Source organism: Opisthocomus hoazin, chromosome 11, assembly GCF_030867145.1.
Source record: "Opisthocomus hoazin isolate bOpiHoa1 chromosome 11, bOpiHoa1.hap1, whole genome shotgun sequence".
Lineage (NCBI taxonomy): Eukaryota > Metazoa > Chordata > Aves > Opisthocomiformes > Opisthocomidae > Opisthocomus > Opisthocomus hoazin.
This window is the reverse complement of record NC_134424.1, coordinates 8203077-8317523: the sequence shown is the minus strand read 5'-3', so window position 1 is coordinate 8317523 and position 114447 is coordinate 8203077. Positions and strand designations below refer to the sequence as shown.

General features: G+C 52.8%; 1 protein-coding gene across 3 annotated transcripts; it reads right to left on the bottom strand.

The window, feature by feature from the left end:
• Positions 1–1886: 1886 nt before the first annotated feature.
• Positions 1887–113663, bottom strand: PRICKLE2 (prickle planar cell polarity protein 2). Of its 3 annotated transcripts, XM_075432524.1 has the most exons (9): positions 113563–113663; positions 113181–113266; positions 35325–35508; positions 23200–23313; positions 21308–21445; positions 20804–21007; positions 17882–18068; positions 14747–15610; positions 1887–4415 (listed from the first exon to the last, which is right to left on the bottom strand). In XM_075432524.1, exons 1-9 carry the CDS (start codon positions 113602–113604, stop codon positions 3547–3549), a joined length of 2688 nt encoding a protein of 895 aa, XP_075288639.1. In that variant the 5' UTR covers positions 113605–113663; the 3' UTR covers positions 1887–3546. The 3 variants fall into 3 exon arrangements, with proteins under 3 accessions (XP_075288639.1, XP_075288641.1, XP_075288640.1); XM_075432526.1 differs by lacking the exons at positions 113181–113266; positions 113563–113663 and adding an exon at positions 62079–62098; XM_075432525.1 differs by lacking the exons at positions 113181–113266; positions 113563–113663 and adding an exon at positions 45983–46468.
• Positions 113664–114447: the final 784 nt, after the last annotated feature.

The window sequence follows — 114447 nt, the reverse complement described above, 5'->3', positions numbered from 1 at the left end:
CGGGGCATTCTGGGCGTTGTGTGGACCCTACCGAGCCCCTCAGCCTGCTGGGGAGAGCAGGCGCGAGGGATGCTGCGGTCCTGCTGCCACCAAGCACGCGACGAGGACGTTGGCTTTGCAGTGGCTGCCGAAGGGCTGTGTGTCTGCGTGCTCAGGACACGCTCCGAGCCCGATCGCGAAAGGCAGCCTAATCCCCTGCCCCTCGTGAAGCCACGGGCAGCATCGCACGGCTCTTCGCGCTGGGACGGCCAGGGTACTGCTGAAGCCAGCCCATCCCCTGGGGGGTCACGCTGCGTGGGCCTTGCCAAGGGCTTTTCAAGGGGAAAAGAAAAAAGAAAAGAAAAAAAAAGGAAAAAAAAGTCTTTTACGGAATAAAATTGTGGCAGCAGTAGAACTGATGAGGTTTTTATATTTTGGTTTTTTAGCAGCCATGACAGCGTGCCAGGCTGACTCTGGCAACACAGCTGTCCGGGGCAGCAGCAAAAAATCTCCCCACTCCCTCAGCCGAACAGTGACCCCAGCACTGTGCTCGGTCCCCCCTCGGGGAACTGGGCCTGCTGACCTGACCTTCAGGTGGTGTCACCCGTACCACGTTCTTGGAGACAGGAGAGAAAGGGGCTGTCCGTGCCCCCGCTCCCACGGGCGCTGGCACCCGCACGCAGCCTGCACAGAGAGGCAAAACCAGCGGGGCCAGATGGTGATAGAGGAGAATTTTACAGGCTTGTAGCTCCATCCCTCCAGCTCAGTGGGTTTGTCAGAAATGGTTAATCATACCCCGAAAGGGCTAAGGGGGGGGGGGGGAGCATTCTTTATTTTTTTTAAACCATGTCTCTTGAAGTGTATGGGACTTCTGGAGCCCATATGAAAAATATAAAAGGAATGGAAGCTGCATGTGCACTTGTATTGCTGAAATTCATATTGACTCGTTATTTTGCCAGCACCACCTTTCTTACAAAACGTGACCCGAGACCCTTCTGTGGCGCTGGTGCAGGGCCAAGCGGAGGGGAGCATCGCCTGCGGTACTCCTCTCTCTCCCAATTCCAGCCTTGCGTTAGAGCTGGGCTGCACACCAGCGGTCTGCAGGGATGCAGAGATGCTCTCCGCAAGACCCGGGTTTTGAAGGGCCACTTCCAGCAGCGAAACCATCCCATGCACAGGGGCACTGAGCCCTGGGTTTTGGTACAAAATTGCACAGGGAAAAGGTGCAGCAATTCTGCTGCAGGGAGTCTTTAAAGCTCGGTACATTTCCCCTGCGGAGAGGCAGCAAGCAGTTCAAGGGGAAAAGTTCTTTGCTAAGCGATTCATGCTCTGGCTGTACAAAACGCGGCTCAGCTGTACCGGGGCTGACAGACAACATTCATTGTACTTTTAATCATTGACAATGAATTAAATTGTACATATTAAACAGCAACTATATAATAACCTGTAGTTATAGTGTCATACTTATCGCTGAAAGCAATACCCCTACCCGACTTACCAGGTCTGTTATGGAAAACATGGAAAGATCTGTGATCTTTCTAAGAAAAAGGCGGTTATTTGTAAATTACAGGTTGAAGTCTCCTCCAGCATAAGCCCACCAGGGATTTCGGCTCAGCTGCGCTGACTTGGTGAAGACTTGGCTTTTTTAACACCAACAAATGGGTCTGGGCCACCAACCCCGGGGAAGGGGCATGGTGTGCAGGAGACACGCCTCTGCCAGCTCTCCCTGCCCACTGGAACCGCCTCAGGGACGGGGCTGAGCTGGTTCTCGTGCTCTCACTGCAAGACCAGCTGAATGAAAATCCAGTTTCCGACTCACAGTTAACCAACACTCCTTAAGAGCAAAAAACATACACAAGACGCTGCCCTTTGGATGAATACTTCCATTTATTCCAACTGGAAAAAACATGTTTTTTTTTAAATATACTTAAGTGTCATTTTTTTTTTCTTTTCTTTTTAAAGGAATAATAATTATCACATTGTCCTTTACAAACAACAAAAATATTCCTAGCAATAGTCTGTGGTATGGAGACGTCCATCTTTAAGATTTTTCTGCATCTGCTGCTTTGAGCTGGCAACGGGGCATCCCCGTGCGCCCAAGGGTGCCGGCCCTGCCGCCGGGCCCCCCTCCCCGGGGCGCGGGGCCGCAGGGCACCCCGAGATGCTGGCAGCGCCTGGGGCGAGGGCGATGCAGCCGGTGAAGCCTCCCAGCCCTCCTGTGCCTCAAAGCCCGGCTTTATCTTCACACCCCCAGGCGCCAGCCCGCACCTCTGGGTGCTGAGAGCCCCTTCCGCAAACCCGCTCCGGCTCGGGAAGCACCGGGACGACCCGGCATTGGCTTGCGGGGACCAGCGGCCTCGGAGGGACGAGGGCATCTCGCCGGGGCAGGACCCGGCCCGCGGGGAGCAGTTTGCAGTCGTTCTCTTACGTGTTAGGCAGTAGGCAATATTGAGACTTCCACTTGGTAATGAACAGCAGTTAACACAACCCAGGAGACTAGAGCACCATAAGACAAGTCTATACTCAAAACAACGTCATGCTGACATCACACAATTGCACCATTTACACTTTTATTTACTCCAAATAATAGTTCAACGTTTAGTAACTTCAGCGTTCTCTACAGAGGTGTAAAATTCCTTCTCCGGCTTTGGTCATTTACAACGTTGCAGACATTTGGTAGTTCTGTTCTTTCCTATTTAATAATAATAATAATACTAAAAAAGTCCCTTTTGCAGCTGTCAGGATTCCTACATCTGATTGATGGAGCGTACCTGAAAATCACAGGCGTGAGCAGACTTCAAAATGCCACCGAGGCCTCTTCAAGATTTAATGAATCAGAAAATGTTCTCTTTATTTACCAGGAATGAAACAAAAAACCAGAGAAAATAGTTTTTAAAAAAAAACCAAACTCAAACCAAATGACAACTCAAACTGTCACGGATATGCTTATGAAATTTGACGATGAAATGGAAAAGGGGGTCCAAAGTACTGCTTGGTTAGCTCTGGCTGAAAACAATTCTGAATGTGCATGCATTTTCCCAGTGACTCCTAAGATATAGAAATTCCTCTGATATTACAAAATACAAAAATATTTTCTCCAAACTCTCATTTACATTGCATTTACAACAATCACGGAAATAACTTAGGCTCCCACACTGTCCGAGAGAGGCAAATTACCTACCAACGTGGCTAATGGAAAACAAAAACGTGGTGGAAAGCAAAAGCTACCGGCAAACTGATGCTGAGAGTCAGCAGTGGTAACCAAAAGGTACGGACAAACAGAACTGAAACGGGCGGCAGTATTCGGGAGGAAGAGGAAAAACTACTGGGTAAATATTACAGGCTAAAGTGAACTTTTTTCATTTTTTTTCTCCAAAGTAAGATGTGCAAAATATATTCACTGTGCCCAGGATTATGACTATTTATAGAAGCCAGTCTACAACCTGCTTACAAATCCCTACTCTTCGCGTCTTTTTCGTTACAATAAAAGCGCTTACATATTCTAAAACAGTGCAAGTTTGTGAGTTAATTTACATTCTCCCAAGGTGCCTGGCAAGGATGATGCCATTAGGATATGATACAGTTTTTGCTCTTCTGTCTTTTCCGGCTGTGCAACTGTCCCCTGCCACCCAGCGTGGAAGACTTGGGCATGCTGTACGAGCCGTACTTGTGCAGGAGCTCCTCGCTGGTCACGTACCGCAGGCGGGCGGGCTGGGGAATCGGCTCCCCGAGGAAATAGCCGTCGTTGTCGGACTCCGAAGAGGAGGAGCAGGTGGAGCACCAGTCGTATTCGGCGAAGTAGGGCCCCCACCTCTCGCCCAAGTGGTTCTGCAAGGCGAGATCCGACACCGTCCGGGGACAGTGGCCGTAGGCATCCCTGCGGGGACCCTGCTCCACCGTCTCCCTGCAGCTCCTCTGGTGCATGAACTGGTCGTAGTCTTCCCTGGCTCGCAGCGAGGGTCTCTCCTTCAGCCGGCAGCACTGCTCGCTGGTGAGGTGCAGGGCGTTATCCGACCGGGAACGCCGAGACCGCCGGGGCCGGTGCGGGCGGTAATGCCGGTCATCGTCCCGGAGGTTAGTTCGCCGGCGCGTGCGCTCGCTCATGGGGGCATGCCTCGAGCCCTCCTGCACCCCCAGCTTGCCCACGGGCACCCCGCTGCCGTAGTCGAAGCTCTGGTGCATCCGCCCGTGCGACGGCCGCTCGCGGTACCCGAGGGGGCTGGCGAGGTCGTGCAGGTTCGGCTCCATGTCCTGGTACTGCTGCACCGACAGCAGGCTGCGGACCGACTCGGCGCTTCGAAATTGCACGGAGGAGTTCAGCGTCCCCATGTTGCTCATCTTCTCCGAGACGTTCATGCCCGAGTCTTTGCTCAGGTCAGGCATCGAGAACCTGGAAAGGTGCTCCTGGCGCTTGGCTCCACCATCTGCGGAGAGGCCTTTGCAGGGAAAGGGGAAAGGAAGGAAAAGAGAGTTAAGAAAGGAACTTTCTATCGGCAGAGATGCAGGGAGAAGGCTGGGCTTGGCCCGAGACTTTTGTGTTAAAAAATAACTCGGTGGTTTAGATGCTGTCCTGAAGAGCTCTTCAAGAGGATGATTTTTTTTTTTTTTTTAAGGAGCAGGCAGTTCCTCCTTTGGGGAAATCGCACCAATTTAAGGCGTTTTGAGTTGGACTCCAAGTTGCTTTTCATGACTTCCTTCCCCATATGTCTACGCTGTCTGCGACTTGATAGGAATAACTAGCGATGCCAGTGAGAAATTATGTGTCAGAGGTAACCTGAGGCCTCCCGCACGCCGAGAAAACTAGGGTGCCATGATCTGGCACCCACACCTTGTGCAACAACGACATTTTTTTAAAGGACTGAACAATGTCAGGGGCAGCTGAAAACAGAGCCACTGACTAATTCAGGCTTGTCATCATGCTGCAGCACACAGGTCCCCAGAATGACACCTGCGGGGGGACTGAAGAGGCAGCCTTGGCCACGTGCATGCAGTCGGGTTTTCCAGGAGGTGAGGAAATCCCCGAGCCCCAGAGGGTCTGCTGGAGCTCCCAAAAAGCAGCGGGACAGCAGGAGGGTCAGGCTATCCCTGCAGCTATCCAGGGAGCTGCACGTGGGCAGGAACCAGGAACATCAGCTCCAGCCTGATGGGCTGCCCTGCTCGGGAAGGTGGCCCACCGGGTCTCTCCCATGTGCCAGCCAGCCCTAAGCCCCTGCAAGGTGCTCTCCCCCAGCCCTGAGCTCCTGCAAGGTGCTTTCCCCCGGCCCTGAGTCCCTGCAAGGTGCTTTCCTCCAGCCCTGAGCCCCTGCAAGGCGCTTTCCCCCAGCCCAGAAAGCCTTCACCCGGCAGCAGAGAAGTGGGGTGTCTGCTCAGCACCTGCCCATCAACAAGAAACCCAGCGCACCCCACATCGTCCTGGTCCCTGGCCTGTTCCCTGGGTGTTTTCTATCTGTTTTCTGACTATCTCCATGTTGGCTTGACAACCGGCAGCAGTCGGCGCTTGCACTGCAAGCTCAGGACAACATGTTTCACAAGCTATTTCAAAGGAAATCCGTTTCATCCCAAATCAAATGCAGAGTGTTTGCCTTGGCGCTCTTCTCCCTGCCCCTCTCCGACAGCCTCCCCACACGCAGGGAGCCGTGCACCATCAGCAGGATTTTCAACATGACGCACGGCCCTTATGCAATCACTGAGAATTTACGACTTTGTAAATGAATTTAAAAAAACAACCACCCAACCCACAATTCAAGAATAAACTTCTTTTCCCCTTCACAAAAGCCACTTACATTTCACTGAGAGCTCAGCTCCTCCGGCATCAGCCGCTGCCTGCCAAACCCGAACGAGAGCAAGGGCTGCCGCCACGAACCCCGCTCACCAGCCGCTGCAGGGTTGCTTCGGGCTCAGCCTTAAACAGATCAACAGATCCTGCAAAGGTGGGCAAGGTTTTTCCAAACCCTGCCCTGGGTGGCACCAGGGAGAGCTTTGGCACTTGAGCACCAGCCACTGCTGGGTCTCGCGTGGTTTGGCTTTGCTCCCCGAGTCCCAGCCGCCGCAGCCGTTTCTTTCTGCTCCTTTGCTCTCCTGCCGTTAGTGGGGATGTTTCTGGGGTTTATGATTACAGAGGAAGGTAGAGCGAAGGCGATCCCCGAGCACCGCAGGAAAAGGGAGAGGCTGGGTTAAAAAAAAAAAGTTAAAGCCATGTTTTGTTTTGAAAAGGACACGCTTTTGAAGCCAGCTTCATGCCTTTTTTTTTCTTAAGCCACGCTGATCTCGAGTGAGCTAACCCAGCCCTGCTGACCACCCTTTGGAACCAGCTCCCTGTCCCCTCCGAGGACCTGCTCGCCACCGCTTGTGACACTGGGCACCGCTCCCCGTGTCCCTCCTGTGCCACCGTGGAGCAGCCCAGCAGCCCCCCGCGAGGGAAAAGCAGCTCGGTGACACCGGCAAAGACCTCCCGAAATGCCAGAGTAACAGTGGGATTGCCGGTGGAGCTGATCCGAACGTGAACCACGGCCGCTGACAGCTGAGCGTGGCCTTCATCAGATCCGCCAGACAACAGCTGAAGCCGAAGGACACGAGCCCGCGGTGCCATTTACGCACCCCTTCGCTCAGAGAACCGGCGCGGCTCCGCAGGGAGGACGCGCAGCGGCAGCGCGGTGCAGCGATGCGGCTCCCGCAGCGTCGGCACATCGGTTTGGGCAGCGTCGTTTGGAAGGGGCTGACCGCGTCCCGCCTGGCGGGGACAAGGGGTGACCCGGTGCTCTGCTCCCGGTGCACGGCCACCCTCCTCGGGCAGCGCCGGCGGTCGCGGCTCCCTCGGCCACCGCCATCTCTCCCCTCCGGTCCCGCCTGCAGCCACAATGAAAAGCATCTGGGGAGAGGCTGCTGGAGAGGCAGAGCCAGTGCTTCGCAGGTTTAGTTTATGCAGGCTGGGGGTCTCCAGCCCGTTGCAGGCACCCCCAGCAGACCCCGTGTTGCTTTGCCTTGTCCTCTTCGAAGCGCTGGTCAGCACAGAGGGAAGCAATTTCAGCTGAGGAGCCTGCAATACACGTACGGCTCACGCTCGGAGCGAAGGTTTAATCAGTGATTATTAGGTCCAGGGGACATTTCTGGCTGTTCGTTCAGCCGGCCTGATTGTAATTAAGCACACACATTTTAAGACCTTGAATCGCTGGGAAAATGTGGACTGTAAGAGGAATCCAGCACGGAGCAGGTACACCGCCACCGCTCAGGGCACGACGGAGCCCGTGCTCGGGAGACTGCAGCAAAGCCACCCCGAGACCCAGCGGCTTCATTTCTCCAGATGACAGAGTGGGAAACGCTCCTTGCTGAGGGCCCAATGCATCTTCCCAGGCAGACCTGGCAGGCTGCACGTGCACAAGCCTCTTCTAGGAGCCATGCTGGCAAGTGACCCAGCAAGCAGAGTGGCCAGGGGCCAGGGAGAGCTTGTTTTATCTGCTCACGGTGGCAGCGGAGGGTTTCTTCTGCTCACTCAGGAGCAAGGCTGTGCTGTTACAGCATCACTGAAGGCACTGCGAGCTCTGCTCAGCTCTTACGGTGCTGGAGCAGGTATCAGGTCAAGGATGCAACTTCTAACCAACATGAAACACAAAGGTACCTCCAGGCTTAACTTCACATTTACACCGATGCATGGGTTCGGCCCAGATGAGTCTTTCAAAGCTCACAAAATGATCCTGCCCCTCTCTGCAGAGCCACAAAACCTCAGCAAGGCGCAGCGGGAGCAAGCCAGGAGCGCTCCAGCCTGACCGCAGTGAGTTCAGAGGACAGCAGTAACCATTTGTCTAAAAAATCTCATCTAGAAAACATGACCTACCAATAAAGTTTGAAAGAGCAGGGGTTGTTTAGTCTAGAGAAGACAAGGCTGAAGGGGATATAATAACAGCCTTCAAACATGGAAAAAAATGCTTGTGAAGAGGAAAGGAATACGTTACTCTCCAGGTCTGCTGAACTCCTGCAAGGAAAACTTCAGCTTGGAGAAGAAAACTCTTCGTGTGCAGTCAGAGCAGCAGATGGCTGGGGCAGGCTCCGGGTCTCCGGCCCCGCGCTGCCCTGCACGGGGTGCAGGCGGCACCGAGCCTCCTCTCCCGCGGTCACCAGCAGAGCTGCACCCGCACACTGACGCCCCATCTTCTTGAATCACCGGTATTTCCTTACAGCTGCTGCAGTTCCCTCTTAATGAAGTGTTCCATCTGGGAACACAGCTAACCACCCCAGCGAGCCCTAAGCTGGCAGAAAGAGCGTGTGACGGGACACCCCACCATGCAGCGGTGGGTTTTTTCCCCTCCCGAGGCCACCCAGGGTAGCGGGAGCCCTGTACCGGCCCACGGTGCCAGCCGGTTGCTACGGCAGCACCGAGCCCTTCCCAAGGGTGCAAACCCCAGGGATGAGGTGCCGACCCCACCAGACTTTCCTTCTGCAAAAAGATGCTCTGAGACACCGAGCGCATCCGTCGGCGCCTGTCCCGGAGGGACAGGGAGAGGTGGCACCGGCTGCTGCCGGACCGGAGCCAGCACCGCAGTGCACGTGGGCACAGCAGGTTATTTCGCCACCGTTCTCCGCTGCGTGGGGCTGCCAGGCTCAGTATTTCACCCTGGAGCCATGGAAACGCACGCCTTTCGGAGGAGCACCAGCGAAAGCTGTGGCTCGTCTGCAGGCGTTCGGTATCAAACTCGAGCTGGCCGCAGCGCCGGGAACACAACGTGGGTTTCTGGTTAACATTCAGGTTTGCTAAGAGCGTGCTGTATGGTCCCCTCTGGAGTCCCTCCCCACCCCTGAGAAGAACCATGCTGAACCCATAAAACATTCCCAAGGGAAATAACAATGGAGATAGCAAAGCGATGGCACACAGATGATTCCTCGTGAGCATCACCCCTACAACCTTGCCACAACAAAGCACTTGGAGGCCCTTGAATCTCACTGCCTGCTCTGCTAAACCGGGGCTGCAGGTTGCATTAATTATGAATTATTAAACCACTCGGCAAGTGACAGCAGAGGGGCTGCAGAGAGCACGTACGCGGGGTGTGAAGCCGGGAATGAAGCCCCTGTTGAGAGAAAGCAGCTCCCAGCCCCCATCACATTAAACTCCCCGCGAAGGTGGGCGCACAGGGGTGAGCCCCACCGCAGGGACAGCATCGTCTGCTTCACCCCGGCGGGGAATGCGAACTGCCCCGCCTTGGGACACTGCCAACAAACAGGGCTATGCTGGCGCCCGCTTCTTGTCTCAACGGCCAAGCTCTTTTCAGTGGTGCCCAGAGACAGGACAAGGGGCAATGGGCACAAACTGAGGCACAGGAAGTTCCGTCTGAACATGAGGAAGAACTTCTTCCCTCTGAGGGTGACGGAGCCCTGGCACAGGCTGCCCAGAGAGGCTGTGGAGTCTCCTTCTCTGGAGATATTCAAGACCCGCCTGGACAAGGTCCTGTGCAGCCTGCTCTGGGTAACCCTGCTTCGGCAGGGGGGTTGGACTAGATGACCCACAGAGGTCCCTTCCAACCCCGACCATTCTGTGATTCTGTGATTCATCCCAGTGTACGCAGATACCTGTGCACCGCCGTCCTCGCCACCCCAGCCCCGTGTAGCTGCCTGCCAGCACCAAACCCCTGCGCCCAGCCCTGGTGGCCAGCGTTGAAGTGCCGCTGTAGAGGCACTGGAGGGGACGGTGCGGCATCTCTGGTGCCCAGCACCCGCTGCCAGAGCATCCTCTTGCCCAGAGCACCAGGCAGGCACATCCTCGCCACCCCTGAAACAGGGTTTATTTCGAGTTCAGTCCCAAGAACTACAAAGGAACTTCAGGAGAAACAGCCTGCCCGGGGCTTTGTTTATAGCTCAGCCTTGTCTCACTTCTGAGCGACCTCGGGGTGTGCAGAAATAAAGCAGAACCCTCATGTAAGTGGAAATCGTGGAAAGTAAACAATTCGGGGGAAAGCAGAGCGCTCGGCCAGGCGGGTGGCGGTGCCGGCAGCCTCCCACGGCGTGGCCCCGCGTGCCATCCCAAAAGCGTCCCACCCCACCCGTCCCTTCGCCTGGCTCGCTGAAACAAGTCCCTACACGGGTGCTGCCTGGGAAAGGAGTTGGGATTTAACCTGGAAACATCCCCGTAACCCTCTTCAGGGGCACCACCAGCTCCCGCGCCCTCCCCAGCCAAGGCAGGATGCCCAGCACGCCGGGTCCGGGACGATGTGCTGCTTCTCCCCCCCGACAACATCTCCTGCCAGAAGTCCATCTCGGTTCTCCCTCTGGTTTGGTCGCTACCCCACCGTGCTTTGGCACGTCCACGTGTGACACCGAAGGGGTGAAGGCATGCGTGCAGCCGGCCCCCACGGCAAGCACGCCAAACCTCCCACCGCTGAGCAGCAAAAGGCGGGCGAGGGGCAGCAGAAACATTCCTGGCAATTTTATAATGTTTCCGCATTGGCCCTTTGGGAAGGAAAACCTCTATCTTCACTTCTTAGGTTCTGAAATGACCCAGCTTGGCTTGGGCAATGTTATACCTGGGTCTCAAAATTGCAAGAATTCCCCCCAGGGATCCCAACTTCCAACTCAGAAGCAGCTTTATGCTGCCCGTGTCTGTGGGGAAGAGCATGGCGGGAGCATGCTGGAGAGCTGGGAGCCTCCTGTTTCTTAGAAAAAGTCAAGAACAGCCAATGTGTCATGTTCTGGCTTGCGTAACTCGGCCGAAGCGCCCGGAGCAGCCACCCGCTCCAGCCCAGGGGGGAGAGGAGCACTGGTGGGATCCCGTGCCGCTGAGGACATGGGGATGGGGACCAGCACCCGGACCCCGCTCGCCCCTCGCCGCCATCCCTGAGGGCGTTCAGCTGCTGCTGCCAAGCCCTCGGTGCAGGGGAGGAGGGGCCATTGAGTGCTTCTTGGAAAATACACCCCGGCCCTGAGAAACAGGGCTTTGGGCTTTTTCCTTCCCTACCCGCAGCCTTCAGCCCCTCCTCAGGCAGAGGAAGACGAGGGGACTGGAGACAGACGATGCCGTCGGGTCACTCTGCAACTCGGACACACACAGGGATCAGCACTGACCCACATGCACATTCATGCCTTTTTTTCTCTCTGCTTTCTGGGTATATCGCAGTTGTTGTTTCAACAAGCTCTCTGGGGCCTCTGGGCATCTCACAACACAGACGACAGGAGAAACGTGTGCCATACGTGTGAAACCACATCCCACCCTGCAACGCACCACCTCAACATCTTTTTTTTCCCTGGATTTAAGCCTGTGACAGATGAGGCTGTTACCCTCACTCAAATTAATTTTCTCCAGGAATACTTAAAACCCGTTTCTCCTTTGGCATACAACAGTGTCACCGTTCAACACGACTTCTCCCTCCAGAGCACTCCTGCTCTCTGCAAGCTGCACACAAAGAGGCTGTTCCCAGAGAGTAACATTTAGCCCGCAGGTACCTTCTTAAGTGGGCTATTTGACCAGCTGGCGTTTCGTGGAAGTGACTGCTTGGCATCAGCAGAGATCAGCTCTTGATTTCCAGTTCAGCTGCTAGGCACACACAGCGCCTGTAAAACCTTTCTAGAGGGGAAGGCAAGCACACGCCGAGCCAGGCAGAGCACAGGCAGTGGGAGCAGGGCTGTGATGGACCCAGTACATCCTCTGGGAAGTGATTAACCTCTGGCAGGATCAGGCTCCTCCTCAGGAGAAAAGCTTCCTGGACAAACTCCATCTTAGCATCGTCCCGATTGCTTAACGAAGGGAGTTATAGGGTAAACATTGCTACAGCATCCACTGTTTCGCATTGTTGCTAATGCCATAAAAAAAGGCAAAAGCAGCCAAAGGAAATACAATACAAAGATAATATAAAATCAGCAAAAAATGAGCTCTCTCTTGGAAAACGTGTTGGGAAATATCTTTTGCTCTTTGCCTTTCCATCTAATGGCCACGTTGGGCAGGAGGAGGACCCAGCCTTCAAGAAGAAGATGGAGCGGATCGGTGTCTGTCATAAGCTTTGGTTGATGGCGGAGAAGGGATTTTCAAACAGAAACGTGTGAGGAAAGGAGAGATGCCCCACCACCAGCAGGAAACTCTGCCCTTTGCCAGCAGATGTGGTTAAATCGCATTGGCATTATGGCAATCGCCCAAGCACGAACCAAAGGACGGCAGAGATGCTCCCATCTAATTCAAACCCCAAACAAAGCACAAGGAAGGTCACGGCTACCGCTGGCACCGCGGCTACTGCCCACGGCGAGACTGCAGAGCACAGCCGAGCACTTCAGGGGCCAGAGCCCAGCATTAACACGGTGTCACGCCTCTTCACCAACCCATGAGGAACTGGCTTTGAAGCGATTAAGTCGAACCTGGATGGTAAAGTGAAAACCTGGGGCCTTGCAGGAGATGTGGGGTCATGCAGGTCTTGACCCTCCCAGTGGGTGACAGCCCTGCCTGGCACCGAACGCGTTACAGATATTATAGGGGCAGCATCTGTTCACAGGAAGCCAGAGGACGGGGACTACCGCTGCACACCTCACAAGTTATCTGCTTTTACTGAAGTCTCTGGCTAATTAGTAGTTAAGTCGTAATAGAAACATCACAGCAAGATCTGCTGCCAGGGAGGGACCAGCTTTTAACGTGTGCTCTGCAGGTCAGGGACTGTTTGCCCTTCAGCTCCCTATAAAAAAAGAACGTTTTCAGCGATGCTATAAAATGTGAGGTGGATGTGGTGCCGATTATTTCGTTTTATAAGGTGGAGCAACCGTGCAGCGTGAGGTAGCTCCAAGTGACCTTGTACCTGGATGCCCGGGAGACTCTTGCAAAGCAGAGCTGGGGTGCGCAGGGCAGAGGGCACGGGGCGAGCTGGACCCCGGGCTTTGCGCTGCGGGCAGCTTCATGGGGAGAAGCTCCCCCGCAGACCTTGGCCAGGCCACCGAATCTCCCTGTCCTCAAAACGCTGCCAATTAAATGGGATAATAAACGTGTCCTCTCCATAATTGCATGCACAGCCCTGGGGGAGCTGTCTCTTACTGCCGCTGTGCCCCCCAGCTCACGCTGAGCCAGGTCCCAGAGCAAAGAACATTATTAGGTCTTACACATTAATAAAACTGTTATCACCTCACTCTGCAGAGGAACTGCTTAAATTCGTTGCAAGCCCCATCACGCTGAGCATCTGCTCCAGACAGCAGGAAAGAAGCGAGTCGTTAAGGCAGGCACTGCCCGTAAAGAAACTCGTACTTTGGTTACCTATGGAGGACGGATGCCTCTGGAAGATCTCCCTCCCAACATTTTAAAAAGGGGTTTTGAAAATGAAAGACAGAATGATTTTCACTCTCATACAAAGGCCTTGCCATGTCTCTCATCTCTCGACCTGTACCCCTGATAACTTGCTACCCTTCAGCTCCAAAGCACACGAGCGCTTCAGCATTCAGGGATTGCTCATCCGAACTCGGCGTTGCTCAAGACTCTTTGTACTGAGGGGGTTTACACAACAGTTTTCAGGAATACGAGCTCTGCTTTGGGAAACCTTGTTTCGGAGAGCAATTCCCAACTCCCTCACCATTTCACACCTATTTTTCCCCCGTGTACATCCGAGGCCGTTTGAGCAAAACCCTCTCCAGCTCACTAGCTTCTCCTCTGCCCCCCTGATTTACCACTCGCTCGTTAGGGAGATCCCGGCTGAGCACAGAGATCACTGCACATCTTGCCACAGGGCTGGCAACTTCCCTAAACAAACAGGAGCGGGGCGAGGAGGCACGGGCGTAGCAGAGCAAACCTGTCCGTCCAGGCAGGGCAGAGCCCAGAGCTCGGCTCCGGCAGCGCTCGGCTCTCCGGGGGCCCGGCGATGCTCGCCGGTGCATCCCCACCACCCGGTGCCAGCATCCTGCGGGAGGCTCTCGGGACCGGGTACCAAACACCTTGCTTGGCTGGAACGGGAAAAAGCTGGGGAGTGGCAAAGAAAAAGCCAGGCAGTATCTCTGGCGAGCAAACCAGGCTCAGTATTTTCTTTTCGGAGGAGTTTTCTGCTGAGGGACTCGGAAGCAAGCACTGGCTGTGCCGGACGAGCGCAGCCGTCCGATAACGCCAGGACGGCGTGGGCAGGGGGGGCTGAGCCTCCCCAGCGCCGGGCTGCGGACCAGAGCCCCGCTGCAGACACGTCCCTGCACGCACACCCATCCCCGCGGCCACATAATGAAACCCAAGCACGTTCGGGGTGAGAGGGCTGAGGAATGTTACCCTGGGATGCGCTCAGGAGAAACGGGCTCAGCCTGACGGGACAAGCATCTCGCCTGGCTTTTCCCTGCAGTCTCTACCAGAGGACTGGGGAAGAGGAGAAAAAAAGCTGTGCATAGACAGGGAGGGATTTCTTTTAATCTGTCACATGCAAAAGGAGTTGACTGGGCCTATTTCAAAGCATTTAAAAATATTTTAGCCCCCAAAGGCAGTCCTTCCAGTGCTGAGGGCTGGAATCTCCCTCTGCGTTAGCAGCTGGCCTTGATTTCCACCCCCTTGTCACAAAAGGGAGGATTAAAGAGCTTGAACACATTTGTTCTGAGCTACACGGCAGGGCCAGCCATCTAGAAAGCCCTGCACTTGGTGAAGAAGCAAGAGGGGTGAGATGGGGCCACCAGTCACACCAGGGCCGGGCAGGCAAGCCCGTGGCACCCAGCAGCGGTCCCCAAGCCGCGGGTCACCCCCGTGACAGGGAGACACCCGCCGTGGCACTGACCCGGAGGACAAGGGACCCCACGGCAGGGAGCAGGTCCTGGGGTGGCTGCAGGGTCACCAGCATGGGGGGGGACGTACCTGTTGCGTTGGAGAGCGCGAGGGACTCCATAGAGCCACGGGGAGTCTGCTCGGTGGGCGTCAGGTCCTCCGTGAACTTGAGGGTGTTGATGGGGTGCCGGGTGCGGCACTGCGGCGTCGGCATCCCACCTTCCTCCTCCTCTTCGTACTTGGGGACCTTGAGACTGCCTCTGGTCTCGGGGAAGCTCTGGTTGGACATGTCGCTGTAGCTCTCCTGCGAGCGAAGCCTCCCCGAGTAGTAGTCCTCTCTGCAGTCCTGGACGAAGCTGCCACCGTGGCTCTTCATCGCCAGCGAGGAGCTCCTCTTCGGGTTGCTGAAATGTTTCGCCCACAAATCCGGCTGCGAGCCCGGGACCTGACCGGGGTTATAGGAGGTCCTGATGTTGCACTGGCTGAGAAGCTGCAGGGGGCTTTGCGACTGACTTTGCTCCATTTTGCTCCCGTAGTGGTAGAGCTCGTCCCGGCTCCTCCACACGTGCTCCCTGTTGAGGCTCGGCGTCTGGCTGGCCAGGCTCAGCAAATCCATCTGCAGCGAGAGCGGGTCCACGTCGGTGGAGAGGCGGTTGGAGGTGACCTGCAGCTGGTTGCAGGGGCTGCGTGCCCCCTCCTCGCCCTTCCCCTTGTTTTTGCCGATCTTGGCGCTGCGGCGGGACTCCTTGGCTCGCGCGCTCTGGAAAGCCGAGTCGGAGGAGTCGGAGCCGTTGGGGTCATCACCGACGCTGCAGGCCCTGGAGCAGAAGATCTGCCCCTGCTTGGGCAGGAAGGGCCGTCCCAGCAGGGACTTCTTGCACTGCGCGCAGCAGAAGCAGGTCTCGGTGGCGTGCCAGTGCTGGCCATCGTACGTCATCTGGCCCTGGTCGATGCCTTGAGGGGGAAGACACACAGCGCCGGAGTTAGCCCACGTACGTCACTGCGTGCTGCACCTCACGCCTGCGTTCCCTGCGAGCGACACGCACCGGGGCTCGCTCGCGAAAGCCCCTCAGCAGGGTTTCTCCAATGCGTGAAGCCAAGCCCATGTCTAATTCCTTGCAGGATGCAAGCCTTTGCTCGGGAGTTACTCAACGCTGGGAAATGCAGCTGAACCGAGCCCCGAGCTATTTCACATTAAATGGGGATATTTCCGATCTTAAAGCAAAGGAATGCAAGAAGCTCTCCATAAAGTCCTTAAGTCAAAACAGTAATACGCTGCCTATTTAAAAAACCAAAAATCTCCAACCGAATCACAGCGAGGAATTTGTGCTGCCTTGGTCAAGTATGCAGCAGAGCAGATTGCATCCCTGTCCCTTGCTGCTACTGCAGCCCCATCCTAACTTTATTTTGGCTACTGGGGCCCCTTCTCCGAAAGGGATCAGACAGAGCTGGCCCCAGGGATCTGAGTGCACCCCCTCGCCTTGCACCCAGTCACATTTCCCGGGCTGTCCCTCGGGTGAAGGAATTGATACTGAGAACCTGCCCCTCGCCAGCGAAACCCCAGGGCTGCTCACAGCCACCGGCCAGAGCTGCTGCAGCACATGCGCAGCGCTCCCGGTCAGAGCCGTCAGCAAAGCTCCCCAGGTTTCAGTTATACCGTTTATTCGCCTGTTGAAGCTGCCACTCATGGCAAAAGCCCCCGTTACCTGAGAAACTGCCGGGCGCGGTGCGGGCTGGCCGGCTCGGCGGGGTGCTGCACCGCACGTGGGCACGGCACGGGCTCGCGCACCCACCGCAGCCGGGCCACCGCTGGACCACTGACGAAGGAACAGTACGTCAGCAGTCTGTTTTATCCCAAGCTAAATTTGCTTTAGTGTAATTAGGGTTTTTTTTTAATTCCCTTGTAACGAGTGAAATGTTTTTGTAAGTAGACTGGAGTGCTACGCTTGCGGACAAAAGAGAAAGACGGTGGGTGGGATTTTATCAGCTCCTTTTCCAATGCCCCAAAGCCATCTCGTCGAGGAAGAGCACAGCCTCCATACTCTGAGCCTTACAACTCTTCAGCAGGCGCTTACCTCTAATTTATGTGACTCTTAAGCACAACGCTCAGTGACAACTACAAGCAACTTGCAGCAATATGGCTGCAATCCCTCCTTTGCTAGAAATGCACAGATATGCACAAAACCAGGCATTTTGCCCCAAAAGTCTGTCAGTTGGCAGGCTCCGGACGGCTGGACAGAGGGGAGGACAGCAGATGGGGGAAGCACGAGAGAAGGGAACGCGCGAGAAGCATCAACAGCTGCTTCTTCACTGCTGTGCAGCTGAGCTTTTGGGAAGGATGCGTGGCAGGTCCCAGCAAACACGTCCTCCGAGCGCTCCACCCAAGCCTGGAGTTTCCCCCCGCGTGCCATCTGGCCACTGCACAACAGCAAAAGGCTTTGTTTTTTTTTTTTATCCTTTCCCTGCAGCCAATGAATTATTTGGACACGTGAGCTCACCTCCGCGGACAAAGAGAGGGCTGCCCGGGCGGCCGCGAGCGAGCACTCAGCCAAGCGGCAAACGGGATGGGGAGAGCAGCGAGGCGGCTCCCCAGCCCGCCCGGCTTCCCACCCTGCGAGTGCTGGGGGCACGGCTAGCACCCCAAAAAAAGTATATTTTATAGCACTGTTTCAGAAACGTAGATTGACTCTGATGCGTTGTTTCTTTCTGTCTCAGAACATCTACCTGCAGGTTGATTAAAAAAGGCAAACAGAAACAATAAAGATGCCTGATGAACGAGCATCTTTCCAGTCAGTAGCTCGGTATCTCATGCGATCCTTTGATGAGCTTAGCTGGGAAGAATCTGCAACTCGGCGAGCCAGGCTGTGTACAGAAAAATAAGATTTAAAGGGAAAAAAGGGTGCATTACATTAGGTGAAAGAAAGCTTTCACCAGCTGCAACAGCTCCTGAGGTTGCTGTCTGATAGTCCTCCCCTCTCCAACCACAAAAAGGGATAAAACCCCTGGCAAAGCAATGGTTTAAACAAACCAATGACCCTGCTGGCTCCCTGGTGGGATGTGCGAGGGGCACGAGCCTCTTTGGATGCCACAGGGCTGGCGCAGACCCCAGCTGCAGGCAGACCTGCCCACAGCCCAAGGTCGTTGTCAAAGCCACAGCTCTCGTTGTCAGAAACAACCCTCCACGCAGTGGTCTGCCCCGCTCCCCTCCCGCCCCGGGGCACGTACCGATGTGCTGGGCGCAGGTGTCGCAGTACTCGGCGTAGAGGGACTCAAAGCAGCCGCAGCAGTAGGGTCTGCCATCCTTCATGATGTACCTCTGCCCCCCCAGCACCGTCTCGCATTCAAAGCAGCAGAAGTGCTTCATGTGCCAGTGTCGCCCTTCGGCCTCGGTGCATTCGTCGGCAAAAATGATCTGGGGAGGGGGAAACGCAAACATGGAGTACAGCTGGTCAGAGGGGACCTGGGACGCGGGCACTGACCACAGAATCACAGAATGTTCGGGGTCAGAAGGGACCTCTGGGGGTCATCTAGTCCAATCCTGCTGATGAAGCAGGGTCACCCAGAGCAGGCTGCACAGCACCGCGGCCAGGCAGGGCTGGAATATCTCCAGAGAAGAAGACTCCACAGCCTCCCTGGGCGGCCTGGGCCAGGGCTCCGTCACCCTCAGAGGGAAGAAGTTCTTCCTCATGTTCAGACGGAACTTCCTCTGCTTCAGTTTGTGCCCATTGCCCCTTGTCCTGTCGCTGGGCACCACTGAAAAGAGTCTGGCCCCATCCTCTTGACACCCACCCTTAAGATATTTATAAGCATTTATAAGGTCCCCTCTCAGCCTTCTCTTCTTCAGGGTCCCTCTGCTCATACAACCTCTAAATTTTACAGCTAACCCCCCCTGCCCTGCACGGGAAACTCCCTCGGTCTGGCTTGCGGCAGGGGCACCCATCACTTCTTCAGGAAAGCCATTAAAATGTGAATACCTCCGGACCGCGTTAGTGCACGGACTAGAAAGCGTTAAGGCAGAGCTGGCACTGACGTGCCCGCGAGCACATCCATCAGCAGGAGGGGTCGATCAGGGTAATAAACACGCTTATATACAACCTATCGATCCGGCGGACTGTCGAAGAACAGAGCAGCCGCTTACTGAAACACACTTACCTGCCTCTGCCACAGGGACCTGAGCACAAGGGATGAGCGAAAACGCAAGGAGCAGTGGGAGCTCTCTGGAGGGGAGAGAAGACGGAGCTACTGGGTTCCTCACCACCACCTCTACCCCAGACAGTGTGCTTACAAAGAGGATCGCAGTCGTTATACTCAGTGGGGAAACTGAGGCACGGAGGGCTGTTGAGGGTGGGCTGGTGAGACACCTAAAATGGTTTCACCAGATGCTTTCTTGCTGTCTCTGCTTCCCATCCCCACCCCATCTCCGCTCCCAAAGCCAAGCCTGAGGAGCAAGCAGTGGCCCAGCTCTGCTCCCTGGCTCTCTGCCCCAGCACAGGTCACACTGAAAGCTTTTCCCCCGCAGTTCCTCTCACCCCTGAGTTACTCTTTCTCGCAGTTAGTGCCGGATGTTTCAGGGGAGGAAGCCTGGGTTAAAGAAGGAGCTGAACGAAAGACTCGTATGAGAATTTGCAAGGATGAAAAGTACATGAAAAAAAATTACCAGGCCTAAGCCACAAGGAAATACGGCCACTTGCATGGTTAGGAGTTGTTTTCTTACTGGTAACGTTACAAATTTCATTGGATACATACGTCAATGTTCTTTATATTTGAAGCGCGTATAGCCTTGGATACTTACTATTACACGCTTGCATAGATGGGACGTGGTATTTTATAGTACATATGGTTTTCAACACTATGGTTTTCATAACTTTAAAAGCCAAAACAATTTCCTTCGCCAGCCTTTTAAACAGAGATTGACACTTGAGAAACGTTCAGAGGCGACTCTGTACGGTTTTCTACATTTGTTTTGTACTCCATTTGTTCAGCTTCCTACAGCCCCTTAATCTCCTCTTGAAGCCTGTTTCAGCTTGGCGTGTACTCAGCCACTACCGTCTTGTAGGAAACGCAGCACGCATCCCACCAGAGGCTTCTTCTGGGGAGACAGAGGAGAAGGGAGGCCCACTGCACGCAGCCGGGCTAAAACCACATGGCACGGGGGCTGAGCTGTTACTGGAAACGCTCAGGGAAAGCCCCCCAGCTCCCTGCGTGTAGGCGAGGATCTGTCTCGGAACAGCCCCAGGCAGACTGCAACTAAAAATCCGTGAGGTGCCCACCTGAAACCCCAGGAAAAGCTCGCATGAACCCTTGGCAAAGCCGAGCCATCGTATTTCACGCACGCCTCTGTGCAGAGGCCAGGGCGGATGGAGGGGAAACACCACCCAGCTGGCAAGGGGAACCACAGACTCACAGAATGGTCGGGGTTGGCAGGGACCTCTGTGGGTCATCTAGTCCAACCCCCCTGCCGAAGCAGGGTCACCTACAGCAGGCTGCACAGGACTTTGTCCAGGCAGGTCTTGAATATCTCCAGAGAAGGAGACTCCACAACCTCCCTGGGCAGCCTGTTCCAGGGCTCTGTCACCCTCAGAGTGAAGAAGTTCTTCCTCATGTTCAGATGGAACTTCCTATGCTTCAGTTTATGCTCGTTGCCCCTTGTCCTGTCGCTGGGCACCACTGAAAAGAGTCTGGCCCCGTCCTCCTGACACCCACCCTTAAGATATTTATAGGCATTTATAAGGTCCCCTCTCAGCCTTCTCTTCTTCAGGCTGAACAAGCCCAGCTCCCTCAGCCTTTCCTCCTAGGAGAGATACTCCAGTCCTCTCATCATCCTCGTAGCCTTCCACTGGACTCTCTCCAGTAGCTCCTAATCTTTCTTGAACTGGGGAGCCCAGAACTGGACACAGCACTCTAGATGGGGCCTCACTAGGGCAGTGTAGAGGGGAAGGAGAACCTCCCTCGACCTGCTGGCCACACTCCTCCTAATGCACCCCAGGATCCCATTGGCCTTCTTGGCAGCCAGGGCACACTGCTGGCTCATGGTCAACCTGTTGTCCACCAGCACTCCCAGGTCCCTCTCGTGCCATCCCCATGGGCAGCATCCGTGGTGGGATGCGTCTTTTAAGCGGGCAGAAGCCGGGGCGAGCTGGCTCTTACCTCGTCGCACGCCGCGCAGCGGGGCTTGAGGCACTCGGCGTGGTGCCTGCCGCAGTAGATCTTCCCGTCTTGGTAGAAGTAGATCAGGTCGACCAGCAGCTCGTTGCAGACGCTGCAGATGAAGCAGGGAGGGTGCCAGCAAACGCCATGCCCAGCTCGCGAGGCGAAGACGGCCATGTCCCCTCCGTTGATCTGGCCGCCGCACTGTCAGAAAAGCCGGTGTTCAGCGGGGGGTGGGCGAGCCCGCTGCCGCCCATCGCCAGCCAGCCGCTCTCACAGCCGTGGCAGAACAAGGTGCTGATCCACAGCTCCTTTCTGCTGTCTCTTCACCTCTTTTCAACTGCGTTTTGCGGCCAGGATACCAACAGCTTCCCCCACGCGCAAGGAGCTGGCGTGACCGCTCCACGTCAGGTATCGCCGGGTGCAGTAGCTCCCGTGAGCTTCGCTCAACTCTGGCGATTAAAAAGCTGCCCGACTCGCGCCAGCTCGCCAGCCGCTACCCACCTGCTCGCAGATGGCTCCCGTCATGGTTACGGGGAACGGCCGGACATTGCCTCTCCCTAAATTTTCCCTCTTCCTTTGATTGCTGAAGAGTTTGAGCTCCCTCTTCTCCTCCTCATCCAACGAATTGCAATAGCGGACCTGAAAAGCACAAGCGATGCTCGGTGCTGGGGGTGCCCCCGGCTCCCTTCCCAGCGAGCCACAGCCCCGCGGGCTCCGCCAGCCTCTGCACGGGGGGTCTGCACACAAACTCCGTCCCGGGCTGAGGGGAGGCTGGAGGAACCCCGCTGCCTGGGCTTCAGTCAGCCCGGGCTTCGGCCAGCATTTCAAGAGGTAGAGACGAGAAAAAGGGCAGGAGGATGGTTGCTCTCCAAGCACTAGGTTTCTAGGAAACTCTTAAAAGTTGGGTCCTCCGAGTCTCACCCAGGCCCAGCAATCAGACTGGTGGGTTTTCCTTACGCAGAGGTCTCACAGCAGCTTCAGAACGGTTCACTGGCATTTCTAGAGCGCAGCCCGTTTTCCCTGTGTAAATGAGGGAGTTCCAGCTATCTGGGAACTCCAACTATCCTCCCAGCGTAGGGTCAAGTTTGCACCGAAGCAAAACCTCTGCATTGGAAGGCAGTAAGGAAATAAGCAAAATAAAAGGATACAAACAATGAATGATGCAATTTCCTCGAAGCTTATGAAACTGTGAGGTTTTCCTGGCTATTTCCATCCCACAGGCTTAGGTCTTGCCTGACTGCATCTCAGCAGAGAATACGACGACGAGCCAAGGCGGCCACGTGTAGCACCGGCGCCCAGTCCAGCCTCCGTTACTTCGGAGAGCAGGCTCAGGGAACTGAGCAGGACTATTCACGTCAGCAACCAACACACCTTCAATTTTCCAAAGGAGCCACACCGAGCGTGAGGGGAAACTGGATGCAAAATCTGCCAATTTGCAGAAAATACATGCAGACTCGTGCCTCCAGCTTGCAGCAGCACAGGCTGCAGCAGCAGCGTGCGCGTGTATTTATTCCCACATTTTTTGGCTGTCGGAGGCTGTGGGTTTTCAGCAGCTGCCAGGGAAGGCAGGCGGGCAGGTTGGGGCCCGAGGGCGCAGGGGAAGAAGCCCCTGCTACCAGTGCCTGGAGCTCCCCCAGCGCTGGCAGCACCGTGCCGTGCCCATGGCACCCAGCCACGCGCAGGCACACTCGTTAAAATCTGACCTAGATCAAACAAGTTACCTGCACGTATTTTCCAGAGCGGCTTCTTCAGAAAGCAGCATTAAAATAATTTTTTTGTTTACAGAGGGAAATTTCGCGGGCTACCAGAAGCCCATGTTCTCACTGGCGAGAACAGGATGTCAAAAGATCAGACCCTTTTTGCTGCCTCCCATCTTTCTTGCGAGACGTAGGAAGGTTTATTTGCTCTGACTGGTCTTGACTCAGCTACCGGCTCGCCAGGCTCTCCCAGCTTGCGAGGCTCGGCCCGAGTGAGACCCCTCCTCGGGCCCCGCACTCCCACTGCCAACGTGAGTCGGAAGCAGCACTTGGGAAAAGGCTTTTGCAACCTCAGATCTGGCTCTAGCTGATCTCGACAGCATTTCAAGCCACTTTTAATGCGGCTTTGTCCTCCAAGGGCTGAGAAAGTACTTTTACTTCAGAGAACTGAAGAACAGTGATTTTAAAAATTGTAACTTCAGAAACAAACAAGTCTCTGCACCTCCAACACCACGCAAGCAGGGAGCAAGTACGGCACTTCAACAGCAACACGACCAAACTCCAAGCAAACCCCCCTCGAAAAGCAGAAAGGGCTGAGAAAGGACCCGATGCTTCCAACGAGAGCAGCCCCAGGAGGGGCGTCCGCTCCCCGCCGCAGCCCTGACCGCTGTCCCGGGACGCTTCTCGGCCACTCACCTCATTGTCGTGCGGCGGCAGCTGGTGCAGAAGCTGTTTGATGCGAGATTTTTCTCCCGGGCTGTTGACGTAGGGGACCTTGTCCTCGGGCAGGCAGCTGTAGTACTGGTGCACCTACGGAGCAAGAGAGGGAGCTGCAGTGGGGCTCCCTGGCCGAGCCCCGCGCCCGTGCCCGGCCAGCAGCCACCCCCCGAGCCAGCGGGCACCAGGTCTTCCCCATAATTTCGAGCGGGGAAACGCAGCCAGGCGCTGCTTCGCTTCTATCGCCTTTTCCTCCACCGAGAAAGAGGGGTGGCAGCCCCGGCGAGGCGGCGGAGCTCGTTACCGTTTGCTCGGTCAGCCTCCATAGCGTGAGCATGTTTCGCCGGCTGCGGGGATGTGTCGGCACCTGCCCCGGCAGGGGAGGTTAAAAACGCTGCGCCCCGGCAGCCTCCGTGTTGCCGGCTATCTCAGCCTCCACCTCCATCAAAACCCTGCGGGCTTTTTTCAGCAGCAATTTGTGGAAATAAACAGCAGATAAAAATCTGTTGGAAGGCTCGGCTTTTCTCTTTCGTCTCGGAGCGTGTAATTAAAGCCGGCTACGAAGAAGGCAGCGCGGTGGGGCACGGCGTGCCCCGGCGCTGGAGTTGCCCGGTGCCAGCCCGGCGAGGAAGCACGCCCCGAACCCCAGCGTCTCTCCGCCGACGGCCACACCTGGGACGGGCGCTCAGGGGCCGGGCCAGGCAGCGGGATGGGACGCGCTGGCGGAGGATCAGCTCCCAGATGGCCACAGTGACGGTGAGCGGCTTGGGAAGAAGCAGAAGGCGGTAAAGGTAAGGGAAAGCTCTCACTGCTCAGCTGGGATCGGGAGCCTCGGACGCCTCTGGATGCAGGGGGATGGATGGCTTCCTTAAATCCGCGCTCAGCGCACAGCTCTGTGCCAGGACTAACCCCCTGCGATGCTCCCGCGGCTCCCAGATGCCGCAGCGAGTCGTTCCAGGGCGGCTGCACTGCCGGCAGCTTTCGCAGGGCTTCTCCCAAACGGCACTCGCTTCGCAGCGGCTTCTGATCAGCTTTTTCCCCCTGCTGTACATTCTGGGCTTTGGCCTAGAGAGCACCGCCTGGGCTGGCCTTCCCCAGAGCAGCCGTCTCTGCCCGCACGGCCCCGCAGCACCGGCGCGACGGCGAGGTAGCGTGGGTCAGCGGGAGGGACGGGGACGCGGAGGCAGGGCGCACCGGGCTGGCTGCAGCGGAGCGCGCCCACGGGCTCGCAGGCTGCTCGGACAGGGAGTTACCTTCAACAGGAAGAAATCGCTTTTTATCACTGAATAAATATCCCAAACCGGGATTATTCAGGAAGAATTGCTCTGCGTTCGGCTCACTCTACGGTCTCATTCAGAGCTATCGGTCAGTAGCACTGCTCCAGTGCTTGCAATCGAATTTTTTCTCAATTATGGTTCCTCCCCAACCTGACCCTAACATCCACCTTTCCCCATCACCAGGTTTTGCGGAAAGGGAGATTTTTAGCAGATTTCCACCTGTAACTCTGCAGTGCTGGCAACAAGAGAACTGCTTGGGCCATGAAGCTGAGGAACACGCTGAGCAGACGCCACTGCGAAACCCTAAACTCGTTTTGCTAAGGCACAGCAGAAACAGACCCACCAGCTACGGAAACTGCCAACGAAGAAAAGGCTGCTAAGGATTTTGTTATGTTAAAAAGAAAACAAACTACATACATTAGAATACTTACTTTGCATTTATAGAGCATCCTTCATCCAGGGACATCAAAGCACATTAAAAACACTTAAATTCTTATGACACACTGCACCAGGTGGCAAATACACGCTCCGGAAAGGACTATTCGCAGCGTAACGATGTTAAATGAGCTCCCTGAGTTCATGCAGCTAGTCCGTAGCACAGCTTGCAGCTGAAAATCCCCCGGCGATGCCCCGGCTGCTGCACCTTTTACCGGGCTGCCAGGCTACCGCGCTGCCATGCTGCGCCGTCCCAGCCCGTACCGACGCCTGCTGCCTTCTCTTGCCAAATTCCCCACGTGCGGACGGGCTGCTTGCTTTCCCCTGCCCTGGATGGTTTCTTTCATTCTTGCAACCAAGTTTTTTTGCCCACGGAGTTCTTGAAGTTGGTGGAGACCAGAAATAACTTTTCTTTTTTTAAGAGCCGCCAAATTCCATCAGGCTGCTCCGGTCCCTAAAGCAATGAGCTATGAGACACTCACCCTGGGCGAAAAGCAGGGATGTGAGTCTTTCCTCCAGAGCTCGACGCAGCGGGATGTACATGCCCAGCTCTGCTGCTGCTTCCGCTGGGAAGTTTTCCATTTACTCTCAGCAGGTCCACGGGAACTGGCTCCCATCTCACCAGCAACATAGCTCGGCAGGGATGGGCAATTTGGTTTGAAAAGCAAAACAAAATAAATACAACAGGCTCCAACCTGTGTTCTGTTGCCTGAAATAACCTGAAAGGGTTTGCTTTGGATCCGCGTCAGCCAAGGGGACCTTCTGCGGAGATGCTCATGGAGGGGATGGAGCGGAGGCAGCTGCCAGCACCCGCGGGACATCTCATGGGGAGGAAACTCTTTCCTCACACTCATCGGTGGCTTCCTCTGCTGTTGCCTTTACACCCATCATCCCTCCTGGGGACAAGCCTGAACCAGGGACACACAGAGATCCTTTCACCTGGGGCATCACTCCCGTGCCAAGAGGTCCAGGCAGAGTGCAGGTGAGGAGCAGAAGGATGCCCCTTGCCTGGGCTGACGTTAATCCAGGCCTGTGCAAACACGCTCTCTCATCCATCAGCGATTCCCTGTGGGATTTGCCTGGCTCCACGGATGGGAGAGCGGAGCCCAGAAGGGATGGGGCCACAGCTTGCCAGCGTTCCCTGCCTCTGTGCTCAGCTGGCTGCCGACTGCTTTTCCCACCCCGCCAGTGAGTGGCCACTGGTTGGGCTGGCACAGCCCAGTCGGGATGCTCAATACGGAAAAATAAAGAATTAAAGGGGGATTTTCAGATAAATTTGTCTTTTTAGGGAAAAGGCCTGCAAAAAATGCCAACTCACTGGAAAACTAAAACTGCTCAGTCTGCACTTTGGTTTTGTACAAAAGGTCACTGTTTTCCGCGACAATAACTCCTCCTGCGTCCAGCTCCGGTTCGGAGCACGCACAAGCCTTCGTAGCTAGCGAGCCTCGCAGGGCCACCGCGGCCGAAGGGCCTGATCCAGAGCCCCGGCACCGGCGGACGGCTCCTCGCTGACCTGACGGGCTCTGCAACATGAGCTGCATCCAGATAAGGAAAACCGTGTGGGGCAACGACCTCGGACGGATAACATCTCCCTTTTAAATTGTGTGCTATCATTAACTGTTTTATTATTAAATACTTCTGCCGCACAACACAGCAGCTCCTCATCCTGCTCTTTCCCCTCGCAAGAGATCTGCTCTGCCCAGGATTATCCTAACAAGCATCATTAACAGACACGAGCCACGGGTGGGGCTGGGCTAGGATCTGTCCTCAGTTTCCCCATTTGCCCCTCTTCACTCCGACCTCCGCTCGCATCTGGATGGGAAAAACCCCGGAGGAATATGGAAAACTTCAGGCGGAGCTAAAATAAGGCTTCGGACAATGTCAGGGGCCCGATGCCATGGGGATGGGCTGGCCAGCGCGCTGGAAGCCAGGCCGGCTGTGGGTGCTGGGTGCCGTGGCAGGCCGGCCGGGCGAGCCCGGTCCTGCCCCAGGGAGGTCTCCCAGGCGCTCGGACAGGCTCCATGCTGCGAGAACCCGGAGCAGCAGATAGCCATCTTCCCAGGGTGTTATTCTCACCTTCAAAAGGAAAATGTGCAAACGTCAAGTTTTGCTAACAAAAGCTGATACACGTTTTGGAAATTATCAGCTGCTTGGAGCTAAAAGGGGAGGGCACCAAGGGGAAGATAGAAATTAAAAAAAGAAAGAAACCAGGAGAAAGGAAAGAGCATAATGTAAAACAAGGGTAGGAAAAAGCCTTTAAAGTGGAGCCAACTTTATTCAAAGGCACTGAGGAAAGCAATTACGTTCGTTTACAAATGCCTTGGTGTTCTGCAGCTTTCCTAGGTTCGGGGTGTGTTTCCAGTTTAACTTTGACAGTTTACAAACCTCCCCATCCCTGCTAAATAAAGGCAGGACTGCAGCTTCTCCTGGGGGTCCCAGGGGTGACCAAAGACAAAACCCACACCAGCCCCTTTGTGGGCAAAGTCTTACAGCTTCTCCTAGCAGGCAAAGTTTGCAAACAACCTGTGAATTCAAGCCCTTGATGAAGGATCTCTTTGATCAACGACTCACAGGCGGTGGAGGGGAAATACCATGTCTCTTATGCCATGAATTGCTGTCGGGAAGCAGCATTCGGTCCTACTGGCCCCGAGTACAACACCCCGACAGAAAGCACCCACCAAACCGGGCTGTTGGGGATGACTGTACGGCTGGGATGGACCACAAAGGAGCACGCGGTGTCCCGGCGCGGCTCAGCTGATGGGTGCTGACTTGCTCAACCCCAGCGGCTCCGCCACAGCCAGCTGGGCAATCCCGCCCGGCTTTCGTGAAACCAAACAAACTGCCAAAGCAGCTGCGAGCCCTGCGAGGGCAGTACGCGCTGGCCTGCGTGCAGAAGAAGACCTGAACACGGATGTCCCTGCAAATGGGACCTTCCTGGGTCAGCCACCACTCGGACACAGCACAGTAAATCACCACACGTGGTGGAGTCCATTCAAAACCCAGGCACGCCAACGTTCTCCAACATCCCCCCTCCCGTGCCCAGCAGAGCATCATTTCCCCCGGGGCCACGCCAGCAGCAGCAGCTCACCCCGTGCCACCCAGGGATGTGGCACGCCGGCGCGGGGAGCTGCCTGTGCAGCGATGTGCGGAGCAGCGGCCGCTGGTGCATGGACACTCGCTCCTGGCCCTGCATGTGAGCTCCCCGGAGCTCCGGCGGCAGCGGGAGGAAGGCGGCCAGCGGCTCCGGCAAGCCTGTGCTGGCCCAGGCGAGCGCGGCTGCTCCTGCGGCTCGCCTGCCCCTCCCCAGCGCCGGCTTTGAACCGCACGGCAGGCACCGAATGATCTTATACACCGAGCGCTTAACATCAACAGAGAAACAAATCTGCTCGGCTTCGGTATTTCTCTCGTTCCTGCTGGCCTAACTCAGAAAAGCAAAGGGGAGCAGACCCCAAACAAGCCACACGCAAACCACCCTCCCAACGTGCCTGCAAAATGTTGCAAGTGCCTGTACACGGAGGCTCACACGCAAGCTGCACAGATTACAGAATCACTGAATGTTCGGGGTTGGAAGGGACCTCGGTGGGTCATCTAGTCCAACCCCCCTGACTAAGCAGGGTCACCTACAGCAGGCTGCACAGGACCGCGTCCAGGCGGGTCTTGAATGTCTCCAGAGAAGGAGACTCCACAGCCTCCCTGGGCAGCCTGGGCCAGGGCTCCGTCACCCTCAGAGGGAAGAAGTTCTTCCTCATGTTCAGCTGGAACTTCCTCGGCTTCAGTTTGTGCCCATTGCCCCTTGTCCTGTCGCTGGGCACCACTGAAAAGAGTCTGACCCCATCCTCCTGACACCCACCCTTGAGATATTTATAAGCATTTATGAGGTCCCCTCTCATCCTTCTCTTCTCCAGGCTGAACAAGCCCAGCTCCCTCAGCCTTTCCTCGTAGGAAAGATGTTCCAGTCCCCTCCTCATCCTCGTAGCCCTCCGCTGGACTCTCTCCAGTAGCTCCTCATCTTTCTTGATTACAGCACGTGTGAGCCCGGGAGATGGGTTCAGTGTGTTTTGGCCCAAGACTGGCACGTCCTCCTTTTCTGTGGCCAGTAGGATACAAAACACTGCTTGATTTCTTCAAGCAAAACAATCCTTGCAGCAAGGCCAGATGCTCCGAGATGGAGCGGAGAGTGGGAACTGCTGTCCAGGTCTGCCGAGTGCGGGGATGCAGCCAGGCACACACCCCGGGAGGGGCCAGGGTCCCCCGAGACCGTTGTCACCCCCGGACCCGTCAACGTGCCGGCACGTGGTGGTGAAGGCGGATGCAATCCCTGGCGCCGGGCAGTCCGGCGTCCCGTGATGCTGGGTTTGCTCTCGGAAACCGGCTCCCAAGTCGCGGGGACAAAGGCAGGGAACAAAGGAAAAACAATTTTCCGAAGTGCTATTTGTTCTGGCAGGCTCTGCGGCTCTCCGCGCGCTTCTCTCCCATGGCTAACGGCAGCCGAGCCGTTTGAGCGCTGCTGCTCACCAGTCGGGAACAACAGCCATTCCTGCCAAGCCTTCGGAGCAGTTCTCGGTCTGCAAGAGATCCCGCGGAAACACGGCTTCCTGCTGGCATCACGGAGGAACGGCTGAACGCAGGCCGTACATCCACATGTTTCAGACTTGCGAAATGATTTTGCCATGATTTTTCTTTTTTAAGCAGAAATTGAATTTGGATTAAAAGGAGCCAGCAGCAGCGCTTTCAAAAGCATCTGAGAGCGGCCTTTGTGCCGCGAGGCACTGACCGGCCGAGCCGCTCGCAGAGTCCCCGGGGCACCGGCAGTTATAACGATCATCTGCGGCACTGCTCATCGCTGATAATTCCCCTGGGTACGCCACTTTAAATGCTCCTGTATTTACAAGTCACAGGGCAGCGTACTAGAATAACGCTGCAACAAGGAAAAGCTGTAATTGTACACTGGAATAAAGCTCCAGGACAAGTCTGCACTGAGTACTTCAGGGTTTGTCCGTTTTCTCTTCCTCTCTCCGCTCTTCCCCTACCTCGTCCCTCTGCTGAGCACCACATGGCTACTTCACGTTTAAGAACCCAGCAAACCCCATCAGGCGAGTGGTTTTGTTTCTGTGGCCCACCAAAAGCAGCTGATTCTCCCCCTGATAACAAGATTGTCCAAGGATCAAATAATTTTAACAGCTTCCATCAGCTCACCGCGATGAGGCAAACACCCCAGGACACACAGAGCAAAAGCCCAGATGTGTGGTTTTGCCATGGTTTGGTTTTTTTTGGCAGCACGGGACACACTCACACCTCCTCCATCCACTCCGCTCCTCCAGGATGTCCTAACGGGCCCCAGCCACCCCCAAGTCACGCAGCACAGGCATCACATCCAGAAAAAGCATTTCTTGCGCGGGATTGCGGCTCCATCCATCCGGCTGGGAAGCGTTCGGCACGGTCCGATGCCTGGAGGCTGGATTTAGACAGCTCCAGCCTTGAAACGAGAGCCGCTACCTGCCAGGCTGTTCAGATACCAAGAGAGTTCACTGGGGAGGTGATTGATGTACCGCTACCTCCAAGTGAAATTGGAGAGCTTTCAAAAATGTGCTGAAATGCAGCTTTTGGTAAAACACTACAGCGTTCATGTGTCCAAGGGGGTAGAGCTAGAGGTGGCTGCAGCTTCTGGCACCGGCGTACGTACGTGAGCTACAGCTCCTCTTCAGCACCCTCGGCTCCCCGTCCCGCACGCTCTGCTCTCAGGATATGGATCTACCAAGGAAAGCAGAGCTCTTCGTGGGGCTTTTGTCCTTCCTCTACATGGCCATAAATTACTTTATGTGTCCCCCATTACCACGTGGGCTTGGGGCACGGGGTCTATTTTGGTCCTTGCTTGCTGCACGCAGGACTGCAGTCTCTTGAGGAGTGAAACAGTTTGCTGAACTTAGAGGGCTCAAGAAAGGATGAGAAGGTAAAATGTACTTGATCACAACATCTAGGCAGAAGTGAGGCCCATGTCCCCAGCGACGACTGGCCCAGATAGTGTACTTTCTACCACACTGAGGTGGTGAAAGTGGGTATCTTTAGGTAAGGTGTAAATGCATATTCGGTGTAGGTTCATCTCCACTCTCCTTTCCTCAGTTCGTGACCTGAACAGCAACCAATGGAGCTTGGAGGTTTTATAACTCCAGCCCTTGCTACAAGTCTTGCAAAAGATCCAGAACAGGACTCAACACATATGTTAGCCCCTGAATAAATTCCCCGTGACAGCTACGAGTTTCACACCACACTGCAAAGCTCTCGAGGTCCAAGCTCTAATGGCCCCCTTAAAGGAAAATGGTCCCCTGAACCTTCATGCTACTAATTTTAGCTCAGATGAGATCTTCATAACTTTTTAAGGGACTCGATCAGAGCAACTGTGCTGACAGCAAGAGGGAATTAAGTTCTTATGGCACATTCAAAGGTCTTGAATGTTGGCATGGCGGAGCCATGCAGAAAGCCACAGCGCAGCTGAAGTAGAGCCCCCTCTTTTGTTTAATTGGAAATCTGTGCCCATAACCAGCTGCTCCTATTATTGAGACACAATAAGGATGGAATCCTCAAAAATCCCTTGTATTCAGAAATTCAAGCTGGCATGTTATAACCCCTTTGGATTTCTCCAAACCACAGGCCTGAGGAATTCAAGGCTGCGCATTCACATGTATTTACACAAGCCTTGCCTAAAAATGTGAAAAACACATCATAAGAGTGCTTATTTTTAAGCATCTGCCCTCAAACTTCTGTCAGTGCAAGGAGGATCAGCTGTCGGACTGCCAGCCCCAGCAGACAAACTGGCTCCCGAAGCTGCCTTCCCCTGTCTTCGCAGCCAGGCCTGGGCTGGGACTTTGCTTTGCTGAGGACACGTTTCTCTTGGTGTCTGCCCATTTCAAGACTTCCACAGTTATTTCTTTATCCAACCATCGAACGGCAGGGAGGAAAAAAGCGTATTTCTCAAAGCCCACGTCCCAAGCTTCCTCCTCGCCTCCTGTACAGCCACCTCTCCCATTCCCATCTGCATCCGTATCTTCCAGAAGGGAAGTCCCTCTTCTGCCATAAGACAACTTCTCATCGCGGTCCAATCCGAGCGGCATTAGAGCCCCCAGGAGCCTCTTGGCCATCCTGTATAGCCGACTGCTATTACAAGAAACCACATTTTCTAATCACGTTGTAATTTATGGAGCTCAGTCGCGGGATTTTACCCGTTGCTCTCCCTGTTGGCAGGTTGCCGCTGAGCCTTACACCTCTGATGGTTTGAAACCTCTTCCAATTTCCTGCCTGAATGCATTTGGAGCCAGTTTATATCCATGTTCTTGTGCCAAAGTTGGAGCTTGAATAACTGCTCTTCCTCCTCTAATGCACAGGGAGTGATCATAACCCTTCGATTTGCTAGGCTGAACACACCAAGCTCTTCTGGGCTCCTCAGCGAAATCATATTTCCAGTCTCCTTCCAGTTTATACCCCTCTTTCTTGAGCAGAGATGTCATAAATTTTAGCCAGTTTTCCAGATGAATTTTTACCGTACCTTAGGCAGTGGCATTATAACATTTTTCATATGACTATCTTCATCCCTGTGTTAGAAACATATTTAGAAATATGTAATATTTATGGCTTTGGCATAAAGCACTTTGCAGTCCTGCACACTGATGAGCCATAATATAAGGCACAACTTTCAGCTCTGCTCTTTGATGCGGTGTCTGGATCATTATCTGTGAACACTGCACCAACGCTTTTCTTCTCTTCCGGAGTGGGCATTAGGTAACCAACACGATTTTCACACAGCTGACGTACCACAGACCAGCTGCAGCCTGAATTACTGCCCAGGAATCCAGGCAGACCTTATAGCTTTGGGTCATTTCACCTTTAGATTAATAATTTAAGCTATGGATTGAAGGGACTCTCCAAATTCTGAAATGGAATTGTGGAAACTGCCAAAACCCGATGTCATGTTTGTTGGCCAACTTACCGCCCTGAAATCCTGCAAATTGCTGTGTTGAGTGAGATGTGAACGCTGTCTCCCAAGAACAGCGAGGTAGGAAGGCTGTCGTCCAAGTATAATAAGAGAACTGCATTAGTCTTTCAGGGGACCACTTACCTCCCCAGCTCATACGCTGCATAGAGATTTCAATAAAGCAGAATATTGCAAAAAAAGTTGTTTCATTTCATCTATTCCACATCAAAGAAATACAACAGTGAAACAGTGGAAGGCAGAGTAAAATTCACCGCCTGCAAACGTGCATTTTCACCCCAGCGCGACAGCAGCGTCTTCCGGCGGAGCGGAGCCCACCAGCTGCTCCATGGCAGACATCAGCCTTCCAGAGGCTCCACATCACGTACGCACACCTGACTCATCGACCAGAAAGCCACACGTCTGTCTGCAGCCTTGCACGGCTCCAGCAAGTTGCTGCAGAGGTACCTCCTACCCCCACGGCAGGCAAACGGCACCCTCCGGCACCCCGGGCACGTGGTAACTCCGGGAGAAATCCAGGGTGCTGCTCTTCACTCGGGGACAACCGCCAGCCCTGCATCGTGGCTCTTTCACAGCCCTGATAAGTCACACCTTGCTTTTGTCTCCTTAGTGGCTCATCTGAGGCGTGAAAGGTCCCGAAAGGGCTGGCGGATGAGCTACGCTGGAAGGATTTCAGTGTCTGTCTTAGGCTCTGCTTGCGGCTGCTCTCCATCTCCATGGTGATTAGAGACAGGTCTGAAGTGGCAAATCTGCTAAAAGACCCAGCAATGCAGACAGAGCAGCATAATTAGAAAGCGGGTGTTCGTGTCGAGGAGCACTGTGACCTCTGCAAGAAACAGATACTGGAAGAACCTAAAAATACATTAACCGGAGTAATGCATGAGATGTCAGTACCTACTGCTACAGCTCACGGACTTTTATTTTCTCTTGAGCCTCCCAAACTCCCTGACAGCACGCTATTTCTTAACAAGCACCTGAGGGATCAAAGAAGCATCCAGGTCTTCTGGAATATGTCACCACTGTGCTGGCAGTGGGTTTCCATTGCTGTCCATGCCATGCTGTACTCACCAGAGACCATGTCTACCTGGGTCAGGTGCCACCTGTCACTAAATAGCTGTACTTCCACCCAAAGCTACAGCGACGTGGGCCAGCTTGGGCTCTAGCAGCCACCGACATGCCTGGACAGAAGGCAGTGCTGAGAGCAGGTGGCACCAGCTTGGGTATGGTCCTCCAACGGGGCTCCAAAACCCAACTGGTTTGTGACCCCACAGCGGGCAGGACCAGCACAGCTACCGCAGGACCATCTGCATCTGTCCATGCACCGTGTCTGGTACCTCCTGGGAGGCACAAAGGGAGCCTCTGACATCAGGGAGGTGACAGAAAGCAAGGCTGCTGCCTGATTTGCGTGGTGCACCAAATGAAACACACGGTGCTGCGGAGTTTCAAGTGAGCACCGACCCAGGCTTGTAAAGACAAGAAGAAGGAAAAAAAAACACCAAACAACTGGATTTTCTCTAATCAGACAGATAATATTTACAGCACATGGGTGGTGCCAAAATATTTCAGGAAATGCCTAAGCCCTTCTGAATAAAAGCTCAAGAAAACACAATATTTAAGCAGAGCAACTACAACAGCAAGAATGAAAGCTTTCCACCCTCTCCCAGCCTCCTTACATGGTTTAAAATGATTGCCATAGCAATTATCAAGGCTAAGCTCATTTTGCAATCTCTTCTGCAAATTAAGTTCCGAGTTGAGCACGTACAAGACCAGCATAAAAACCAAAGGAATCGTGTAAAAGGCAAGGAGCAGAAACCAGTGCGCACTCTGCACAGACTGCACACTGAGGTCTAACCCACCCCGCTCAGTTCCTGTACCGGGAGACCTGAACTGCATTTGAGCAGTTATTTCCAGTAAAGCACCAACATCCTGGTTGAGAAACCCAGCCCCAAAGACTTCGGCCCATTTTCAGAGTCACCCGGCAGCTTGGACTGTCTGCCCTGGACGTCCCACAGAGCAGAGTGGTCCAGGAGGGCAGAACACGAGCACCAAGTCCCCCGGGCACACTGAAGCCCCGCCACTTTTTTCCCCATGAAACCATAGTAGATACGCCTGTATCTGTTCCCTTGCACAACCACAACAAACCCCATCCTGGAAGTATTTTGTTTCTCCCTTCTCAGTTACCAATTACATCTACAGAAGCAGAAAAACACAAGCCCTGCAAGGATCACGTCTCTTTTGTTCCATTCGTGCATTCAGACCCGACCTGTCTCTGCAAGCCTCTACAGCGCATCCAGAAACAGAGCCACACGCAACAACCGCTCGCATCCCAAGCAGAAAACTGGGGCCACTGTTTCCAAAGAGCAGATTAAATCGATTTATTTCTGGTAACTCGGTGGTGTCATCGTTACCTGCTCGGGCTTCAGGCCGGGGGGGACCCACGCGTACTCTTCCAAGGCGCAGCCTGAGTCGTCGTCAGAAGTTGAATTCCTCTGGAAGTCAAACATCAGCTTGGTGACGGTCTTCTCCATCTCCAGAGGCATAACTGTTACGATGTGCTCTTCCTGGGAGCACTTGCAGTGAAGGCAAATCTTCCTGCAAGGTGAGGAGAAAGGGGAGACGCCCGGGTGAGCTGCGCTTTAAATAGGAAAGCAAAGCGATTCCTGCCAGTCGCTGGCTTGCAGATAGCAAACTCAACCCTTTTTTTACGCTCAGGCATTTTCTAACGCAGGATTTGTCTCTCTCACAAGGAGGAAATAAAAGTCTGCATTTGCTGTAACAACACTTGGCAGTCCAGCCGAGTCAGACTGCCCGGTGTCTGGGGATGTGCAATTGCTCATCTCTGCTGCACCGCGAGGAGCATTTCCAGGGGCCAGCACAGGCAAGGGCCACGCGCCCGCACGCTGCGGACCGGCGTGCCAGCCGGTAACTGCCGAGCAGTTACCGAATTTCGGACGGCTGAGGACTTGGCTGATACAGAAAATGGTGGATTGACTGGGAAGCTGTGAATGACAAGTCCCTTTAGCATGCTGATAGCATAAATTTGCCTATTAAAGTAGCATAAAAATTGATTATAGTCGGAACATACAAAGGTAAATTAAATTAAGGGAGGCTACAAAAACCACAGTCACACTACAACGGCATCTTAATGGCCCAGCTCGATGGCACGCGCCACGGCTCAGCGCCACGCCAGCTCGCACCCTGCCCGGGAGCCGGACCAGGGGGGAAAAAAGCACAAGAAGAACTGAAAGAACAACCCAAAGGTTGCAATTTAACAGCCATTAGCTAAGTTCACTGCAAGGATCACTTCTCAGCATCTCTTTTAAGGGTCTGCTCCTGCAGCTGGTGGGCCATGGGAGATTTCCTTCACGGGCTTGAAGCTGAGAATTTATCTGCGTGGGTGCTAGGACATCGCTCCCCTTCGCCAGGGGTAAGAGTGAAGGAACAACCTGGCTGAAAACATGCCCCAGCCCCACAAAAAGAGGTGAAAGGGAACACTGATAAATTGGTTCCTATTTCTGCAAACACAACACTCTTCCACAATATGGGTCAGTGGTGTCTATTTTAAAGTAACCACCCAGGATTCTGAATTAATTTGCGCTAATGAAACCCCACTGACTTCTGAGGAATGAGATACGGTTTCACTTGGGTGGCAGAAGGGAGACAGCTCAGAAATGATAAGGTACCACACAAAAAGCAAGGGAAAAGTTACTGTTGTCATTGCGGGTTTCTCTGCTACGAGGTAAAGCAAAGAAAATTCAGAGGGCAGCAACCGTTACACGCTGGGGGCTGTAATTTTCAAACACCCTTCCTTCTTGTCCACCACCACGTACCAGCCAGCTCAGCACAGCAGCGCCCAGATCCAGGTTCGAGTCTAAATATCCACTTGGCCACTACAGCACAGAAAATGCACCCGAGCGAAAGTCAGGAGGCTCCGTTCAGTCAAGCCAGGCAGATCTGCCAGATTTTCCCATTTCCTGCCTTTCATCAGATCTCAACCCCGCAGCGACCGCCACGCACCCCCGGCGTCTGGTTTGCGTCCAGTCCCAGAGTCTCGGCATCGCCTCCGGCTGTTACCTTAAAAAATCACTGAGGCACCCAGTGATTTCATGGGAATACTTTAATGAATCAGCTACCGTGGAAGGGCGCTCTGCCTCAGCAGAGCCACTGGTTTCCTCACCACTTCCATCTCGTTTCGCGATACGATTAGAAGCAGCTCAATATGCAACAAGATGCTAAGAATAATTAATAGCTCCAGAGCCCCGGATTTGGCACTGGAGACAGTTATTCTAACGGAGCTTAGGACTTGTTAGCCAAATTTTAGCTTCCAGGATATTGATCACAAGCTTCAAAGGGAGGCAACCCAACAGTCCACGCTTGGATAGCAGCAACGCCAGGAGCACGAGCACTGCGACGGGGAAAAAGCCACCCCGCATGTTTCTGCCCTCCTCCCCGCCCCAGACGCATCCCTTCAGGAGAGGGAGGGTGGCAGGACAGCATCAGAGGGCTTGGCTTTTAATAAATGAGATAAACCAGGCCATTGTGAGGACTTCACATAAAGGTCTTGAAGAGTTAACAGGCGAGATGTACGACCAGTTAGGTCCCAGAGGTCACTCCACGTGATGGCCATCCCGCAGCTCACACCACGTACAGCCAGGAGCACGAGGACCGGGTCAGGAAGCTCATTTACCCCCATGCTCACTCCTGCCCCATCCCAGCCAAGCAGGGACTGCCAGCGGGTGGTTTCTTCTGGTCAGGAAAGCAAAGGATGAAAAGGACACAGGCACCCCATTTGCACATCAGTGATGTCCCCAGGCCAGGACAACGGGCTCTGTAAAATCTTTGCACCATTAAAAACTGAGCATCTGCAGCACGGGGTTTCTGCCACCTCCCTGGGCAAACTACAAACTTCAGGATCTTGCCCCTGAGATATTCAGTTCTTCTCCTTTCCCCTCATTAAAAGCAGAAGATTAACAGCTTTAATTACTATTATTTTCTTTACATTAGGATACGTTTCATGGGAACAATACTGGGTGTCCTAGGAGTGTCTTTCCACTCCTATGATATGGTTTCCATGACTTCTTCGCATAGGTCTCACTCACTCGACTTTATTTTATCATCTTCCAGCTCACTATAATTAAAAATAATTCCCTGTAGTAAAAACTTAATATAAAAATGTACATTTCAAATGCGAGATGAAATTGATAAAAGCAGTTATCTCCCCACCACACTCAAAGCGGGGCGGCGTGAAGCGAGAGGACGCGCGTGCCCGCGCTCGGCTGAGCACACGATGGCTGGCAGCGCGGCGTGGCACTGTGGCTGCCGGTGCTACGGCACGGAGCCCCTGGGTGCTGGAGAGGAGCAGGGCCACAGCCGGCAGCCTGCCCAGTCGCTCCCGCCAGCGCCAGGTCATTAGTCATTGAGGTGGGAAGCGTGGAGAAGCCTGGAGACGCTGAGCGCATCGGCGTGCCACCTACCTTCCCATAGACAGGGTGCCGCAGCATGTCCTGCGAAGGGAAACCCGTTAGCTTGGCTCCGGCCAGACACAAGCCACACCTAACCACCACCAAGGCTTCATCACCATTTGGCCTCATCTGGAGTACTGTGTCCAGTTCCGGGCTCTCCACTTCAAGAAAGAAGAGGAGCTACCGGAGAGAGTCCAGCGGACAGCTACGAGGACGAGGAGGGGACTGGAACATCTCTCCTACGAGGAGAGGCTGAGGGAGCTGGGCTTCTTCAGCCTGAAGAAGAGAAGGCTGAGAGGGTGTCAGGAGGATGGGGCCAGACTCTTTTCAGTGGTGCCCAGCAACAGGACAAGGGGCAATGGGCACAAACTGAAGCACAGGAAGTTCTGTCTGAACATGAGGAAGAACTTCTTCCCTCTGAGGGTGACGGAGCCCTGGCCCAGGCTGCCCAGGGAGGTTGTGGAGTCTCCTTCTCTGGAGATATTCAAGACCCGCCTGGACAAGGTCCTGTGCAGCCTGCTGTAGGTGACCCTGCTTAGTCAGGGGGGTTGGACTAGATGACCCACAGAGGTCCCTTCCAACCCCGAATATTCTGTGATTCTGTGATCAACAACGACTTCTGCTGCCCGTGCAGCCAAAGAGCCCCACGCAACTCGAGGAGAGCACAGGCCGGTGTTTTTTATTTTAAGCAAGAAGAAACTAATGCCAATTACTCTCTGGAAATCCCATCTTCATTCCTGAGCCTTTCCATCTTGCTCTCATCCCAGAGAAGGGTTTGCAAGCTCATCTCAGGGAAGTATCTGCCCTGGTGATTAAAAGAGGTCTCCAGCGTCAGGGAGGACACCGGGCTGGAGATATTTTGGTGCTGTTGGTAAAAGCTGAGGACACCCTGGAGCATCACCTGACTCCAGGAGCTGAGGGCTGGAGAGGAGAAACCCAGTGATGGTGGGTCTCCCAGAAAAGCGAGGAGAGCTGACAGCACGACCAGCTTCAGGCACGGAGGGTAAATAGAGGAGCTGGTGAGCAGCCACAGCTTGTGGGCAGGGAGGAGAGAGGAGAGGGAGCCGGCCAGCGGCCCTGCTGCCGCGGGAGGCACGGGCTGGGGACGGAGCTGCCGCGGAGCAGCCCATGGAGCTGCCCCTGCCGCGGGGCCACGACGGCGGGAAGCAAAGGGGGAGAAAAAGAACATTTCCTGGTGTCGGATTCAGCTGGAAAGGAGCCTGCCTTGAATTGACTTCACATGGTACAAAGCAGCAACGGCTCGAAAACAGATTGAAAAATGTGGTCTGCTCAAGGCCAGCGCTTCATGTGACGAAGCTACAAGATGGACGTGTTATATTTCGCAACGTCTGCTTCTACGTGGTGCTCTTGGCACGGCAGCCGGTCCTTTCCTCGGAGGAGGCTCTAACCCCCGTCCCCAGTTACATCCCCACCCATCCACTGGTGCAGGGGGAACGCTGCAAACTGGATCCACCACCCCAGGCAGCCCTCTGCCAAAACCAGGCACACAGTGGGAATCTGCACACCGAGCCGAGAACCCGGCTCCCGAGTCCCTCTCGCCGGGGATGCAGCAGCACGCTTCCAGCCCGGGTCCACCTACATACGGCTCGACACGAGCCCCATCGACCTGCGAGGCCTCCGGGACGAAGCAGCCTCTTGTTGCACGCCGCGGTTAGCAAAGCACAGCCTCTGCCATCGCTGGGGCCTCCCGCAGTCCTTTCATCACAGCAACGGCACCAACCATGAGTGAAACCACGCTGAGAACACCAGCGCCGTGGCAAGAGGCTCTGGAGAGCGCCTCGAGCGTGCCCCCGGCTTTCTGAAGAGAGCCGAGGTCTCCCTGCTGTGAAAAACCAGCAACGACTCCAAACTGGGAAAGCACAAGCAGCGCTAAAAAGCTGGGGAAGAGGGACTGGGGGCAATCTAAAGCCGAGGCAAAGTGGGTCCTTGCGAAGGGTCTGTAGCTCCAGCGAAGGAGCTGGCTAAGCTGGCCTCTCCTGCGAGCAGCCTGCGTGTGCTGGGCTCTGGGGAGCGCGGGCAGGACCAGAGTCCCCTGGGGTGTGAGGGCAGCAGACCCCAGCCCACAGGAGAAGCCCCTGGCCGCAGGGATCTGCTCCTCCATCCGTGGCTGCCAGCTCGGCTGGGTGGGCACGCAGGACCGAACGCCACAAACCCAGGCTGGGCACCACGGCTATTGTAGGAAAGGGCGGTGCAAGATCCCAACCCCTCCCGGCAGCAGCAAGAACGAAGGCAGAGTTTCAAATCATGGCAGAAATGTTAAAATTCCTCTCGGACAAAGAAGCCAACAGCCCTTGTCATCCCCCGGCGCGGCTTATCTCTGCTGCTCACTTGTTTCTTCTGGGATGGAAATAAATGGGCTGCATCAGGGAGCAGCTCCGTCTCCAGAGAAGGCGAGGAGCAGGAACGCCACGGCCAGTGCCGGGCCACACGATGCCTCTGCTGCGCTCCCTAATAAAGGATTTGCATGCATTTGCGCACACATTAACACACAAGATTGGGAATCCCTCAGAAAGCAATTGTCTGCCCAGCTCGGATGGGATGTGTGAAAGCAAAGGGGCAATTCCCTTCCCGCTCGGCTTAAGACATACACAGCAGCCTGATTTTTTTCCAGCATCGTGCCATCGTTCTGATTGCAATGAGGCCTTTGGGTCAGCCATCAGTCAGTAAATCACAAGGCTTTCAGAAACGGGAGAGGCTGAGGATTTGGGGCAGCTCACGCGACCCCTGAGCCTCTTAGCAAGGGCGTCTTGATATCCCTGCCTGTTCTCTCCTCCCCTCATTTGAGAGCTAATGAGGCATCTTCCCACCCTGAGCGAGCTCCAGCTACACAGACCCATTTCTCCAGACCCCACAGGCAAGGCAAACATTTATCTAAACTGAAAAATTGACGTAGTCTTTCACCAACACAAGGAGAGCCTGGTGGCTCTTCTGCAGTACAGGCACCACTCTCCCATTTCACAAAAGGGGAAGCCGAGGTGTGGCAGTACCCATACCCACAGGCAGCACCCAGTCGTGGCTTCCCCATCAACACCCTGAACATCAGCTTCTCCAGAGGAGCCCCAAGCTTTTGTGCTCAAAACAGACACTTGGAGCTGAAGCTCTGCCTCCATTTCCAGTTCCTCTAACACCATATTTTGAACCAAACTCTCCCAGTAGCTCAACTAGCTGCTGCCCATGGCCCCAGGTCCCACGGACCTCAGCAACAAAGCGTCACCTTTCTGGACAAAACATTTCTGCAACTTCACAGCTCTTCCAGAGTCACTTCAGCTGGAAAAAGAACTACCAGTGGAATGAATTGCAAAGACCTTGTGCTACCTGGGTTGAAAAGGAAGCTCAGTGAAAGCTTTTATCTGCCAGACTGGGGTGCAGAATCACAGAATGGTCGGGGTTGGAAGGGACCTCTGGGGGTCATCTAGTCCAACCCCCCTGCCGAAGCAGGGTCACCTACAGCAGGCTGCACAGGGCCTTGTCCAGGCGGGTCTTGCATATCTCCAGAGAAGGAGACTCCACAGCCTCTCTGGGCAGCCTGTTCCAGTGCTCCGTCATCCTCAAAAGTGAAGAAGTTCTTCCTCATATTCAGCTGGAACTTCCTATGCTTCATTTTGTGTCCATTGCCCCTTGAAGGGGCAATGAGCACAAACCAGAAGGCCAGAATGAGCCAGAAGGCTAAAGGAGGTGAATTAGACATGGGCATCTACAATAGCAGCAATTCAATGTCTGAAGACAAGGTGCCCTTGCTGGTCTGCAAAGGATGGCCAAGGGAGGACAATGCTCACTTGATCCAAGATGCTGTAGGAACAGTTGGCTTAAAAGATCAACATTAGGTGGGAACAACAGAGCAGGTAGCACAGTAATGCCAAGAAGCCCAGGAAGAGAGAAATAACCCAGCAACTAAATTACTCCTATAGATGCAATTCCCCCCAGTCTCAGTGCCCATAGGGGAGCACGTGTAGCTGTACATCTCCGGAAAGGTCTGCAGTAGGTGGGGAAACACTGAGAGGATGGAAGAGTTGCAACTCAGACTCTTCTCCATCTTCCCCATCCATCTTCTCTTCTCTACCCACTTGATCTATTCGAGGCAAGCCAGATTTTCAGTGTTGCTTTATTTTTAATCCCCTCTGACCTCCACAGCGCCAACTACAGCAATTGCAAAGGTATCCAGGGTGCCGCTGAGGCTTTCATTACAAACCCCATTTCCACTCCTGGAAAAATTCTCCTCTCTGCCTGAAGTTGTCCATGTTTGGTCTCAGACTGGATACCAATTTTATTTTTAAGACTGTAAAAATCCTTTACCATCGCAAGAGTTATTCTTGCTTAATTAAGAAAAAGAAGAAAAAGACAAACTATTCTCTATTGCCAGCTGCAGCCAAATATAAGCAAAAGCAGTCTCTGAGGATTTTCCAGTTGGTCTGCCTTCACAGTGAAGCAGGATCATCAATTTAAGCAGCGGTTGGAACATCTGCCTGTGGGTCCCCACCACCCTTGTCCCCAAACCACTGCTTCCCTGCGGCACGGCCTGGGGCAGCCTCCACGCTGCTTCCAGTTCTTCTCTCTGTGGTCTTCGGCACCACGTGGCAGACAACAACCATCAGCGCACAAGGCTGTGCTCCTCCCAGACGAGGCCAAGAAAAGAGGACAAAACATGACACAACGTACAAACCCCCAAATCCCTCCTCTGGGCTGCCTTGGTGCCCTCGTAGGCAAACCAGGCACCAGGACCACAGCCCCAAGCCATGGCCAGACCTCTCAGCACCACTGCAGCACGAATTAAAACATGCCCAACCTTTCCAAACTGTGGCCAAATCACGGCAGGGGAGCTGGGGTGCATCACAGGTCATTCTGGGGAGCCCAGGTTCTCTGCGGTGAACGCAGGTCCCCGCTCAGGCTCCAGTTCCTCCTCGTGAGCTGGGGAAGAGCCCCAGGGTGCGTAAACACCCTCCTGACCTGAACCACACTGCCAGGCTGCTCCCGGGAGCTGCAACCCCTGACACGAACTGTGAAAATTCTGATGCATAAAGATGAGATGTTTAAATTAAGGGATATTAATAACTTGGCAGATCTCAGGAGAACTCTCTATTTGGAGCTCTCAAGCCGTTTGGCAGAAGATGCAACATTTTTTTTTTGTAATAGAGGTTAGACAGAGGTGGGCAAAGTGCTATACCCATGTGAGCTGTAGATCAAACAAAGGGGAGAGAGAGAAGGGGAAAGGTAAGGTGCTGTGAGCCCCAACCTATTGCCCAGCCATGCTACCAGGAGAAAATGTGTCCAGCAAGCTGTTCTGTCACATCCAGGACGATGGAGGCAGCCTGCCAGCTCACAGGCTCACCACTCATCTCAACATATTTATGTCAGGTTTTTTTTTTCCCCCTCCTTGAAGGGGAACGACAACAATCACATATTTTTTCCTGGTCATGGAGGAGAAATGCAAACCCCTGGTTTCCAAGCTGAAGAGAAGAACACGCTCAACAACAACAATAACAAGCCTGAAGCTGATGGGCAAACCATGCTGAAGCCAATCTCATGATTTTGGAAGGCAGTGGAGCCACGGGACGGGCAGACCCAGGAGCTGTGGACAACCGAGAGGCGTTTGGTGTCCCCCGTGGCAGGACAACCTCAAGTCCCTGAGAACCCACGGGGTCCCTGGCCGGCACGGATGGGGCAGGGGAGGCAGCGGATGGAGCAGGCAGCAGCAGGACCCCGGCCAAACCCCCTCCAGGCTGAGTTCAGCAGCGCTCGCCACCCGAGAGCCAACGCGCGTCTGGGCTGCAAAGCCCCTGTCCTACCCCACAGGTTACCTTGTCAGGCTCTTAATTACACCATTCAGTGGCTTTTCAGCCTAACACAATGCAGAGCTGTATCACAGGGGGCTTCTTTCTGCTTCTTAACTGAGGGCAGAAAATTGCCTCCAAGGCTCGAGTTCTAGCAAGGTTTAAGCTCTACCCCTCGATCCAAACCCAGCTCTCCACAAAGAAGCCTGGCTCTGTTCAGCATGTGGGGCCTCACCGTCTTCTCAAGTCTGCATAACCCTGGTCCTTTTGCAGGCAGTACTGATCTTCCTGCCCACCCTTTCCCCCCACCCCGTTCCAGGCGTGCAGCCCACCTCTCCAGCGCCGGGCTGGGACAGACAGGCTCTGCCGAGCGGGTTCGCAGTAATCGGCCCTGGGGCTGTAAGTGCTATTTTAAGGGACTTTGCCAGCTTGCGTTTGCAGCATGACAAGCAGAAACCACGGGAAGCAGTAAACACACTGCGATTCGAGCACCTCCCAGGCCCTATGTCCTAAGGGAAAAAACCCGGCTGATAGGCAAAACACTCGGAAACAGGGCGAGCTAGGCTGAAAATTGTAATTATTTCAAAACTTGAGGCTGAGACGGCATCCCCTGAGACAGGCAGTACTGACCGGCTCGTGAAAGCAATCCCTGCCAGCCGCATCTGTGTACGTGCAGGCTAAGCCCGAGCGAGTCTGCCAACAGCAAGTGCGCAAGGCTGGGTCATTTCGTTAAGCTGAGTCTGGCTGGTAGAAAACACGCAACGGGAGAAGATTAACATAAGAAGCAAAATATAATCTTGTTAGCTGCAGATAGTTTTACTTTACAAATCTTTTATCGCAGGCTCAAGCCGGCACCCTTATAAACACAACGCAGCAATGTGCGACATGTAAGTGCTCCCACAGTAGGTGGAATAACAGCGGAATAAGTCAGGTAAGTTACAGGATAAGAGAGCTAAAACTGAAAGGATGACTCTGCATCTGGTGCGAATAATTATTTTGGCATTATTCTGTCCAGCGCTAATCCTCAACAGCTCGAAAAGATTCAATCAGTGTTTAGCACTGCCAAGGAATCATGACTACAAAACACAGAGTAACTGGATTAAAATCTTTCCACGGTCACAGGTCACGTCTGTGTCACATCTGCTTAAAATATTCCTTCAAGAAACAGAAAAAAGGAAAGGAAATTTGACTTGAAAAGACTGCATTGAAAAACATAACCCCCAGGTTGCGGTTGTAGGGTGGTTTATACTTAGGCATTCTGGCATGAAAAAGAAGGACGCAGAAAGATTATTACTTCAAAACTCTCTGTCCTCAGGAAGGCAAAACCACCAGAATAAACATCTGAACAGTAATGTCCTCATCCACACCATCAGCCTGCTCGCAGTCTGCTCAGAAAATGCCCAGACAACTCAGCCTCTGGAAGCTGCAGTTACCAGAGCAATAAAATCAACACTGTGAGATGAGGATTTTTTTATACTTATTCCTATTTAGAGCCAGCTGAGCCTTCCTAGTTATTTTTAAAATGAAAAACCCATTTCAGTGGCATCAGCGTTTCCCCCCGACTTCCTGCAGCTGCAGAAATGCAATTTAACAATTAACCTTCCACATCCACAAACAACGAGAACGCCAAAGGGTGGGGAAAACAGCGCAGCCCCCCATAGCTCACCACCACCAGCACGCTGAGCAAAGTTAGCAGGCAGCGACGTGCATCCACAGAACGCTGCTTATTCCTCCTCCTCCTCCTCCCTGCTACTTTCCATCCCTCCTAAAAACCCACGACGACTTCGAAGTCGCTGGCAAAACGCAGTTTCTTACCTGTTCCCACTGACGACGGCAGCGCAGGAGGGTGGAATCCAGCGGGTCGCCCAGCCGCCCTAGTCGTGCCAGCCGCTGTCGGGCTGGTGGGCTGCTCCCGGGGCCAGCCCAAGCTCCGCAGTGCCATAAAGCCTCCCACCGCCCCGACAGATGCAGCCAGGGGCTGCCACCGGAGCCGTTCAGAGGCGGCACGCACCGCCCGCGGCACGTCCGCCAAGGAAACCCGCCGGGGAGAAACGTGCCATCCCTGCCCCGCGTCTTCGGCTCACACTTCAGTCAACTGGCTCCGAAATCCGGCTCCGGAGGGTGCCCCCCATCCAAAGGAATCCAGCAGCTTCCCCCTCAACCCGCCTTTCGCTAAGTGACCCTTCGAGGTGGCGGGAGGATGTCCAATTTGCTCTCCGAGCGCGAGGCATTAACGAGGAGAGACGCAGCCCGTGGAGAATAACCGCCGGCGCGGGAGCGGCGCGGGGCTCTGCTGTTGCATTGCTGTCCTCTCCTGCATGCTAATGAGCAATGATGTCAGCAAGCCAAAGCCACCGCATCCGGACCGCGCGCCGCGGCCCCGGCCACCCGCCCCGTTATTTACATGGAAATCAGCCCGCTCTCAGAAATCAATAAATCCTGTAGGCAGCTTAGGGAAAGCGAGGGGGGGGGGAAGGAAAAAAAAATAAAAATCCTTCTCACTGGCTCGCATGTGCGTGTTTCGAAGAGTTGGCTCCGCACCAGCAGCCAAATTGAACGGTGTGAAGACACTAATTACCCTTCCCCAACGATCATCTCATTTGACGCTGACCGAATCTCAACTTGCTGTCAAACTTCAGGCACCGCTTCACAGCTACGCGGGCTATTAAAGCAACGATCCGCTGGCTCTGAGCAACGTATCGTTCTTCTCCTGGCTTTCAGTGCCCTCTTAATTATTTTCTGCAGTCATCTGCTATGATTCCCCACTGGTTTTTAGATGGAGCATGTTTGTGCACCAGCAGGGCTAAATATTCTAGGAAACACAAGTTATTAGCGTGGCATTTTGGCTACTGCATATTTTAACCCACCTTCTTTCATACGGCCCCGAGAGATGTACGATCCGCACCTTTTACGTGCGCCTCAGGTGAGTACCGCCAGCCCCAGGAACACGCCACCGCAACGGGGATGCCGAAGCCTCCTTCCCCCAGGTCTCCCCCCGCAAGAAAAGAAAAGAAAACACAGAGAAGGAGCTGCCAAATCTCTTCTGCTGCTCTTAAAGCCGGTTGCCTGGGAATGAGGTGGTCACAAATGAATCTCTGCTTCAAGTCAACTGGAGAGGAGCATTTTGCATTTGAAAAAAAGTGAGTGAAATTCAGAAACCTAGTTTCCGTGGGCTCAGAAAAAATACAGAAAGCACATTAAACCTGCCCAACACGTAGTGCTTTTGTAGCACACTCCTGACTTTCGGGGCCCGGCTCTGGATTTCAGAGCCCCTCATTTTGGCAATATCAGCTATGTTTACAGAACACAGAAGGACGCAGAAACTACAGCTGCGAGTCTTTCCGCAGCCTCAAATGCCTTAAATTATTATTATTAAGGCTCATAAATTAGGTTTCATTATATGGAATTACACTCAAAATCTCAAGGGCAAGATCTTCAGCTGGGACAAACCAGCCCAGCTCCCCCTCGGAGCTGCCCCAGCTCACCCCGGCCAAGCGGGTTTTTCCCCCCTTTTCTTTTGTTTTTTTTTAATTAAATCTGCAGCTGGAAGTCCAAGAGTTGAGCACCAACCCTGTTACCGCACCCAGCCGGGTCGGACCTTCCGTTCACAGAGAAAGGAGCAGCATCACCTCCACTTCTGCTGGGGACGGCCGCAGCGCCGCAGAGGGTCCCCTCCAACTACACAGAGCAACAGAAGTTGTAGGGAAAAACTCCCCTGACCCTTTAGCTTCCTAAACTGGCACATTTTTCCCCCTCCAGCTTGCATCGGCGCTGCGGGCGGGCTGTCAGCTCACCTCTCCATGGCTAACACGCCACGGCCCCACCGTGATGTATTTTTCCCTCTTAAATTCAGAACATGTTAATTACAATCCAAAGGAATTGAGACAAAACTGAATTGGGCAAAAGCAAATAAAGAAGCCTGCTTATAAACCGATAATGCTGAGCAGAAATGCTGCAGAGCAGAAATTACCCGTGTTTACCGTAATAATCTTCCCTGGAAATGTATTGCTAAAAGCACGCCGCAGTGGCTTGGGGCTCCAAGCAGCACAAAGAATATGTACCGCTCCTTACGGTAGGACCTGCAGGCACTAATTTTCGCTGAACACACCAGTAAAATGTCTGACTTTATCTGCATTAACTTTCAAGGAGCAAAGGCCCCTTAGCTATAAACACTTGCGAGCAAAGTGTCTATTAATGCCCCAAGTGCCACTTGAGCAGGATTGCCAGCCGGCCCCGCGCACGGAGGAAAGCCTGACAGGGCACGAGCCTGACTGTCCAACCCCGCTTCTTGTACAACGCACTCTGTGTAACTCCATCTACAGCAGCTCCAGTCAGCCAGCACCAGCCTGACACGATCCCACCACCATGTTGGTGTCATCCCCACGCAACCAAGCATCCTACAGCAAAGCTGAACTCTGCTTGGCTGCCTTGGCCAACTGGATTATCCCCAAGAAAGGGATCACACCAGAAATTGCAAACTTTTATGTATAAGTTGATCCACAAAGATAAAACAGGAGAGAGAACCACACGCTGATACAAAAGATCAGTGAGACCAACACTTCCAACATCTCAGCTGCATGGCTAGCTATGAGCAGAAGAGCTTTGGGTCTCCAAACAGCGTGAATAATTGCCATCACTCCTGGCAAACTCCTCGTTCCAATGCTTGCAACCCTAAATATCCACAAAATCTAATGAACAGGCTCTTCTGTGACAAGAAAACAGATTAGAAGCTGCCATGTTTGGACACACAACTGTCTCAGGAAGGTGGAAATGAGCCTTCCTGCTTTGAAAGAAGCCGGTTCATTGGCAACTGCTCCACATCAACGTTACCTACTGCAAGGCTTGTGAAAAGGTCATGTGTTGGAATAACTCGAGAATGCACACAAGATTTCTTGACAGATTCTGCACGTTATGCAGGTGAAATGGGTGTTTCATTAAGCAGCAAGGAGAATACCGAGCCGGTGGAGCACGTTATCAAAGGTCACGTGAAGGACTTGCACCATTACGAGGATGGATGCTGACAACTGCCAGCAATGAAGCAAATGACCAGAAGTAAAACCTTAGCTACTGAAATAAAGAAAGATTGAGAGCAGGAAGCCATTGTTGAGGAAAAAAGAGGTGTGAGATGGACAACTCTGCTTGTAAATGTAGCCACATCTTTCTGCCCTTCGCTGTTAGTTGTAAGGACAAAGACCCAAACCCAGTCAACGTTAAACTTTCTGCCATTTGCACAAACTCACCCATCCCTACGGCTAATTAGACAAATCACCGTAAGAGCCCTTGTTTCGCAAACGCTGTATTTTATCACCTCGGTGTATCGACCGGCCGTCAGTCAATAGGGCTCCACGTGACGCCGCTGACTCTGCCGATGACAACGAGCTACACGGCACGGCCACGCGCAGCGACAGCAGGCTGGCGTCCCCGAGGTCAGCGGGCCACTAACCTGATGAATGTCAGATCAAGTTGCCTTTCTGAATTATTTAGCGAGCATCCTCTGCCGCAGCTTGCTGGGGCAGCGCACAGCACTGCTACCTCAGGATGCCACAGAAGCTCCAGCCTCCCGAAATGCTGCCCACAGGGACGAGGGCTGTCCCCTGCGCAGCGCGCACCATGAGCCTGCCCGGGCTCGGTGGGATGGCAGGTCCCCGTCACCGAGCCCGTCCTGGCTCACAGCGACAGGCACGGTACCAGATTACTTTCCCATCGCTCTTTCTACCCACAGAAATGCAGAACTGGATGCTGACGGGGGTTCTTCCACGCTCGCCCCTGTAATTTGCAGAGAAAGCTCCGCTCGCCGAGCCAGCGCTCCCAGCCCGGTGCCAGGTCGGGCCGTGCCCAGCGCAGTCGCTGGGCTGGGGAACAGCCGGAGCTCCGCTCCCACCGCAGCGACCAGCAGCAGAACGAGAGGCTGCAGAGGGCTTTGCAAACGCTGGAGGGGAAAGGCAAGGCGACTGCGAAGAGCTGTTAGCAGTGAGCAGGGAAGGGAGAAGACCCTACGGGGCAGGGTCTGGCCCAACTCCTCCCGCCCAAACGCCTGGCTCTTCAGGAGACACATAGGGACGTGCCCAAGGGACGGGGAAAGCTCCTAGGAGAACTCGAGTCACAAAATACAGGTTGGGACTTTAAACGAGGCTGAACTCTCTTTTTTCTTCTTTTTTTTTTTAATTTTTTATGCAATGTAGCAGATCCTCCCCATACCTCTTCACACCAGAAGCAGGGATGTCTTAAAGAAAAACGGGATGGAGGGAGGGGCAGAGAGACCACCACCACATGCAGATCATTAATCCCAAAAACTTGGCCTCCTCCGCTCTTCCTCGGGGCTGCCATTTGTACCTTCTCGCGGCTGCTGCCGGAGACCGCGCGAGACGGACCCTCTCCTCCCGCTGCCGCGTTCGACTCATTTTCGGCACAGCCATGGGCAAGGATCCACGCTGCCGGTCTGCAAGGAGGAACTGAGTTTTTAAAACACCACCGAGCCCAGCAGCAGCTGACACAGACGGGGAGGTACAGCCCACACGCAGCGATTTCAGAGACAATTTGCTGCATTTCCTACCAATCCGCCCAGCGAGGCAGGCCTGACCCTCGCTGGCATCCCTCGGCGCACGGGCAGAGCCGGGCGGCGAGGCAGCGGCTGCGAGCGCACCCCGTGCCGTCCGCGGCCCCTGGCAGCACCGACCCGGGCGAAAGCGGAGGTGATGCCAAGGGAGGACCCGGCACATTGCTCCTGAGCATCGCTGTCCTGCACCCCGTCCCCCCCACGGCAAGGCACCCCGAAAGGACCCTCACCCACCGACTGTCCCCAACCACCACGCACCCCCAGCCTGCAGACCGGCAGAGCACGCTGCAGACAGCGTTTCAATCAATCCCTGTATCTCTTTCTCTTTTTTTTTTAACAAAATCACCTAAATGCAAGAAGCTTTAGAGAGCTTAACAACAATAAGGCTTTTCCTAACCTCCAGCTTTAACTGGGCACTACCATCTTTTTTACTTTCGTATGTTGAAATCAAATTTGTAACCGAATGTGAACAACAGTCTGGATGCTCATGCGGTTTTCTCCCCTTTGCCAGCCTGATAGTGTTCTCATCCGAAGACTTTTTAATAGTGTCCTTTAATGATGCCTACAAAAGCCTCATTAAAGCACTGTATCGTAATTTCAGCTAAATAAACTCAACGCAGTTATTTTTTTAATGACATTATTTTTCTTGGGGCCTTTCCACAAATAATAAAGCGTTCACTGAAAATATGTTACGAAGGAAATGCATAAATCTTCAGCTTATCTGGTGGTATGTTTTCCAAAGATCTAAACCTTTGATCAGCAACAAATTAATTTTCCATTTACACAAAATAGAAGATGTATTTCCAGGATAACCAAATAACCCTGCAAGTCTGCATGAACACGTGCCTTGGCAGCAGCTCAGGGCTCCCTCGCTGCCTGACGCTGTCAGGGTCGCTGTCACCTTAGATGATTTTTGTTTTATTTTTTGGCTCCAAACCTGTCTAATAGGGTGTTTCGGGTCAGTGGTTCATGCCCTGAGGATTTCTTGCCTTTGCTTGCCGAGCTCCCCTCCGCACCAGCCATGCACCACACGGTCGCGTGTCGTCGCCCCCTCCCCCCCAAAAAGCTGTGCATCCCACAGGACCGGGGCACAGTGCTCATCCATCTCTGTGCTCAGAGGTGGGTCTTGGGCCAGCCCTGAGTCCTGGCCAAGCAACACAACTCTGGTTTTTACCTCGCTAAACCAGACGACGCACATCTCCTCTGGCTGCCGGTGGGATTTCGGTGCTCCCGGTGCCCCGGGCACCGGGCGAGCCCCTGCTCCAAGCCAGGCACCGCGGGCAGGCCCGGGGACTGCCCAAACCTCCGTCCCAGCTCCCCAGGAACCAACGATGGTTTAAACAGCCGTGCTTCTGCTCCCACCCAGGCGAGACACGGCTGCCTGCTCTCTGCCAGCGAAGAGAAAAGACCTCTTTGCTGCTTGCTCCCAAACTGTGTTAAACGCACAGGGGAGTGGTAAATTCAGCCCATTTTTGGATCCGCTCGATGCTCCCGTAACACGTCTGGGAGGAAATCACATGCATTGGGTCATGAACAGAAATGAGCTTCCATGATGCCTTTGAGTCTTAAACTTCCCAGTGTATTTGCAAAGGCAGGGAGATCAGCCACAGTCAGGAACGCACGTGGCTCCTCACTTCCTACCTCCGTGGGAAGAAGGTGCCAAAACAGGTTTTTATTTCATACCTGAGAGCATGAAGTAGACCTGCATGACGTAAAACCAGCTAGCGTGAGCAGATGGACTGGCATGTGTTGTTTCGGTCCATCCCAAACTCGACCCATGACAAGACTTCTACAGTCCACCTCATCTTGATTTTAAATTAATAAAAACCCACCAATAAAATTATGAGAAGTGACACCTCGATTTAAGCCTGAGTGGCTTCCCGGCCCCAGCCCTCTTAGAACCACGGCCCCGTGCCTTGCCTGAAGCGCACGGAGCAGGTCAACGTGTCGTAGGCTACGGCGAGGTTTGCAGCCTGGCTGTCCCACTAGCTGAAGCTGGATGGAGCTCCGGTGTCCCCGAGACAGCCTGGCACCGCACACAAATGACAAGAGATGTTTGCTATTCTTCCCTTTGTTTTAATTAGTAATAACAATTTGTTCTCGTGGCTTGACATTTGTTCATACTTAGGAATAAATTGCTTCCTCGAATGATATGCTGAGATTACAACGGGCTTTCTGTGTTTGTGTTGGTTTTAGTAGCTCATAACAAACCATGAAATTCATTACTCTTGCCACGAGCACCCACGAGATGTGCCAACCAGTGTGTGATTTATACACAGCTCAACTCATGGAAATTAAAAGGTTTTAATGTTGCCTGCAAGAAGTCAAATTTCATACAGCTGAATTACAACAACAACAAAAAAAATCTCCGGCGCAAACTACGGCATTGCTTAATCTGCCTAAGGAGCCTGAACATTACAGTCAGGGCAAAAATAATTCACTAAACATTAATTAATTTAAGCATATAGTTTGAACAGCCTTCTCAGTGATAAGCCTTCTGGCCTGCAAGTCACTTCATTCTATATAAAGGACGATATTTAACAGTTTAACTTCTCTGCTACAATATAATTCGGCAAAACATTCCCGCTGAAAGAAACCACTGGAGAGCAGCCAGTGCCTCACCACCCTTAATGGGAAAGGGCTGTCAGTCATACACCAGCCCCACGTCTCCATGCCGTGCCGAGCCTCGTACATCAAACCCAATATACAAATTGCCAGCCCCATCAAGATCGTTAGAGCCGCTCAGCCCGTCAGGGAAAGGTCAGCGCGTCGCCGGCTCCGAAGGCAGCATCAATCACAGCCCCCATCAAAGGCGGCCGCGGCGGCGAGAGCGCGCAGCTGGAAACCCGCATCCCTTCCCCGTATAACCTGTCATCTTCTAAACCGGCTTCTCTTACTGTACAACATGGCCACGCTTTTATCTTATCGCGATCTACAGGGAAATGCAACTGAACCGGCTGCCACAGGAGCAGGGGGATCAGGGCCCGCGGGGAGGGATTAAGACCGTATCAGGAGAGGGCCGGCCAGAAGCGTGGCCCCAGACTCCAGTGCTGGCTCCCTCCGCCGCGGGGTCCCAGCCTCTCCCTGCTCTCCTGGACGGGTCCCGTGCTGGCGGCATCCCCGGAGCATCCCTCCTCGCTGCACCAGCCCCGGCCCTGCACACCCACAGGTCCGAGCCACCCTGTGAGGAGATGCTGGCTGGTGCCATCATAGCCACACCACGACATGGCTTGCAGATGTCCCCAGCCAGGGGACTTCAGGGGTGCCCCGTGCTCCTGGGGACACCAGCATCACCGTCCTGGTCTGCTGCTGCCCTCCACCAGCCTGAGCCTCCGGCACGGTGCTCCAGCCTGTACGAGCCCACGAGGGCATCCCACCAGCACCAGGAAGGGTGGGGAAACCCAATCACTCGTGACTGACGGGAGGACACCGGCATTATCAAACGCTCTCGCTCCATCAGTCACTGCTCGGGAAACACGCTGAAAACCACAGGCCGCTTCGTCCTCTTTTTTCCCCTCCATGGTGTGCTGCACGCAGCTTTCTCTTCCAAGGGCGAAGCAAACAGGTTTGCTAAACATGAGCAGGCTAAACAACACATCAGCCTTTTAGGAGCAATTATTGCTGCCGGAGATTTAGCGAGCCTCCTCATTTTGTGGTTCAGCAAGCATTTTGCTGCCTGCTTTGGAGTGGGCTGCTCCTTTCAAGCGAGCGCCCTGTGACGACGAGTAACCCTCCCCAGCGAAATAAAGCCCAGGTGGGCACCCAAGGGAGCGGTGCTTGCTTTTTGCCAAGCATTTAACCCACCGTGCCTCCCTGCAACAACGGACCAGCCATCTGGGGTCAGCTCTGCGGCTGCCAGCGGTTGTACCGAAGGCAGGGCTGGCCAGGCTCCCGCGGCAGAGGAGTGAGGACATTTCTAGAAAACAGTTGATGTTCTCTGGGTAGAGCTGGGAACCTGCCTGCGGTGTGCCCGGACTGGAGGAGATTGCTCTGCCCAGGATTGAGCCTGGTTATTCTGGTACAGGGCAGAAAGCAAAACGTGGAGGAAAAAGGCAATGAAGCAAGTGCTGGACATTGTCCTCTTCCCTCCACACCAAACAGGTTGGGATGCTCCAGAGCAGGGCGGCTCACCGGGCTGAGACCCTTGGAAACATGGAGTTGACGAGCCAGGGGAACATCTCAGCTTTCTGCGGCCTTATTTCAGCGCAAACAGCTCAATCCCCAAAATTCCTTCAGTGTGTAAACCAGGATCATTCCCCTGTACTAGTGTGGGGAAGCAGAGCGGGAGCGCAGTCGGGCTCCCTGCGGTACTAAGCCCTTCAGACGTATCTCAGAAAGATGAGCAACCATGAATGGCCAAACAGACAGATGGAGGAAGGAGAAGGGAAGCTCACGATACCGGCAAGACTATCATAATTAGTGTAATAAGCAGCAATCACGGCTCAACAGCTGCCTTCCCCTCCCTGAGCGTCTGCTACACGCACCAGCACAAACCCACGGCCAAGTGCGATTCTGGCACTTGCTGTACTCTGAACAGCTCTGCTTTGAATGAAGTTTTGACTTTGGTAAAGTTTTTATTCCATGTAAGATGCAGAGGAGAGCACTTTCCTGCTTCTCCAGCCTCTCCACCCTCACCCGAGCAAGCAGCACCCTGTGCTTACAGAAGGGTCACGAAACTGGGTTCAGTTTTGATGTCAACCGAGATTTTGCACGTGGCTTTGAACAAAACCCCATCACCGGTGAGCTGAGACAAACCTGCAATACTCAACTTTCTGAAGTTCCTGGAGCCTCAGAGATGACCCATTCTACAGAAAACGGCAAAACGTGACAAAAATCATTTACCATGGGCACATATCCATCCTCCTCTGATGGGCACGTGCCCAGCATCCTTCTCTGAACCATCTCTGAGACAAACTCCTTTGAAATACACTTGTCCCCATCCATGGCAGGGTTGCAGAAAGTTGGTAGTGCGCACACAGCACAGAAAATCCACTCTACAGCTCATCAAAATCCAAAGCAGCCCTGGTTTACAAGAGGGGACTTCTTGATAGGAGAATATTTGAAAGATTAGAAAGCAGATACTGTGACATAACTGAAATGCTGTGATTTTTTTCATACCAGTGCTTAATTAGCCCTGATGTACTGCCGCCCCACGCTGCTCCTGGTCATGGCCACAGCTCAGAACAGCCAACATCAGATGTGTTTGCTGCTCTGCCTCAGATCTGTGCCATGTGCTACGAAATTCAACTGACCCTTCTCCAAATTTTGGGGATCTGAGGGCTAAGCTCTCCAAAACCCCTCTGGAACCTCGATCAACCGCTTGCTGCTGCTTTGCTCATTCTGGGGAGTCCACTGCAAGGTAAAAGAGTGACCAACCCACTTTACCCGTGTTCCTCCACCACCCTTACCCCTAAACATCGGTTTTAGGGGTTGGATCATCATCGGCACCCAGTGCAGGGGTTGCAAAGTCGTTTACATGACAGGCTCTGGGCTCTAAATTGCGAAATACGTCATGGCTTAGACCCAGACTAATTCTGAATCATTTCTGGCGCTCGCGCTCCAGGAGGGATTGCTCTTCCCTCTTCCTTTCTGCCAGCCCTTGGTCTAACAGAGGTGGTCAAGGGAAGCAGTCAGATGCTCAGGATACCTGGATATTTTGGCAGTAGTTATGGATTCTGCTCCCACTGATTTTTAGTGGGTGTTAGACACTGAGAAAGTGTCTACTGGGAAGATGCTTGGAGGTGTGAGCTCTGAGCTCTTCATGCAAAGGACTGTTCCCTACAGTCTTTAAGAAAATGAGAGCATGGAGACAGCAACTAATAACAAGCTTGGACAGCAGAAAATATTTACATTGAGGAAATTTAACCCCACAGTGAAAGAAGCCGCAGCCAGGCTGGGCAGGAGAGGTCAGGAGTAGCTGCAAACAGGCGTTGACCCGCTGGAACCAGGGTGTCAACAAACACTGCGCTGAAAGGTTAAAAAACGTTACGTGTGACACCAGAACAAAGATTTCTTTAACTTCTCAGTGCACTGGAACACATTTGTACTTCCCTAATCCCTGACAAGCGGCACGTCAAAGCAACACGAGGAGCAGGAGCCGTTTGCTGTGACGGATCCTCGCCAGCTCCCCGGCCGGGACCCGGCTCACCACGGGGACCAGCCATGGCAGCTCCCGCACCGTCCCCGTCAGCACACCTTCACGACCAGTTATGCAGCCAGAGATAAGCAGCAAGTCAGTCTTGTCAATTGTGGGGTGCTGCCAGGCATCGCTTTACACGCAGCAACAAAAGATGACAGAGCAGAGGCTGGGGCACGGCGAGAAGGGCTCCGTGCTGCGTGCCGGGCGCGAGCCACCCGACTCCGTGACCGTCACCAGGAGCTGCAGGGCTCCCGGCCCATGCTCGGCGGGGAAAAGGGCTTCAGAGAGCAAAGAGCTTCGGTACGGTCGAGCCTTTCACTTGCCGCTCTGCTGCAAGGCACCAGTGGAAATTAATGGGGCTTTCAAGTACATAAATGGATTGCAGAGACATCTGCAGTGAGTTTATTAGCTAATTAGTCATGATGAGCATTTATTTTATGCAACAGTCATTCAGGTAAAGGAAGCAGTTCTCTCATACCCGTATATGTCCCTTTTACACCTGTTAAAAAGTGGGACAAAGCTGTCTCCCAGCGACACCAATAAGTAATAACCAAGATGAACTTTCTCTCCCCCAAGGGAGGTGCCCGCGGGCGCAGCCTGAGCTGGGCACGCCGCCTGCGGTGGCTATGGCATGGGACGGGGCCAGCATCACGGACCTTCAGCCCCAAAGCCCGGATCTGGCAGAGCTGTGCAACCAGTACAGCCTTTGGCATTAAGCCTGAGGCCGGCCTCGGGCTCACGCTACTGATCTAGAACCAGGTATCCTAAAATCTGACACAAGACCCTGTCTCATCTCAAAGGAATGCTTAATCCATCAGGCTGCTGCTGCTTCAGACCTTCCTCCTACTGCTTGGAGAAGCTGCCGTGATTTAGCCCTGGTCAGCAGCAAAGGACCACGAACCCAGGACAGAAGTCTAACGTCCTTTGCTGTGATCCTCTATGAGGATGCAACAGCCGACAAATAAACGTATTTCAATCATTTAAGTAGCTTCACTTAACAGATGTAGGAAACGTTAGATTTATAGCACCGGAGTAATTTGATACCTTCTACGCCCTTCACGAAGCAAGCATTAATACCGTTTTATCATCAGTTCTAATCTTCCTGGCATCCTTTCACGCCCACAGACAACTCACTCCATAACTCAGTACCTACAGCGGCTGTTGGACAAGGTCTCCAGCCGCAGCTGGGCTCCAGCGCCCCAAGAACTCAATCTCTGCTAATCCCAGCCCTTTACAGCAACTCTGACTTGAGCAATCTGAAAAGAAGACATATGAAGTCACTTAGGCTTATCACTCTAATTGCCTGCCCACGAATCAGGGGTTTGGTGTCAGCCGCTCGCGCTCATGTAAGACACGGCAGCCAGAAAAATCAGACCTAAAATATTTACCACGAGCATTTTCCAAACTGTAAGTGAAACTATTGAAATCCTCCTTATTACTGCAACTCCAGCGGCAACGCTAGCCTCGAGGAATACATCGGGGTAACAAAGCAAGCGTTCATGCCTTTCCTCTTTCCTGGTCTGTGGCTGTGTGACACAGACTCCAGTTCTCTCGACAGCTGTCTTGCGCTGCCCAGCGCCAACACAGTGAAAATGTTAATGAATACCATCCCATAAATATTTAATACACATTTTCCTGCGAGTCCTGCTGTGATTAAATAGCCACCTCATTACCCAGGCCCACCTTTTCTGCATTTTTCTCTTTGCACAAAATACCAAGAGTTGGAACTATATCCACGCGATCGAGCTGCTGGCAACATCACTGCATAAACCAACACCAACAGGGCAAAACCCAAACACGCGCTGCTAAGGAATGTAAAGAGAAATCTAACCCCGTCAGAGCAAATACTTCATCTCCGCTACCTCCTCCCAGGATCTGCAGAGAAAGAAAAGCAGAGGGGACAAGCCAGCAATATATTTTCGTCTCTAGTGCAGTTATTTGTCTGGTTTTGTTGGCTTTTTCCATGTTATTTGAAGGTCCTGGCCATACCGGGGGCTCACTGCATGTATCGCCTGGACACGGGCATCCCTGGGTACCCCCCGGGGCCGGCTCTGCTCTGACACCAAGCCCTGAACAGCTGCAGCAGGAGCTCTGCTGCTCTCCCCCCGTCTGAGACTTGGAGGGTGTCCACGACTTGCCCGAGGTTACACACGCAGTCCGGGACAGACGTGGGAAAGGAACGTGGATCCCCTGGAGGCCTCACCACTGCTGCTCTGGCATTGCAACATCTGTGACGCTCCGCCGTGGTGTCCGAAGCACGGCTGGCCGCAAGATCCAGCACGTTTGCATTCAACGTCATGACAACCATTTAGGAATCATGATATAAAAATACTAGGACGTTGTTTTCTGAGCCATTACAACTGATCTGTTCGACATGCGGGATTTCGAGCGCGGCCATCCAAGCACGTCCCAGCCAGAGTGAGCACCGGTGCTGGAGCACGTTCGTGCTGCTCCCCGTGGCTCTGCACCCCGGGGCGATGCTCTGGCTTTCACACGGGCTATGGGAAAGGCTAAAGTCGTACAGTCCAAATACTCGCCAAACTGCTAAAAATGTAAAAGACTCAAAGGAATAAAGCTTGCGTGTGTCAGAACTTCTGGTAATCCCTCCCAAATACATAATTTTTGGGCACCGATGCTAAAATGTAACCAGAGGGCAAGAATTTAGTTCTGTTTTAGCTGGGGGAGTCCCAACTTCTGTCTCTCCAGTTTATATATGGAAGCAGGCTCATCACGCAATACGTGTTTCAGCGAGTTGTGCATCAGGGAGGGTGTGAAGCTAAGACTAACGAGGAGAACATTTATTATATTCCCCTTGAACAAACAGGCTCGTCTGAAGCTCACACTGCTGCTGCATGCATCACAAGAGGTCTCCAAAGCGAAAAATTTGAGTCTCTTTACTCTGAGATATGGGAGAGAGGGCGTGTGGTGGTGTGTGGGCAGTACTGGTGAAGAACTGGTGCCAGCTGGTGAGGCTGCTTTTGCAGTGCTGCGCAGAGACACTGGCTGGTCAATGCAGTGCTGTGCTTGCATTAATGCACGGGAAACATAAAGGCTGCTGGAGGTTCAAAGACGCGTTTTCTCCTCCAGAACTGGCCCTGAGACACCACCCCGCTCTCAGACTGGTTAATACACACAGAGCATTCAGAAGACGCTTCGACAGATTCGCTTGTCTGCGTAACACTGATGCCAGGAATAAATGTTCATTTAAACTCCCACATTTAAAAGCTGCCGCTGCCAGGAGAGCCAGCCCCCGGGAAGCGCCGATGCCCGTCTCTCACCAGCAAACACCCACACGTTTCCACGGCCAGCCTGCAACAGCTGGTTGGGTTATAGATCACCACCTCCACCAACAAAGCGCCGGTGCCGTTTTGCTCAGCCTCTGGAATCAGGTCGCTTCCAGCCCCCAAGGCGTCTCTGCTGGGGCAGGACCCGGCAGTGGCACGTCCCCTCGTCACCACGATAGCACCGTGACCATCCCACAGGTCCCTGACGTGGCAGCACCAGAGCAGCCAGCTCATCTCAGCTCCCTTACTGACCTAAGATGACATCTGCCTTTCGGAGGGGGAAAAAGCCCTTTTAAAAGGGAAAAAAACAGACCTTTTCCTCCTCTGGGTGAACAAATAGACTCATTTAAGGTGTAAGTAGATCAAGTAGCTAATTAAGGAAATAACCAATAACTTAATCAAGATCATTAGAGGAATCAGCATGTTGCTGCCATTATTTACATGGCAGCAGACCAAAAATATGCTCGTGCAACCGGAGCCTTCAAAACCTCGGGGCAGCCCGATCTACGCGTGGGGAGGCTCCCCTGCCACCCCATTGCTGGTGCCGAAGCCACTGAGGAAAATACTCAAATCTCCTGGTAATTTCCCATAGACAAAACATTTCATCATCCCCCAGCTGCCACTGCAAAAATCCCAAGTGAGTGATTTGCACGTTGAGTGAAATTTGCCATAAGAAGGAGCACGGTATCCTGCCCCGGGACGCAGCCCCAGCCCGTTCTCGGTGGGGCAGGGAACAACCCCTTCGCAGAAATAAAGTCAAATACATTGGGCCATACACACCGTGCTTTTGACATCTTGTGCTGACTTTGCTCCTGGGACAGACCCTGTGCCGCGCCAGGGATGTGGTGACACAGCGACACGCTGCACCGATCCCTTCTGCATTTATTCCCACCCAGAGTGAGCTCAGGCTACAACGTGCAGAATAAGAAATGCAAATTTTCCACCACCCCAGCTCCCTTGACCCCCTCAGCTGAACAGCACCACGTTCTCCAGCTCTGCTGTCTGGTTATTTTAGGGATTTCTGTAAACATCCCCCCTACCAAGGGGGTGTTTGCTCACCAGCACCGCGTCTCTCTCTCTAATTACTCCACCAGTTGCACGGATAAAACATCTGCTGGAAGAGCAAAGGAATCCTAAAGCACACAAATAATTTGCACTGCCTAAACAAAGGCAAACAGAGGATGCTTTTAAACACCCCCAGCCAGCAAACAGCCCCAGGACCTCTGCCCAGAGCAGGCGTCTCGGGCTGCACGCTCCTCTGCCTTCTCCGGCAGAATGAACCCCTTTTTCCAACCAAACCTGTTGTTTGTCACTAACTCAGCCTCCTATCTGCTTAATTCCTAAAGTATCTGAAAGCAATTGAGTTCAGCAAGTTTGATTAAGTACTTAGAATTCTTTGTTTCACTTAAAGAAGCCTTTGTTTTGCCTCCAAGGAACTGGAAGTTTTCTCCTGAATTCACGTGAACAAAGACAAAAAAAAAAAATCCAGCCTCCAAAAGTTAAAAATAACCCCTTATATCCGGTATTCAACACAGCTGCTGAAGGTTCAAAACTCGCATTTTGCCATTCCGCACAAACCCCTGCGACAGCTGAGCAGACCCACAGCACGTTCGGAAGCCCGGAGCCGAGGATAAGCTCCAGCCTCCCGCAGGGTTTTACTCCTTGGGGGTTTCTCAACAGAGCAAAAAAGCCGGAGCGGCTCAGGGGCTGGCGAGAGGAGTCCTGTTTGCACCAAGGAGAAGTTTTATGGTCAGATATTGGCAGGGGATCAGGGATGGCGGGGCAGCCCCTCTCTCCCTTGGGCTCTGCCCGCAGCGAGAACCGGCGCTGGGGTCCGAGCTGAAAAAGAAAACCATTTCCCAACGCAAACATTTGTACAGCGTTAGAGCGGCTTATCCTCTCACAGGCTATAAACTGGGCGCGATGACTTACCAGGCTAAACAGGCATTCCCTTCACAGGCTGGAAAAGCCCCATGGAAGGGGACGGACGGGCAGCGGGGAGGTCGGGAGCGATGGGCAGCGGCGAGGTGGCCGCTGTCGGTGCTGGGGACCGCGGTGCATGCTCCGGCGCAGCGAGCGGCTGCGGTCACCGGGGAGGGAAGGCTCCCGGCCGCTGCCCTGGCCACGCAGTGACGCCCACCGCAGTTTTAGCTATTGGTGAAAATCCTAAGCCCTAATCCAATCCTCTCCCTTTACCCAAATTTAGCTCTCCCCGGAGCCAACATCCCTTCCAGTTTTGACTAGCGGTATGAAAGCAAAGTTACCTTGCCAACATATAAATCACGTAAAGAGAAGCAATAAAAAAACCCCACGCTCAATTTGCTTCACCTCTTTCTCCCAAAAGAGTTTCTTATCTACCGACTTCGAGGGGACCACAGCCTCGCGGGCCACTGAAGAAAGCCAGCAACGCCCTGCGTGTATCACTGCGTTGGAAGTCAGTAAGGCGAACCCCAGGATGCCAGTAAACCCAGTATTTATGAGAACGCCTGATGGTCCCGCTGACACATCTGGGTCAGGACCGGATCACATAAGGAAGAGGTTTATCGAAACGGTTAGCACATGGTTCCTGAAGTTACACCAAACTTCACAAAGGTAACTACTGAATCATAAAGCGCTGCTGGCAAGCAGCCTGGCTCACCGACACATCTGGTTTTCCTTTCCTTGCAGCCAGGCGCAGACGTTAGCCGCAGAGACACGGCTCCCTTTGCTGCACACAGATCGAGATGCCTGACCACGGCGCTGGCTTCTGGCACTCGGGCTGCGGCGGGGGCCACGGGCAGCCGCAGAGCTACCCCGCGGGCTGCTCCCGACTGCAGGCAGCGGCAGAAACCCTGCCTTCGTCTGCAGGCAGCGACGGCCGGGGATGAAAACCTCTCGTGCAACCGCGTATTTCTGCGCTCGGTTACAGATGGGCAGCCATGGAGCAGCTCCAGAACGCGGGCTGGCGTTCGGGCGAGCTCTGAACGGGCACGCACGGAGCGATCTCCGAGCGAGGGGGCTGGAGCCAGCCGTATGCGCTCCAGGTGTCCCAACGGACAGGCACCAGGGTCCAGATGATGGCAAGCTGCTCCGGCCCTCGCAGAGCCTGCGATTCAATGAAGTCTATTCATGGAGGAACGAGCAGGGCTTCCAGGAACGCAGAGGAACCTTTTCCAAGCGGTATTCCCACTGTAAGTCTAGTAAGCCCTTTTGCATTTTAACCTCCCCCCTTTGCGAGCTTCAAAAATAGAAATAATCAAAACACACATTAAAAGAAGAAATTATTTTGAACTTGGCAGTGTTGATCTAAGAACCATCCCGCTCTGGAGCAGGGCTCGCAGAGCTCCGGCAGCCTTGGGGAGGGCTGAGCCTGGCTCCCCGGGAACAAAAGCAGCTTACAAACCAGGTTTGCCACGTGAGAGCCTAATTAGAGACCGAAGCCCACACAGCAAACAGACAGACTACAGAGGAAATTGGAGTCTAATTTACATGGAGAACGATTACTTACTGAACCAATTAGTGTCAAGATGACTGACAGACTACCCAAAATACGTTCTCCCCACCCTCCCCTGCAAGTCTGAGCTTTCCTTGCTGCTTTATTTGCCCTGGGTTGTTCGGTAGGTGAGCAGTAGCACCTCACCACTAGACAACAGATGGCAAACGGAGACCTTTTGAGCTTCCCCATAACAAACCCAGAGTCAGAGCCACCCACGCGCCACCCAGCGCGAGCCTCAGCCGAGCCAGAGACAGCAAGAGCGGAGAGCAGCACCATCTACTTTCCCTCTCTGGTCTTAAATCCTTAAATGACATCCCGAGGGTCCCAGCAAGAAATGTGTCATTTATAAGAGGTGCTCCCCCGTTCCTCGACGCGTGTTCCACACCGCTTTCACCCCCTGCTTTGCAATCACGCAGGAGACCCACAGCTGGAGAGTTGGGCAGAGAGGAACCTGATGAAATTCAACACGGGCAAGTGCAGGGTCCCGCACTGGGGGAGGAACAACCCCATGCATCAGTACAGGCTGGGGCTGACCTGCTGGAGAGCAGCTCTGTGGAGAGGGACCTGGGTGTGCTGGTGGATGACAGGTTGACAATGAGCCAGCAGTGTGCCCTGGCTGCCAAGAAGGCCAATGGGATCCTGGGGTGCACCAAGAAGAGTGTGGCCAGCAGGTCGAGGGAGGTTCTCCTTCCCCTCTACACTGCCCTAGTGAGGCCCCATCTAGAGTGCTGTGTCCAGTTCCGGGCTCCCCAGTTCAAGAAAGATGAAGAGCTACTGGAGAGAGTCCAGGGGAGGGCTACGAGGACGAGTAGGGGACTGGAGCATCTCTCCTACGAGGAGAGGCTGAGGGAGCTGGGCTTGTTCAGCCTGAAGAAGAGAAGGCTGAGAGGGGACCTAATATATGCTTACAAATATCTCAAGGGTGGGTGTCAGGAGGATGGGGCCAGACTCTTTTCAGTGGTGCCCAGTGACAGGACAAGGGACAATGGGCACAAACTGAAGGACAGGAAGTTCCATCTGAACATGAGGAAGAATTTCTCCCCTCTGAGGGTGACGGAGCCCTGGAACAGGCTGCTCAGGGAGGTTGTGGAGTCTCCTTCTCTGGAGATATTCAAGACCCGCCTGGACAAGGTCCTGTGCAGCCTGCTGTAGGCAACCCTGCTTCGGCAGGGAGGTTGGACTGGATGACCCACCGAGGTCCCTTCCAACCCCGAACATTCTGTGATTCTGTGTAAGGGTTGTGCCCACGTAGCAACAGCCTTTGCAAAGCGCTCAGGTTGCAGGTCCCAACCCACGTCGCCGGCCTCTGCCACGGAAGGAAAGCACCACGCCACAGCATCGCTGCTGACGCAGGGCAGTGCTGCCAGGCAGGACGCCCAGCTCCAGGCACCTGCTCAGCTCCTCACAGAACAGCCCTTTCGCTGCAGACTGGTCAGCAGGGAAACGGGGAATCCCACCGCTGCCGGAGGGAGCTGACATGGACAGTAAAACTCCTCCTCGGCTGGGATGGCACAGCGGTGCCCATGGTCCCACCAGTGCCTGCGCTGGGGAAGGACATCGCCTTCGCTCAGGGCTCTCCTGTCCAGCCACCCTGGAAGAGGACAACTTCATGGTGTTTCCCAAAGTACGCTAATCCTGAAGGAAACTTGCCCCTCCTTCATACTGAATTACTCCAAAAATTGGAGAACAGGCTTTAAAAACTCCTCAAGTGCACACATGGAGCCGACCCAACGCCGTTTACCTTCTTTCTGTTGTTAAATTAAAAACGACTCGCGCCATCACCATCGTTCTCCCCTTCCCAGGAACCTGCCCCTCATTAACAGGACTGTCTAATTGCTGGCCTTCGCTTCAAACCCTGGGCTGCACATCCATTTTGAATGCACACATGACAACAGCGTTTCAGCACAACTTGCTGTGCTGGTCTCCATAAGCTTCTCCGGACAGTCTCTCCGAGCAGCCTCTCTGCTCTCCAGAGAGCTCTTGTGTATGCGTATCCAGGAACGCGAGGCACCATGTTTTGGATATTTAAGACCAGGCAATCAACCCTTCCTTTGAGAAGCACCAATATAAAGCATACTTAAGGACTTTATGAATCTTCTGTACGGATGAGATAAGCTATTCTTTTCATCTCTGCAGGCTATGTGGATATACGGCATTTTAAAGGAAACTTATCCTAAGAAGAAAACTCGGAGGAAATGCTTCGTGAGGTATCTAGTAGCTGTTTGGTAATATCTGGAGACAGGCAGGACCTCAGGTGGTGTAAAGCATCAGCAGGGATCCTTTGATTGCAGTTCACTTCCAGTCAACGGTGCTAAACCAGTTACCACGGCAGGAGCACCATCAAACGAGGGCACGGCAGGACCATCTCACCCGGGTCTCCTTCGGGTACAGCCACCATGGAGGCTGCAAATCCTGGTGGCCCCGGTTTCCCTCTGCTCCCCTCCTCCCCCCAGTTTAAATTAAAACTCTCCGTTAATTACCGAGTGGACGCAATGAAAATGCACGCGCGCTGACGCTCCTCGGAATTAGGCTGTTAATCCGGCGTTCATGCTCCCGGAGTTTATCTCCTCCACACCCCCCCTTCTCCCCGGGGAACCGACTCGCTGCCACTTTATCTGCAGCTCCAAGGACAACACACGCTGCTTTATTTTTAAACTCCCCTCCCGCGCTACGCCCTTCAGAGAGGGGCCTCCGCCGGCTGAACTCCCATTAACTCCTCTGACGATTAACAGGTCAGCTCACGCCGCCCTGACGACAGCGGGCTTCGGAAGTGCAACTCGATCAAAATTATCTATGCATATAAGACAATTATTTTACGAGCAAACGCCTCGCTGAGACTTTTATCAGCTGCGCGCTCGCTGCTGGCTTTCGTGCCGCTAACGACTTTCCGGCGAGCGGGGAAGGCTCCAGCCTGGTCGCTCTGCCCTGCGGTGTCTCCAGGCAGAGGAACCTCTCGGCTGCGGTGGGCCAGATGTTGATTAGCAAGTCGTGGAGGCAATCACTCCTGGAGCGGGGCAGGAGCAGGCGGGGGACGGGGGAATTACGGAAACCTCCTCCTGAGTGCATCCCATTAGCGCTGGGGGCAATTACGGCGCTGATCAAGGAGGTGGGCTGCCCAGAGCCCCCTCTGACATTACTGAGAGGGGAGGGAAGGTGAGAAAAAAGGAAAAAAATAAAGCAGAAAAAAAGAAAAATAATCCTCAATGGCGGCGGCAGACACCATGTGGGCTGCCCACGAGCAGGGCCCGGAGGAGCAGCCTCCTCCCCACGGACATCCCCGCGCTGCTGGTCACACAGGGGAGACCCACGGAGATAAAAGGCAGTAAAAACCAGTTGTAAAATACTGGTAAAAATGCTAATGGTCAAGGTCCTCTGAAGCCGTCTTGAGCACTGCCAAAACCACTTCTTTTCTTTCCTTTCTGGTGGGATTTGCTTAGGTTTGAGCTCACTGTATTTATGCTGATGCGAAGAGCATCCTGGTGCACAGGTGAAAGCCGGCGTGGCCCCGCGAGCCGACCCACGCCGCAGCCATGGCTGCCGAGCTCTGCAGACCATCCTTCCCCTCGTCTTTCCAGTTTTTTTCACTAGTTGCACAGGAAGAAAAGGAGAAACCAACTGAACCCCGTCTTCCTTTGAATATTTGCTAACGGGAGCTACTGTAATAATAAAAACCAGAAGGAAAGGCGAGAACTTCAGCTGCACGCACCGTGCAGCCTTGCAGTCCTGACCCTGAAGCTCCTGACAAGGTGACACGTTATTAAGAAACACCCATATTAATCCCAACTGTAAAGCGCTACGTTCAGCCAATTAAACCGCTTGAGCAGCTGAGCGCTCCCGGAGACCTTTCTACTCTCCTTTTTCTTTTTTTTTTTTTGTTTTTAATGCCCTCTTAGGGAAAGGAATGGCTTCTGCAGAGATGAACCGCCCAGCTCCTTCCAGCCTCACCGTCTGTGTGTATAAAATGTTCTTGGCTGCTTTCAAACACTGCAGATTAATCTGCGCAATGGAGCCTGTCTCCTTCAGCGTTTGGATGATTTCTCTTCGAGGCGGGTAAGACAGAGCTGTTCCACTTGGCATCACATCCCCTCCCTGCCCCCTTCCAAGCCTGATTTTTTTTTTTTTTGGTACTGCCAGAATAGCTCACAAGCCATCACCCCAGGCATGTGTGAACCCGGAGAAGAATATATTGCTGTAGGAGCCCACAGATATATGAGACAGCCAGGATGCTCAGAAACAGAACTGGAAGATTACAGTTTTAATGTATCAAATTATGAAAAATACCACCGCTCCCTTCCTGCAGCTTAGGGCACATCACTTATTCTCTCTCAGCCATTTCTTTGCCTGTGGCTGAAACCCAGAGAAACAGAAACTGATTCTTGAATTAAGAGCTGCTGGAAACGAAACCCCAGAGAGGCGTAAGGGTGGCAATTACTGCAACCTGTCCCCGAGCATTGCGAGCCCCACTGTCCCACCTCGACGAGACCCCTGCACCAACAAATCAGAGCATCCCCCCCGCATAAGGGCTGTCCGGTACAAGCCAGGCATCTTTATTAACATCATACTCGGGGCTTGGATTTTCATACCTGCCTACCCAAAATTTATGCCAGCGAGGATCCCCGCCGCTCAGCCCACTGCCACCCAGGCACCTCGCCAGTCGCTCTGCACCCGCAACCGCTGCATGAAGCCTGCTCTAAACTACCCATGTGCCAGCGAGGCCCAGATCGGTGAATCATGATGTTTCTTCAAGTCTTCATTACATTTTAAGCTGTCCTGTAGTTGCAGCCAACAGGCTTCCCCACAGCTGAAACTTCATCTGCGGCTTTGTCCGCCAGGAACCCCAACCTCGGCCATGTCCCAGGTAGAGGAGAGATGCTCACTGCTGGAACAAGTGGTCCCTTGCCACAACTTATTGTGGACACGTCCCTTCCTCACCCTGCTCTCATCACCCCGGGCACCGCGCTCCAGAGAGATGCCCAGAGCCTGAGGAACGGAGCAGGAGCAGAGCGGAGAGGGACCGCAGACCTCCTCCACGCCTGGTACCAGCAACTGCTTAACCACACCCGGGTTCTCCACGAAAGGGGTGAGCCCCTCTCGCCTCCACCATGGATGGGGCTTCTCAGGAGGGTGGATGGATGGGAAGGATAAAAGCTGTCTCAGGATGTACGAGTGCCTTAAACCCTGCCTCTTGCTGGGAACCCAGCGGTCTCAGGCTTCTGCAGCATTTTGGAAGCTGCAATGGGAACGCCATAGACTTTCCCTTATTTCCAAGCATCTCCAAATCCGCAGCTCCTGGCACTTCTACAAAGATTAAACACACCGTTCTCAACATTGAGACCCCATAAACATCCATACGGGGACTGCCACCACAAACCAGCCAATACCTGCCAGCAGCCATAACCTCAGTGCCACCAGATCTGCAGAATAAACGAGTGGATTTTACTGGGGCAGGGTTTTTCTACAACAAAAATGGAAACAAAAACTGGCTCATGAAGATGAACGATGCCTGTGATAGTTTTTTGCTGCACTTGATTAAGTGCAGCACACAACAAACCCAGTTTTTCCTCCTTGAACGATAAACTCAATAGTCTAAAATTAAGCCCAGCAGGGTAAGTAAGGTCCTGTATAGATTTCAAAAGATACCGCAATTTTTTTGGAAAGCCTGACTGCAATGTATACACGCTTTGCAACATCGCTCGAGTACCTCTGGCACCAAATATAAACACAGGGAAAGCTAAAAATCATGTAGCGTTTTTATCTCGATACAGCCTATACCACAGAGTACAGCCGCGGTTCGCCATTCCATGATAAACCAGCTCCTTGCTTTTGATCATTTTAGTGTGTAACTGTGGATGCGAATGTACGATAACATCATAAAATGAAAACAGGAAGAAAAGGCCCAATGAAAAACAGGTAACACCCCGAACCAGGCGCTCTCCAACCAAAGGGTATTTCTAGATACCAGAATTGCAGTTTCCCTCCAAGACAACTGATCCTTTTCATGAAAACAGAAGAAGCCCTAGAGAAATTCTGGTTGATTGTTATTAAATGGACAGGTCTCTTGCATTTTTTTTTTCCAAGAAAATGACTGAAGCTTGGCTTTAGCATAATCCTGAAGATTATTTATGTCTTCTGCAGTTTTTTCCACTGCTGCTGAATAATCAGGGCTCCTCAGAAAGCCACTGCCAGAGAAACATAAATCCTTTTCTTTTTTTCCTCCCCTCCTTTTCTCTCTCTTTTAGCTGTTTTTATACATTCTTCCTTGCACAGGAGCAGTAAAAAGACTCGAGGCAAGCAGGCATGAGAGCAAGCCCGGGGCGGCTGGGAAGGGTCAAGGTTCCCCCCGCCATGGCACTGCCCACCCCTCACCTCTCCTCCATCCCAGCTTCTGGTGCCATGGGATGAAATGGGAGCTTGGGCTGCCTTTCAAACACCTTTTTTTTTTTTTTTTTTCTCCAAGAGAAGGGTCTCAAAAAGGAAAAAATTGCGGCTTCTCCAAAGGCGATGGGAAGAGGAGCCGCCTCTCCTCTTTGGAGGAAAGGGCTCCACCACACTGCAGGTTCCTTGAGGATCGGGATGCTCTGGGGAGGGAATCTCACAGGGATGCTTCACGAGAAGCACTTTTGCTTTCTGCTTCAGCATCCTTATTGTTTCCAGTCACACAAACTCCCTTCCTTTCCTGCTTTTGCCCTACCCACTACAACGGCTGCGCACAGGGAATGAAAACGATTAAATACTCTTAAACAGGCAGGGCTGCAACTGGCGTGGTAATGAAGTCGTCATGCTCCTTAGCATGCTTTCTAAAAATAAAATTAATCCAGGTATACAGATCTCTTGGCTGCGCCCTGCCCAGGGAATTGTCTTAATGCAAATTCTCCGACAGCCTGGTTCAGTTTTGTTGTTTCAAAGCAAACCTGGCCCCTCAGGACACCAACAAGGGCTTGGCTGATGTGCAGGGTCCCGAATTTCAGCTCCTCTCAGGTCAAGGGGAAGCCAAGAGAGCTGGTGCTCTGCACGGCCGGACCCGGTGTTAGAGCCGGGGGTCACCTCCCAGCAGAGCGGGCACAGCCAGGAGCCGGCGGAGGTCAGGACCGGCATCCCACCCAGCGAGTGGGACCTGCTCCCTGCCACCACCACGGGCACCGACATCGCCAGGGTCCAGCCCGGGAGGGATCCCATCTGGCCAGCAGCGTTGGTCTGAACGACGCAGCAGCCTGTGCCGCAGAAGGCTCGTTTGCAGTAATTAAAAGCATCACGGGAGGGCTTCAAAGGAGGCCGGTAGCCTCGACGGCACGAGTCTCTTTTTTAGTCGAGAGGCGAAAACTCCCCTGTGCCCTGGAGCATCTCTTAATAAACCAAATTTATACAGAATTCTTTCTGAGGGGAACCAGATAGGTCACTGCACAACCCACTCCAGGCAAAGTCGAAGGTTATATTTTTTTAGATATCTTTTCACACGCGCAATTCCCATGAGCGCACAGGTCCCCTGCCCCGACGCACAGCCATACGCGCTGCTCTGCCTCCGCGGTCTCCCCGGCTGGACGCAAACACCGGTTCATGTATATTGAAATCTGTAGGAAGCTTAACATTTACTCGGCTTTTGTGTAAACACTTACGTGAATTACACAAGTTTCAGCCAAGAGGCTCAGCACCCCGCCGTGCCGAGCCATATAACTCATTACAATTAAAAGCAGAGAGCGAGGCAATCAGGCTCGCCCGACACTGTGCTGGTATGGATTTTCTCTTCCAAATGGTTTCCAATTTGTCTTCACAGCAGCTCAGCTTTTCTGGGAGAAACCCCACCGGCGTTTGCCCGGTGCTCCGCGGGGATGCTGCTCCCGCACCCCAGGGCAGCCCGTGCCCACGGGCTTTGCAGGCTGGCTTGCACCCACGCTGATGGGAAGCCCACGGCGAGGAATGGGCTTTGCCGAGGCCACGGCACGGCAGTGGCACCCGACATGGACCCAGGACACGTAGGCGGTCCCAGCCACGGCTGCTCTATGCCACCAAGCCAGGACATTTTCAGCCACACGTTTGCTTGCGCCATCGGGGTGAAGCCAGAGCAACACGTCCCTACAAAAGCACTTTAATAACAATAATCAATAAGAGAACCCTCGCCATTAGCACGTGCATCACCCCAAACTGCAAGGCAGCATCGGTTCCCCAAGTCTCTGCCTTTCTTACTCAGTATTCATAATATGCTAAGCTATTAAATTGAAAGTGCTGCGGCTTGCAGGGCTGCAGACAAGTGGTGTTATCATTCGGTATTTCTTCTTTTGTTATTACAGTGAATCTTCCTACATATCTGAAAATAATCCAATTATTGCTTACCACTGGTAAGGTCACTGTCGCTTTGAACAGAGATTTGGGTAATACTCTGATTACTCTTAAGCAAATATTGCTGGGACTTGGGCAGAAATTTCAGAGAGATTGAAAATCCATTTTACTGGAAACCACAGATGGAAAAATATTCACACTCTAGAGGATATAAACAACAAAAACCAGTATCATTTCTCCACCTTATTAGAAAAACATTGGTTTATCTGAAATCAACAGCATCGATATATTCAGCTATTAAAACAATATCTAATTTCTCATATGATGTAACCTTCAAAACACAGCAATCATCAAGGCTTTATTAAATGTTCCCATACAGCCTCCAAAAGGTATTGAACTACTTAAGTGCAATATATGGAAAACAGCAGAAGGTTTCTATCACTTGTGGGAATAAAAGAGCTCCCAGAGAAAAGCAGCTATCAAAGATCAATCTGTAATAAGGAAAAGGAAGTCAGCATCCCTTACAGCGGCCTCAGAGTTAATTTTTCTGCATCGAGCCAACAAGATAACAGCAAAATCACACAAAATACAGATGATGCCAAGAAAAGGTGTCTATTATATTTCTTTTGGTGCAATTAATCACGGGTTCTTTACTGTCAAACCATCTTTAGGTAATGGCAAAAAAAGGGAAAAAAATACCCAATCCTTTTTTTTTTCCCCTTAAGAAGGAATAAATCATATTGTCACTGAAAGATGGTTTTCCTGACATTGCTTTTCTTGTACTGGCCAGCTGATACTAAAAACAAAACACTGCTAGGGCTTGCCGTCCTTCTGCTGAAAGAGTGGAAGGATGCTCAGAATTAACCCCCGAGCGTCCTGCCGGTTGGGAACGGGCCCGTCTCTGCGACACCACCAGAAAACCCAAACTGGTGTCTCTGGACCAGGGGAAGGATGGCAAACGCCAACAGCTCTGGCGGCGGCCAGGGCTGCCCGACCCACGGATGGCTTCGGCTTCTCCTCCTCCTCCTCTCCACCCTGCATTGCTTGCTGAGAGCTTCCTCCCAACACCCCCACTACACGTCTTCACCCCAGGGCTGGGACCAGCACCAGGGTCCCGGCTGAAGCCCCGCTCAGCCTGGGTGGGTTTGGCACGGCGACAGCCCTATGCCCTTCGCACAGCCGCGTCTTTTCTTGCCCCCACTCTCCCAGGCTCGTGAGGTTTCCAGCGCCCAGATGGCAACGCCAGGGCGGGATGGCAGAGCCGCCGGTGTCACGGTGCCGCGGCAGCCGGTGACACGGGGATGGGGACGGGCGAGCGGGTGCAGCGCTGCGCCGTGTCTCTCCTGGGAAACCTGTTCCACTTGCCTCGGACGCGTCGAAATCCCGAGGGGACTGGGAAGAGTGGAAACCACATCAAGAAAACCTATTTAAAGTGATACCCCGCTATCACGGAGCCAACTCAAAACACGAACGTGCCTCAGTCCTCCCGGTGTCTACACTCACCGCAGCGAGCTGTCTGCTGAGACGACGTAGCCCAGTGCAGGGCACGACGCCAGGGTGATGCCCAGCACCAGCGACATGGCAGCTTCATCTTAACCCTGCCTTTGCCCTGCCTGTCTTAGCCTCCGGCCTTCCCACCTTCAAGCAAGAAGGGCACCAGGAAGGCTTGGAGAGCAGGTGACCACTGCCAGGGCAGCCTCTGCCTCAGAAGGATGCCCAGGGGATGAGGATGCCCCAGGGATGAGCGAGACCCCAGATGAGGCTTGTTCTCCTCTGACAGCTAACAAGCATCATTAACCTCGATGACCTCGAGGGAGGTTCTCCTTCCCCTCTACTCTGCTCTAGTGAAGCCCCATCTGGAGTGCTGTGTCCAGTTCTGGGCTCCCCAGTTCAAGAAAGAAGAGGAGCTACTGGAGAGAGTCCAGCGGAGGGCTACAAGAATGATGAGGGGACTGGAGCATCTCTCCTGTGAGGAGAGGCTGAGGGAGCTGGGCTTCTTCAGCCTAGAGGAGAGAAGGCTGCGAGGGGACCTTATAAATGCCTGTAAATATGTGAAGGGTGGGTGTCACGAGGACGGGGCCAGACTCTTTTCAGTGGTGCCCAGCGACAGGACAAGGGGCAACGGGCACAAACTGAAGCAGAGGAAGTTCCATGTGAACATGAGGAAGAACTTCTTCACTCTGAGGGTGACGGAGCCCTGGAACAGGCTGCCCAGGGAGGTTGTGGAGTCTCCTTCTCTGGAGATATTCACGACCCACCTGGACAAGGTCCTGTGCAGCCTGCTGTAGGTGACCCTGCTTTGGCAGGGGGGTTGGACTAGATGACCCACAGAGGTCCCTTCCAAGCTCTACCGTTCTGTGATTCTGTGATCGTGGGGTGCCCACACACCTCCCAGCACTGGTCTCCACCCCCTTCCCCCCAGCTAGGAGGCAACGAGGGGCCTGCACGGGGCTTCAGGCACGTTTGGCAGCGGGAGACGATGCTCTACTCCATACATGGTTTCTATAATGAACCCCAGTCCCCGTGCTCTACTCCTGTTCGCTTTACTCACAACCCACCCCGAGGCATGGACACCTGCATGCTTTTAATTGCTCCTGGATTGCCTTGATTAGACGGCTTTCAGGGACCTTTGACTTTTCCCTCAAGAGTTATCCAAGAGACAAGCTGTAAACCCACCACTCCAGCCAGGCTGCCGGGCTTTATTTCATCCCGTACATGCAACTACAGCCAGGGCTTGGGCTCTGCTTAGACCTCCTCCAGCCATCTACGGTGCAATGAAATCAGAGTGCAAAGGGTACAAAATGCTGCCTGACAGCAACTGCACTTCCACTGGGCTGAACACTTGTGTCCCGTCTGCTTACTCCTACAAAAACATCAGTAAATTGCCAACTAATCCTCTTTTTTGAGTAATATTTACATTTTTTTGCAGCATAAGCCCTGGGTTTTTTTTAGAGAAAAAGCAGCAGCCTGAAAAAACTGAAAACTAAATATTTAAGAAAAAAACTGTATTTATGCCTCAGGAAGAGCACCGGCTATTTTAAGCATGCTAGATTTTTAGGTTAAATATCAGGAAACACAGAAAGAAAAATACACAGATTTTTGTGCTCCCCATTAACAGTACTAAAACCCAGCACACAGGAAAGGCCATGGGACAGGATTTTCAAAACCATCCTGCGAGATGCAGAATAACCTCCATGGTAAGGGAGCATTAAGATAATCATAGTCGAAACATCCCTGTCACCTGGCAGTGTCTTGTACAGAGAGCAAACTCCCAAAGCCGTGCCGGCACACAAGGCATCCGCCTGCCCAAATCCACGTCTGGGGATGGGTTTAGCTCCTCAGCGAGCAATGGAAGACAATCTGTGCCATCCCAGCTGCAGGACCAAGTTATCCCAGCCGCCTCGCCAGTGCCAGCGCTGGCATGGGGACCCGGGACCTGCTGCTGCGGGATGCAGGATGCCAGCGCTGCGGGGGAGCCCGAAACGCCCGGGCTGCTCCTCGCACCACCCCCCTTCCAAAAACAAGCCTGGGTGAGACCGGCCGAGACCCACGGAGTGATAGATGGGCCTGAGATGAACGAATGGATGCAGCATCCGAGGAGAGGCACGGCGAAATGCAGAGCCAGGCAGCAAGCAGGGCATGTGATTAGCCTGGCATAGTGCGGCCTTGATGCTGGCAGGGTTTTCAAGGAAAAAAATAAAAAAAATAATTAAAAATAAACCACCCCAAACTCAACTGTCAGACCTGTTTCTAATGAGGTTTTCACAGATTCTGGAGGAATATCAAAAGTACAGTTTTCTTTAATATTGTCAGTTTACAAACAGCACCTGATAGTGCTGCCCGGGTACAACACCTCTCAAATAAACACTGGAACCAGGAGGACCAAGAGAGGACCAGTACGCTCGCCTTTGCACTGCTGCTTTCAACCAGGGCTGCTCAAATGTGAGGAGCCCAGGGTGACGGGCAGCACGGCGGGAAAACTCTACGGGTGGATTTAATGCAGAAACCCAAGATGGCTCATTAGCGGAGAAACGAGCGTTGTCAAAGAGCTCATCTCTGCACCAAAGCTCCAGCCTGGTGTCACTGAGCCCAGGTATTTAACCGAGAGCGAAAGAGACTTTACTGCACAGCGGTGAGACGAGAGCCTGGCACTGAGCCCCTTCTGCAGGTACCAGAGGGAGGGGACGGTGGCCCTCGGCCACCCCGCAGCCCACAGGGCACAGCATCCCCGTGCAGACCGAACGCAGCCTGAAACAGCCCGAGAACACCACGTACGGTGGTTTTTCATAAACCCAGTCAAATAGCCAGTTGCGTAGAGCAAATGCACACTGAGGTAGCGCCACTTGCACTATCGAGGTTCTCATCAGGGACGAGAATGTCATGAATCACTGCTGAGGCCAACATTAAAATGGTATTGATGTTAAGAATCCCAGGCATCCCATTTGGTGCTCATATAACATATGGCACATGTGAATTTTATAGCTTTTGTATTAATCTGCCCAGAATGCCATCACTTTGCAAGATTTCATGAAATATTAAAATTACTGGGGATAATTTATTTTACAACGCTAGGCAAAGGCCCTGGGAACGATGCGAACCTCCCCATTAAACTCACCCAGGTCTGTGACTCGCAGCCCTAATATCTCACATCTGTTTGCCAAGTGAGAGAAAGACGCGATGTCTTTCAACTCGGTTATTTGACGGATCGGCCTGAATTTGCTTATTAAGGTTTCTACAATCCATTATCACTGCAGGAAACGGAGGGATGATAGACTAAGCATGTTTATCAAACCGTGTGAAGTCCAGAGAGACACTCAAAACAAATCTCTACAGCCACTGCAGGAAAGTGCTGGGCATCTTTATTGACAGCCCAACTGTGAATTGCACAGTAGGCTTTTAAAAACCCAACAGAAGGCTATGGCATAAAAAGACAGTACAGAAAAAGACTGAATTTTCATCTCTTATGATAAATACAGCACCGCTGGAAGCATTTCCAAAGGACTCTGGTCACCTGCATGCAAAACAGTATTTAAGATATCAGCAGGCAGCCGAGTCGCTCGTGCACCAACGCACAAACCCAAGCAATGACGGATGGCGTTAGAAAGCCGCCGGGGCCAAGACATTCCCTGCTATAACGATTACTGCAGCAGAGAGTGATTTCTGCAATATGCATCGGGAAGATTCGAAGCCAACAGCTGCTGGGAACTTTGAACAACCACAGAATTCAACAGCAAATCTCCGATGAATGGTTAACACCTTGCAAATCTCTTTTCAAGAGCAGGGAGTGGTATAAAAGTAGTAGCCTGCTGCAAAACTCCGTGTGCACAAGATATAAAGGCAGTATCTCAACCGGCTAAGCACAAAAATAGAAGGGCTCGTGCAGGGTCCCTTTGTCAGCCTCGTGCCCCGAGGGGTAGGTGCATTGGCTACGCAGGTCATCACGCATGTCTCCAACCTCGGCCACGTCCGCGGCACGCAGGAAGAGGCAGCGGAAGAAATCAACCGCAGCACCACACTGTCCTGCACCGGTGTGTAACAGCCTGGGTTGTGCTGACGTCTGAACAAACCGTTAGTAATTCCTGTAGCTGAAACACAGCGCACACGAACTCCTGCAAAAATGTATCGTTCCCTTCTTTCCTATTGCAAATTGGGCTTACTGAAATCCTCCAAGCCTCAGGACCAGACAAATCATCCTACTAAACACGAACTGAAGGGAATGGGTGGAGATGCATCTGCTTAAATGAGCATACAACTGGTAGTTACTGAGCACGCAATTATGAAAACATGAGCCTGTATCTACAGAGATGTTTCCCATTAAAAAACATCTTGGTAATATGAAATACTCTTGGATCACTTCTCCACAATGTAACATATCATGTGCAAAAGTACATTCTACTTCCAAGACGCCATAAACATGAACAGCAGAAAACCCATATTACGAAAAAGGAACTTCAAAATTTGTGTTGTTGCCCCAAATGGCTGCACTGCAACCAAACGCCCAAAGAGCACCATCCACAAAACGGCCATCATCCGCCCAACAGCAGCCCACTGTCAAAATCACAAATGATAAGGACAATGACGATGACAAATAAAGTTGGGCCGACAACGGCTGCGCTCCGAATTACACTTTGTTTCTATTATTTCCAGCTCCCGCGGCACACATGCTACATACATTGCGGACCTATCACGGTGACACGTGGATTTGCACATCGATTTCAAAGGTATGTGGAGTCACATAAACAGAGCACGAGCCTGCGCTCGCTCCAGCCAAGACATTTATTCTTCATACACATTTACGGGTGGGAACGGGCTCGTCAGCAACGCTGCTTGGTTCATTCGTAATTAACATCTGGATGCCAAAAGAGAAAGAAAGCTGACACGAGGCCTGAGTCTTCCCAAACATTTGGAGCTCTCTGGATCCTTGAAAACCAAACACTGAATTAAATAAGATCTCTCTCAACATGTGAAGGAGAATTTTCAGTTCCAGTTTAAACATGTGCTAAGTTGTACAGATGTTTTGGTCCAAGGTGTTGACCCAACTTCTCAGCTGATGAGGGATGACCTAGCAGATGGAGTAATCACACAGGACAGCACGAACAAGGAGAGATTTTGCTTTAACAACTCTTTTCTAGGAAATGATCAAGTGGAAACAATCCCATTAAGTTACAGGGGGCTGGAGAATAACAAAACAGAAGAAAAAAAAAAAAATAAGGAAAAGCTTTCAGTACCACCAAAACCTGACAAGGATGCAGATGGCCACTGCACCCCAGCCGCCTTTCTCCCACTGGTGCTCCCATGTGGGATGCTCGCTGGAGGAACATCCCCCAAGAGATAAATCAAAGCCCCGTTCATCACACCCCAGGCTGGGGCCCTGCTCTCTCCCCCGGGCAATCACAGTGCTCAGCTGGCTGGGATGCAAAATTTTAACTGGAACCAAAGAATCCTGAGTTGGCTTCACAATTTCATTTCTGGAAACCTCAGAGCAGCTCTGTCCTTCCCCGTTACAGAGCCCCGTGCCGCTCGTGTATGGTTTCACTGAGTCTCCTTGCTTTTACAGGTCCATCAGACATAACTGAAAGCAGGAAATGGACAAACACACCTGGGAAAAATCATTAAAATACTTGTAATGTTCCCTTAAACATTCATTGTCCTGCTTTAGTGGAGGACACCACATGCTTCCTGCATGCTAAACTCTCTGGCAAAGGAAATAGTCCTGGTCCTTCCATGCTTTAACCCACAGCAAATCGTCCTGGATCACCATGTTGTACCTGTGCTGAGAAATAAGGAGGCACTACCTTCTCCTCAGCTCACTTTCTCTGGGAAGCCTCTCAGGAGGGCTGGCTGTCCCCAAGCACAAGCAAAACCCCATTGCCCATCCTTTGTGGAAGCTTTCTTCAAGCCTTCAGCACCAGAGGTCTGGCTGCTGTGATTTACTCCAGACAGGGTTCCCACTTCACAGCACCGCTTGTTCACCGCGCCTCCACCAGCAACGTACCACGCCACCATGACTACGCTCATGACGCTCCAAAATTACATTTCTTTTTTAGAGTTCCCGGCTGGGGTTTAAAGTTTTATTGACCCAATGTCAAAGCCTCAGCCACCACCTTCGTGGTGCAAGGGCTCTCAAACCCACGCCATGTGCCAGTGAGGTGTGATTATCCGTTGGTACAACCCGAGACGCGAGCAGACATGATCCCTGCCGACACCCTGGGGAGATGCGAGGTTGAAGCTGGCGGACAGTTCGCTTTCGAGCGGCTGTTGGCGATGGAGGTGAAACCGTCACGGAGCGGTGGCAGGTGTGACCGGCAGCGCTCCGGCAGGTACAAGGTGAGAAGGCAGGCATACACCTCCCCTGCGAGCTCCCAGCCACGCTTCAGTGCCGGGCAATTAGGGATAGACCCATCCACCATAAACACGCTTTTTGTTTGCAAACTAAACTAACGCCGCAGCAGAATCTGTTTTCACTGATGCCTCTTAAAACCAAGGCTGGAAGAGCTTTTCAGCTTACCCTGAGCAGATTTGCCTTTCCTGTGCTAGACAGAATGTCAACACAGGTCTCCGACATACATCTTCTCTCCCCTCCCCCCAAAAATAATCAACCATAGTACTTTCAGCGACTTAAATTTCAATGAAGAGTACCACTCTATGAATAAACCCAATTACCACCTACCAAAAGCCAAAGTTTCCTGCAAGGGGGGTTTCAGCAACTGAGGAAAACAAAGCTTCGCTTGCCATTAGCAGAAGGATGCTCCATCTTTACCTTCCCATATGCTCTGAACATTTGATATCGCAACCACAATTCAGGACGTCAATATACATACACACATACATAAATATATATACATATCTCAACGCTCCAGGTCTCCAAAGGCATAGGGCTATAGGCCACTCATCGGCAGCAAAGCTAAGGCGTGCTATTTGCCACGCAGCTCATGTTTTCAATCCACCTAGCATCACTGTCTGGGGTGACTTAAAGAAGAACTGAAAATCTTCCCACAGGACTGAAGTAGCACCATCGAATTTGTAAATACCTTTGGCACCACAGAAGGCTGTTAACGTTAACACAGGGAATCTGTTTGATGCAAATGAAAAAAGAAAAAAAAAAGTCATTAAGGAGTTTCTCGTAATGACAGTGCTCAGATATAACCACAACAGTCTGCTTTTGATTAGAGCAAGCCATTTAGTGCCGCCGTTACTATTTGTTGTTTCTATGGTTCCTTGGGTATGCATCACTCTTCCCAGACAAACACGGAGAAAGGCTCTAACACTTCTTCACCAAAGTAACAAATCCTGCTGGATTTCAGCGAGGTCGAGCCCACGCGCCCTGCTGCCCTCCTCCCGGCTCCAATATGCCTTTCTGCATGGGGTTCTTTTCTTCTCCTTTTTGGAGCAGGAGTGGGGTTCCCTTACACATTCACCCTCCCTGGGAACCTCTTGTGGTCTCCTATCCACTTCCAGAGGAAAATGTTCCCATTTTCATTACGTCTGGAAGAAAGGAGACTTATTTGGGGTTCATTTAAATCAGCTCAGTGCCATGGATGTCAAAAAGGGCCCAGGTGAGCACGTCAGATTAAGCAGATGGTCCCCATCCAGCTGCCTCCAAAGTCCACCTTCTACATGGACGGCACCCAGTGACCCTGCAGGCTGGCAAAGCTGTCTTCAGCCAGCACAGGACTTCTCAACATGAAGCTTTGTTCAATTTTTTTTTTTTTTTAAAAAAAAAACCCATCAAAACAAAAACCTCCAGCAATCTGTCAGGTCAAGAGTGTCAGAAGCTGGGAGTCCAGCTTTAATTAGCCGATGGTGGTTAACGGCCCCATAAGCATGCTGCATGCCCAGATTTGCGACCTCGGTTCCTTGGCAGGCGCTCTCGTTTGGCTGCAAGGGATGACACCAACCACAGAAAAGCGGCTGCGCAGCTACGGGGTCAGCTTGTGCAGTATTAACGAAGCAATATAGATGATAAGAAAGCCATCCAGTGCCTGGATATACTGTATGCTCAGGGGAGCTGGACTCGTATTAAACAGCAAAATAGTGACCTATTGTGTAGGATGCACGTCCGAAAGAATGGTTTCCAGATGGGGCCACACCACTCGTAAACAGAGATTGTGAAAAGCTCTCTTTTAAAATAAAATAGAATATATATAGCATATCTGTAGTACACATACATATTGCTAACATTTTTCCACGGAGACTTTATCACAGCTTCCCTTTAATTTGTGCCTCTTTTGTACCTAGATTCCTTTGTTCAAGCATAAAGTGTTTTATCGACACAGAATACGGCTTTCTACCCTAGAAGAGGAGAATTGAACTGAGAATTGCCGCACCTTGCTTTCGCCCCTGCCAAATTCTTCTCCCAGTTCTGGATGGCTGGGATGGATTGCAAGGCTGGAGCACAGACAGCAAGGAAAACAAATGTAAAGGTGTTTCAGTTTTTATAGTAGGTCCATGTGCAGCACACAAACCCCTGTTCAGAGTAAACGAACCCACTGCGGAGCTGGAGGGGGTGATAATCAGAGGACACAGATCTCAATAAATACATCCAACTATCAAACCGTCAGACTTGGCTCTTCCCTTTGCTATTTGAAAGGGGCCAAACAAATGCTTGGAATTAATAAAAAATCATTTAGAAAAGCCATATAATAACGAGGCCAGTAACAAAGCATGTTAGTGAAGCATCCCAGCGCAAACTGCCACTTGTGTGTTGGAGGAACTGGTCTGGGGAGAAAAACGCTGTTTTCCACCCCTCTGTAAACGTTATTAAAAACTTGTTTAGCTGCCATTGACATATTGTTCCCAAAGCTGTTGAAAAATTGCCTGCTCGCCAGTGATTTAACAAAACGTTCACCACAGGCTGAAATTCCCACCAGCAGCCCCCTGGGGTTCCGTGGGGCAGGTCCCCGTGTCCCCGCTCCTCCCGTCCCGCGATGCCAGACCACTGCCAGAGGGGAACCAGGACACTGCACAGCCAGAAAACTCTTTTACTTATTATTACAACGCCAGGCTTTGACTTTTACTCCGTTTCTCGCATCTGTTTGCCAAACCCAGCTATCTGCTTATCCATTTCATTTAAACATTATTTTCCTCTTCGATATAAACAGTTTATCGCTGGAGAGCTACTCTACACCGAACGAGGGCTGTCAGCAATATTCCACCCTCTTACTTATGTAAATATCATTTATTAACGGCAGGCACCAAGCGCAATGCCTGCACTGAGACCTGTGAAGCTTTGCCCCCACATTTTGGCAGAAAATCTGAGAAACATGGGAAGGTTTGCTGAGGTATAAATCAGAGGGAATCCCAGCCCGCTACCAGCGAGCTGCTGGAGCTTTAAGCACCTCGCCACGCCAGCCAAGGCTCGTCACACATCACAAGCCACCCAAAACCACAAAGCCATCTTCTGCAGGTCCCAACTGGTTCTAAAAAGGCACATTTTTCTGAGGGGAAATGTCAGATTGTGGTGAGGTCAGGACAGCTTTTTGCTTTGTGTCACCATTTTATCCCAGAGTCAGACGGAGCCTTGCAAGAGGCCAGCAGGTCGAGCGAGGTTCTCCTCCCCCTCTACTCTGCCCTGGTGAGGCCCCATCTAGAGTGCTGTGTCCAGTTCCGGGCTCCCCAGTTCAAGAAAGAAGAGGAGCTACTGGAGGGAGTCCAGCGGAGGGCTACAAGAATGAGGAGGGGACTGGAGCATCTCTCCTACGAGGAAAGGCTGAGGGAGCTGGGCTTGTTCAGCCTGGAGAACAGAAGGCTGAGAGGGGACCTTATAAATGCCTACAAATATCTCAAGGGTGGGTGTCAGGAGGATGGGGCCAGACTCTTTTCAGTGGTGCCCAGCGACAGGACAAGGGGCAATGGGCACAGACTGAAGCCGAGGAAGTTCCGTCTGAACATGAGGAAGAACTTCTTCCCTCTGAGGGTGACGGAGCCCTGGAACAGGCTGCCCAGGGAGGTTGTGGAGTCTCCTTCTCTGGAGATATTCAAGACCTGCCTGGACAAGGTCCTGTGCAGCCTGCTCTGGGTGATCCTGCTTCGGCAGGGGGGTTGGACTAGATGACCCACAGAGGTCCCTTCCAACCCTGACCATTCTGTGATTCTGTGAAGAGGAGGCGACCGAAATGACAGCTAAAATATTACGGCAACTGATTCGTATCACAGATCACTTCTGAGGTGGTGAAAAAGAATATTCCCCAGTAAAATCATGTTCCCTGAATGACTGACTGGGCAACTGATACAAATTTGGTACTAAACCAAAACAATCCATAGGAAAAATTATTTCAAATCCTGTCTAATCCCTGTTCACTAATGACTCCAAACTCTTTTACTATTCACCTGTGTTACTGCTTCTGTTTATCAAACACATCAACAGAGAGTTGCTTTTTTGTGTTTTTCCTGTTTATTTCTATTTCCTACTTTGAGATTTCAGACTTCAGCTTTGAACATCGGCTCCAGTTTGCTGCTCTTCATCTTCCACGCAAGCTGACTTGCAGCCGATAGAACTCCCGTAACCTGTCCTCTACCTGGGCAGAGCCCAAAGTCGGGTGCAACTCCCTGGACAGACACCCTGTGAGTCGCTTCGTTACCGAGACTGAGGGCAAGATAATTAACTGAGTGTATCATCTGTTCCTCTGTCCTGTATTTATTCAATACAGTCTCCCCAGAAAGGCTGGCTGCCTCGCAATTACAACATTCCGATGTTATAACTTCATGAGCCAGAATCAGTAAACATGATGCAATTACAAAAATAAGTTGATTTGGAAAATCAACTTAAAGGGTCCTCGAGAGAAAAAGCACTTCTAGATAAAATGCCTCATAAAAATGCACATAACAGCATCCTGGCTGCAGCAGAGTCAACAACCTGTGATCACATTTTATTTCTTACTGGGCAAATTAAATCCTGAGAGATCTCACTCTGCCTTTCCCACCATAACTGTGTATTCAGAGGTCCACAGCCCTGGACCGGCTCCCACTTCCCAGGCCACTTTGACCAGACCAGACCAAGCACTCACGAGCACACAGCCGTTGCATGATGGACAGGACGGGTCTCCTCCTGCCATGCTTCCTACTGTTTCCCAGGGTTTCTTTTTGATTTTACTGCAATGTTAATTCTCCTAAAATCCTACGATAATCACCCTTAATCCAGCTGCCAGGATCCCAACATTTGTCACCTTGCCATTCACTCCAAGGAAGGTGTGAAGCTGCTTTATCCCACCGGAGTCACAGACAGATGAGTTTCTAATTGCAGAACCATTCCCAGGTTCCTTGTTTCTACTTGCAAACCAATTTCCACGTGGGAGACGAGAAAGCCTTTGCACAAACCCTGTGCTTTCACACGGTCAGCACATTTTATGGGCTCTCCTGGCAGCTCGCAAAACCACTGACCACCAGGTTTACTGCCCATCTGCAGAGACGGACAAGAGAGGACAGGTCTGGTCATCAGTGGCTTCTTCCTTTTCCAGAGGTCTCAAGAAATTCCAGTGGGCAAATCTCTAATCTCGTCAGAGTGCTCCTGTGAATCACAGCCTCTCACTCACAGTCTGAGGTCACCAAAACATGTTTTTGGTTGCAAGACCATCACTTCAGGATGCCCCACATCTCCAACAGCTGGTGCACAGGCTGAAGGGAGAGCATCTACACCTCAGGAGAAAGCCCAGCTGTGAAGCAGGCACCATACAAACACGTGCCCAGGGTGATAACTCTATCCTTAAGACCTCATAATCCTCCTTAGGAAGGAACAGGTTTATTATATTTGGTTGCAAAGCATAACCCAAAAAAGCAAAAGTGGTTAGGAGCGCTCCTCCCTGTCACTTGTACCAGCATCTTCCAAAAGAGTCCTGCAAGCACCATGGGCAGCCTTACCTCGCTGGAGCTGGGATTGCACCCTCCTCGCCCACAATTTGCCCACAAGAAGAGCTGGCAGAGCGTGTGCAGGGAGACACGCCGATACGGTGACTACCTGAGCACCGGTACAACCACGTGGGTCGGGTTGAAGTGTGGCCCCGGGGGGTTCCTGGGGCAGGTGCTGCAGCAGAGCACAAGGTTTGGGGTCTCCTGATGGAGAATCACCCCCAAGTCCCCTCCCCGGGCTCCTCACCCACCTCAGCTCCCAGTGCTCTCCTCCTCCTCACGCCAAGGAGCCACCAGCCCTTTAGGGATCAAGACTGGGTGACATCTCCTGTCTCCTGGCTCCAAGCGATGAAACAAACTGACCGAGCATTTGGGCAGAGAGCTAACCCAGCGCTCATGCCACCGTGTGCCAGACACCATGGCAACTGGTGCGCTGAGCTAATTACGTCCAGCCACAATGTTTAATAATAAGGAGGCATTAGATGGCCTCATTCGAAAGCCTTTGCCTGGCTCCATCCCTGCTCCCCGTGCTGCCTGCAAGGAAGAGGGACTGCTCCAGCCATCCCTCTGCGGGGCCCTTCCCACCCACTCCTTCCAGCAAAAAGGGCTTTTTCGGTGACACCGGGGCGATGGAGCTGGGCCTGGCAAACTCTCTGCTGCTCTTCTAGGAAAAACCCTGTGCCTCGAGAGATGGGCGAGCTGGAGGGGCGATGCTTCTTTGCTGCTGCCCCTTTGCCTCTCCCCACCTCGTGCTTCGGGCAGCATCCCGGACTCTCCCACCTGCCGGTATCCATGCGGGACCCGGCCAGCACCGCTGCTGCGGGTCTCCGTGTGTGGTCCCTGTTTAAGCACCATCTGTCTCGAGTTTAGCACAACAACGCCGCAGCCCCACCAATTAAAACAGGCTGCCGGAGGTAAATCCTGAATAGATGCAAGGTTAAGTAAATGATCAGCAGCGAAGGTAAATAGCGCGGGGATGAGTCCGACGGGGGGTGGGAGCTGGGGGCACCACGGGAGGCGAGGGCACGCACCCCAAACCGACCCCAGGCAGAGCCAAGCCCCCTTCCCAGCCCTGAGACTGGTAGCAGTGACATCAGGACATCGCTCGCTGTCCGTCTCTAACGCAGACTTCGCTGTTCGTTGGCGGCTGCGTTGCGCCTCGCTACGCCAGGATCGCCGCAGGGAGGAGGCAGCAGAACAGTACAGGTGAAAATGCAATTTACTGCAGACCCCCCAGTTAGGGGAAGAGCACTGCCAAAATGCAAATCCTTGTTTATTCAAGGGTAGAACAAGTTGAAAGGCTGAAAAGCCAGATCCAAGGGGTATCCCCTGCACGTTCTCCTCTCTTCACTGCTCACCAACAAGAAAGCCAGCAGCAACACAAGCCAATTTAAAAACAACACAACCACGCGTGGGCACACCATGAAAGCGCAGCCCCGGCCTTCACCACGTTAGCAGAAGCGACCAGAGTGATACAACATGAAACGATGCCCTTAAAATGTAAACAGGGAGTGGATCATCTGCATTGGGTTGGGTGATGAAGTTCCCAGCATTCATCATCACCCTTGTGTTACCATTTGATGTGGTTTACAGAAACCCTTAATAAAATCCAACGTGCAGCTGACCTCGATTATTTTCTCCTGCTAAAAAAAAAAAAATAAATAAATAAAATCCAGAAACAACAGTTTCATCCAGAGGTCTGTGAAGTCTTGAACAGAAAAGTAAGAAGTTATTAAAACAAGAAGAGGGTGGCTCGGGCTGACAGAGCTAAACAGAGCGCCTAAAGCAGTGATCACAAAGCGCTGGGCACCAGGCTGACCTGCCAGCACCCCACTGTCACCCAACCCTGCAAATTAAGCGTCATCTGAAAAACATCCACTGCCACGTGCTAAAAAGCCCGCATAAGAGCACGCTGCAGTCCATATACTGGAGAGTCCTAAGGCTGCTGGCTCCTCAGCTAATCGTCTGCGCTCTCAAACCACCATGTGCAAGCATCACGAGATCTTTGGAAGGCTGCAGGGTCCTCAGGCACGCAAGGATGCACACACACACACACACAGCCACACCATGGTAAATACTGCACAAAGATGCTAAAGCATGGATTTCCCATATACATCAAGACCCCGAGCCACCCAGCACTTGGAAACCTGTTTGCGGTAAGAGGAACCATCTCCATGAGGAACACCACGAGTGGTGACACAGCGGCGGGAAGCATCAAATTTGCCAGAGTAAAGTACCACAGGACCTGTTCCGACGGGGGTAACTGAAGCAAGCAGCAGATGAATGTACACATGCGCACTGGCAGCCCCAAAGGCAACCATGCCCTGGGCTGTGAACCAGCAGCGTGGGCAAGGAGGGCCGGGAGGGGGGGATTCTCTGCTGAGACCCCCCGGGAGTCCTGCATCCAGCTCTGGAGCCCTCAGCACAGGACAGACCTGGAGCTGTTGGAGCGGGGCCAGAGGAGGCCCCAGCAATGATCCGAGGGCTGGAACCCCTCTGCTGGGAGGAAAGGCTGGGAGACCTGGGGCTGTTCAGCCTGGAGAAGAGAAGGCTGCAGGGAGACCTTATTGCCCTTTCCAGTACTTAAAGGAGGCCTACCAGAAAGCTGGAGAGGGACTTCTTACAAGGGCATGTAGTGATAGGACAAGGGGTAATGGTTTTAAACTGAAAAAGAGTAGATTTAGACTAGATTTAAGGAATAATTTTTTTACAGTGAGGGTGGTGAAACCCTGGGACAGGTTACCCACAAAGGTGGTCAATGTCCCATCACTGGAAACATTCAAGGTCAGGTTGGACGGGGCTCTGAGCAACCTGATCTGGTTGAAGATGTTCCTGCTCACTGCAGGGGGTTGGACTAGATGGCCTTTCAGGGTCCCTTCCCACCCGAAATGTTCTATGATTCCATGAACCTGATGGTCCTTACTCAAGTGAGGCTCCTCCAGCAGCCAGCAAGATGTCCTCATGCCACAGAGTGAGGACAGTGGGGAACACTGAGCCAGCCCCTCTCGTGCCCCCAGCACACTGGGGCTGTCAGACTGGTCAGAGTAGGAACTGGATCTGCTTTGGGGTTTGTTGGGAGTGTGTGGAAAGTGAATTAGCCCTCATCTTTCTTGTCCTGATGTTATCCCTCCACCAGCCACGGCCGGGTGCTGGCACGTGAAGCTCCTGTGGTCCCCATGGATGGGAACCCTTTCCTTGGCTGTCTCCACCAGTACAAGCTCTGGATGCCATGCCAGTGGGTGGAAAAAAGCCTGAAGTACCCAGCCTGCCTGGCATCCTCCCCATTCCAACCCTGGGCCATGTCGTACTGGAGAACAGGGTTGGATGCTTCCAGCGCCTACATCCAGCCCTGGCTGTGTGCGACCGCCTGTTCCATGCACTGAGCCCTGCCTGCTCTCCCATTATCACATCTACCAAGGATGTTACGAGATGCAGGAGCCCTACAGATGCTCTCAGAGGAGCAGCCCCGCATCACGCTCCAGGGCACCGGCAGCTTGCCCCATGGTCCATCCGCCCCACGGCAGGACAGGACACACACCCGTGCAGCAGCACAGCCCACCAACCCCACTGGAGATGTCCCGCTGGCTCCGGGGACAACGGGACCACAGCCTAACCCAGAGGATGCAGGTGGAAGCTGCTCAGTGGGGATGGTTTAGATAAACATCATATAAAACAGCTGAATCCTGATTCCTGTGCAGAAATGTATCTGCTTGTACTCGCCACCCACATACTATTTTATTAATACATAATCTCAAACAAGAACTGTTGCCATTGCTGAAGTTTATTTTAACATATGGCTAACTGAGCCTAAGAAAAACATGTAAAATACATTTTAACGTGCTATTCTTGCCTAATGGTTTTTATAATTTTTTTAATGCCCTATATATATTTACACATTCCAAACACTGGGGGGGCATGTACATTAAAAAATTATATCAGTCACATGATGACTGCTAAACGAAGAAAGTACTGTGGTTCCTTTGTATTAGTCCAAAACCACTAGCGCTGTTTTAATTTTCAATAGGCAAAAGGTAATTTGTGGTTTCACAAATTCTGTTCAAGATATTGTTAATTCTTACCTGGACACAGCTGTCAGACGTTGATACGCTACACCACGGTAACAGGTTTTTAAAACCAGAGATGGATGTCTTGTAAAAACCTTGAGGCATTTAAAAGCCAGAAAAATTCTTTCAGTCCAGAAAAAGCCCCGTTGAAGTCCCGGCTGGGGTTAGCTGCTTTCGCTACAGCTCAGCAAGGTACTGAAACAGACGCCTAATACTAAGCACAGGAGCAGGTTCTGCTGCCTTCGACAAACCATCTGCGCCTGCACCTCTAAGCACATGATTTGCCACACAGTCACAGATATCAGGACACCACTAAACTGGAAATCATTTGCCGAACGAGCATCCCCGGGGTCTCCAGCTTGCTCACCCCGTTTGCACGCCCGCCCGTCCCACTCCTGCGAACGGGAACGCCGCCTGCCTCCCCGCTCCCCAGTTACTCCCCGGCCTCAGCAGAGGGGCTGACCGCGCTGACCGTCCCGCAGAGGTGCAGGGCAGTAACGTCAGGGTGTCCCTGAGAACCAAGACTGACCGCCCTTGGGCCGGCGCGGGCGGAAAGGCTTTTCCACGCGCAAGCAGCCCCTCTGCCCGGGTTGCTCAGAGCCTCTCGCCCCGCCGGAGGAGCACCCTGAGGAGGGGTCGGTGTGTCCCCCCCAGCCGGAGCGACGCCTGTGCCTCCACGACGTGCAGCCCACGCAGAGAGACCGTCGACTGCAGAGCAGCCCACGTTCTCCCTGCCGAAGCAGCTCCGCTGCTGCGGCCCTCCAACCCTCCACAGCTTGGTTTCTCATCCGTACAACGCAGATACTGACCCAACCAAAGGTGGCCATCATAGAATCGTTTAGGCTGGTTTTCCAAGTCCCTTAAGATCATCGAGTCCAACGGCAAACCTAATGACCTAAACAGTGAGCCTTGCTCCTTGCATGAAGCCAAACAGCAAGAACACGCCAGGCATTCCCAGGTGGAAGATGAGCTCCCAACTCATGAGCAACCATACCCAGGGCTGCAAAGAGCCCTTGGCACAAGCGTGGATGAAGTTATACCAAAACATCCCCTCAAGGGTCCCTGCTTTTCATGCTCAGAGGGACACAGCCCTAACTGTATTTATCCTCATGTGAAAGCCCACTCTGCAGAATTGCATTGGACATATTCTAAAACATCAGCTCTGTTTCTTCAGCAACAAACCAGAAAGCCACTCTCTCACATGTTTATTTGAAATAGGGATTTAGCAAGTATTAAATGCTCTGCTCTTAGCTACGGTTCCAGGCCAGGATTTAAGTATCTGTGTTACAAGACCAATTTGAGTTTTAAACCGTAGTAAGCACATTCTAAAAATGGAATAAAATAATCAATTCCATGTGCAAATCTCTGCCCCCGGTAACCCTCCTGACCCAAATACAACCGATGCTCTGACCTGCGTGGGACGGTCCCCTCGCTATCTGCTTAAAGAAAAAGAAGCCAGAAAGCCAAGAGAGAAAACACTCCCCAATTTTTACAGCTTTCAGCTGATTTCCCTCAGAGGACAAAGCGATGGGGAGGACGAACTCCGCAGCCACTTGCAAAGGGCACTTCGCACACACGCAGCATTCTTCACGCAGTATTGACGCACTGACTCGCTTCCTGTTTGGATGCAAATCGTAACGCTGCTTCACCGCTGTCTGCAAAACTGAGCAAATTCCAGCAGACCTGGCAAAACACTGAAGCCACCGCTTAACTTCCAGCCCAGCAGCCGCTCAATGGGGCTATTCACGGGCCCTGCACAGACTTCAGTCCTTCCCGCACCAAGCGGTGCTGAGCTCTTTTCCCTTCCACCAGGAGTCCCCGGCAGGAGATATTTTCACCTCTGCCCTCTGGTTTTATCTCCTCTCTTCATGCCGCATGTGATGCAATGGCAAAAAAAAAAGAGAAAGGAAAAATCACAGAGAATGCAACGACTTTGATTTGTTTTCAGTGTTGGCCTGAAGGCAGCCATGGTTCAGCATTAGTAACGAGCAGCAAAGGATGGCATTGCCGATCCCAGCCTGGCTCACCACTACAGATGTAGCAGTATTTTGCATATTCCTGGGACACCATTCAAACAGAAAACACTCAAGATTAACCTTACGTCAGGTATGGGGTTATCATTTTACGGTATGTCTTTTTTATTTCTACTTTTTTAAGAGAAACAGAAGAATTATAGCTTTTTACATCCAGTGAATCAAACTCCTTATAATTAGGGCTGCTGGTTTCCACGGTAACGAGGATCCAACTCTGTTTTATGTGAAATAAAAAAAAAAGAATAGCTCCACTCCAGCTGTCGGTGTGGTCTGGGCACTGCAAGCCAGCAAAGGGATGGTGCTGCAGACGTGGTGGAGCTCGGCAGCGCTGGGGGCAGATCCGCTCCGCTCCCAGAGATGCTGTGCCAGAGGAGGGATGCGCACTGAAACACCCCATCTTGTCCTGGCCAAAATCATGGACGTGGGCAAGAGGTAGACAGGGATTTCTCCACCCTTCCCCCAGGTGCCCACGTCCCTTGCCCTGGGACACCACCACTGCTCCTTCTGCAAGAGCAGCATTGCCCACACCCTTCCCCAAGGGCTACAGCCTCCTCTGTGATGACTTCATCTCTAATAACAGCTTCCAGGGCCCCATGGACTCCAGAGGAAAATAAACTCAAGTTATTTTTTCCTTTTACAGCGTTCTTATTTTAAGAATTTGATGTGGGTGTAAAGGAAAGGAGACACACCTATCGTAGCTGGAATAAAGCGCTGTGGGTATGATGTGACTCTGGCAAGCATAAAAGTGAATCACTCGAGTATCCGCGCCGACTTTCTGAAGCAGTAATTTGCCTGGGCCAGGCTTCCGTCACAGATGTTGCCGTTTATATATGTAATTTTGTGTTGCTTTTTCAAATATATGAGGAAAAAAACCCCAGCAATATAATAATCCTCCTCGGCACGCCAGCACTGCTCTGCACATACACGCCTGTAACACTGAAGATGAACACATGCGAAAAATAAACTGCACAGCAGATGCCTGCTGGTGCAGAGAGGCAGGCGCTCAGCAGCATTGCTGCCCGCGGGCAGCTGCCCGTCTGCCGAGGACGCAGGTCCCCACGGCCCCAGCATCGCTGCAGACCTCAGTTTGGGGAAAAGGAAGAGGATTTTGCAGAAAGCAAAAGCCACCGCCCATGCAGATACGGTCTTGGTATCATGTCACTTGCAGTCTGCCACGAACTCTACAAAAGCCACGTGCAACGGGAGATTGATGTCAGCATCGACCTTCTCCATCAGCTTGTGGCACGTAACGACGGCGTCGCCCGAGCCCAATTTGATTTCATTAATCAATAGTAAGTGCTTAAGAAGGGAGCTGGCTGGAAAAGCCTTTGTGCATGGATTTCCATGGGGGGAAAAAGGGAATTTGTGTTACGATTTCAACACTGACATTTCCAACAAACAAACCCTTTTCTTTCATCCTCCTTTGCTGGAGATGTTGTGACATGCATACAGGACGCGGGGCTCCAGGCTTCCCTGGTCTGGGCATGGGGAAAGCAGCATCTCCCGCAGAGCAGCTCTGTGTCCCTGCGGACTGAGCCTCTTCCACAGGAACAGGGTAGAAGAAAAAGAATAAACAGAGAAGCTCATTACAAAAAGCCACCACTTTTGAACGAAGAGCTGGGCACCTGGAAAGCTGAGATGACTGCAAGCCCACAACTCACTTCTATAAAACGTGGACCTGGTTATTTTCTGGGTGGCTTCTCCCTCTCCTCCTGCTTCTGGCAACCCGGTGCCAAAGCCTGTCTAGACAGCAGCTCCAGGGACACTGGCCATCGGGACAGCCCTCTCGCCCACAGCTAGACTTCGTGCACCCCACGCAATCTGGAGGAAGCTCCTGGCCTCTGCCTGTCCCCAAAGTTTGGGAGCTCACTGCCAATCAAAGCACCGCAGACTCACGCAGCCCTCGCTACGGTGTGCTCCAGTGCCAGATCTCAGGCCGGAGTTGATTACGCAGTCAAAAAGCCCGATTACATCCCAAATCATGCATGCTAACAGGGTATCTCTTGAAAAAAACCAAAAACAATTACTTGCACAACACTGGGCAGGGGGTTGCTCACTTCTGCTGAAGAATGCCTGCAATCTTTTAATGCTTTCCAAGAAAAACCTTTTCCTTTTTTCACTTTACCTTCAACTAAAAAAGTTTTTTACCTATCAGTTAGGAATCTTAACTACAAACTGAGGAGAGAAGCAGTTTGGCTGTAGTAAATCAGCTACCGCTACTATACTAGTAGCCAAAAGGACACAGGTAGGACTTGCTCAAGCTTCCCGGTAATGCTTTGAGAAGAAGCGTGGCCATCGGTGTGGTCCCAGGGCTGGCACGGACCTGTGAGCAGGCTGGGAGGGTTCTGCCCTTTCCCTCCTCGGTTTCAGGCTGAGGATGGCGTCACCTCGCCGAAGGAAGCTAACGGGGTTCACCCCAACCCCAGCGAGGCCGTCCCCCACGCAGGGGCACCGAGCCGCGGCACGCGATGCTGCGGATGCCAAAAATCCGCCTGGGCTCAGGGAAACCAGACAGCTCACGGGACAGAAGGGCAGCCAGGGACACCAAATACCTAGAAATCATGCCTGGCTCAGAAAGTCCCCGAGCTGGAAATGCTTTGGGTGTGGGAGAGCATCGGAGAGACGCTCACGCTGCTCTCCTCTACCCGGCGCTGCCGCAAACCCTCCCGTTTACCTGACTCACCCCCTCTTCTCCACTCTCGGGCTATGCTCAGCTTCGTGTTCCAAGAACTAGAGCATCTTGTAAACCGCCAAGTTACTGTTTGTTTGTCTGGGTTTTTAGTAGAAAGGATAGAAACGCTACATTGGAGGAGTCATCTCTTTTGCTTCCAGCAACTAGTTGGACCTGTTTTTTTCCCCTCCAGCTTTAGCAGGTTATAAGCGCCAAGGAAGTTTTGCCAAGGAAGTTTTTCAATCTAAGCCTAACATAAAAAAAAAGCTCAAATTCCTGGGACACTCTGCATCAACCCAGCAGGGACATAACATGGCACGAGGCATTTGCAAATCCACCTCTGAAACCCGCAGAGGTGCTTACAAAGATATCCACCCCGATCAAAGCGATTCGTATTTTTCATGAGTGAGCAATTCGCTTACTAGGAAAGAGACAAATTTAATTTTTAATTTGATCTCCGTCAAAACAATATTTTCTTGTTGCTATGACAGCTGAAAGGAAAACCTCTTCCCTCCGCGCCAGCCAGCGAACGGCATCGCCGCACGTTCCCCAGCAGCAGTAGCTCGGGAAGGGAACGCAGCCATGTGCATCATTTCTGGCTCTTGGTGTCTTTGACTTGATGGGAATTTTTAGGAAGGACAGACTGAAGCCAAGGACTAGAAAGATCCTTTGGAGAGGCTGAGGGGAAATAGCTACAAAACACAGGACTCTCGTAACGCCCACGGGACCAGGGACACACTGAAGCCACGGGGAATCTTCCTGGGACCCCCCGGGTTTCACACCAGGCTCCAGAGACCAGCTGCCCTGCACCATAACCCGAGCTGCACCTCTAATCCAAGATGCACAATGCTGGGAGGGGAAAATAAGACATCTGCTGACCATCAGTAGATATGGCAAGAGTCCAGTGACAATAACAGAAAGGGCTTAAATACATAATCGTTTCTTTTCCTCACACTGCTCCTCCAAGGCTGCCAGCCTCGCGATACTGAAGAAGTGCCCTGATGAATAAATATCTTCTTTCCCTTAGCAACAGTTAGCAACAGAGTCAAGTTTTTTCTCCTTGCTCAAAAGAAACACATCTCCAGCTAACACAGACGATTTAAACGGCAATAAATATAGGACGTGGGTGTAATCAAAAATCACTGAAACACAAATGGCACTTTTTAGCCTGGGTTATTTTAAAGCACAAGCAGAGCTGCCAATGATCTGCAGAAAGAGAGCAGAGGGGGCTAGAGGGGAAACACAAAATGCAGCAGGATTTGGGGGAGGACAGAAAGATACTGACCATTCCTCCCGTGCAAAACCCAGGCCAGGCACAGCGATGATATCCCAACGTTTGCCTTCAGCCTTTAGTACAAAGTGAGTTTCTGCAGCAGATTTCTCTGTCTAGAAACTGCAAAGGTCGCCTATAGTCAAAAATCTGTTAAATGCATAACCTCGGCGCACAGCAAACATATTCTTTTCACAGCTCTATTCCTTTAACAGTTCATTTAAGACGTCTGCCTTGCATTTTTCCATTTGGTGTCGGGAAAATGTTTTCTTTCACCTGGCGTAGAGCCCGATTCAACAGAAAGAGAAAGCCCTCCCCGTTTCCAAGGGGCCCTGCAGTGTAAGACGTGGGACTAATTTTACCCTTAACTGGCCACCTTTCGGCTCTGTCACCAGGTATTTCATCCCCTTCCCTTCTGCCCAGGCTCCTTCCCTCCCCTCGCCATTTAGAGGGTGAGTTAATCTTTTGCTGGTTCACGTTTCCCTGATGCTACAGACAAGGGCAATCCCCCATCACCACCTCTGCTCCTCCAAGTGTCGGCACCACCACCACCATCACCAGTGCCCGTGCGAGCCCTCTGCCCGCAGCCCTTCTCCATCCCACCTCTCCAAGCCTTGGTCTCAAAGAAGGCAAACCTCTGCTGCCGCCACCCCAGCAAAGCACCACGAGACGCAGGTCTGGCTGGGGTTTGCGGTGACACCTCGCTGCTCCTTCTCCACCAAGAGAAATATTCCTGATGTCCATACGACTCACAAGGCCTTGAACAACAGGAACCACAGCTGGACCACAGAATGCAGCCTGCTTCCTACCCAAAACTGATCAAAGCCAAATATCGCAGACTGCAAAACGAAACCACGGCGTGGTCCTGCTGATAACGAGCTGCTGGAGGGTAGCGGGAGGGCCCGGCAGCTCCATGGGGAAAACCGGCTCTTCGGGATGCCTGGCTCCGGGAACACAGGGAGGGATGACAGCGAGATGGTGACGAAGCCAGGCAGCTCCAAGGCGCCCAGACTTTATTTCTCTAGAGACCAGAGAGATAACAGCATTTGCTTCCTGCTGTCTGAGTCTTTCAGGATAAAAGATTGTTTCAATTTTTTTTTTACTTTTTTTTTTTTTAATTGAAGCTGGAGATGGCAGAAGGCAGCTCCACAGCTGAGGAAGCCCAGCTCCCCAGCCGACACTGCGTAACGCCACATCCCCTCCCCGACCCTGTTCCATTCCAATCATGGAAAAGCTCAGGTGCTTTTGTCTAAATAGCTATTGACTTCAGTGAAGGAGAAGTCCTTGACTCGGTGATAAACCGAGGGCTGATTCCCATCTCATCCCCCATGCGGTCACGACGCAGCGCTGTAACGCACGTCGCCAGTCTGCGCTGTACGGATTTGTAGCTCCAACGGCTCGGTAGCACGATGCCGGCTGTGCTGACTGAGAATTGGGCTGCTTCATGTTTATCTACAATATGTAGATATTTAAATCCCAAAGCCTGAAGTAAAATAATTTAGAGGCTCTGGCTATAAAAGATCTGCTCCCAAATCCTCCTTGCTTTTCAATACTAGTCTCCAACACATTATATTCTTTCTGCACTTAATGTGCCCTTAAGGTGGGGATTAGGTAGGCATTTGATTATGTCTTTTATGTTTATAGCAATTCATTTCCAAACCTTTAAAAACTTTAATTAAATGCTCCATTTTTACCGCCTCGTCCTGAATTGAGAGCGAGCAGCAGAGAGAAATCTGTCCTCAAACAAAATTTACATTTCTAAAGCACCTTTTTCTGCGCAAGCACCTTGGGGCTACTGCATAAAACCATCCTGAGCTGCCTTAAGATGTATCAGTGCAGACATCAAAGCGGCTCTAATACCGAGCCTCACGCAGACTCCCCGACAGCTGAGATCACTACGTTCGCAAGCAAGAAATAAAACAGCTCCTGCCAAAACCAACCATCGATCCCCTCAAAAGGTGGCCGCGGGGAAAGCGAGAGCAGCAGCCAAACTCCAGCAGTAAAAACCAACCTTCGCCTTGGAGGAAGCTCGCAGGAAGGGGCCCGGTAGCCAGAAGTGTGGCCGTCGGCACAGCGCTTTGTCCAGCCCTACAGCCTGTTTTTCTGAGCATCACTGTCCACAAGAGGTGACACCGTTGTGCTCCCATGAAGCCGAAGGGGAGCTGAGCATCCCCAGCGAGGAGGAGAGCTCAGCGCAGCCAGATCCCCAGCGCTGGCAACAACCAAGCCATCTCCAAAGGTAACCCCCCTCAACAGTAAAGACCTCCAGTGACTGGGACATGTAATGCCATTTCTTTAACATCTGGACCCTTCTCTTCGAGTTGGTTGCAATCAGGGTCACTCCAGCCCTGGCTCAGTTAAAAGTCTCTGCAGTCATTTCGCAGAGAGGACACAGTCCAAAATTTGTCTCTGTTCAGCATCTAGGAGCTGAGAGATTGGATTTGAAGCCAAATTTTAATCGCGGGTTGGAAATGGGGATTTTGCCCCATTTTAAAATCTGGGCGCAGCAGAAGCCGCTCTCACCAACTGCCAGATGAAAAAGACACAGATCTCACACGATCAGCTGAGCTCTGGAGCTCTGCCCTTTGGGGCCAAGATAGAAGAATGAGATCAAATTTTTATCAGCTAAGAAATTCAAGCCTAGCTTAAACACCACCACATCTCTGCAGTTCATCGGAATAAATTCAAACAGCCCGAGGAGAATACTAAAAGGATTTAGTTAAAAACCTCACAGGTCGGGTAGCATCAAGGGCGAAGCTGCAGACGCTCCTTTGCACAGACACACGAAATGTTGAACTGGCAGCAAGATCCCCGTTTTCCTGCAACTCCCTGCCTGTCCCATCAACCATACAAAGGGGTTCAGCCTCCAAGGATGCTGTTCCCTGGTTGCTGCCCACGGGCTTCAGGGTACCATGGGGAGACAAGATCATGGAAGCTACAGATGGCGCGTGAAACCCATCCGAGCCAGCTGGGCACCCGAGCCCCCTGCGCCGCAGCCCACTTCAAGCCCTTCAAACCGTTTCGGGGAGGGGAGGAGGGATTTAAATCATTGATCAGCCCGGCGCTTGCCCTCCGTGCTGGGCTGAAATTGCACTCGTTGGGTTACCACGGTTAGAAACGCCGCGTGTGCGTGCACCATCCCACGGCTGCAAACTTGTCCACCGCTCCAATCCACACGGCTTAACTTTTCCTGGATCGCAGAACGGTATTTCCCAGCGAGAACCACGGTCAGGCCAAATTTTGGCCTTCTAGCTGCCGTTGTTGCCATCAAAGGGCATTAAGAAGATGTAAAGCTGTATTTTCCCTTGCCTAAAACGCCCCAGAAAGGCCAGTTTTTATCCAAAGGCTGTCATCACAGGTCTCGCACTGAAGAGCACTTTCCAGGTCCCCGGGAAATTCATGGCACGTCTCCCAGTGACTTCCCCAGGGCCAGGATTTCAGCCCAAACTTGGAAGCGCCCAGGCCAAAAAGAAAGCTTAGACAGTCACTGCGTGCGCTCGCAGAGAGCGGCTGGAGCGGAAAGCCAGCGTTTAACAGCACTAGCAGCCCTGCAAAATTTTACAAGACACAACCCTCACGTTAGAGGATCCATTTCTTTCTTCATAAAATATATTGGGCTTTTCCACAAACTCCTTTTATTGGTCCGTTTGGCTACTCACTCCTTTTATGAACTACTCGAGTTCCCGGATCACCTGGGAAAGCCCAGGAAGACGGCCGAGCTGAACCGCAACGACGCGCGAGCCACCGGTGACAGCCTTCTCTGCCACCCCGGCTTGGGCACCGCGCGCGACAGCACGGGAGGGCAAAGCCAGCAGACGCAGCAGCCGGATTTCATCACCTGCAGGGAAGCACACGGCATCTTTTTAACCCGTTTCTTCTTACTGTCTACAAGGTTTTGGATAGAAATAGCCCCAAACCGGGTGCCTTTCACCTCAGCCCAAAATTCACTTGGCAGCAAATAAGCGGTTAAGAGTGGGAAATTTTTTTTATCGGCCTCCTAAACCTCTTCCATGGGGGTCCTCTAATGGCTACAGTTAAAGAGCAATCTCGCACGGAGGTCCACACGCTAACATAACAGCATATTTTAACTGTGTATTTAAGTAGTTTCATTTCTATTGACGTTGGCTAAGGTGAGTGCTACGGCTCGCCGGTCTCCAGCGTGGTGTTGGGCTGCCCACGAGTGCAGCCTTTCGAGCCACGCGTTGCCAAACTGCCTCGAGCCACGGCAAGCTCCTGCGAAATATCTCACAGCCATGGCTTCCCCGGGAGCCAGCTGCCCGATGGGCTCGGTGTGCTAAGCGCCGTGCTCCGCGGCACGGTCAGCGCCGAAAGCAGGCCGGCGAAGCCTTACGCGAGAGGAACAGCCAAGCAGCACGGCCACCAACGTGCCTGGCTCCGCACGCCTGCTCCTGCCCGAAAACCTGGAGCCCGTGGGGCAGAGCCAGGGTCCTGCAGCCCGGGCTCCGGTGTGGCATCTCGCCTCTGGTCCCGATCCCAGGGCTGCACGAGCTCATTCGCAGCAGCATTCTCCCAGTACCTCCCAGCTCACCGGTGCCAGCAGGAGCACCTAACTGGTGGTGGCAGCACCCGGCTGCTCTCACAGCTCTAAATTGCGCAGGAATCGCCGCATGGGGACAACACAGCCCTTCCCCGAGCCCAGCTCCAGCGAGACCTCCACAAAAGCAATTATCTGGGCACATCAATATAACAGCATTTTTATCCTAGTGAGAAGGTGCTTTACAGCACACAGGCCAGCTTGCACCCTTGAGATTATTTATGTATTTCGTGTCATCGCTGTACCAAGCTCTTGTGAAATAACCAGGCAAGGGTGAACACTGCTTGCGACAACCCCGTGGAGAGGCTGTTTTAAGCCAGGTAACAAGGAGCTCTGCCGCCCTTCCAAATAGCAGGGGCCATTTAAAAAAAAAACCACCGTTGTAATCTTGGATTACTCCTTACCACGCAAATCCATTTCGTCTTCATTAGCGCCCATTATTACAAGGCCTCTCCAACATTTCCATATTTCTCTGATCATTGCAGTCCACAGATACTCAGCAGCAAAATCCACCCAGCTGTGCATTTTGCATAAACTGGTTATCTTGAACCACACGCCCTCTCACTCTTGTTACCGGCCCCGTGTTTGATACGACAGCGCTGACACTTCCAGCCTCTTGCGGGAGCATTGCTTTGAGAGATTTAGATTAAGCCCAATCCAAGCAGCTCACTGGGGGAGACAGAGGAAATCTGAATTCCTCTCAAATTAATGACTAAAAATTGAAAATTCAGTGTGGCATCTTACGGTTTCACCAGGAAACACATTGCCCAAAGCACGGCACAAAATCCAGCTGACCCAAATATTTTAGCAGCGCCGCGGCAAAGTCAAAAGCTGAGCAGGGACTTGGCATTGGGGTTCTTTATTCCATCTTAAAACAAACACAAGCTGCCCTAAGAGTGCAATGAGAAACAAGTCTTGGTAGTGCCTGTGCAATTTGCTACTGCAAAAAATAAAGAAAAAAAAAGAAAAAAGTCCACGTCTGTTGGAAAAACCTTATTACACAAGGTGAGGCCCTAATCTCCATGACTGGTTCTGGACAGTTAAGCACACATCTCTGTATCTGCGGGACAGCGTCCCTCACTAGCAAGGAGATGCTCCATCTTCCAACCAACGGTGCTGCATCCAGCGCCCAGCCCTGCCGCCTCGCCACTGGGGTCGGGACTGCCTCCTGCTCCACCCACCCTACTCCGTATTTTAAGTTTCCCTAAAGAGCTGATAACTTCTCAGGTGGGGAAAAGAACCATCCCAAGGACTTCTACAAGAGGCCTGCAACTCCCCCAGCTTTGGTGCTGCCGGGAACGAGACCACAGCACCGCAAACTCCAGCAGAAACCCCCCAGCCCCCAGACCTGCTCCTTCTTTTCTAGAAGGAAGGACTCATCATTCCGCATACCCCAATATTATCCATCTTTCTAGACCTCTGCTTAACTTGGGGTAGCTCCCAGCATCATGACTCCAGACTCTGTGTCTTGCAAGGCAGATGAAGACAGCAACCCTTCGCTCCCCGGGGCCTCTTCGTTCTCCCCGCTCAGCGTGCTTCAGCCGCCTCCGAAGCTCCGCGTAACGCCAGGCTGAGCAGTAACCAACACAACATGCGCTTCACCCAACTTCAACAACCACTACCAACATTTACGTTTTATATTATGTGCTGGGATTATTTTTATACATATGCCACCCTGTGTCTTTTTATATACACGCTTACACACGTATATAAGCAAACACACACACAGAGTATTTCATTTCTGCAAAATATCTAAGAGCAGGGATTTGTGTCCCTCAGGCAGCCCAGAGCAGCAGCTCCCAGTGCAGCGACGCCGAGTGCCCTCTGCTGCACACGGAGACAAATGCTCCTTTGTTTAAAACAGATTTGGTTGGGGTTTTTTTTTTTAATACTTGTAACTTTACTTCGGACAAAATATTTATTAAAATTAGGTTTGATCATTTGGAGCACAACGTACCATACTGATGCCACCAGATCTCTCCTGTCAGACTGAAAGATTCGCATCTCCTACACGTCGCATCAGCAGAAAGTAAATAGCCTGGCCTGGAACTGCATAGGGTAGAGCATGAAAATGTTTTATTTATATGTTTGAAAATAGCAAAGGGAAATCAGAACAAACAATCTAGCTTTATTATTCAGGCATTTATCAGATAGCCTTCACACTTCAGCAGACTGCACACCTATTAGAGGTACAAGCTGAAACCATCACATGGCAACATGAAATCATTTTTCTTTCGTGAAGCAGCATTGTTCCTGCCACACGAAGGAAAGGTAATATTGAAACATATTCAAATACATGTATTTGAAAGTCCTACATCTTGTAATAAACTGTGCACTTGATATTAAAAAACCGAGCTACACTGCACAAACGCGACTCAAGAATATTAACTTTTATTGTCTTCTCACGTCCCCGTTCTCCCCAGATCTGACATTTAAAGGGGCTGCATTTCCCGCACGTGGCCTTTCTGGCACCGAACGCTGATTTAATACGGCACGGGCGCAGCTCCGTGATGAGCGTTCCCATTTGTCTGGCAGACAAGAGGAGGAAGGGAATCGGCCTTGCCCTGGCCCCGCTGCCACTTCTCCAGACGCTGCGCAACCTTGGGCAACAGCCTGACGTCCGCAGAGTTGTGGGCTTTGCAAAACCAGGGATTAAATCACCTGCAAAGAGCCGGGGCAGCTCACGAGACAACGAGCCCAGCAGCACGTCTGCTATGGGGTCCACCTCCACCGAGGCAGGTGGGTCAAAGACCTCCCAGGTCTCCCTCCACAGAGCAAACCCTGTCGCGACGAGCTTGGGGAAGACGGCGCAGCGCCGCGGGGCACGCAAATATCAAAACCCCAGGTACTGGCATCACGACGTATTTCTTTCCCCCGCTCCATTTCGCGCTCCTGCAGAAGGAGATGTCTTTTTTTAACCTGTCTCTGCGCAACACCTCGGCTCGGCGAGGGGGCCCATCTGCTCCGCAAAGCTACGTGGGCACCTCAGCGGGCGGTGGGGTCGGGGCACCCATGGGCGCAGCCTCCAGCGATACCCAGGCCCCCGGGGGCTCCCACGCAGCCTCCCCGTCCACGATGGTCCCTGAGCTGGCTTTGACCACACCGGCACAACTGGTTCCCCATCCCTCCCAGTGACTCACTGCAAAACCTCTCCAATTCCAGCATTTGTATTCGGTTCACGGCTTGGATTTCCTCGAGAAGCCAGTACCCAGGAAAACAAGCCTCTTCGTCCATCCTCCTGTAAATGTGTCCACATGAAGCTGATCAAAAATATTCCGGCTTATATTTTTTTTTAATGAAATCTTTCAGCAGCGTTTTTCCCCAACAAAAAGTTGGCATTTTGTATAACTTGCTATTCTCAGTGATTCTTGTCCTAGATTCCCCGTCTTGGTTGAAGGCCAAGCATCACTAGCTGAGCCAGAGGGAATATAAAAGCATCTTTCTAAGAGGCTATAGAAAGGCAGAAGAATTGGACCCTGGGAGCCAATTCACTTTCATGCCTTGGGTATTTAAGGATCAAACACGCATTTGTGAGCTGACACAAGGTAAAAAGGTGGCTTTGAGACTTTACGGCGTCTACTCTGAAAGCATCTTTTTACCAACTAGAGTGCAAGAGAAACCCAGGAGCAGCGATGCATCCTGGAGCGCGGCCGCCGAGCCCCTGGGGACAGCCGGCGGAGGGGACAGCCAGGCTCACCGGCCGCTCCTGGTGACACCAGGGCCATGGAGCGCTTGACACCGCTGCTCTGCTCGCAAAGCAAACAGCTGAAGGCAAGGAAAGGGGAACCACCCAAGACACACTGGGGAGGTTTCCTATGGTTACTGCTGCCATGGAAATGTTTTTTTGTTGGCTTGATCTAAATAATATCTGGCTCCTTGGCTGCAGGACGCTTCCCGCAAGGCTGGGTCCGATCCTTAGACCTGCGCCTTGCTGCCGGGGTGCGACCGCATCGAGTGCTGGCCACGAGCATCTCGAACCCAAGCTGCTCAGGGCTTTCCTCCCGGCTCCCCTGGGCCCATGGCTTGGATTCAAGGAGCAGAGCAGGAGGAAAGAAAGTGGAGGGGGGCGGGGGAAGAAGACATCTTTTCACTAATTGCTCGCAGCTGTGGCCAAGCAGCTCCCATTTCGGCTGCCAGGAGCTGCAGCCGGCGGGGAGCGCGCTGGGGCGAGCGCTCCTGCTCTCCCCGACGGGCTCCGGAGCAAGAGAAACCCCTCGCAGGGAGAGGGACTTCCCTCCATCCATCCATCCATCCGTCCACAAGCTCCGCGTAGGGATTTCAATAATTATATTTATACACTCCCCTTATCAGCGAGAGCAGCCATTATGTCTTTTATCACCGCGGCGGCAACATCTGCGCGAGGGCAATTGATAGCGGATGGGCTATTTGCTGCGACGGCTGCGTACAAAGCGCCTGCCTCCGCGGGAAGAATAATAACGGTCATACTTAGCTCTCAAAGTGCTAAGCTCTGGCATCAGGGCCCAGCGGAGAGCAAAGAACCACACGCAGGGGAAGAAATGGCCTCTCCAGCAGCAGAGAGGAGCACCCCGAATTGTATGTTCACCTCTCGGCCCTAGCGTCGGTGAACCTGAGCAAGGCTCTGGCCGTCGGCCGCCTCGGGGCTGCACCAACACATGCCCGGAGCCCGCCAGGCCATGATAGCCCACGATAAAAAGGCTCTTCACAGCCACGCTTGCGAGGCTTACCCCGAAATTACTTTTTCTCGCATCAGACAATTCTGCTAACGTTACAAATTCCTCTGGCATTAGACAGTGACCACAGAGATGCTGCGCGCAGGGAAGAGTCCCCAGCCCGGCTTGCCACGGCTGGGAGATTATTCATCGGAGAAAAGAGCAAATATCCAAATGAGCATCACAAATTGCAAAACCATCTGTCAAAGGTCTCAGCTGACACTATCGTCGTCTTTAAGCTCAGTGATAGACTTACAAGCCAGACAATGAAAACGCAATTGATTATTTGAAGAGTGACTCACGGGTGTAATAAGGATGGATTAGTGGGAGGGGGCTGGAAGGGGAAGAATGTCTTTGGAAAAAAAAAATAAAAGACTGCAGACTGACTTTTAAAAGGCAAACAGAAAGGGAACAAAACCCAAGAAAAACTCTTGAAAGCAGTGAACAACCCTCTACAGCGGAAAGCAACAAAGAGAAGGGCCGTGCTCGGAGGGCTTCAGCTGAATAGCTGCACCCGGCCCCCTCCAGCCAAAGATCTCAGGTACCAGCCTCTGCCCACCCCGCTCGACTTTCTCTCCAAACTGGTGGCCAGCAGCTCTCCTTGCACACTGCAGGGTGCTCTTGACAAAGGCCTGCTGCAAACCCTCTGTTAAAGGAGTGGGAGTCTTCCCTCCCCGGCGAACACTGTGCGGGCGATCGCAGCTGCAGTTGGCAGCGCCAGGGCTCCGGGGGCCAGTGGGACGTATCCTGCAGGGAAAATGGACTCTGCACGCTCCCATGGGGCCAGCAAGGAGGACCGAGGGGCTGAAGATGACAGCCTCAGCCAGTAAGAAGATGCCCAGGGCACCTCGATCTACCAGTAAGAAGACGGAGATGCGAGGGCTGGGATGACAGCCTGGTTTTGCATGCCATGGGACCGATGCGACCCTTCGTCCCCCACCTGCTCCCTCTCATGGCTTCAACGACCAATTCAACTCATTACCCTGGGCTTGGGGAGGATGCACAGGAAGCTCAGGACCTTCCGCATCCAGCGGTGCTGAGCTGTTCAATCTGTCCACCCCGTCCCACTGAATCACAGCCTAGGCAGCACCCCGATCCGTAACCGCAGCCTCCAGCACCGACCGCTGCCTGCTTGAGGGACATCCCCACTGCAAGGCGATCCATCCCGCTCCCGAGTTTTGTGGGTCTGTCCTGGGCAGCTCCATCCCGCAAGGCTCCGTGAAGGAGCTGTGCTTTGCCGGTGCACGGCAGCACAGCCCCACGGCCGAGGAGCCGGGAAAGCGCTCGCGGCCGTCACTCTGCCTTCAGGATGGCAAACCCCGCTCGCTCACGCCAGGCAGATACCATTTCACTCTTTGCATACCACGAAGCAGCTGTAGCGATTTTTCCAAAAAAGAAAAACCACAAACTTTTAAAAAGATTTGTTTAGTCTAGCAGTAAAATATCAGGTAAAGTCAGAATTCCATATTTGTCCACTCTGCCCTCTCCATCATCAGCGTCATTCACAATCACTCCAGAAACAGAATAAACCCCCCAAACCCACCCAGAACCCACAACAACTTATTAGTGGTTTTTCACCCCATTCATAAAACTAAAGTTGCACAAGGCTGCTTCAAAACAGACAGAAAACGCACCCGCATCGTCCTTTCTCTAGGAGAAATTCTGCTTATTTTGGCTTTTGCTGGCAGTTCAGCTGCGACGGAGCGGGGCAGAGCCCGGGTGCAGAACAACTCCAGTTACACCAGCTGCAGACTAGGGCTCTGAGTTCAGCTGAAATTTAATCAAGAAGTGTCTCAAACTGCTTTGAGTTCTTGCAATACAATCCTGCGTGGCTTGTAAAGGACTTCAAACAGGCTCCCCGGGCTTGCCCGGAAACAAGTACATACCTCACCTGCTCTTTTATACATCGCATACAAAAAATTAAAGAATTTATTTTAGGCTTTTCGCCAGGGACAACACTGCCTCCAACATTGTAATGCTCTGCTAAAGTGGATAGCGAGTCTCCCAGCCAACACAAACAGGATACCTTATCAGTCTCGGCTGGTTTAAGAGCTGTTTCAGCAGCAGGGCACGAAGACGTGGAAGGGACAGGCCAAAAAAATTGGTTGGGAGTCCCTTAAATCCAACCATGCGCTCGACATTTATGAAAAGACTGATTGTCCCAGGGCAGGACACAGCTGATCCCTACTCTCAAACCCACCCAAGCTCCCACCCTGACAGCCTGGCTGCCCTCGGCGAGACGCTGCAGCAGCGCGAGCCGTCACTGGTTACCCTCCTCGCTCCCGACTGCCACAGGGGTCGGAAACTCAAAGAAACAGTAGACCTTGATTTTTCACACCCTTGCACAAGTGCTTAATCTCACAGGTGTAAATCGGACAGCTGAAGTCATCTATGCCAAGCACAGTGCATGCTCCAGCATCCTCCTGAGCTGAGCTTCAGTGCAGACAGCAGCCACCCATCCCAAACCAACCCGGACAGAGGCTGAAGGACATGGACTTTGTCAGAGTAACCTGGCAGGGAACGACTTCTCCTTTCTGAACTGCTTACGACACAGAGAACATTAAAAACAAGCCAATGATACCAAACCCTTTTGTGAAAGGCTTTGAAATCAGCAGAAAAAATCCCACCTTTGATTTGTTTGCATCCCCTCCACTGGGATGACAGCATCCTCAGGAGCCGGGTGACTCCCACCCACCCCTGGGGACCGGCACAGGGCCCCTGGGGACAGCAGCATGCTTGTCCCCTCCGCGGTCCCTCAGGGACTCTCCTCCGGAGCAGTGGGACGGAGCACACCGGCTCTGTTTTGCCTGTATCAGTAGGTTCCCCGCTGCAAAATGAAAAACTTGGTAAAACCCAGCGGGCCCGGCACGGTTCGCCGTGGCAGCGATGCGAGCGTAAGCCCGTTCGAGATAAAGTATTGCTATTCTCACATCTCCAAAGCCTTTTAAATAAACATGCAAGGGAGTGTGGAATATCTGAATCCTAAAGGAGAGCGAGGCACAAAGCATGTTATTCATGAAAGGGAAAAGCTGGGAGCGTGTGTGTGAAAGATGCATAACCTAGGAAAAATGCTGAAAACATATGGAAGCAATAATCTGTACTTTTTTTTTTTTTTTTGAAAGTAGAAACAAATGCTTCGGGACTCGGTGTTATTCGTTCACGTGCTGCATTACAAATATTATTGTTTCTGCTCTCTGGATGAGGCATTAGGCATCAAACCAGAGACCCAAAGGCGCCCTGGGACAAGCACGCGTGCCTGCCGGGATGTCCCTCCACGGGCAGGGCCAGCGCCAGGCGAACGCAGGCTGGGGCTGCAAGCACCCGAAGAGTTTCTCATCGCACGGACAGTCCCGTCTGCTGCTTGCCACACACGAGCGGATGATGTCCAGAGCACGGGGAACTGGACAAACACACAAAGAAAATAAACATTCACTGCCACTAGCAACTCCCTGCCTACAGTCAACAAGACAGAGACGGGAGCTGCAAAGCGACCTTTCCACCATCACCCAGCAACCTCAAACATCTCAGGGCTTCTTGGGCCAAACTCTTCTCAGTGGTGCCCAGCGACAGGACAGGCAACGCACACTAACCAAAGCATAGGAAGTTCCGTCTGAACATGAGGAAGAACTTCTTCTCTCTGAGGGTGACGGAGCCCTGGCACAGGCTGCCCAGGGAGGTGGTGGAGTCTCCTTCTCTGGAGATATTTCAAGACCCGCCTGGACAAGGTCCTCTGCAGCCTGCTCTGGGTGACCCTGCTTTGGCAGGGGGGTTGGACTAGATGACCCACAGAGGTCCCTTCCAACCCCGACCATTCTGTGATTCTGGTCAACCACTCATTTACCAGGTCACCATCTCTCAACACACGTCTCTTTCCTTGTCCATATGTTCTTGTGATCCAGCCAATCTCGACCCTTTGGGCTGATCACCTGGGATCTCCAGGTGGTCTCCCCTGAGCAGCTGGAAAGTCTGTCCTTGCAGATGATCCCAGATCCAACGAGCCCAGACATGATCAGACTCCCGTGGGACTCGCCACAGTTCATTATAGCCAGATGTTGACTTACAGAAAAAAAAAAATGCTCGAAACAACTGTATGCACCAAAACTTCATTTGTTAACATGGAATATTACTGAATATTAAGTCAATAATCACGTACATCGTTGCCCTGGAAGGTAAGGGCCAGGCATTACACGCTGCACAAACACACACTGCTGATATTAAGACCGTGATGTGTGATGGCAATGCATGAAGAAAATCAGATTTCTTCCCCACCAAAATGTGATTTCAAGGGACAAAGATTACACGGCATACACAAGAAAAAACAGACTCCACAAAACGATGTAAAACCCAATCTCACACTGAAATGAAAAACCCAGTAAGCCAGTCTTTGTCTTTATGTCATGTTTATTACTGTTATTTAAATGCTTCTGCAAATGAGAAGAATAACTATGGCAACAAAGACTTCTCCAAAGGTTTTCAGACACTATTTTTAAAATTATCTTATCTGCCACAGCATCCGAATGCCTTCCCTCTGAAGTCAGCCGCACGCCACCGCCTCTGCAGGCTTTGCAAACCAGGTGCCACCTCCCCCCTCCTCAAACCAGAGCTCAAACGCGGTTTGGAGACTTCGGTGTCCTGCATCTATGGCTCAGCTGGTGGCTTCGGAGAAGAAGGTAGAGCGCAGGGAACAGCAAGGTCTACTGAATTGCAAGAGTATCGCTTTTTGCACGGCTTTCTAGAGGAGCAAACAAACCATGCCTCTGTGTGCTAAACACATGCCAATCTCCCAACGTGAAGGATCCGCTATTTTAAATACAGTACTAAGGCTGTAATTTTACTTTGCCCAGAGTAAATCTGAAATTAGTTCTTCACAGTAGGTTTAACAGCAGCAAAAGCCACTCGCTCCCTTCCGGGAGCTGCCAACCATTTGTCACCTTTCAGGTTTGCATATTCACACTAATTGCACCAGGACTAGGTTATAAATTCCCTTCCCTCCTCCCGGACCACCTCCCATGCAGGCTTTTCTTTCCAAGACATTATGCAAAAGACACTCCTAATGGCTATTCATTCACCAAACTCCAGTGACAGCTTTATTTAATGCCAAAGCTTGTTAACAAGCTCAATGGCACACAGTTTAATGTAATGCAGATCTGATTAGAAAACGGCAACCGGGCTCCTAAGGAGTCGGGAGATTTTTATTGAATTTGATTTCACTTTTTCCACACAAAGCCACCTTTCAAGTATCGACCTGTATTAATGAGGATCTGGTTATGTACACCCAATTTCCATCCTCCAGACCGCAGCCCACACAGATGAACTTTTCAGTCCTTAACGTGCTTCACTGACAACGTACCGCAAAAGACAGCGACGCTATTAGAGGAAAGAGTCGTTCTGCTGCTCAGGCCATGAGAAACTGGGGTTATACTGGTTATAGCTTGATAGCCACGTCCTGGCAGACTTCACACTCAAGGATGGTGGAATTCAATCTTCAGTCTTTTCAGACAGACCACTTACTTTCTCCTCTTTGGGGCTAAATGATTTAAAAGTGAAAATTGAATTTCTACCTTATAACAAGAGGTGGCGGTCTGCGGCACGCAGGAGGTCTGACAGCTTCAAGGGGGTAAGACGGAGGCACTGGGCTCCACTTCCACTGTGTCTGTAACAAGGGGTGTTTTCAACTCCTTGCTTCCACCAAAATAGTACTAAACGTGCCAACATTTTTACAGGATAATTCACCCACTACCTTGAATTTCAGATTATAATTTGAGAGCAAAAATCAAGAAGATTCAAAAACAAACTCAAAAAAACAGGGACACTTATTAATCACTTCGAAATCCCCTTTCATTTTCTTTTTGCACATCACCTACAGTACAGAGAGCGGTTTTATTCTGAAAAGAAAACGGTTCTGCAGAATACAAGTTATTTTCAAGAGGTTTCCCTGGCTCAGGAAGCATACATGTGCTTCCAGGAATGATAAATTCAACCAACACTCAAAGCCATCTCCCCGCCTGAGAAAAGTGGCTTTTAAGGGAACACACGGGTGCAGAAATCTTCAGCATCTAACAAAGCAATTTGCCTGCTTGATGGAGTAGCTGCACAGATCACACCTCAAATCACAGGTAACTAGAAAATACAGTCCTGCATAATCACGTATACGACAATGCCTGCATCAGCAATGGTTTCGGTGCCCGCAAGCTTCTCAACCCTTTTCCTTCTCCCTAAAGCCTGTCACCAGCTCCCATCTTTGAAGCAAAAAAGTCCCATTTACGTTTATCAGCAAAACTCTGCTATTAAAGGATTACAAAAAGGTTTACAGATCTCTAGTGGTTAACTGATCTGGGCTTGTATCCTTAATCCACGGATCTCCTTGCAAACCCTTGTTTTCTTCCAATCTCATCCCGCACATTAAGGTGTCGGTGAGCATCCCCAGCAGGACCTGGCTACACCGCCCCGGGCGCAGCGGGCACGGGCTCCTGTGCACGCTTTCGACCTACAAAACTAATAATAATTAGCCTGCATACATGTCCTTAACATTAATAGACCACTGGCCAGTAAAAAATGAACTTGCCTCCTCTCTATCGCGTTCTGACAAATACGTTGCCTTTATTTGTTTTATTTGCCCAATTACTCTTCTATCAAGGCAATTAAATGTGAATGTGTGTGCGGGAGGGCTCTCGGCTCGCCCAGTCCCTGGTGTAAGGTAACTTGGCATTGCGGGATGCAAACCCAGAGCACACAAGCTGCAATGCCCTGGGGGCTGACCCCCCCCCTACCTGCAGAGCCCCCATCCTCCTCCGGCCCGGCGACAGGTCACCCCTTGCTTCCCGAGAAAAGACTGCTGGAATGTCCCACCCAGTTGTATCCAAAATCCTTGCCCGTGTCTGGGGTCCCTCAGAAAAGGGCGCCCTGGAGATGGCTACGGGTGGTCCTGCCAGGCTGGAGCCTCCCGCCCCAGCTCCTCCCGCACGCAGGGCTCTGCAGGATCCGGCGCACGAGGCACAGCCCGAGCAGAGCCGCGACACCACCGCTCGTCTGGCACTCCCCGGGTAGCCGGGGGCACTGGGCCTGCGACAGGGTGCTATCAAAACTCACCTAATTTTTCAAAAGCCGCTGAATAGTTGCACTCTCTGACATGACAAAACTCAAACCACAGCACCTCAGAAGTCCTCGGAGCAGAGCAGAAATAGCTTTGGTGACCAACCCTTTTCTTCTTATCCTACAGTTGAAAATTCTCCTTGACACTCTTAAGGTCTACAAAGCTCCCCTGCGACAACGCCTGCTACCCAAAATTCAGCTGCAAGGAAACCTGGGACAGCCCGGGAAAGCCTTCACAAGCCCTGGGAAGAAGACAACTTGGAGGTGACCTTATAAATCTATTAACACACATGTGGCAGATTCAGATCATGGGGAGGGTGTCAGGAGACCACAGCCCCTGCATCCTGGGAGAAGGAGACACCTTCACCTTCTCAAGGTCTGAGGTGGGACACGGCGCACTGGGACGTGCCACCGGCACCTGCCGAGGACCAGGCTGGAGGATCATGGCGAGCCCCACCTGCCGCCGCGTGTCCCTCAGGGCATGCCTCAGCCCACAGACCCTGTCCCACCACACCTTGGAGCAAACACCACCGGGAATGACGCTTTGCAAGGCTAAAGCTTACGATACAACTCGGGGTGAATAAATCAATCCCCCTCCTCACTCTGAACCCACGCTTTCATCTGATGAGGTGTCGCTCCGGGAAGCGGGGCAGAAGCTGGGAGGAGCGCCGAGCGCGGCAGATGCCGGAGAAATGGGTATACCCTATAAAAATAAGGTTAAAAGGTCACCCTGGCCTACTAAGTCTGTGCACCAGCTCCTGGAGCCCATGTCCCGGGTTTAATATCGCCGGGTCCCAGGCTGCCCGTGAGCAGAACTCGTTTCTCGACAGCACGACGCGGGGAGGGGAGCGGGGGCTGACCCCGCGCGAGGCCAGGGCTCGCTGCACCTCGTGGGCACCGGCATGGCCAGGTTGGTAGAGAGACACCAGAAACAGCCAACAAACCTTGTTCATTCCAACAGCTGAATCTCTGCTTGGCATCGCCGCGAGGGGAAAAACCCCACCGCGGGGTCACGGGGAGAGGTAGGGGTTTCACGCTGCGGTTTGGGGCAAAGCACGCAGACCTCCTTCTGCCCCTTCCCGCCCCAGCCCGGGCTGTCACCCCCGGGCAGGGGTGGCTTCAGCCCCCAACAGGACCCGGGGCAGGGGGACGAGCCCCTGACCGCGGCGGGGAGCGGATCGGCTGCGAGGTGGTAATTAAGCAAACCAGTTACCCCAGTCCCGCGTCTGGATCCTGCTGCGCCGGTGCCAGGCGCGGGCAACACCGGCGTGCTGCTCGGTGGGGCCGACAAACCCACCCGTGGTCTCCAGAGCCACCAGCCACGGTGGGCAACACCCCCACCCCCACACCAGCGCTCCCCAAAGCAGCCCCACCCGCACCCCGAAACACGCACGGAGCTGGGAGGGAAACGCAAACCCCCCCCCCCAACCCGAAGGGAGAACCGGGGGGAGACCCACCGGGGGGAGACCCACCGGGGTCCCGCTGCCCTCGGGGGCCGGGGGTCTGGCCGGGGGTCTGCTGGGGGTCTGGCCGGGGGTCTCGCCGGGGGTCCGGCCGGGCCTTACCTCCACTTGTGCAGGGCGAAGCCGGGGCACTGGTCCCCGCAGGTGGTGCAGGGCTGGCCCCGCTCCGGCTCCCCCGACGCCGTCAGCTGCAACAAACCGCAGCGGTCAGCCCCGGGACCCCCAGAAAGGGGAAAGGGGGGGGGTCCGAGGGGCACGCCCCGAGGGGTGGGGGGCGCGCCCGGGGGAAGAGGGGAACCCGCGCGGCCGGGGAAGGGGCAGGGGAGGGAGCACGGCGGGGCTGGGCGGGGGGAAGCACCCGGGGAAAGGGGCGCTGGGGTGGGGGGGGCACAGGCACCGGAGCCACAGGTTGGAGCGGGGCAGGGGCGCGCAGCCCGCCGGGACGGGACGGGACGGGACGTGGAGGAGACCCCCCCGCACTCACCGACCGGCCGGAGAGCCGCTTGCGGGAGCCGCGGCCGAACATGGCAGCGCTCCGCGGAGCCCAGCCCAGCCCGAGTGCGCGGCAGCGGCCGCCCGGCCCGGCCCCCCCCTCCCGGGCCGCCCCTCCGCCGCGCCGCCCTCCCGCCCCCGCGCCCCGCCCCTCGGCCCGGCAGGCGCCGCCCCGGGAGAGCGCGGCCAAGCCCGCCCTGCCGGCTGCCGTCACTCCGCTTCAGAGTTAACGACCCCGCCGGCTGTCATCACTCTGCTTCAGAGTTAACGACCCCTCCCCGGGCCCTTCCCGGCGCTGGCTGGTGCTCGGCAGCGCGGCGCTGGGCCGGCTCTGCCCGGATCGCTCCAGAGCACACGGCTGTTAATGAAAAACCCGAGCTCCGGAAGAGCAGAGATGGGATTCTGTGGCGCCGAAGTTACAGCTCTGAGCGCGTCGCAGCCTGCACTGCGTGGGGGGCTTTTATCGGCGTGGGCAAAGGCAGGGAGTGACAGCCTGGGCTTCTGCTGGGCTGCCGCTCCCCTCCTCGTGGAGACAAGATTCAGTGCCTAAACACGAGCAGGGCGCAGGACAAACACAGTCACGTGAAATTTATGTGCGGTCTGGGATGCCGGACGGGGACACAAAGCACCTGTTACATCCCCAGAATTCACAATCCCCCTACGCGTGGGGCCAGCAGGACTGGGAACCGTGGGGCCGCGAGCCATGGGCTCTTGTCCTTGACACAACGCGCTACAAAGGGATCCCCACGGCCAACAACCAGCCCGCAGCCCCCAGGGGGTTTGCAATCAAACAGCACATCTGGCGCAAGACAGAGAGAAACGAGACGCGGGGAGGAGGGCGAGCAGCACAGACGCTTCGTGGAGCGTGGGGGTCCTC

What these genes read in the sequence shown, in the direction of transcription:
- PRICKLE2 (XM_075432524.1), bottom strand. Translation starts at nt 113,604, where the DNA reads ATGTTCGGCCGCGGCTCCCGCAAGCGGCTCTCCGGCCGGTCG. An exon ending in TTCGCCCTGCACAAGTGGAG is followed by an intron (nt 35,509 to 113,180) that starts GTAAGGCCCGGC and finishes CTCACCTTGCAG; the next exon opens with GAAGATTTGCCTTCACTGCA. An exon ending in TGCCGCCGCACGACAATGAG is followed by an intron (nt 21,446 to 23,199) that starts GTGAGTGGCCGA and finishes TGTGCTTTTCAG; the next exon opens with GTCCGCTATTGCAATTCGTT.